The sequence below is a fragment of the Dermochelys coriacea genome, chromosome 12 (assembly GCF_009764565.3).
Source record: "Dermochelys coriacea isolate rDerCor1 chromosome 12, rDerCor1.pri.v4, whole genome shotgun sequence".
NCBI classification, from domain to species: domain Eukaryota; kingdom Metazoa; phylum Chordata; order Testudines; family Dermochelyidae; genus Dermochelys; species Dermochelys coriacea.
In genome coordinates this window covers 3,955,692-4,067,385 of record NC_050079.1, presented here as the reverse complement: position 1 = coordinate 4,067,385, position 111,694 = coordinate 3,955,692, and the positions used below count along the sequence as shown (strand labels likewise).

The following is a 111,694-nucleotide window of genomic DNA, read 5'->3' as shown; positions in this document are numbered from 1 at the left end:
GATGTTGTGAAGGCCAAAAGTATAACTGGGTTCAAAAAAGAGTTAGCTATGTTCATGGACGACAGGTCCAGCAATGGCTACTAGCCAAGATGGCTGACTGCTAGAAGCTGGAACTGACAACAGGGAATGGATCACTCAATGATTTCCCTCTTCTGTTCATTCCCTCTGAAGCACCTGGCCACTGTCAGAGACAGGATGCTGGGCTAGATGGACCATTGCTCTGACCCAGCATAGCCAGTCTTATGTTCATGGCAGCCTCTGTTGAGAAGAGAGTGTAATTGCAGCTTTGTTGGGTGCTTGAGGTTCCAGCAGTGTGGTGGGACATGTTTGTAGGTGTTGGAGCAGGGTGTGTCAAAGACAAATTGGCAGGTCCAGCCTCCTAAGGAAAAGTGACCTGAGGCTACACTTGCACGTTATACCACAATAAAGCCTCCCAGAGTGCTCTACCTTACTCCCTGTCCACACTGGCAAGGCACGTAGAGCACTCGGACTCCCTGGCTGGAGTGCTCCTGGTACTCCATCTCCCCGAGGGGATTAACAGCTGTGACGCATTGGCAGAGATGCTCCAGCGTAAACGGGGAGTAACGTTATTACGCATGGATTGGCCTCCAGAAACTCCCCATAAGCATTTTAGCTGAAGTGTCCTCTTTTGTTTGGTTGTGAACTCCAGACGAGGAAGTGCCATTTCAAAGCTCCGTTTCGGAGGGCTGCTTATCAAAAAAACAAACACAGCTTGTCAAGGTTCCTTCCCCACTCTGAACTTTAGGGTAGAGATGTGGGGACCTGCATGAAAAACCCCCTAAGCTTATTTTTACCAGCTTTGGTTAAAACTTCCCCAAAGTAGAAACTATTTTACCTTTTGCCCTTGGACTTTATTGCTGCCATCACCAAGCGTCTAACAAATAAATAACAGGGAAAGAGCCCGCTTGGAAATGTCTTTCCCCCCAAAATCCTCCCCAAACCCTACACCCCCTTTCCTGGGGAAGGCTTGATAAAAATCCTCACCAATTTGTATAGGTGAACACAGACCCAAACCCTTGGATCTTAAGAACAATAAAAAAGCAATCAGGTTCTTAAAAGAAGAATTTTAATTGAAGAAAAAGTAAAAGAATCACCTCTGTAAAATCAAGATGGTAAATACCTTACAGGGTCATCAGATTCAAAGCACAGAGAATCCCTCTAGGCAAAATCTTAAGTTACAAAAAGATACAAAAACAGGAATATCCATTCCATTCAGCACAGCTTATTTTATCAGCCATTTAAACAAACCAGAATCTAACGCATCTCTAGCTAGATGACTTACTAAGTTCTAAGACTCCGTTCCTTTCTGTTCCTGGCAAAAGCATCACCCAGACAGAGAGAACCTTTGTTTCTCCCGCTCTCCAGCTTTGAAAGTATCTTGTCTCCTCATTGGTCATTGTGGTCACGTGCCAGCGAGGTTATCCTAGCTTCTTAACCCTTTACAGGTGAAAGGGGTTTTCCTCTGGCCAGGAGGGATTTTAAAGGTGTTTACCCTTCCCTTTATATTTATGACACAGCTACTGTTGGCTTTGAATGAGTGAGAGGCAGGCAGGGGGGCTCCATTTGGAGTGCCGACAGCTAATGTTTGCTTGAAGAGAGAGGCGGCGCGCGGGGGAGCAGGGTTGGGGTCCATTTCGGCGAGCGGCTGCTTATCTCGTCTATGAGAAAAAAAGAAACACCTGCCGTTTGCTTTAAGTGAGTGAGAGAGAGGCGGGGGAGGGAGGGGGGTCTGTATTTACAAGACAGCGCGCTGACACACTCTCAGCACCCCAAAACCCACTCTCTCTCCCCCCACGCTCCCTGTCACACTCCACCCCACCCCCTATTTGAAAAGCACGTTGCAGCCACTTGAATGCTGGGATAGCTTCCCATAATGCACTGCTCCCAATGCTGCTGCAAATGTGGCCACCCTAGTGCGCTGGCAGCTGGCAGTGTGGACAGACTGCAGCGCTTTCCCTACTCAGCTGTACGAAGGCAGGTTTAACTCACAGCGCTGTACATCTGTAAGTGTAGTCAAGGCCTGACTCTCAGAGGTGCAGACTTAGGCCTGGCTGCCACTTAAAATGTAGGTTGACATAACTACGGTGGGAAGGGGTCTGAAGAATCCACACCCTGAATGCCATACCTATGTCGACCTAGCCCCTGGTGTGGGCGTAGCTGCATCAATGGAATAATGCTTCTGTCAACCTAGCTATGACCGCTCTGAAGGGTGGTGTTCCTACAGCAAAGGAAAAGCCCATCCCATCGCTGTGGGCTGTGCTTACGCTTTGGGGCTATGTCAGTGTAGTTATGATACCATAGCTTAGCTGCAATGGTCCCTGGAGTACAGACATGGCCTTAGGCTGACTCGCTCAGTTGAAGCTAGACAAATTCAGACGGGAAATAAGGTGTATGTTTTTACAGTGCGGGTAGTGAACTATCGGGGCAGCTTCCCAAAGGTTGTGGTGGATTCTCCATTACTGATATGTTTCAAATCAAGATAAGATGTTTTTCTAAAAAAAAATAGCTCCAGATCACAGAGGAATCATTTTGGGGAAGTTCTCTGGCCTGTGTTATATAGAAGGCCACGCTCAGGGGTTCTCAAACTAGGGGTTGTGACCTCCAGGTTATTACGGAGAAGGTCACAAGCTATCAGCCCCCCATGCATACCAGGGCTCCGGCTATCAGCCATGCCTGGGGCTGACAGCCCGAGCCAGAGCTGGGCGGCTGGAGAGCAGCGACTGATGGCCAGGTGCCCAGCTCTGGAGGCAGTGCGGCCCCCAGCAGCAGCACAGAAGTAAGGGTGGCATGATATGAGGGGATCATCACTTTTTTGGGGGGGAGCAGTGCATGCTGGGGATTATATTACGTACCACTCTATTCCACTTTCCTTTCCTGTACCTCAGCTCTGGAAGCACAGGCCAAGGTTCTGTCTTTTTGGAAAACATTTAACAGAGTTAAGCCTCAGAGCTCTTGTATGCAAGGCCCTTAATGTGGGAGTTAATTACAGCCCCCAGTTCAAACAGAGTACCCCACAATTCTTAGTACACAAATATTTAACACATGGAAAAATATTGCAAAGAGTATTTGGAATGCTTATGAAAAGCTCTTAAACAAAAGCTATTAGATAGTAAATCTGCTGGCGTTCCTTATGTGGAATCTTACCACTCTGCTGCCAGGTATATTTCAGTGTCAGATTTTAACATGCCCTTTACTTTCAGTACTTTAGCATCCATGTATGAACACATTCCCCTCTCATCTTTCAGTGATGACTTCTCAGTCTCTATACTGTGGCCACAATATGTAGTGTATGCCCTTGGGGTTCTTCTGAGTTTGAGAAGATGCAGTATCACTGTTCCTATCCAGACACTTCCAAATCTTCTCAGCAAACTAAAAGTCTGAGGCACTACTACAGGACAGGCCCAACAAAGAAAATAACAGAACGCCACTAGCCATCACCTTCAACCCCCAACTAAAACCTCTCCAACGCATCATCAAGGATCTACAACCTATCCTGAAGGATGACCCATCACTCTCACAGATCTTGGGAGACAGGCCAGTCCTTGCTTACAGACAGCCCCCCAACCTGAAGCAAATACTCACCAGCAACCACACACGACACAACAGAACCACTAACCCAGGAACCTATCCTTGCAACAAAGCCCATTGCCAACTCTGTCCACATATCTATTCAGGGGACACCATCATAGGGCCTAATCACATCAGCCACACTATCAGAGGCTCGTTCACCTGCGCATCTACCAATGTGATATATGCCATCATGTGCCAGCAATGCCCCTCTGCCATATACATTGGTCAAACTGGACAGTCTCTACGTAAAAGAATAAATGGACACAAATCAGACGTCAAGAATTATAACATTCAAAAACCAGTCGGAGAACACTTCAATCTCTCTTGTCACTCGATTACAGACCTGAGAGTGGCTATTCTTCAACAAAAAACCTTCAAAAACAGACTCCAACGAGAGACTGCTGAATTGGAATTAATTTGCGAACTGGATACAATTAATTTAGACTTGAATAGAGACTGGGAATGGATGTGTCATTACACAAAGTAAAACTATTTCCCCATGTTATCTCCTCCCACCCCCCACTGTTCCTCAGACGTTCTTGTCAACTGTTGGAAATGGCCCACCTTGATTATCACTACAAAAGGTTTTCCTCCTTCCCCCCCTCCTTCCTCCTGGTAATAGCTCATCTTAAGTGATCACTCTCCTTAAAGTGTGTATGACAAAACCTATTGTTTCATGTTCTCTGTGTGTGTATATAAATCTCCCCACTGTATTTTCCACTGAGTGCATCCGATGAAGTGAGGTGTAGCTCACGAAAGCTTATGCTCAAATAAATTTGTTAGTCTCTAAGGTGCCATAAGTCCTCCTTTTCTTTTTCCAGCTAGCAACATTCCAGGCACTGGGTTAATAGGTCATTGGTCTCCTCCGCTCCTGGTGAGCTAGAAAACCTGTAGCCTCTATCCAAAGTGGTACAGGATTGGGATTCAGCTCTCACAGCAGAAATATCTCTTGGTCCTGCATTAATCAGCCACTGAATCCATAGGACTGTCTTTATTGCCTGTACTTATAACTTTTCCCCCACTGAGCGGCTCAACTGTCAGGTTGTTAATATGTGTATGGCCTGCAAGCCTGCTTGCCCTTAATGGAAAGTTTCTATACAGCTTCAGAAACAGCTACCAAGGATACCTAGTAACTCCCAGACCCTTCTTGTGGGTGATTCTAGGCCTTTCTAGCTCAGTTGCTGAGCAGAGGATTCAAACAAAAGTCCATGTCTCCTCCCTACCTGTTTCTCTGCCGTTCTTTAGACTTTAATGTCAAATATTGCAGCACAAGGCACAGGGGTTACAGCTGCACTCTTGGAAAGTGGCCTGGATTCTATTGCATCATGGGAAAATTTAATCCAAGGTAGGCTGAGCATCCCACTTCCACTGCCTGTTGCATTTACAGCTCCCATTTACAGCTCCCACCTGCCTTTCACTTTGCCAGTCAGTGCCGATACAGGCTTACCCGGAATGCACCCACTCACCTTCCCGCTGACAGCAAGAGGAGTGCAGAAAGTGGCCTGTGCTTGGCATGGATTGTCTGCCTGGGCAATCCAGCCATGTACGGGAGGATTCTGCGCCCTCACTCAGCGCCCCCTGCTCTCCAGAAGAAGCACGTAAAAACAGCAAGGGAGGGATTAGGGACACCTGGAAATCCTGTTAGCCTCACAGGGTCAGCAGTAAATGGATCAGCCTGCAGTTGGCATCCTCAGCAAAGGCAGGATTAGCTCAATGACATCCTCTGCTGTCCATCAGACTTGCTCCCCCCCCCCACATGTGACAGTGGGGATGGAGCCTTGGGAGGAGGGGCAGCCCTTTGTATTCTTAAATCTTGAGCTAGGGCAGAGCCTGGCATCATCCTACCCTTTGGCTTTTAGACAGATCTTCTTTCCTGTGCCCCTATATTTACAGCCCCCCACTTCAGACTCCTGGTTGAAGAGACAGCCTTATAGTCCAGCACCTCCGTGCTGGGATGCAGTCTTGCATCAGTTTCAGGACATACCCCTGTACTACAGTATTATGATAAACCTGCAGTCGCTATCGTTTGGGACAGCTCCGTAGTTTTCTGTACCTGAGTTCTGGGGCAGCCCTAGATCCCTGAATTTTGGGGTCTATTTGGTGCTTTATCGTGTTAATGTCTCCAGCTGCGACAAGTACTAAGAGGAATCTGCAGATTCCCAAGTGCCCAGAGACTGCCATGCCAAGAAGCAGAGATCCATGTCTCACGGAAAGTGATGTGAATAGAGATCACAGTGTACTGATGGTCAGCTATGTGGGGCATCACTACACTCCCCCTGCGGTCCGCAATAGTCACGCACTTTGGTGTGTCTGAGTTATGGGACAGTCTTGTGCCTCTGGATTGTAATACAGCTCTACCCCATTAATCCTGTTTTCATACGGTGTGCTTTGCTAATCCCCTGCCAGGATTACAGTGACTCCGAGTAACAGTAACAGTCTCTTTCACTAGCTGCTACAATAGATTACAAGGTAAACAGAGAAGGAAACAAACTCCTTTCCTTAGATTCATTTCCTCTCAAGCATTTTTGGCAGGAGAATTCCTATGACACAGGGGAAATCAGGACCTCTGCATTCCTCCAGACTACACCTTGTGGTAAGTCCTGTTACCAGGAGGCTGGAGTGAGCATGGAAGAAGATGAAATGAACAGAGAGGCTGATGTGTAGTAGAAGTGACAGGACAACAGCTCTGGGGGTTCGTAGCCTGTGGAGCTTGCTGTAAAGCCAGAGCCACAGGCTGAATCCAACCCTCTGGCTTTGGTTTTGATGTTGAAATTCTGTTTTTGAGGTTGTGGATGAAGGGAAAGCAGGAGGGGGATTGCTGGGGATTTATTTGCGTGAAGAGGGACCAGGCAGTAGGGGTGACGGCCTGTCTGTTTAAATTTAGAAATGTGACCAGCTGAGTGTTTTGGACAGTAGCCCAGATGAGTGGCCCCATATTGGAAATGATTTAGAGATCCTTTGCCCCTAAATCCGCAGCTGCTGGGATCCTGGTTGGCACTTCGCTGTTAGGTATTAGGAAGAACCAGAAGGGTGACAGGCAGAAGCCACCTACTGGGCCACTAGGAGAACCCACAAAGGGTGTCAGGGGGACAGGGATATGGAAATGGGATCTGAGAAGGATGGAGTAGCTGAAACTTCTGTGGCCTCCCAAACTCTCAGAGATTGCATGCCCTGTTCAATTTAGCTAATGGAGGGGAGGAAGTAGAGGGACCCAAACCAACATCTTGAATCCAAACACCCCCAAACTTTGGGAAAGAGTGGATCCTAATTTGAATTTTGCAGCCCTGGCCCTGTCTCTGCTAAGAAAGGAATTGGGTTCTTTCACTAGACACAGTGAGGAGTATCATAAAAAAGTGAGTAAGGGTGGAGAGTTCAGATCACTAATGAAAGAGAGGAGCGAGTAGTGACTGAAGGCAGAATAATGGCAGGGATGTAGAGGAGGAAGGAGAGCTCTGATCTGCAGCTAAAGATGTGAGGAAGATGATAGACTGTGCATCATGGCAGGTTTGTACAGGTCCTGGAGGTGTTTGATCTGTAATGAGGCCAAGGTGCAAGGGACAATGGAAGGATACAGGGAGCGAGTGTGGGATAGTGGGGCAGATGTGTAATTAGGTGACTATGAGAACATCCGATGAAGTGAGCTGTAGCTCACGAAAGCTTATGCTCAAATACATTTGTTAGTCTCTAAGGTGCCACAAGTCCTCCTTTTCTTTTTGCGAATACAGACTAACACGGCTGCTACTCTGAAACCTAACAGCAGGTAGGTGATGCACGTAGCAGAGAGTGAAGCTTGGTCACTTGTGCTTAACCAGTAACTAACTGAGTGACACAAATTCAGTTCCACTCTAGGGAACTTTAAAATTGCTCTTGGATTATTTCAAGTTGCTAATAATTTCTGTTCTTCCTGCCTGTTCCAGGGCCATGTTGTAATCAAAGGAAGGAAGGCAATAGGTTAGAAACCAGATAGAGGGCTAGCAGGTGGCTGGAGTCTGAGCAGGTACAGTGAAAGAGAGGCGCTCACTTGTTGCTGTGATTCTTGTGGAACTCTCCCAATGTCCCTCCACTGGCATTCTCAGCTCAACCAGTAGGACCATGCGCAGTGTTGCAAGATGATCTCGCCTGGCGTGAATTGTGTACAAAACCTGGTCAGTGGTATGGAACAGAGATACTCTGCTACCGTGTCTGTGTGTGCGTGCAGAGACAGCCTAGCAGACACCATGTGTCTTATTTTTAACACTGCATGTGTGTGCAACTGAGTGTGCAAAAATGTGTGCATGATTGTGCACCTCATTTGCCCATGCAATTCGTACAATTGCCATGCCAATGGTTACTTACATGGGCAAATCGCCGGCCTCTTGTGATTCCTATTTCTCCTGAAAACTAACTTATGAGACCCACGAATGTTTACCCACCTCTGCATTGTACCATGGTCTTCTCCACACTGCATCCCCATGTTCTAGATAGCAGGGAGTGCTTCTGTATATCCAGACAGCACCTAGCACACTCTGTGGCTTGGCATCAGTGATAATGATTAATAATAATTAATAATAATATATATATGATAAATTGCAAAACAATGATAATTTATCTGCACTTTATCCTGCACATTTGACCATCTCACCAGCACTCTGCCCACCAATCTGTCTCTGCCGGGTCTAACTCTGACATTCCAAAGAGCAGCTTCAAGGAGCTGCCATATTTTGTTAAAGCGACTTGACAGGGAAATGTCTCCATCTTTCTTCCTATTTTGCAAATCCTGCCCTACACACAGATCTTCCACCCCCTGAAAAATCAACTGCCTGGCGCAATATTCATTCCTGCACCAGGGATGAGGTGGTTACGTTTTACCATCTCATGACCTTGATGGGAAGAGAGATTTCAAGCTTCCTGTGGGAACCAGCCTTCACTTCTAGCCCTGGAAGATTTATCCACACTCATTTTGGAGGGAGTTGCATAACTTTGTCTTGACTTTGCCACTTGTGAGGGATGTGATGACCCTAAACTCCTGGTGCTAAAACCACTAGGCCATACACAACCCTGTTGTGTGTTCTCTCTACTATCCTGCTCACCCAACAGTTTCTCCAGAAGAAACCATGCCATGAAGTGATTGCTGTTCTCTGGGTCTGTCTTTGTCTAAAATCTTTTAGATTCAAAGCTCTTTGGGCAGAGACGTGTTCTGTATTTTGTGCAGCACTGAACCCCTGGCTACCACGTAACCAATAATAGCAAAGTATCATTTATAATGAAAAAATGCCCAATCTGTGCATGCACTTTTGGTGGGAGGCAAGAGTTGCACACACAAATTAGGTGTGCAATTGAATGTGCTTTTTTGCACCCCACATGCATTTATACCTGTGGCAATCAGGTCAGTGCTCATCAGGTGCCTCAATATGGGTTTATGTTGACTATGGATTCAAAGATTTCTGAGCACACAAAAGCTGTTGTTCTAAGTGAAGGGATAGGGTGAGCTTCCAACTCCTGAGTTGTTTCTAGGGAGCAGGATGAGTTTACAACATGTTGCAAACAGAGGGCTGTGGCTGTGTATGGGATAAACTGTCTCTTGCTTCCTGCTGGGTATGTATGGCTTAAGGAGCTCCAAATAGCTCAAGAAGTACTTGCTATCTCTTACCTTCATGGATTCCACCTGCGACATAACAAGAACTAGATGCTTTGAAGAGTGAGTGCCATGGTTTCCTGAGATGCCCGTAAATCAGACCTGAACTAATTCTTCTGCAAACAGGTAAAATGCGACAGAGAGAGCTGCCATTTGGAGCAGGAATAGAATTTGCTCCCAGATTCAGCCTTTTTGTGATGCTCCAGAACTGCAGGACGCAGGAATTGACTTGCAGGCATTTGGGAATAAGGGATAGCTGCATGGGCACAGAGATTGGGGAGGAGGGGATGTATGAATGAGCAAAAGGTACAGCTGCACGGCAGTTGGGTATACATGAATCAGTGTAGGGTTCATGTGTGTGGAAGTAGGGCTCAGCTGTATGGGCACAGGTATCTGGGTGCTGAGCATGTGTGTATGGGCAAAGAACACAGCTGCATAGGGAGCCACTTATTTGAGACAATCACATCTGTCTGCAGTCAGGTCACAGCTGTAGCAAAGCAAGTTCCTCTGGTTCTGACTGTTTGCATCAATTCAAATTTACGGCTCCGGGAGCATATTCATGCCACAAAGATCTAGTCACCTTTCCATTAGCATTTCCATTAGAAGACATGCTATTGTATTTTTAAACTGACATTTCATATCTTACGTCCTGGTTTACTTTGTGCACTGCTGAAACTTGGCTTACACTTTATCAGCCCAAATCTAAAATATTTCTTTAAAAGCTATACAATAGCTACATTGTTTTTTAAGTCTTGGAGCAGCCAGAGAAACTCAAATCCATGCATTGCTTAAGTTTTAGAACCAGTTTGTCCTGTAGACGGATTTAGGTCCACAGTACTGTCTAGTGGTTTGAGCAGGGCACTGGGCATTAAGACTTCCAATTTCTGTTTCCAGTGGGTGACTGTGGGCAAGTTCTCCCCTCTGTAAAATAGAAACAATGCTAATAACCTACCTCGCCAGGTGAGGAGAGTTGTAACTGATTTTTGTAAAGTGCTTTGACAACCTTGCATAATAGTGGTGTTAGTGCAGAATATTCCTATTTCTCTTTCAACTCTGTAGTTGATCGGGCAGTGTCTTGGAGTTGCAGTTCATTTGCTTCCTCTTTTAGGCTCTGATTCAGCCTTAGTGGTTGATCTTACTGTGACGGGTTGGACCCCCTCTTCTGGGGTCCCACTGAGCCTGCCTGTCCCACCAGCCTGGGTTCCCCTTACTCCGTGCTGCTGAGGCAGGCTCTCAAGGCCCCTTCCAGCATACACACAGGTAGGGACACACCCAGCTGTAGAATCACACTGAGTGTGCAATCAACTCTGTTGGGGAGAACTCAGCTCGGGGAATTGCCCAGCACTTCGGTGTACACACCCTCCAGAGTGTAAACCCAAAATTATATTGTCTTGGGCTGTATCGAGATTTATATACTGTAAGCTCATGAAATTCCGCTCCCTCCTCAGTGTGGAGGAAGATATGCCCAACCCCCCCACCGCAAGTTATGAATTGCACAAACTGGGTTTTGGAATAAACAAAAAACAAGTTTGTTAACTACAAACAGTACATTTTAAGTGATTATAAAGAATAGCAAATAGAACAAAGCAGATTACTGAGCAAATAAAACAAAACACGCAAATTAAGCTTCATACACTAAGGAATATTGGCTACAAATAATGATTTCTCACCATAAATGTTGTTTCAAGCAGGTTGCAGTTTCTTGAAGGTAAACTAAACTGTTTGCAGCTTAAATCTCTACGGATTCCTTCTACTGGCTGACCTTTCTCTCCTGGGCTCAGCCGCTGGGCCCCCCCCCCCAGTTTAGTTCCTTTGTTTCTTCAGGTTTCAGAGTAGCAGCCATGTTAGTCTGTAGTTGCAAAAAGAAAAAGAGTACTTGTGGCACCTTAGAGACTAACAAATTTATTTCAGCATAAGCTTTCGTGAGCTACAGCTCACTTCATCAGAAACTCACGAAAGCTTATGCTCAAATAAATCTGTTAGTCTCTAAGGTGCCACAAGTACTCCTTTTCTTTTTGTTTCTTCAGGTGTTTTCAGCAGTTTTCCTTCTTGGGTGGGGAGTCAGTGGAGAAGAGCCCAGATTAACTCACTCCCCAGCCTTAAATAGGATTTACAGATGGCGGGAATCTTTTGTTTCCTAGCCCAACCCCTTCCAGTGGAAAAATACCAGATCAAGATGGAATCCCGTACCAGGTGACATGATCACATGGCCTTGCAGTGTCAAAGTAGCATCCCAGGAAGCTTCTCAGGAAGGAGGGAGATTAGTATCTTCAAAGTCCTATTGACCTTCCTAATGGCCCATCCCAGCTGTTTGCCTACTGTCTGGTGGGCGTTCCTCAGGTGAAAACACAGTTGTAATTATTACATAGTCAATATTTCTAACTTCAGATACAGAAATGATACATGCATACAAATAGGATAATCATATCCAGTAAATCATAACCTTTCCAATGATACCTCAAATGACCCATCTTGCATAAAGCATATTTTAGTTATGCCATATTCATGTCATACCAATATTCCTATGAAGAATGTAATGTCACACTTACATATATGAGATGCAAGCTCTAACACAGTGCAGATTTGGGTGGCAGTCTTAAGGTGCAGTTACATTTCATGTCTCTGCCTCACTTTCCCCATCCATAAAATGGAGATCGTAGCAGTTATCTTCATCACAGGAGTTCTGTGAGGACTCATTGGTCAGGCCTTGTCTACACTGGAAAGTTTTTTGGTATAACTTTAGTTTTTCCTCCATAAATTGCCTTGCATCCATACACATAATTTCTTTTTTCAATGTACTTGGCATATTATCCTGCTTTAATTAATCCTCATTCGGAGTAACCTAATTCTATTCTAGAATGAGTTATACCTGCATAACTCTTTTGCGTTAACTCCACTGCTTCAGACAGTCTACTAGCTGAATCACAGCTGTGGTTCATGCAATCGGACTTCTATCCCTTCCTGTTCACTTCCACAGGTCTTGCATGGGCATATGGTTATGCTCAGTACCAATGTAGACACAAGAACAAATGGATATAAACTGGCCATCAGGAAGTTTAGACTTGAAATTAGAAGAAGGTTTCTAACCATCAAAGGAGTGAAGTTCTGAAACAGCCTTCCAAGGGAAGCAGTGGGGGCAAAAGACCTATCTGGCTTCAAGATTAAGCTGGATAAGTTTATGAAGGAGATGGTATGATGGGATAACATGATTTTGGCAATTAATTGATCTTTAACTATTAATGGTAAATAGGCCCAATGGCCTGTGATGGGATGTTAGATGGGGTGGGATCTGAGTTACTACAGAGACTTCTTTCCTGTGTATCTGGCTAGTGAATCTTGCCCACATGCTCAGGGTTTAGCTGAGCATAAGCGTTCGTGAGCTACAGCTCACTTCATCGGATGCATCCGTTGAAGTGAGCTATAGCTCACAAAAGCTTATGCTCAAATAAATTTGTGAGTCTCTCAGGTGCCACAAGTACTCCTTTTCTTTTTGCGAACACAGACTAACACGGCTGCTACTCTGAAACCAGGGTTTAGCTGATCGCCATATTTGGGGTTGGAAAGGAATTTTCCTCCAGGGCAGATTGGAAGAGGCCCTGGGGGTTTTTCCCCTTCCTCTGCAGCATGGGGCACGGGTCATTTGCTGGAGGATTCTCTGCTCCTTGAAGTCTTTAAATCACGAGTTGAGGACTTCAATAGCTCAGACATAGGTGAGAGGTTTATCGCAGGAGTGGGTGGGTGAGATTCTGTGGCCTGCGTTGTGCAGGAGGTCAGACTAGGTGATCATAATGGTCCCTTCTGACCTTAATGTCTATGAGTCTATGAGCTTCATCTATGTTAAAATGCCTGAAAGTCACAGGAATGGTTTGACAAATACAATAGGTAAGGGAAGCAGAGTTACAGAGGAGGCTGTGGTCAGAAGACTGGCTGTGTAAAAATGGCCCTTTTTTCCTTATCAGATCAGTATGGGGAGGGGATGATGCATAGAGGACATGTTTATACTGTGTAGTTTGGGCACATATGGCTATAGGAGATACAAATCTTGAAAGTCTTCTGCTTAAGATAAAGGAAGCAAAGTACAGACAATGATTCATGGGGACTCTGCGCAGCTGTATAGACCCCCAAATCCTGAAGAGAAGGTGGGTGAGGGTGTTAGAACAAGGCAAGAATTGGGGGAAAACATGCCTAATAGCTATTGGGTTTCAGTCCATAAAAAGGCTAATAGTAACCAGGCATTTGGTGTAATAATAATTAATGTGGAAGTAAGACAAGGCTGGATCTGGGACAAGAATTGGTTAATCATCACTGGACTGTTTTCAGATAAGCAGGACGCAGCTGTAGAGTGCTAAAGGGAGTAGCTAAAGGGAAGCATTGGACATGGTCATTTATATTACGCTCATACCAGAGCACTCAAACACTTTTAAATTAAAAGATGACCTGCTCTTTCTCTTTCTTTCCTGCCAGCCAGAAGCAGGCTTAGAGCAGTTGGGTGTTTTTTATTAATGAATCTGTGAGACTGAGGGTATTACTGCTGGAAAGCCTGGGTGAAGTTTTTGCATTTAGCTCTGAATGTGGTGAGGATAGTTCTTGTCTTATATCCTCTGGCAGCATACGCCCCATTCTTGCTCTAGTTCCTGGGAAGGTTCTGTCTCCTTTGTTCATGAGATTACACTCCTTGCTTGACAGTTTCATTGTTCCAGTGAAATGCAGCTATCAGGGGAAGTCGCAGCTGCAGAAGGATGGTGGATCTCACAGGTGAATGGGACCAATACCATGCAGGGCTCTGGAAATCAGGACAGCTGCCTTGAATTGGTTTCTGTGTTCAATGGGGAGGCAGTACAGAGGGTGGCATAAGAGGGTGTTGTGTTTCCAGTGACCTGTGTTGCTGTGCAGGTGGGTTGCTGTGTTCTGAACCAAGCTGGGGCTTCCTCGGGGCATGGTCTTCCTTCCTGGATAGAAGGAATTGCAATAGACTAGCTTAAATGAGGAGCCGGGGCTGCATTTGATAGGATGAGGTGCATTCACATGGACACCACAGCTGGTAGTGAGCATTTCTTGCTGCTGTAGCTACTTGCGTGTCCAAGGACAGTGCAGGGCCTAGTGGGACCCCAAGGCTGTGAGCTGATTTCACAATTGGAGGGCAAATGCCTTTTCTGGAAGGGATTATTACGGAGGTCGAGAGCTCATCAAGTCACTTGTCCCTTCCCAGTAGCATCGCTTCAGTCTTCAGCTTCACCCAGCTGCTCTTCTCCAGGTGCATATTTTAGAGAGGCAATCAGACAGCTTGGGGATGGAGCTGACATCAAGGAGATGCAGAGCTGGCTGTTATCTGCCTCCTGCTGTCATTTCAACCCGTGCTGTGTCTCCCACTAGCTCTCCTGGTGGTTTCATGTCTTCATAAACGGGCCTTTCTAGAAAGAAGTAAAGATACAAATCTCTTCTCTGCAGGCGACAGGATGCTTGGCTGGATTGAGAGAGTGGTGCCTCACCCTCCTGGGACCCCTCACCAGCCACCCCTAGTGGAGAACGGAGACAAAAATGCAGAACCCAGGGTGATAACTGTTGCACCCAGGCCTGGAGAGGCAGAGCAGGTGAGCGGGGAGCAGCCAGCGGAGATGGGGGAGCTCAGGGCCACTGCTGGGCTGGGTGTACAAGGGGCACGAAGAGTGCGATGTGTGCACATCCCACTACACATCCACTCACTTGTTAGATAGAGGGCGGGTTACTTATCAAACTACAACAACCCCAATCCGCAACCAAACTGACTTTGTCGATGAGACTCTTCCTGGAGACTGGCCGAGGCAGGGGAATGCGGGTGAGAAGAGAAGTCTCGTGGCCAACAGTGTGAGTGAGGCTTGCACAGCACATGCCAGCAGCACAATACACAACTCTAGCTAGAGCTTTCATTCTCTTGTTTTCATGAGCAGTTTTACAGGCACTGTTTGAAATTGCTGCACCTTTGTGTTAGTTCATGAGAACCAGGAAGTGAAACTGACTAGAAACAAAGGTCCTGATTCTCCAGTTGGAACTGCATGGGCTGACACTCCCGCCCATTAACTTACATGCCTAAGTGGTTCCAAATGCAGTATATGGATCCATCTGTAAACAAAGCTGAAATGGGACCAGTCTATATTCATTGTCCAGACTGTGGGAACTGTAGCAAAGGAGCACAGAGGGTGAAGTCATTTAGATGTTAATTCAAGTTTGATAAGCTCAGGTCCATTTAGGAGTACAGGGATGGATGTTGTCATGTAACTTTTCACCTGAAATCTTTCTTTAATGTTTTAATCCCTAAAAGCTGCCAAAAGGAAACTCCACATGTCCAGGAAAATCTTCCAACTGTGGCCAGATAGAGGGTGAGTTCCTGAAAACAACGTTCCTGCAAAATCTAAACTTCATAAATGAAAATAGCAAGAGCTTATGGTAGGTATCCAGAGCATGGCCACTCAGCCAGCTTGTGAAGGACTCTGGGTCAGCTACTGGCTACTCATCTCTCTCCCCTGCTGGAAGCCAGACATTTGGAGTGGGTTTTACCACGTAGCAGATTCTACTAAGCAGCCATCATGGTCCCATGGCAGGACTCAGTGTTTGCTCCCTTACCACAGCTCACCTGAGACTTGCATAGGAGGCACCAGCTCTAAAACAGAGCTTCCTCCATGTCATGCCAATATAGTTGTGCTAGGATTTCTCAGCCAGAAGTCATTCTTATACATACATTGTTCACCACTGCCTAGATACACTCAGCCTTTCAGCCCATGCCTCTAGTCCACACCACACCAGTGGCCTGGTCCTGTAGGAGCTTGGGCCGACATCATCATAGATCTGCACGTGCAAAGCTTTGCCAGGGTCCATGAGAACGGGTTTCACATCGCCACTGGTGTTACCTGATAGAATCTGGCATCTCTTCACACCGAAAAAAAACAAAGAGATGGTGATTTGAGAGGGTATTTAAAAATGCATTTCTTGAAAGCAAACAGTCTGGCTTGTGCTAACAAGATATAGCTAGTTAGGCCACCAGTGGTCCTTCTACCAAGTGTTTATTTATTTATTTTTTGCTTTCATTTAGGGGCAGGGAAGAAAGTGACATTCATGACAGCCCAGGAGCCAGGCCCATCATCAGTGTCTTCAGCTGAAAGGTGTCTTCCTCTTTTTCTCTCACTTTCTCTTTCTCTCTCATACTGGTGGCAGTGAGGAGTTAGGGTTGGAAATACCAACTGAGAGAGGACTTTTAACAAATATGAATTCTGACTTCAGATAAGAAGCAGGGCTTTAGATATCTGCTTGACATCCAGCTCTGGGGGGCAGGGATCTGTGTGGAGAAGGAACCCTCTGCACCCTGATCTCCCCAATTACATACCAAAAGGAGCTTGGTTGCCTCCATGGCATCTCCCTGGTCTCAGACAGTCCCCTCCATGGAGGTCCTCTTGTGGGCAAGGAGTGGAAAATGGGCATGCTCAGGAGGAATGGGCAGGCCAGGGGCAGGGCTAGTGGAGCATTATCATCTATCCAGCTCTGAGGAACTTACTAAGGAAAGGTGACACAGCCTGATGTGGCATTATCTTTTCCCCAGAGTCCCCTCTGCACTGGGGATCTCACTGTTAAGGCTAGGGTCTCTGGGCCTTGGAGGAGTCTCTGGTGGCATGGCTCCTTTGGGCTGGCTGGGAGTTGGAGAGGGACTGATGAGGACACATTGCTGGAGAAGAACTCTCAGTGACTGGCCCTGATTGCCTACAGATTCCACAGGGTCCACAAGGTTTCTAGAGGATCCTGTGATCTGCTCCATGGAGGAGGGAGCAACTTCTTTGTTGGGTCACTGTGGGAGAATCTCCACAAGGGAAAGCGTATGAGATAAACTGTCTCCTGCAGTTGGATCAGCTTGGCAGACCCTAGCCTGTCCATTCTCTTGCAGTGCTGGAAGGAGTGTATTTTCATGGCTGTCTCAGGAGCTGGGAAAGGTAGTCCCTCAGCCAGCCCACAATCCAGGGATGCTGCAGACCATTGGAAAGAGCTTCGAGAACAGTTTGGACTATCCTGATCAGGTACGTACTAGAACCAGATCAATGGGAACACTGAGTAACGGCATTTGAGTTTCATGCCATAGTTCCCCTATTGTGAGCAGCATGTTAGCCAGTGGCTTTAATCATGGTTTTGTGTGTTCCCTTCAGACTGAAGTCCAGAGCATAAAGGAAGATGACGACCTACCAGGTAAAATTTTTAATAATGATAGAATATCTTAGCTTTTATATAGCACTTTTCATCAGTAGAGCTCAAAAAACTGTACAAAGGAGTTCAAGAGCATTATCCGTGTTTTACAGATGGGGAAACTGAGACACAGAGCAGGGAAGTGACTGGTCCAAGGTCACCCATTGAGCTAGTGGCTGAGCCAGGATAGAACTAACATCTCCCGAGTCTTAGTCCACTGCTTTATACACTCGGCCACTCTGCTTAAAGGTGGATGCAGCTGCAAAAACAGTGAAATATCCTCTTCTGTCATCATAGGCTCACAATGAACTGCAGCAACTCACCCATCCTGCAGGTTGGCCACACTCAGGAGGGAGCATGTCATCTGCTGCTCTTTAGGGGCTTGGACGGATTATACTGTATCCTCAGTGTGCTCCAGTATATCTATGATCATTGTCTTGCCCACCCCATGTGTGACTCCTCTGGAACTGAGAACTCCAAGCAGCACCGAAAGACGATCCCAAGCTGTCAGGGTGCCTGTGTGTGTGAGAGAGAGACTGTAACGGACTGAAATGAGCTGTGCGTGTGCTCAGCTCCCTGGAAATATGCCTGATACTGAGCTCTACAGTAATGAGAGCTGCAGGGATGGTCATAAGCACCAGTAACTCACAGCCTGATCTCCTTCAGCAGCAAACCTGGCTGGGAAAGTAAAACCGCTGCCCAGTCTCTCCCGATAAGCTATGGGATTGGGAGAGGATTCCCCATTCTTCTGGGGTCTCTCGGCAGTTTCCCTGCTTGATGCCCCATCTTGGTTCCTGTTCGCACAGATTGTAAAACCAGTCTTGTGGCAACTGGGAGCAGACCTGAAGTTACAGTTTGGGGGCAGGGACTGTCTTTCTGTTCTGTTTGTACAGTGCCTCGCAGCATGCGGTTCTGATCTCTGACGAGGACTCCTAGATGCTACAGTAATACAAATAATAAATACTAGCCACTGGGAAGATCCAGGCTGTACAGTCCTTTAAAGTCTCCATTCTCCCAGTCAGCTTGTATTGTTCATTAAACTAACCCATTGGGAGTGATGCCAGGTCTGAGCTCTGAACAATGCTGGGTTCATAGAGTTTTGGGTCAGAAGCGTCTGATCTCCTGTATATCACAGGTCCCCAACACCACCTGCACAGAAAACCCAATGACTGATGGGGTGGTTGTGGATTAATCAGCTGTAGCTAAAACCTACAAGGGTCCTTTGCAATCTTGTCTTTTGCATCATCCCCATTGTTTGTTTCAGCAGAGCTGGTTAACTGTCCTGATGCTGTCTTTTTATTACTTTCCACCTCAAGAGATAACAACCCTCGCTCCAGATGAAGATGAGCTTCAGGATCATAGCGAGTTGCATTCCAGCTCAGATAATAATGCCTCAGAAAAAGGGTAAGTTCCCTTAAGCCTCCTGAAAGCTGTGTAGCATGGTAGCACCTGTCCATGTAGTCACTTTCCTCTTTTATTTCAAGCACACAAGGTTATCCATTGGAACTCTAGTCTGATAGCCACCCCAAGCAGGTTTGCCACCTTCCCTCTTGACTCGCAGCCAGTTTGGGTTTAAAATGCTCATGACAGATTGGGATAGTGCATTGCTCTGAAGGTTAATGGAGATGGTGTGTGGAAAAAATCAACCCTTTTTATTCATTGAACTGAAAACTGCCAGTGTCTTTACCTCTTGCTCTAAGGGAAGGTGGGCCTTCCATATTGGCTTGAGGGCTCAGGATTGAACGAATACGGAGACTGGATTTCTCTTCACATCCCATAAAAGGGGAATCTCTGTAGGGCAATGCTGGGATCATGGTTGCCACCGGGAGTCTATCTCCAGAGTGGTAATGCAGATTTGTTTAAAAATCCATTTGTCCTTAAAATCTTGTCGTGGTGTCTTGCCTCTGGCACCTGTGACTCGCCGTGGCCTTCTGATCTGATACACTTCATCGCGGACAGTGTAATTCTTTTCTTACACTGCTGGTCCTGGGCTGCAGGATTGATGTAGCTCTGCATTTTGCTCGGTGAATGCAATGAGGTACAAGTAAAGTACAGAGCCCCGGGACAGGCAGGGTGCCACTGGAGAACCAATAACAGTCTCATCCTGTAGGAGGCAAAAGCAATGCCCAGTATTTCTCTTTAGTTGGATTAGCAGAGAGGGAGAGATGGGTGCCCTTCATGGCCCATATATTTTCATTAAAAAGTATGGCTCAGATGTCCCCAGAGATACCTAAGGCAGCAAGGCACTTAAGCCCCATTCAGCAGGAGGGCACCCAAGTCCCTCAGGCTACTTAGCAGATGGCAGCCCATCGCACCGATCCTTCCAGCTCCTGGTGAGTTTAATTTGGCAGCACAGAGAAGTTTAGTGATTTTCTCAAGATCACACAACCTTTGTTCAAGATCTGTCAGTAGCAGGGCTGGGGGTAGAACGGTCTGATTCCCTGGTGTGGACCTGATCTAATTTTGGAGGGTTTATAGGGTTGGGTAAAATATAATCTGTCTACTATGTCTGCTCATAGAAATAATAATGGAAGCAGTATTGAAGCGGTAACAGCAAGCAGGAGAGCACACGTAGATTCATAGATTCATAGATACTAAGGTCAGAAGGGACCATTCTGATCATCTAGTCCGACCTCCTGGACAGCGCAGGCCACAGAATCTCACCCACTCACTCCTATGAAAAACCTCACCCATGTCTGAGCTATTGAAGTCCTTAAATCATGGTTTAAAGACTTCAAGGAGCAGAGAAGCCTCCCTCAAGTCAACCATGCCCCATGCTACAGAGGAAGGCGAAAAACCTCCAGGGCCTCTCCAATCTGCCCTGGAGGAAAATTCCTTCCCGACCCCAAATATGGCAATCAGCTAAACCCTGAGCATATGGGCAAGATTCACCAGCCAGATACTACAGAAAATTCTTTCCTGGGTAACTCAGATCCCATCCATCTAATATCCCATCTCAGGGGATTTGGCCTATTTACCCTGAATATTTAAAGATCAATTACTTACCAAAATCCCATTATCCCATCAGACCATGTCCTCCATAAACTTATCAAGTAGAATCTTAAAACCAGATAGATCTTTTGCCCCCACTGCTTCCCTTGGAAGGCTATTCCAAAACTTCACTCCTCTGATGGTTAAAAACCTTCGTCTGATTTCAAGTCTAAACTTCCTGGTGGCCAGTTTATACCCATTTGTTCTTGTGTCCACATTGGTGCTGAGCTGAAATAATTCCTCTCCCTCTCCTGTATTTATCCCTCTGATATATTTATAGAGAGCAATCATATCTCCCCTTAACCTTCTTTTAGTTAGGCTAAACAAGCCAAGCTCCTTAAGTCTCCTTTCATAAGACAAGTTTTCCATTCCTTGGATCATCCTAGTAGCCCTTCTCTGTACCTGCTCCGGTTTGAATTCATCCTTTTTAAACATGGGAGACCAGAACTGCACACAGTATTCTAGGTGAGGTCTCACCAATGCCTTGTATAATGGTACTAAAACCTCCTTATCCCTACTGGAAATGCCTCTCCTGATGCATCCCAAAACCACATTAGCTTTTTTCATAGCCATATCACATTGGCAGCTCATAGTCATCCTATGATCAACCAATACTCCAAGGTCCTCCAACGTAAATGGGTTCCTAGGCTTTGCTAGAATAAAAAGGTCTGGTGTAAAAAGCTTGATTTTAGACAGCCACAGGCTGAATTTTAAGTGAAGTTAATGCAGGTCTGAGAACTGAACCCTAGGTCATGAATGGCACCTTAGAGACTAACATATTTATTTGAGCATAAGCTTTCGTGAGCTACAGCTCACTTCATCGGATGCATGATGATCGAAAGCTTATGCTCAAATAAATTTGTTAGTCTCTAAGGTGACACAAGTACTCCTTTTCTTTTTGCAAATAGGTCATGAATGATACCTTCTTATTAGATGTAGCAAACAAGTGACCACAGAAGCACAGGTACACCGCAAGTTGCCCAAGTAAGAGGAAGTTTGGGGGATTTTCTGCAATGTCTTGTACCATAGTAACTAGGCAGTTAAACCACAGTGATGCAGATGGTCTATTAAGAAATGGATTGACTCATATTGCTTAGGTCAGTGATCGGAAGTATAATTATGGACACCCAGATTATCACATATGGATAATAGGCAGGTGTTAACTTTATTATAGTCACAGAAGAGCATCAAAAAGGTTTTGTATCTCAATGGTTACATAAAGAATGGGTATAAAAGATGTGACTTAGTTCCCTAAATTCTGGGTGCATTGGATTCATTAGATTAGAGATGGTGTAAACTAAATCAGTACCAACACTCTGATGTGCTCCACTGACTGGTCCTCCTAGCTTTGTTTCTAATGTCTCCAAAGGTTGTAAGTATGCACAATGCAAACCTGTATGTATGAACTGTGTAGGAAACACTTTACTGTAGTTATCTGATTCATATACTTATGTATATAAATTTTTCTGTGATTTCAATAATTGTCTATATTAACTAAATCTCAGAGTTGCTATGTGCTTCACCAGTTTCATCTTTTTAATTAACGCTAAGTAGCCACCTGAATAAAGAACCTGTTGTTTGTGACAAGTGCATGCTGTACCCCAATAAGCAATTTTATAATTGCAATAATCAGTCAGGCTAACTGGACAACACTCTCTCCACTCTTAAAGATGCTTTTCTAAATCGCAACCAAACTCCCGCACACTTGGCTCTGCAGAACTGGATTGGAAATTTTATGAGAACAGGTTTTTGCATAGTATTTTGGTACTTCCCCTTCTAGTCTAACTCAAATTTGGGAAGCACAGAGATGCAGATGATGATGAAGCTAAGTGCATGTGTGCAAATTGCAGGAAAAGGCTCGGACATTTTGATTTTGCATGAGATTTTTTGATGGGGCTTATTTTACAAAGTCGGCTTGCCTGTTACTAATATTTCTGATGGCTCTGGTTGGGATTTTTTGGTAGATTAGTGTGAGAATTCTGCCTTCTTCCCCCTCTGAGCTCTACCCTGTCTCAGGTAATTCATCTGAGCCTCATTCACCCTTCTGTCTGTGATGCCAATTTCACTCTTGCTCTATGTATAAAACTGCACTTAAGGCTCTGTTATAAAATTGATCCCCAGATAGTCTCTATACGTGTATAACACTGATAGGGATTTAGGGCACCTTACTTGGGGGTACGTGGCCTGGAAAGCAATGGAACAACTGAGTTCTGGTGTGGGGAGGTCTGACCAGATGATCTAATCTAGCCAAAGGTGGATCTGGGGTTCTCTCTGCCTGCTGCAAAGTATTGCTGCACAGTGACTGCCTCTGTTAATGGGGTGAAATTCTCTCGCCTCTGATGTGCAGGAGGTCCAACTAGAATGATCTAATGGCCCCTTCTCACCTTAAACTCTATGAATCCATGTTGCCGTGCAGGAAAAGGGGGTGATTTGGGGGTGAACCATGGCTGACCATTGGTATGACCATTGGTCCTGTGAACTATGGAGATCTGCTGGCCAAAACACCCACAGAGAAGGGATATAGAGGTTGGCAGATGCCAGCACCACCGGGAGGAGAGTGTCTTGTGGAGATGCTTCGGGTCTCTCTTCTGTGCCCCAACTCTGGGTTTGAGAGGGGTGGGGGGAGATATTCTGTCCTTTCCACAGCCTCTGCAAAAAACCTGATTGTTTGGGCTTTCCACAGCAGCCGAGGCTGCTTGGCCCTTAGCAGTTGAGAACAATCTTCCAGGGCCTGGAGGAGAGAGCAGAAGACGAGAGGGGAATGGATCTGCTCCAGCTCTAGTGAGGGTAGAAAGAGAACTGTCCTAACAGTGGGTGATCTCTTTCTGCAGGACTGGCAGCAGGGTGATTAGCTGGCTGGTGCAGCGATTTGGGAAAATGATCCCGCAGCCGGAAAACATGAACAAGCTTGAGGTGAGTGCAGCAAAGACAAAGAAGAGATGTAGTCACTGCAGCACAAGAGAAGCACCAATACATGTCATGAGCACACACATCCCAATGTGTAATGATGAGTCCTACTTTTCCATGGGCTTACAGATGTACACACACAGATACACACACGCAAAGGCTCCCCTCACCCCTTCTTCCCTACAGGTCCCTGCAGGATGGTCACTAGCCCCCTTCTTGTCTGATATTACTGAAACACAGAGGAGGAAGATGGAAGGATTAGGGACTATCATTGTCTGAGGCCCCTTGTAATTACAGGAGTTTGCCCACCTGATCTTAATGAACATTCTATGCTCAGTGAGAAGCAAGGAAGGCCCTGGCCATATGGCCATGGGGAAAATTGCTTCCCGGTGCCAGATTTGATGCAGGCAAAACTCCCCAGGGAAGCAGAAATCCGTGTTAAGCATCTGTTCCATGCACTCATCTGGCTGCTGTTGTTATTTTTTCTGGAATCCCCACAAGAATCTACCAGCACCTATGGAGAATTCCAAACACTGATCAACCTCAGAAGAAAAGAATGCCAGAATTGTCAATTTCTCCTGTAACTACTTAGTTCAAATAGATCTTTATTCCAGTCTGTGTGATCCTTTTTGGGTACTTATGCACTACAATAAGACAATATGATCCATATAGCCTCCTGTTCTCCAGACCGTATAGCAGTGGTCCCCAAACTTTTAAGGGTCGTGCCCCCTCTTACCCCTGTTCGTGCCCCCCTGCCTCCCTCGGAGCTGGGCCAGAAGCAGGGCTGCGGCTTGGGTGGGGGAACATACCCCACAGTTTGGGGTCCTCTGCTGTATAGGCTCAAGCATCAGCCTATGTTGTCATAGAAAGACCCCTGATAATGATGAAAATAATACCTAGCACGTCACATCAGAAGATCTCAATGCACTTTTTACAAAGAAGGTCAGCATCATTACCCCCGTTTTGCATATGGGGAAACTGAGACACCGATAGATGAAGTGAGTTGACCAAGATCACCCAGCAGGCCAGTGGCAGAGCCAGAAATAGAGTGCAGGCTCCTAATTCCCAGTTGTGTGCTCTATCCGCTAGGCCATTAATGTTGATATTTTGATCAGTTTCGCAACTTCTTTGTATTGTCTCCAGAATTTGTAAAGTTACTTAAAATAGTTTTCTTGAGATTCCACCCCTTCTTTGTTGTTTTAAGACATTGGGATAACAGGAACTGCTCAAACTGTAGCATCGGACAGTTCCCTGTATCGCTCTGCCAGACAACTGTGTCATCAAGAGATGGTGTATTCTGTGCATGGTGCCCCATGCACACACAGACACATACACAAGTCCTCTGACCCTCAAGAGTGATGGTATCCTCTCGACCTCAAGTACACTCTACCCTCAGCTTTCCCATGGTGACTCATTCTTAATACCATGATTTTGCAATTTGGGGAAAGCTGCTTTCTAGAGGGGTTGTTACTTATTGAACCATCTTTTTCTAAATTGTTACCTTAGTTTCATGCTACTGAAAAGTGAGGTCTGGGAAACATGCCTTGCATGCGGACACTTATGGAGTTCAATCTAGTTAGTTTTCAAAGAGAAGGTTAAGAAGCGTCTCAATTTCAGTTTGTAAGTAGCTACATGGGGAAAAGGCATCTGATATTAGGGGGACCTTTAAATTAGTAAGTAAAAGAATAGCCAGATCCACTGGCTGGAAATGAAGTTAGAAAAATTCAAACTGGAAATCATAACATCATTTATGATGTTATGATTTATGTTCATTAGAATATCAGGGTTGGAAGGGACCTCAGGTGGTCATCTAATCCAACCCCCTGCTCAAAGCAGGGCCAATCCCCAACTAAATCATCCCAGCCAGGGCTTTTTCAAGCCTGATCTTAAACACCTCAAAGGAAGGAGATTCCACCACCTTTTTAGGTAACGCATTCCAGTACTTTACCACCCTCCTAGTGAAAAAGTTTTTCCTAATATCCAACCTAAACCTCCCCCACTGCAACTTGAGACCATTACTCCTTGTTCTATCATCTGCTACCACTGAGAACAGTCTAGATCCATCCTTTCTGGAACCCTCTTTCAGATAGCTGAAAGCAACCATCAAATCCCCCCTCATTCTTCTCTTCTGCAGACTAAACAATCCCAGTTCCCTCAGCCTCTCCTCATAAGTCATGTGTTCCAGTCCCCTAATCATTTTTGTTGCCCTCCACTGGACGCTTTCCAATTTTTCCACATCCTTCCTGTAGTGTGGGGCCCAAAACTGGACACAGTACTCCAGATGAGGCCTCACCAATGTTGAATAGAGGGGAACGATCACGTTCCTCGATCTGCTGACAATGCCCCTACTTATACATCCCAAAATGCCATTGGCCTTCTTGGCAACAAGGGCACACTGTTGACTCATATCTAGCTTCTCGTCCACTGTAACCCCTAGGTCCTTTTCAGCAGAACTGCTGCCGAGCCATTCGGTCCCTAGTCTGTAGCAGTGAATGGGAATCTTCCATCCTAAGTGCAGGACTCTGCATTTGTCCTTGTTGAACCTCATCAGATTTCTTTTGGCCCAATCCTCTAATTTGTCTAGGTCCCTCTGTCTCCTATCCCTACCCTCCAGTGTATCTACCTCTCCTCCCAGTTTAGTGTCATCTGCAAACTTGCTGAGGGTACAATCCACACCATCCTCATTAATGAAGATATTGAAGAAAACCGACTCCAGAACTGACCCTTGGGGCACTCCACTTGATACCGGCTGCCAACTAGACATGGAGCCATTGATCACTACCCATTGAGCCCGACAATCTAGCTAGCTTTCTATCCACCTTATAGTCCATTCATCCAGCCCATATTTCTTTAACTTGCTGGCAAGAATACTTTGGGAGACCATGTCAAAAGCTTTGCTAATTTATCTATTCTATGATTCTTTGAGTGATACAACTTTTTAATAGAGGGGGTAATTAACCATTGGGACCGCTAGACATGGTATGTGGCACAATGCACCATCGCTTGGAGCCCTTAAATCCAGATTGGATCTCATTCTGAAAGATGCTGCAGCTTGGCTACAAGTTCTTGGGCTCAACAGTGTTCACTTAGCAACAGGGCAGTGCAATTCCCTGTACTGCAGGAATGGATGGATAGAATTTTATGGTCTATATTCTGCAGGAGCTCAGACAAGAGGATCTTAGTTGCCCCTTCTGGCCTTCAGTGCAAAATCTCCATTTAACAGCACTGGAGACTGGAGTCCTCTGTTTGTCTCCAGAACAGTGCAACATAAGTAGCAGATATGCACATCTCCAATCCTGAAGCCAAGGGACTGCTTCTAGGAGAGAGAGAGCAATTCAGTCTTTGGAGCTGATTCAGTCTGTGATCTTTCTGTTGAAACTGTCAAAAAAGGGGGCAATGGAGAGACAAGGTGGGTGAGGGAATATCTTTTATTGGACCAACTTCTGCTTTCGAGCTTACACAGAGCTCTTCTTCAGATCTGGGAAACGTATTCAGAGCTTCACAGCTAAATACAAGGTGGAACAGGTTGTTTAACACAAGGAGTTGACACTACAAGAAGGATGTGGAAAAATTGGAAAGAGTCCAGCGGAGGGCAACAAAAATGATTAGGGGGCTGGAGCACATGACTTGTGAGGAGAGGCTGAGGGAACTGGGATTGTTTAGTCTGCAGAAAAGAAGAATGAGGGGGGATTTGATAGCTGCTTTCAACTACCTGAAAGGGGGTTCCAGAAAGGATGGATCTAGACTGTTCTCAGTGGTGGTGGATGACAGAACAAGGAATAATGATCTCAAGTTGCAGTGGGGAAGGTTTAGGTTGGATATTAGGAAAAACTTTTTCACTAGGAGGGTGGTGAAGCTCTGGAATGGGTTACCTAGGGAGGTGGTGGAATCTCCTTCCTTAGAGGTTTTTAAGGTCAGGCTTGACAAAGCCCTGTTTGGGATCATTTAATTGGGGATTGGTCCTGCTCTGAGCAGGGGGTTGGATGAGATGACCTCCTGAGGTCCCTTCCAACCCTGATATTCTATGATTCTATGAACACATTTCAAGGGACCACTCATGGTGAAGTGGCCCATTAACACCTCTCCAGTCATAGTCACCATCAAGGCTATAACAATGCTGCGGACAAGAAAGGGACCAGTTAGTATCACCTGTGATATGGACATTTTTTCCCTAGCACTGGAGGGAGCCCCCCAGCCCATTTTGTATGAGCCTTCAGACAGCTGTCAGGTGATCCTGGTTTCCAGTTACTATTGATTTGGTCCATATGTGAACTCATGAACTAGGGGTGAAAATCTCCATTAGCAACTCCCCGTGTCATTCCAGCCTCCATTTTGCTAATTTTCAGTATTGCTGGAGCAAGCATATTATTCGCCTTGCCCGGAGTGCCCTGTAAGTCAGGTGAAGGATGAGCTCTTAAAACAAAGATTCCATTCCACCAGTCTCTAGAAATGAAAAATGAGAAGGTAAATACAGTAAACACAAGATGCAACAGCAGGATTGTCTCATACATACTGGTTTCCATGAGGAATCTATGGGGCTTAATACACATATGTTGACATTTAACGGCTCAGACACTGTAAACGTTGTTACGGCTGTTTATGGGCTGGTCCTCACTAGAAAATTAGGTCATATAAGAACATGAGCATGAGGAAGCATGTTAACTAACATGATATTAAAACAATTTTGAGTCAGTGCAGACAGAGACAAGTTGTGTTTAACATTGTGTCAGCTGGTTGTGGTTAGCCCTAGGTTCTAGCAGGTGTTACTCACAATGTTAAGTATTGTGATTCCTGTAACCTGGACTACTTAACGGTGTTTAACATTCTGTTTGTTAGCACAGCTCCTCTAGGGCATGGTTTGACATGACTTAATTTTCTAGTGAAGACCATTCCATATGGAAATTTTCCTCCACCCCTACTTGTTTTCCAGTTTTACAAATTAAACAGTAAAACTCTGCATTAAAAGAGCACCTAGCATCTGACCCATACTGATGAAGGTTGGGACATTGGGAGTTAAACAACCCCCAGCAAGCTAAAGACAGCAGAAGACTTAAGTGTGGTGATACAGTGTGGTTTATACAGGGACACACTGTCCTGCAAACCACTTTGTTCTTGGGTAATTTGCGGTCAGTTAAGGTCAGTGACAGTTGTAGTTCTGACTTTCCAGTAATAATGCCTGTAATGATATTCTTAAATACCCAAGCAGTGAAAATCATCTGGGCTAATTTTGAATGGAGTTGTACCTCAAGAAGAGATCTCTTGTGAAGAAAATGAACCCATTTTTCTTTGATACTTTATCTGATCCACCTGGGGGTATTTTTCTGCTTGTTTTTATGCCTGCCCAGCCTATTCAGGACCAAACATTGACCTGAAAGGAGAGGAGAAAAAATTATTTTCAACATACACACAAGCTTGAAGATCAAAAATAAACAGATTTCTATTGAAATTTGAAAATTGAAAGGCAGGATTCTCTTGCGGAAGCATCTTTAGCTCAAGCAGGGTATGTTAACTTAAAAGTGAGCAAGAAACACTGCCCTTTAGGTCAGGTCAGTGAAAGATCAAAGGGAAAAGCATGCTCCTGATTTTCCTGTGCTCGCTCTATTTAGACACAAACCCCTCGGGAGGGAAACCTGATGATTTTCTTTTGAGAACATCTAGAAAAGAAAACAAACAACGTTTTATTTTATACCCAGTAGGTGACAGCCTGATTCTGCTTTCAATTACATCAGTGTATGTAGGAATCACTCTACTGAAATCATTACATGGGTGTAAAACCTGAATCACTTCACTGAAATCATTACATGAAATGAATTACGTGGGTATAAAACCTTTGTGAGATCAGAATCGGACCTATGAATCTTGACTGAAATATTCCTACTGGTGCTACCACCAATTCCCCTAGTGTAGACAGGACCATGAAGTATAAGTTTAGCTCTCAAGAACTCAGAAAGTTTAGTTTTGATTGGTCCTTGGGATCTGCAGGGTGTTACAGTCTTCAGTGACTGCTTTTTAAAATTTAAAATCAATTAACAAAAAAAGATAGTGGAGATACGTTTTGCCAAAATTTATTCCCCCAGAGGGGTATTGATACTGGGAGGGGTAACATGGCAAAATAAATTTTGGCAAAATGTATCTCCACTATCTTTTTTTGTTAATTGATTTTAAATTTTAAAAAGCAGTCACTGAAGACTGTAACACCCTGCAGATCCCAAGCTGTCAGATAAGCCAGAGTTGTACATTTGCCTGGGAAGTAGCAGGAGCCAAAGAAATCACTCCTTCATTTCTGTTCATTTTATAAATGCTGGTTACTGTTTGTCTGCCGGGCATCTCTGCTGTCAGGCCAAGGCATATGAAAATGAACGCAGATGGGGTTGGAGGCAGAGGTGTTGCTATTAGCTGCATTGTCACTTTAATTCAGATGTCGTCATGTCAGTCTATTCCATATGTGTTTGTATGACAGGATTTAAAGGAGGGGAAATCTGAAGAGGCAGCGGTAAGAGAAGGTGAGTGATTTTTGCTGGGGTGAATGGGGTGCCTGACTGTAGAAGTTTCAGGACTGGAAACTTCATAGTCTGCTATAGCCAAGTCTCTTTCCAAGATCTTATTGCACTGATGGTACCTTAGAGACTAGCAAATTTATTTGAGCATAAGCTTTCGGGAGCTGAACTGTAGCTCACGAAAGCTTATGCTCAAATAAATTTGTTAGTCTCTAAGGTGCCACAAGTACTCCTTTTCTTTTTGTGAATACAGACTAACACGGCTGCTACTCTGAAACTTATTGCACTGGTTTCCCTCGGTATCCTGCTTTCATAGCCTTGGAGTTGCAGGCAGTGAAAGGAAGTAAATTACTTGTACTTGTGCTGGCTAGGGACTGATGCTGTCAAAACCGGGTGCATATGGCAATCCTAGGCCAGTACCCATCCGAGCACGCATGGGAAATTTGTACTGGCACACTGAGTTAGTAATCTTCCTAGTTCTCGAAGAAATCCTGTACTGATACGTTGGCAGCAGAGCAAAGGTATCTGGGGCATTCTTTGCTGTAAATGTTTATAAAACTAGTTTAAAGGGGCGAGTCTTATCCCTTAGTGCTCCACAGAACCTCAGTTTTCATTTCACCTTCTGAAACATCACCTTGTGCCCTTTAAAATGTTGATGCCATTTAGACTCTGTGCTGTATCCATTTTTGAGCACAAACCAAACCATGTGGTGCTGGTTAGTTTCAGAAACCAATGACTGAAAATACAGAATGAAGCTTCCCCTCCATCCATTCTTCTCCTGCTGCTGATGGTTTTAGCAGGGTTTAGAGTTCAAAATGCTGGTGATCATTTGGGATGAGGCAGCTACGAGACTGAGAGCGATGCTGATACTGGTGTTTTGGTTGTCAGATTGTAAGCGCCTGTCTTTTAGTTCTGGGTTTGTCCAGTGGCTAGCACAACAGGACCCTGATCCATGATTTGGGCCCCAGGTGCCACTACAATACAAATCAACGAGCAGGTAGCAGCTCTTACAAGTCCTACAGCATGAAGCTCTCCCCTGTGCAGCGGGCTGGCACAGGCTGTAGGTGCAATATCTAAATCCTACTTATGCCCGCAAAATGGACCTAGTTCTGATCTTGGGCTGGGTGCTGAGCTGTGGTAGACGGATGTGGCTCCAGCGATGTTCATTGGATCTGGCCTTCTGCACAAGGGTGGATTTCACCTACATGGCTTAAGCCTTAAAGGCCTTCACTGTTTACAATGAAACTCACGATGTCGCTTCTCTCTCGCTGTGAACAATCCCAAGCAGAATGGAAAGTGAGTAAGACCAGGACAGCACTAAAGGGAAGCTCTCAAGCAAGTCACAGTGTATCGGGACCCTCACAGCGGGCATCTACAGACAGCCTTTTGGGACTCGGCATATCTCTCTATCCTCAGACGCGAGGGGGCGACGGTGGCAGGTAGTGCAGTGTGAATCCTTCTGAAATGTTTCACTGTCGCCTTGGGACGGTCCTTGGTGTCTTAGGTATTTGGGTTCCCGAACGCTTTGATCCGCTGGCCCTTTCCATTGCTGCCCCATGTGCATCCCCCCGTGTTTGCCTGGTGGAACACTCATTTCAAGAACATGCCGAGTATATCTAGCCACCTCTGGCACCTTATCACTGATTGATTGATTGATTGATTGAATTAATTGGGGCAGAGCAATACGCAGAGGGTGGACACAGATATTGGGTAAATTTGCTTCTTGCATTGCGGGCCCTTTGTGGTGCTAAGTCTGCCCTGGCTCAAGCTGCATGCAAACCCCCCCGATGAAGAAAGCAAGGGCTGTAACAGGAGTTTAACAGGAGTTTCTGACTGGCAGGGTGTTCAAGTGGTTTGTTCAGGGAATGGAGAAGGTGATTCCACAGCCTCTGGCCAGAGTGAAGCAAGATGCTCAGGTATGTGGTTACAGTGGGTATGATAAAGAGACTAAACTAATGATTGGGGATCAATGGGGCTCTCCCATGATGATTCGTTAACTTTGGGCTGGCCAGGTGGGGTCCCTTCTGCACAAAGTTGCATCGATACCTATGGAGGTAAAATACTGTGGCAGGATGTCGTAGAAGTTAGGTCATGCATCCGATGAAGTGAGCTGTAGCTCACGAAAGCTTATGCTCTAATAAATTTGTTAGTCTCTAAGGTGCCACAAGTTCTCCTTTTCTTTTTGCGAATACAGACTAACACGGCTGCTACTCTGAAACCTGTAGAAGTTAGGATAATTCTATCACCACTAGCAACATTCTGATGTGCAGTGTGACATTTCACAACATGGTCACCTGCAGGGATCAGGAGGAAATATTCCCACACCCCCATGCGCAATGTTTCCAAATTGTGTATGATAGCTCGGTTTTCACCCCCTTCCTCTAAAACCTCAGGTGTTGGTCACTGTGGAAGGAAAGTTGCTGAACTAGCTAGACCAATGGTCTGAGCTGGTCTGGCAGCTCCTCTCATGTTCCCATATCACCAGCACTTGAAAGGTCTGATCCTGCTCCCACTGAAATCAAAGAAGCTCAAATATAAAGTAAGGAAGAATTTACAGGGACTGAAAATGAAGCTCCTCCTTTCATTACTTCAGATCTAAAGAACCCACCAGGCCAGCCCTGGAAGTTCTTCCTCCAAGCAAGCCAAGTAGCCCATGCATGTTCCAGTGGCAGTGACCGGGTTAAAAAAACCAAAACCAACCCATTTTTACTACTGAATTGGATTCCGTTAGATATAAGCCATGGACTGGTCAGCACAGCAACGCTCATCCGTACTTTGCAACATCTAGTAATCCCTACCCCACGTCCTCTTTCCGAGCTCTGACATGTTCAGCAGGGCTCCCCTCTGTTCTACTGACTTGCTGTGAAAAGGCCACATGTTCAGTCTGTTCTGGAAGGTTCCCCACAGGTATTTCCCAGGTTTTCTGAAGCACCCCCTGCTCTCCAGCTCAGATGTGCCGTGCAGGGCTTCACTGCTATTTTTGTTAATATTTAAATACATTGTACAACAAAGTTGCACAAAACCCAAATCCTCTGAGATACCCTTTGGGCTGCATTATGCTCACCATTGTGTGAGTTTAGAGGGACAATATCTCCCAGAGCTCCAGGGAACACAGCTCCTGCTGTTCAGCCTGTACTCTCCTGGACATCCCAGCAGCTCTGATGCCAGTGCAGAGGGCACGTGGAACCATAGTACATGCTGGTGTAACCGTGAGCAACATTTGGCCCAATATTTGTTTTCCATTTTCATCCAAGAAAGCTAGAGGCTGTCACCTGACATTCTGTGCCTGAATCCGAGCAGAGCGGACGAAAGATTCCATGCTTCTGTCATTGCTCTGACCCCCTTACCCTCCCCAGCCAGACCTCTCAGTCAGCTGAGGAAGAGCCATCCCACTTTTTTTGCTTAGCCCTTAGTGCCTTAAAAGAGATCCCCATGCAGCATTGTTTGCCTTGATAAATTGGGCTGATTTTTAAGAACGGTGCTATAGTAGTTGATCTAAATCTGTCAATGCTGGCTGTCCTCTGCCTTAGAGAAGGAAGACTTGTTAAGGGACTAGCCCTGGAGACTGCAGCAAAACCTCCATGGTTAAGCTATCTGTGCCAATACTTAGCAATCTTGTCCAGACCAAGCAGTGAGCAAGCTGTAATAATAAAATGTACAAACTGTGGGCCAAGGACTTTCAGTTGCTCCACAGCAACCTCACTGAGAGAAGAATTTGGGCCTCTCTTGTCAAGTATCGGAATAACTCACTTTGCCCGACATTGAAATGCAGTCACCTTTGGGGTGAGACAACAGCTGTTTAACAGCACACAACTGTAGTATAGAGAAGTTTAACTAGGAGAGAGAAAAATACTGTATCTAATGGAAATTGCCTGGGGAATTTAGATAGGTAGAATGGACACATTTGGCCAGGATGCTGGGGTTGACCCTGACAGTCTTACAAAAAGTGCAATGGTATTTTTAACAGCCACAGATAGGACCTTGGTTTTATATTTCATTCAAAAGGCTTTTAACAGCACAGCATTACTTGCTGGGGTACTGGTTCGGGTTTGACTCAAAAGAGAAGGGTGCCATCTACTGAATTGCCAGAGGGGAAGAGTGTTAACACCGAGAGAGAAAGCAAGAGAGAGGCTATAGTCAAAAATAGTTGACAATAATTAATATTTTACTATTTCCTTTTTTCTTCATAGGCTGCAGAAGTTGGAACCTTGTGCCCAGTGGAAGAGAGTAAGTAACCAATTTCTCTTGTTACAGTTTCAGTTGACAAGTATTATTGGCCTTTATTGATAAAACCTGATTCAGAAAGGGGCTGCAGCTTCAGTATAGAGACATCCCTGTGTAGGTCTGGGGTGGGTTCCACACTGCAGAGGTTCTGAAAGTATTTAGAGAAGCTGTGGGAACAATATTGTTAAAATGTCAATGTTGCATTTTTGAGATGGTTTTGACCTGCAGTACATTCGTGGTAAATTTCAATCTATGCAGAGTAGATTTGGGATGCTTGTTTGATTCTCATAGCCTATTCTTTGGTCTGGATCTCGGTGTGAAAGACAGTCCAATTCTGGGGATAAATTCTTCAAATATGAAGAACATCCCAAACTGGGGAGTGAGTCTGTCTGTCATTGTCAGATGATCTTTAAGCAGAATTTATATGAGACACTTTGAGGTGCACCCTTGGACAATGCCAGAGGACATTTTGCAGACCTTTAGAGGTGGTTGGAATTTGGAACAAATATACATTCTAAACCCCTCCAAAGCTTCCTCTTTACGTTAACACGTGAGCCTAGACTTGATGCTCTACGGCATGTCCTTGGGGCTTGATGGGTCTAGAAGGAAAATCCCTTTGCACGGGTATGGCGAAAGTAACTCTTGCAACAGGTGACACATTTGGGCCCCTGGTGAGACAGACAGACAAGGCACTTTGCCCCAGCTACTTCCCTCTCCCACCATTGAATTGCACAATGACAGACAGACTCACTCCCCAACTTTTTAGTTAAAAAATGAAATGATATCTGCCTTGGCTAAGTATAGCTTATCCTGAATTATGAAACCATGCTATGATGTTGTGTGATAATGTCAACTACATGTTACATGGCAAAACTGAAGGCCAGCATACAGGAAAATGCAACACTGTTGTCATAGTTGATTAGTTGTCATCATTGACAGTTTGGTTGATTTTTTTTTAAACATGCTTACACGCAGTGTGTTGGGGTGTTTTCCCAATTGGGAATTTGGAGTAATAAGGCAGGAGTTGGGTCCCCTCCTCTCCCCTCCATGAAATCTGGATTTTTCTGCCCAATTTAGTGTTGGAATATATGATTGTTATACTTTTGTGGCTCTTATATTCAGCAAGTGAAACAGGGTATACAAGTAGTAGCAGGATGTATTTGTTAGGGTAGAATATATAGCTATCATCATCTCGACTTCACTTAAACGTCAGAGGATTTTGTGGGACTCCTGAGAGTGTTTTTCTTTGTGGGCTTTTATAGAAATCTCTATTCTAGGCTTTCCTGAAAGAGGACATAAAATCATTAAAATAAAAGCATTCAAGGTTGAATGATGCCATCTGCTTGAATTACTTGAGAATTCTTCTCCGGCTCTTTGGGGAGTTGGATGGGCAGGTTTCAAAGATGCACTACACAATTGACCAGGAGGTGAAAGGGTTTGAGGATACCCCACAGGGAGGAATTCCCAAGTGCTCCTTCCTGGGTTCCAAGGGGTTTTTTGCATTTGGGTGGTGGCAGTATTTACCAAGCCAAGGTCAGAAAGAAGCTGTAACCTTGGGAGTTTAATACAAGCCTAGAGTGGCCAGTATTAATTTTTAAAATTCTTGCGGGCCCCCACTTCCTGCACTTGAGGTGCCAGAGTGGGGATTCAGCCCTGACAATCACAAAGCTTCTAATCTACGGAGTGTGTTCATCCTATTTGTATGAACGTGTCATTCTTGTATCTGAAACTAGGAATATGAAGCATAACTCTGAGGTCCTAATGTAATTATGGAAAGTGTGGGCCATTAATGGTGGTTTAGAATCTTGATGGCTCCCATTGACTTGAACAATTGACTGTAGATGGCTCTGTTTACTTGTAAGCCTTTCGGTATTCATGTGTGTCAGCGAGTGGGTAATGAAGTCTCACAGGACATGTGAACATGTCACATGATACTGGAATCCATCTTAAACCTGGTGCTTTTCCATTTAGAAGGAGGGGTGGGAACCCAGAGAGAGACAAAGGATTCCCACCTTGTGCCAAAGCTATAAAAGGGGGTGGAACAGAACAAAGGGGGCTGCCAGTCATGAGAAATCCCCTAGTTACCACCTGATCTGGAACTAACAAGGATTGTACCAGGGGAAAGATTTGGGCCCAGACGAGGAAGGAGTCCAGTCTGTGAAAGAAGCTTATTGGAACATCTCTCAGGGTGAGATTTTATTCAGTTTCTTAATGTATTAGGCTTAGACTTGCGTGTTTTGTTTTATTTTGCTTGGTAATTTACTTTGTTCCATCTGTTATTACTTGGAACCACTTAAATCCTACTTTTTATGCTTAATAAAATCACTTTTGTTTATTATTTGACCCAGAGCAAGTGATTAATACCTGGGGGAGCAAACAGCTGTGCATATCTCTCTATCAGTGTTATAGAGGGCAGATAATTTATGAGTTTACCCTGTATAAGCTTTATACAGAGTAAAACGGATTTATTTGGGGTTTGGATCCCATTGGGAGCTGGGTGTCTGGGTGCTGGAGACAGGAGTACTTGCTGAGCTGTTTTCAGTTAAGTCTGCAGCTTTGGGGGCTTGGTTCAGACCCTGGGTCTGTGTTGCAGCTGGCTAGTGTGTCAGACTCAACAAGTCAGGGTTCTGAAGTCCCAAACTGGCAGAGAAAACAGGCTCAGAGGTAATTTCAGCACATCAGGTGGCAGTCCCAAGGGGGTCTCTGTGACCGAACCTGTCATGCTTACTTTCAGGGTGAATTTCACAAGGCTGATACACCACTTAAGTCCTTCTGAAGCCCTATTTTAAGTGGGATTTAAGTGGAGTAGCAGCCCTGTGCTAGCTGTGTGCATAGGGTAGAATTTCACCCTCCATGCATGACTGGTGTTGTCAGATGTTTGGCTGCGTGCGTGTTCTCCTGGGTGTTCTCCTGTGTGCTGTCCCAGCTCTGTGCAGACAGCTGGCACAGCAGACCTTAAGCGAACCACCCAATACATTCACAGACTTGGTTCGTAGCGAAGACACTTGGTCAGGTTCATTGCTGATAAAGCACGGTGCTAATGCCCTGGCTCAGTGGTTACAGGTACACTAACACATGTATGCCCGTGACAATGAACCGGGTCAGTTAGTGGCGGGACTTTCCACTATTCCCTAGGCCAGACAAAGACACTTCCTCTGAGCTACATCTTTTTACAGCAATACAAACAAGTTACATATCATCCTTGACATATTAGGGTGCCAACCTCTAACGTATTAGGGTGCCACCCATTGCCTTGTACCTGTAGGTGCAATCAAAACATCTCTATTCATCATGCTGTCATCCTGACCTTATCCTTAAGATGGGTCAGCATGTTCCTGTTATCTTTGGGGAATATGTTTATCGGGGTGTTCTGGTACCACCTTTCTGGAATGTGCTTGCGTTAGTGTTTTGTGCCTCGCACTTCTTAGGAATATATGTTTTAGCAATATCAACCCTGTGCTTGCCGAATTCTGTGAGCAGGGCCTGCCTCTTGCTCACAACTTAACTTTGCTTCATATCAGCAAGGTTTTAACTACCTTAGCCCAGGCCTCCGGTCTCATACCAGGCATCTAATATAAGGCCTTATGTTTCAGGCCCTCTTCTTACTACAACTGGTTTAAGTGAAATCTCTGATTTGGTGTGTTGTGGCATTTTAAATCGTTTTATGTGACAAATGCAGGCAATGACTGGATAGAATGACTGATCTGCTCCAATCCAAACAGCCAGTACCTTTATTAATGTAATCCTTCTTCTCCTTTTGTTTCAGGGGGGGAAGGGGCTTAGGGCCTCTGAAACAAATGGAAAATGAAGACCTTGGAGAACCGCCCCCATCACAGGATTTAGACATGTGACTGACTACCTCTTTGATGAAGGGGAGAGGAGGTTCTTCCTTTCCTTTTCTGCTCCTAGAGACAATCTGACTCTGATCACCTCCAATAATCATTCTCTTACTGCTTTCACTTGGTATCTGTAAAACTCAGAGGTGGAGCTGTGGGCGCTTCAGAACGTGGCTGGGAGTAATGGCTGTGAGGCTGTACAAATACTGCATGTGAGCATTGAAATATATCTCTCATGCACCCTTCCAAAAAGAGAGCTTCTTATTTTTCCCTCTTCCCATCACTTCTGAAACCATAAAATGTTTTTAAAAGCCACAACATACCAAATATTTCACCTTGTGAATGCCAGCTGCAACCTGCTCACTTCTTTGAATTGAGTTCTCTTTCACAAAGACTTAGCTTGATTCAATAATTGCTTTTAACTTCTCACTGGAGACTTGCATTCTTTCTCTTTCACTACAGGGCTGTTCTGCTTTTAGCATGTGGGGGTGGTGGGGTCTGACCCAGAATAGCAAATGTTATGTGAAATTCGTGGCACATAGAATCATAGAAGATTGGGGTTGGAAGAAACCTCAGGAGGTCATCTAGTCCAACCCCCTGTTCAAAGCAGGACCAACCCCAACTAAATCATCCCAGCCAGGACTTTGTCAAGCCTGACCTTAAAAACCTCTAAGGATGGAGATTCCACCACCTCCCTAGGTAATGCATTTCAGGGCTTCACCACCCTTTTAGTGAAATAGTGTTTCCTAATATCCAACCTAGACCTCACCCACTGTAACTGGAGACCCTTGCTCCTTGTTCTGTCATTTGCCATCACTAAGAATAGCTGAGCTCCAACCTCTTTGGAACCCCCCTTCCAGTAGTTGAAGGCTGCTATCAAATCCCCCCTCACTCTTCTCTTCTGCAGACTAAACTAGCCCAGTTCCCTCAGCCTCTCCTCGTAAATCATGTGCCCCAGCCCTTAATCATTTTTGTTGCCCTCCGCTGGTCTCTCTCCAATTTGTCCACAGCCTTTCTGTAGCAGGGGGGCTCAAAACTAGATGCAATACTACAGATGTGGCCTCCCCAGTGCCAAATAGAGGGGAGCAATCACTTCCCTCGATCTACTGGCAATGCTCCTATTAATGCAGCCCAATATGCCGTTAGCCTTCTTGGCAACAAGGGCACACTGCTGACTCATATCCAGCTTCTCATCCACTGTAATCCCCAGATCCATTTCTACAGAACTGCTGCTTAGCCAGTTGGTCCCCAGCCTGTAGTCATGCATGGGATTCTTTTGTCCTAGGCCTGGTGCTGGCCCGCTTCACAAGGGTGAACTTAATTCAGCCTGAGTAATTGCTGACTTTTCCCTAGACAATGTCACTTTTCAGATCTAGCGTGTTGAAAAATTTCAGAGTGACTCCCTAGCAATGAAATTATTCCAAGAGGGGCCATTGTATGAAAATCTCCAGTATGCCCCTACAGCACATTCTGGGCTGGCCTGTCAAAAACCATCAGATGCCTCCTTTTCATGCCAACCTGTTGTTCCCCGCTAGTTTCCTTTACAAGATAGGCAGCCTTAACGAGGAGTTACTATCCACACAACCAAAATAACATATCCTAGCTCTGTTTTTATAATGTGCCCATCTGGTAGCTGAGTGCTCTGTGTTGCCCTGTTTTCATATATTCTAAAAACAAGAGCCGAGATTAATAGAAAAGTATCTTTCTTCTTCTTTGTGTTTTCATAATTGTATTTCTGTAAAAAATTAGATAAAGACAAAGTGAAATGTGTGGTATTAGTATGATGTCCTGTAGTGTATTACTGAGTGCACGTGATAGAATAAAAATGGATCATAACTGTCCTTTTTCTATCTTTCTGTATTTTTTAATTTGATGCATACTTTCTTATTAAACTCATCATAGGCTCCATGTGTTTTGTGGCCAAGATTTGTTGAATCGAGTTGTTAGTCAGACCCCATAATTACCTGCCTGTGTACTAAATGCTCTGGGTCGCATTATCTCCTCTTCTTCATTTTCTCGCATGCATCTAAAATATGAATGGACAGCGGGGCCTGACCCAATGCTTGCTGAAGATAATGGAAAGAATCTCATTAACTGCACTGGGCTTTGGATCAGATCTGTACTCTGAGCTTTTCTCAGGAAGTAGGCCTGCTGGCCCTTCTTGACGCATGGCATGACATGACATATAGATTGATAGAACGTATGGCCAGAAGGGACCATTAGATTGTCTAGTATTATTTCCCTGCAGTGTTGGCAAATGACTTGGATGTGAAGGAGAGTTCCTGTGTGCAGTGTATAATGCCATAGGGCAGGGTTAATTCAAACTTGGGGATAACTCTGATTTCAGCAGGCACTGCAGCAGAAGGGTTACATGTGGAGGTGCACTGGCGCAGAAACGCTTCTTGGAGGCATTCTGCTTGCTGAGAACACAGGCAGGCAGAATGAGTCTGGAGGTACTGGACTAAGACTTGAACCAGGCAAGTGTTCTAGGAGCGCAGGGTGTGATTCCACAAGCCCCAGCCCCAGCCTGTAAACCAGAGTGGAAGGGAAGGGGGCCATGTCCCTGCACTGGGGTGAATTTCACCCAGCATGTATAAGAAGGGGATTCTGGCTGCTGTTTGCAGTAAAGTGCAAGCGACCAAGAGCTCTCTGGGTCTTTCCCCACCATTGCCTATTTTTGCAAGAACAATCAGATTATGGCCCAGAGATAAATGGGCCAGATCCTCAACTGGTGCAAATCAAAGTCAACAGATCTGTACCAATTTACACCAGTTGAAGATCTGACCCAATAGCTGGTGTATGAGTACAGAGAAAGCCATTTTTCATAGGCAGGACTGATTCTTATTTTGGCCTATCCACACCCATTATGGACTTCTTCCTTAGGGAAAACTGTGCAAAACTAATGTCTATCACAGCTCCAGTATGACTGAAAATGATTCAAATCCTGAGCTACATTTTCTGAGTTCTGGCATATTTGAATACCTCTCTGTTTACTAATATTTATACAGTACTACATTCCACATGTCACAATATGGTGTGGATAGATTCTTATAAAACCGGCTACCTTCACTTCACCACTTCCTCCACCCTTCCCATTTCAGTCCGTATCCTCCCCGAGGGGCAGGTGGATCTTATGATGGAAGGGGTAGATACTAACTGGGATAATGAAGCCAGAGAAGAAGTGATGCACTGGGAAAACGAGGCTGAATTTACAGTGTATGCTCCTCCCAGCCACACACGGAGAGAGGAAATTCAGGAAGAAGAAAAGAGGTAGGAAGAGAAGGTTGATATTGGAAGGGGCTGTTGTATTATAAAGAATGAAGTACTCCACTGTGGAGTGTTATGAAGGTTGAATATCATTCATATGTGTCTGTTCTTTCATTGTAGCCATACAATATGTTGGGTGAGTTAGTTGGCAGATGGTAATTTACACAAGTCTACAAAAGTGATAAGCACTGCAAACCTCCAAAAGTTACTAAAACAAGCAATTGACTTTCCTTTGGATTTCACTGGGATTTGTATCATAGGAAATGCCAGATGGGATCATACCAGTGGTTCAGCTAGTGGTTCAGCTAGTCTGGCATCCTGCCTCTGACAGGATCCAATAGTAGCGGCTTCAGAAGAAGGTGCAACAAACCCTGTAATAGGCAGTTATGAGATAACCTACCCTAGGGAAAGTTTCTTCCTAACCTCTAATAGTTAGAGATTGGCTTATGCCCTGAAGCTTGAGGGTTTAGATCCCTTCCAAAAGGCTTGTTTAAAAAAAATAGTTACTGTTAAAACTGGGAATTCTTGGCCCCTTCTCCATATAATTCATCTAATCTCTTACAAAAAAACCTGGCGCATGGGGTCTGATCTCGTATCATTGAAGTCATTGGCAGTTTTGTCATTGATTTCAGTGGGAGCAGCATCAGACTCTTATGCTATAGTGTAACTAAAGATTTACGTACCTGATCTTTTCCTCAGTCTTGTGGGAGACGCTAGTTTACAGATTTGAAACCTCTGCTGGAAAGACTGGATTGTTAGAATTCAATCACCTACGGTCTTCAGTGTGGTGGGCATCCGAAAGATAGTCAATAGTATAGGCCAGCCTAAAACACTTCCATAGAGGCTGCAGTGTACTGCGAAAGCATCTCTGAGTTCAGTAACAGCATTTGCAGGTGGTGAGAAAATTGTAAGTATTTGCAAGTGCTGAATTTCAGGTTTTCAGTAAAACATCATTGCAAGAATAGAAAATCCCAGTGGGAAGTAGCCCCATGTGGCTAGAGATTCAGTACATGGAAAAAGAATTTCCAATAATAAATACATCTGTAATTATTTCAAATTATAGCCCCTATTGCACAAGAATCAAAGGAAATCCATCCTTCTATGTAGTGTGATTTAATGCTGCAGCTTCATGGAATCAGGCAGGCTCTGCATTCTCTAATGGTGGAAGAGGGAGAATGGGTAGTTTTTTTCTTATCCTATGGGACAATGGAGGTTTCACGAAGGAAAAGCAAAATCAGAGGCTATTAGTGGAATCCTGCTGGTTTAATCTCATTCTGCACATCAAGCTAACATAGTAATGTCAGGGGCCTGGAGAAGGATATCGGGATGAAGCTAGGAAAAGCACATGTGATACACGGCCCTGCATAGCCATAGAAAATTGGTCACTTTGAATAAGAAACTGGGCCTGGAATATATTTCTTGGGATATCAACAAGTTACCACACTAAGCTATCCACAGGGAAGGGAAGAGAAGTTGGGATTCATAGAATATCAGAGTTGGAAGGGACCTCAGGAGATCATCTAGTCCAACCCCCTGCTCAAAGCAGGGCCAATCCCCAATTTTGCCCCAGAACCCTAAATGGCCCCCTCAAGGATTGAACTCACAAACCTGGGTTTAGCAGGCTAATGCTCAAACCACTGAGCCATGAACCTGGCTGGCCAATAGATGTCAGCATAGCCGCGCACACATACAGAAGGAGGGTTAACTTTTCTACATTGCCTTCAAACAAGTGGCTAAAACATGATTCAGCGAGGTCGTTCAGCAGCTTGCTTTGTGGGGGATGAGAGTCTCTGCATCTCTTCAGAGGCCTGCTGGCTAACTCAGTCCGCATGCCTCTGGGAGAGTGTATGGCAGAATGGGAGCTGGGATCCCCTTTAACAGTGTGCTGAATGCATCCCCACCCTGAACGAACTCTGACCAACGAGCCATCGAGTCCATTGTCTTGCTGACAGTAGCCAGTAACAGGTGCTTGAGAGGAAGGTGTAAAACCCCCATAATGAGTCCTGGTTAACACAGTCTGCACTGTAGTGTAAATAAGACCATAGAGGAGAGAGAGACAGTGGTGGAGAAACTGATCTGGTATAACAATTCCTATGGTCCTAGAACCATGTTTAAACATTGTCTTTACTGCTAGCTCAGAGATGAGACACTGAATTCTATGTGTGAATTTAACTGGCGGGTCACAGTCCTTGATAGATTTTGCTGCTCTGCAGTTCTGGAGCTGGGGATCCCATCGCTTTTCACTGATTAGCTTGCCTTGCAATAAATGACGGTTCTAACGTAAAGTGAGCCCCAGAGTTCCATTCATTCACTTGCTGCTTAGTGGTGCATCCTTCCACCAGGCTGAAAATGTATTTATGGATTTGTTATGAAAATATGTTACATGGTTTTTCTCTAATGTACAGTCCTGGAAACCTAACATTCCACAGCAGCGGATTTCCTGCCCTGGAGGGTGAATTCCACTAACAATGAGGTCTTATAAAAAGACACTCTTCCTGCAGAGCAAGTAGAATTTTTAGTGTCCAAGACTGAATTTCTCTGTTTTATAACATTTTTACTCCATTACTCTGTAGATATTCTGTATTCACTCCCCCACCCCTCTAAGAACCCACAAATGATGAAGGCCTGTGAAACAAGGCATGGCCAATCTCCCCAAATCCCTCTCCTCCAGATATTTCTTTTGTGGTATTGAGCAGGTACATTCCCTCGCCCCTGTCCAAAGGGGACCTGAAGATTATAGAAGAGTTTTGTAGGTAGAAGTGGCTATATATTTATAGTCTAAAGATTTCAAATTCCCACCTAAGGCTCAAAATATGTACAAGACAATGAATATTTAATACAAAAAACCTTTCCTTTCCCAAGGTTGCACTTACCACGTTCCCAGAAAGGTAATGAGGAGGAAAAAACAAAGATTGCAGGGTAAGTGCTATTCAGAGTTGTGTGAATTCTTTCCAGTTTGGCTCAACATGGATTTATGATTTTATATCAGAATCCATTCATGTGCATTTGCAGGCCATGGAGTTTAAAAGGTTTGGGTTCAAACTTGGTTTTGTCCTAAGATGAATCTCACTGCAAACCCACAGGCAAGATTCAGTTTGGATGGGTTCATGCTCTTTGCATGGGTTAACTGTTTTGCTACAGTCAGAGGAGACGAGAGGCCATGTAGGAAAATATCGACATGATGTGCTGCAGGTGACTTCTCCCGCGGAGCCCACTTTGAACTTGAAAAGCACCGACAAGCAGTTGCCTACAAATATTTGCAGAGAGAGAGAAACATTTTGTATATCTGGATGAGTCACAAAGTTTAGAGCCACAAACAGAATTCACACGAACCACTGCAGGTTTGCAAAAGTAGACCACACCTTAGGCTGAATTTGAATGTGATAAGAGTTCTGGTCAAATGTTCCACATCTTCTAGTGTCCTTTCTGATGGCAATTGATATGCTGTTTGCAAGATATGCACATATCTTCCTAACTGTCAGGATGGTTAAGCACTGGAACAAATTGTCTAACCTGTTCTTAAAAACCTACAGTGATGGAGATTCCACAGCCTTCCTGGACAAACAGCTGTTAGGGATGGACTAGATAATACTTAGTCCTGCGATAAGTGCCGGGGACTGAACTGGCTGACCTCTCGAGGTCTCTTCCAGTCTTATATTTCTATGTCTCTGTGCAGGAGACAGAACTGTTTTCAGAGATCATTGCTAAAGTGCAGCCTGGAAAGGATGCTTTAGCTAACTTGGCTTATTCAAGGGCTTGCTGATGACGTGTGGTACCTAGTAACCAGCAAGTGTCTCCTAGCGACATGTTCTCCTCCTTAGCAACTGCTCAGCTTCTCCTAGCAATTGCAGCCCTTTGGTCCCTAAACTGTTGCCCCCTCCCACAGGGGTTCTGAAGCACTGTCTGCACAGCAACTCTAGCCGATTTACAGGAAATAGGATTTGCCGCTAATCTGCAGACATCAAAAGCAAGAGACAGAACCAAAAATCTTGGTCTTGAAGTAGTTCCAGATCATTTAAAAACATATACATTAATAAAATGTGTTCAGGATTATTATGAATATTATGGAGCTGGATTTAAAGATGGGATTATGTGTTAGATCCACAAATGCAATTTAATACAAGTAGGTGAATTTTTAAATCATTTTTTTTTGGTAGGAAATGGTTGAAGTGTCCATAACCTTTATAGATGGTTACATTGGGCTAAGGATACATTAGAAAGCTTCTTTGCTTGGCTGAGTGATTTGTTTTGATTTCACATGGTGCAAACATTTGGAGTTTTATTATCTAGTATACTACTACTACTGCAATACTATACTCTGCCTTTTAGTTAAGAAACTGAAACGCCTCCATTTTCACCTGGAAACTGAAAATGCACCATTGTTCAATGTTTAAACTTTACAGTTTTTGCTTATTATTTTATCAAAAACTGTTTTTCAGAAACTGCTGCTCTGTAATGTATTGACCAAAGCTTTGATGCAAGTGAAATCCTTTATTACTGGTTATTAGCAAAATGTATATTTCAGTTCTGATTGCAATTGTTCTACTTTCAGTGTATTTGGATTTTTACTGGAAAAGAGAAAGGCTGAGTGTGTTTCTGGGATAAGATCCAAAGACTTGAGATGGGATTTTGAACAGTTTTTATTAATCAAAATGAAACCAAAAATTCTGTGAAGCAACAACTAGATGCAGATGAAGGAGTCACTCTTTTTATTATATAGCCTCATAGTGAAGGGCCTACCTAATATGTGATAACGTGCGCATTGCAATTGTCACGTATTTAGCTATTCTTATTTATTTTCTTAATTATTCCCATTTTCCATCACAACCCACCCCCCAAAACAAAAACCAAACAAACGAAACAAAAAACCATGACCACCACAACCAACAAATTGATTTTGGGCTGATTTTTGAATAGAGCTATTGGAGCATTAACAGAAGTTGATCACCAACCACAGCAACCTTATGATTTTTTTTTCAATTAAACTTATTAGTCACATTAAACTGATAGCATTGATCTTGTGGGCCCAATTTGTTAAATATGGATGGCGGAGTAAGATGTACAGAATCAGTATTTGGACACCATAGTTGGCAATTGGGAACCGAAAATGAACATTATGTGTTACATTAATAATGTAGATGTGGAAATGAGGGGTTTACATGGTGTATACAGGTGCTCTGTTGGAAAATCGGGCTCTCTGCTGTTATTTGATGGCTCTCATTTAAATTAGAAATGTACTGAGCACAGCAAGATGAGTTTATATTCCTACAAATGAGTTGTATGTTTTATGTTATTTTCACTTGGCCTCCCACTTAATATTGTTTCCAACATTATAAGAAAGTCTCTTCTTACACACTAGTTAAAACTTTCATCACCTACATTATGTTTCATTGATATTTGTCTATTTCTAGTTAGTGCCATGAAAAAGGTGCTTTTGTCAAAAATTTGGAGTAATCAATATCTATTTTCTTTAGAGCGGGCTTTGCAAATGGCTAAATGGACCATGGTCTCTTCTAATAACAATAATTATTAAGACTCTCTCCCTTCATCCCCCTGCCTACGTCTCTGGTATAGTTGTGTGTTCTCATTAATCTGCAAATGGGCTTTAGTAGATAGCCTATGAAGCAATGGTCTTGCAACCTGACACTCAAGAGACCTTTTCATTAGAGATACTTCCACTCCCCTGATGTCTCTTGTCTGTAATGTGCCCAGGCTCGGAAATGGCTGGAAAAAATCCTGTTCTTATTTTGCTGCTTTTCATCTGCATTCTGTAGACCCCTGCCTTGCTCTCCTTGTGTTGCTTGCAGTGGTGAGCTGGATGAGTGTGCCTTCGCAGCCACTGGCCCGGGTTTTGAGCAGCTAGAAGAAGACCAGGGGGCTGCTCCCAAAGGCCCTTTGCTACAGGTACAAGAATGCTTCTAATTCTTGCAGTTCAGGTGTTCAGGTTGCTAACCACCCTCTCCAGAAACACGGCAAGTACTTGCACGTTTAAGGATGATCCCGGTGGAGACATAATGCTTTGGTTTCTGCTCAGGGGCAGACTCTGGCAGTTCTTTTCTGCAGGCTGCTGGATAAGTAGCTGAAGCAGCTGAGCCACTATTGCAGAAATTGTCTGTTAGAGCCACTGGCTCTCCTCCTCCTCCATCCTTGCTCCAATCCCTGCCACAACCACTCCCTCTTTGTCCAGGGAGAGGTAGCTTTTCCTATGTAGTTGTGCCCTGAGATGCGCAAAGGGTGTAAACCTCTTGCAAGGTCTTCCTGCCCCTTTTCTGTGGAGCGGAGCCCATACCAATTTCGCTGTGTTCAGGACCTTCGTTGGCAGGATTTGCCTCCAGGTACATATTTAGGGTTTGCTTTTGGAACAATAGAAGAAATATAAATACACGTTCACAGAGCAAGGAAAAGCGATAGCGTTGACCCACTCCTCTGCAGTCTTGATCTTGCTTTTGGAAAGAAAATCTAGAAAGCCCTAGAAATTGAGTGAGTTTCAATTGCTTTAGATAGAGCAGTTCAGCAGTAAAGTTAGAAAGTTGGACTCAGAAGACCCAGGGAAAAGTGAGTACACGAAATACCAACGTAAAGCTGGGGATTCAGGATTGTGACATATTTAGTTACTTTATTAATGGATGCTAACAGTATGGCAGCTAGACACAAATAAAAAGTGAATATAAAAAATGAAAATAAAAGTCTGAAAACTACAAATATGGTAGAGAGACACTGTCTGGGTGCTGAATTTAGATAAATAGTCTGAACGTTTCTCCGTATAAAACACTAGAAGCTCTACACATTGCCCCACTCAAAAAAAAAAAGTGCATCATTCAGGGGTGCTGGAACAATTTGTATAGTGGGGGTGTTGAGAGCCACTGAACCAAACTGTAAACCCAGTATGCGATTGAAACTACTTCAAGCCAGGGGTGCGGCAGCACCCCCAGCACCTCTAGGTCCAGCACCTGTGGCATCATTAAAGGATAGTGTTTTATGCACAGTGCTGTATTCTGGATGCTGTAGAACTGCTAATGTATACTTTATGCTCATCACATTGTATTAGTATTTCCCTATAGTGTTATACAGTATTTAAAAAAAAAATTGAAAAGGAAAATATAATTGCCACAACCTCCAAGAAGAGTCTTTGCTCTAAAATGAGTGAACCGTATAAAAGGAGCTTACAGCTGATATGTTGATATGTAGACCACCTCTGTCTTCCCCCCGCCCCCCACAGATACAGGGGAACCTGTTAACATAGTCTAGAAATATTAACTTTCAGTTTGCTACTAAAACTGCATTGAAATCCAACCCTTGCATATAAAGGACTGTTTTTCTGTTTCGCTTTTTGTAATGGAATGGGATGTTTGTCTTTACTGTCTGTTTGTTTTGTGAAGGTGGAAGAGGAGAAAGCTGGAGCTGCCAGAACTGAAGCAGAAGGTACAGTATATAATGCAGAATGGCATGGAATTATTATAACCAGAAAGTGGCAATGACATGACTGGTGAGAAAAAACCCCACATATATACTCACCCTTTTGAATTCTTATTGGATAGAAACAAACAAGTGATTCTTCTGTGCGAGGGGCCTGCTTTCTGCGGTCTTTTACTAGCTGAAAGTATCCTATAAGAGCAATACAGCAGCGATGTTGTTGTCAGTTATGCCCAGATATGAGAGGCCAGTAGTTACACAACACTTAATCTTGCTGATTAAGTAAGCCTTGCTGTGAAATAAGAATTTCTCCTTCAGCTGAAGGAGACACGGAGAAGAAAAAAGGCTTTTTCTCAGCTACCTTGTTTTTTCTCTGGAAAATTACTGGCTTCATAAAATGCATTTTAATTTAACATCTTAGGAGGCAATGTTTTGGTAACAAAAATTAGAGTGGGACTTGATTTGTAAGACTCAATGGGCCAAGGTAATTCCTGACATCACTCCGCTGAGTTCAGTGGCGTTACCTGAGGGAGGATTTGATCCATTGCCCTTTTATTTTTTTGAGAGTTTTTTTTAAACTGCCGAGTGTGTGTTCTTGCAACTACATTGGATGGAACATTACAATTCAGAAGCAACACTGCAGTTCAGCAGGGGCATGTCTTTTCTGTGACTGAAGTTCATAAGCCCCAATGTACTGCGTAAGTTCACAGAAACCTTGCATTAAGAGCTTTAAAAGGTTCATAGGCTGCATTTAAGTGCAATTTTCCACAAGGATAGTCTCAAAATAATTCTTCTAAACCCTTCTTCAACACAAAAGCAAAAGCAATCTGAATTCAAACCAGTAGCAATTAGCCAGGACATGAATTATGGACTAGATTCTCTGCTCCACTTAGTCCCTTTTGCATTGCTCTGGCAGCACATATGGGAGGGAATTTGGCCTTGTCTTCCCTGCTAGGGATTCCAACAGCACAGGGGCATCTCCACTGGGAGCGGAGCTGGAATAGCAGACATCCTGGCACAGGGGTTGTATCAGGGACAGGCTGAGACAGGAAACAGGCATGACTAACGTGTACTGTGCTCTTACTCTCCTGGCAGACAGTCCTTTGAGCACTGTTGCCAGAGGATGCAGATTGGAGCAGCCCCCATGCTGCTCTATCCTGCCCTGAGGCTGGTCAGAGAATCAGTGATCTGTAACCAGTTCTGTGACGCCTCCAGTCCGGGGGAAACTCAGTGGAGAATATGGCTTTATATTTGTAGTGATTTACAGTTTCTTGTAAAATAAAATACCATGTGGATAATTCTTAGAGCCGGGTGCCTGGTTTCATCATTGCCCATTATTTCCTGACACTCTTTTGCCTGGTGGGAGAGCAGAAGAGCATTGTGTTGGCGGATGATTGTAGATGGCCACTGCACATTGTATGAAAAGACCACAGAACAGAAAAGTGAGATCAGCATTCTGGTTTGGGCTGTGATGGTACTCAGGTTCACAACACTGTATTCCAGCAGAAGACAAACAGAATGATGCGAGTCACAGCCCAACCTCACAGAAAACGCTTTGTGTCCAAGACCAGGGTTGGAGCCCTCTCTCTCCAGCATTTTACTGCCAGCGCAACAAGAACATGGAGAGAGAAAAGAGTGTATGTTCCAAACAAAGTTTTCAAAAGTGTCCATTAATTCCAGGTGCCTCAGTTTTTGGGTGTCCGCTTTGAAGCAACCTAGGGCGTGATTTTGAAAGTGCTGAGTACCTCCTTCTGCTGCTGTAGCCAATGGTAGCAGCAGGCCCCTGGGAGTCTTGAGGTGGGCTTCCAAAAATAGAGACACTTAGAAAGTATAGACATTTTGTAACATTTGACCCTTAATGCTTCTTTTAATCTTTTAATCTTCTTTTAATCTTTGGGTCCCTACTTATCTGCAATACAGATTCATTTCAGCTGCATGGGAATAGGGAGACTGCTTGTTTTGGAATTTGGGCAAGCTGGGCAATTGATGAATGAGAGACATTAGATCTGGAAAGGCCTTAAAGTGAAAACAGTGGGCTTTGAGCAGGGAGAGGAAGTGAAGCAGTGGAAAGGGTTAATTACCCTTTCCCATCTCGAGAACATTGCTTGGCTAAGACAGGAGATGTATTTGATGGTGACAGTCTAGTTCCTCAGCAGACATTTGCCGTTGCAATTTTGTCATGACTGTCAGTCTCTGTTTAGATGAGACTCAGTAGTAAAATAACACCGGGTGCTGAAAATCAGGATGGAGGCCCGTTAGTAAAGTTGTGTGTAAACCACACACCTCCTGGGTGTGGTGTTCTGTCGCCTCTAGCAGCGCTGAGACCACTTAGAGAGAGAGAGATTAACAAGTCTGCTGTATAGACTTAGCTAAGAGGCAAATGGCTTTTAGCTCATGCAGTAGAGGCTCATGCGTTTAGCTCCAGAGGTCCCAGGTTCGATCCCACCCGCCGGTGTTACATGTGTAAGGGAAGCCTGTATGGCTTGCCAGCTCCATTCCTGACTCTAACCAGTGCTGTTAATTTTCGCCCTTGTGAGCACTAAAACAAAAATCATCACCAACGCTGTATTTCTCTTTTAAAGAAACCACTCATCTGGAAATAACACAATACTGTCTCACCTGATTCTGTGTTTCTTGTTGCAGCTTCAGACGCCCTGTCCTTTGCTTGAAGCGCCTAGGCTCCTAGCATCATGTCCAAGCAAACCAGAGACGTTGAGTTAGATCACCTGGTGCATGACCAGCCGCTTGACTGCAGGAGCTCCTCCCCTTCCTTCCAAGGCACAGTAGAGCAGCTACCCAATGTTCCCAGCTACCGATTCTCCACCGCCTCCCACATCCCAGTCCTCATCTCCAAAAAGCAAAAGTCTGGTGTGGTGAACCCCAGTTTTTTGAATGAGGAATGGTCCCCTTCTCATCCTTTAGGTAGTATAGAGGATGGCTTTTCTGATGTGCTTGCATGGCTTTGGGCATGGGCTTTTATCTGTGTGTGTCCTTTCAGGTGCTCTTGTTTTTAAAAAAAACATGTTCCATATTGCAACATAGTGACACGTTATTTTTATAATGGAATAATTTTGTGTTAATATCACTGAATTATAATTACTGTATGGTCAAGTTCACCCAACAAGAAACGTTAAAAAATGTCTGGTTGCAAAAAAAACCCCACCAAAAGAACAACAACAACAACAAAACCCCTCACAACAAAAAACCACCACTCCCCTTCTCACTGCTCAAAAGCAAATCCACAATTAAAGGATTAAATCTCCAATACGCATACACTTTCTGTCGCTAACATACCCACATACACGCTCAGCGAGAACAAAGGAATGGGAAGGGGGAGTCTTGCTATAAGCAGTTTAGTCCATAAGCGTTAACCTTGCTTTTGTGGGTCTGTTTCACAACGAAAGCGCCAGGTTCTGCCATTCTTATGTCAAACATTAGCATCCTTCACAAATAGCCCCACAGAAACGAATGGAACTACTTTTGGCAGATGTGACATTAACATTCACCTCTCTACATGAGTACGGGTGGCAGAACCTGCCTTTTAATGGCCTTTTAAGGCTCAGTAGTGTGTGTTGTGTGACATTTCTTGTGTTTTGCTTGCCTTGTCACTTCTAGCTGAATATCTTCTCTGATAAACAATGTAAAGGTTTGAATGGGTTTGTTTGTGTATGTGACTCTCTCTCCGGTGCTTTTTGGGTGACAATCATCCTTGGGCAGAAAGCCACACACTGAGCGTAAGTGGTGCATGGCCCCTCTACACATGAGGCTGAATTTTCACCTTTTGTAAATAAAAGTTGCAAGGACTTGCTGGCTGTGAGTTTAGATATCCGGATGAGGATAGGGTTGCCCCCTCTGAGACACATACAAATGGCCACTGGTCACTCCCCAAACAACAAAAAGGGTCTTAGCATGACTGATGAGCCTAGGGTCTCTCCCACTTCCAGGAGCTCTCGAGGGAGCCCCAAGCTCCCCCATACTGCTGATGAGACTCAGGTCCCATCCTGCTTCCGAGTCCCCAGTGCTGAGAAAAGCCACCGCGGTTTTGGCAGATGAAGGCCTGGCATGCAGGGTGGGACCAGGTGCTGGCTGTGCTCCTAATTGTAATGTGTGTGGCTGGTTGTTTTGAGATTCCTGCTGGATTGATTTGAGAACCTTCAAGTTATTATTTAAATAATGTCGTATTCTGTGTAAAAGCAGGCAGTCATGCAATTTGAAATCAACAGTATGGATCGGAACTCTAACAATGTAATTCTGATGTAATACCCCTTAGGAAACTTTATGGATGTGTGTATGTAGGAGTTGAGGGATATTACTTATGGATAGCTAGCTGGCAGCTTTTGATGTTGATAATCTGAGTCACTTCACCATATTTTCCCCCATACAACTACAATCTGTTCAGGATATTTAAAAGACAGCATCACTCTCAAGCTATGAGAGCACAAGAGAAGCATCTCGATCAACTCATGTTGCGGTGCTTAATGAGCCAGATCTTCAGCTGATGTAGGTGACTGAAATCAATTAAGATATGTTGATTTATATCAACTGAGCATCTGGCCTGGTTTCCCCCCCTTTTCGGATGGACTTTAACTTTGAATTTTGTGACTTTGTCAGTTTCTTTCCAAGCTGAATGGTACTACATGTGCTTTCGATATACATAAATATATAAGGTCTGGAGACAGCTTAGATTGACGTCAGTGGCAACGGGTTGACTAATTTTGACTTTGAGCAAAAACACTGGTCCCAAGTGATTCCAGAGAGATTTTTGCCCCTTAATGTAGCCCTTTTCCTTTTCTGATTCCTTTTGTGTTTTTTCTCTCCAAGAGCCATCATCCAGTAGATATCCCATTGTAAACATCAAGGATGTCGACGCCAAAAGCAGCTCTGCAGGGGTGCAAAAACACGACCCCCATCTGCCCCCGCCCTCCTGGAATAATTCCCACACTCTCACGGTACCAGGTGTGCCTGTGGCTCCAAAGAGGTATGGTTCTGGAAAATGCCTTAAATGCTTTGGGTTCCGCCCAACTTTAGCTCTAGGGAACATCAGACCCTGACAAGCAGACCTTTAACAGTTACCTAGGGTTGTCTTGAAACCATTCTCTTCAAGTCTGCCCACAAATGTGGCACCTGCTGTTCCATGCTTGGGAGATTGCAGGCGGCTACAGATACCAAGACAAAAATCTTTGTTAAGGAGGTTTCAGTGTAGCAGTCCATTTTCCAGGTACCATTTGACACTGAGCTGGAGGGGGTCTCCATATACAAATGTCATATGATCTAGACTGTGAAATTAGAGCGCTTACCTGAGGAGAGCAAAGGTCAGTCAGTGACAAAGTAGGTCACTTAGCATCAGAGAGGAAGGTGGTAGAAAACAGATTAGAAAACCAATGTTCAGTGGTGCACCACTGTGAAACTACGTGCCAAAAAAGGGATGATGGGCGACTGGGAAAGTTAGGGTAGTTTTGATACCTAGTTTGAAAAGTGCAAACTTAATTCTGCATTTTGAGTATTCAAATCTTTGCTGTGTGCCTGAAGCTTTAACTTCACCAGAAAAAGGATTTTTAATTTCCTTAGATTTTTTTTTAAAATGGTTGCAATGTTTTTTGTTCCTGCAGACCGTAGCAGGTCCACAAGTTAGGACAACCAAACTAGTAGACCTTAGGAGGTCTGGTGGAAATGCCCCCTTAGTCTGCTGGTCACCGAGCCTCCTGCTAACCACTGTCATCACCCACCATCTTGTGTCCTGATGCTTCTGGTCTCATATGGTCTGCAAAATGGGAGCTCCAGTCCTGAGAATCTCTGTAGGTCCTCAGGATCAGGGCCTCCTGTAGTGACTCGGAGATGTGCAGGAGGGGGTCCCTCCTGTCAACTTGCTAGTGTGGGAAGGACTGGGGCTGTCCTCCAAAGGGCCACAGGAAAGGGGGGGAATGTGGACGGAAGAAGGATTCGAGGTCAGCAGTACTGTTGGTGCTTCTGGGGTATGAGGAACTCTTCCCTGTTCTCCTGGCTGCTCTTCAAGGCCCTGCATAAGCTTGTTTTTTATATTCGAGACTGGAGCTGGGCAAAGAGTGAAAAAAATGATTTGCGAACTTGTCAGTGTCTGATGTGATTCAGTCTGACCTGTTTCAAATATTTTTGTCTGCTTTTCCACAAACATCGTGTCTGGGTTCCCTCTGCACAAATGCGCGTGGGGCATACAAATAGGGATATTTGCCTGCGCACTGGGAAACAAATATATTGTTGAGTGATTCAGCATGTTTGGATGGCGAGGACTCACCCAGCCTCTCCCTGGATCCATGTGTTTGGAATGAGAGTGTTCAGAGGTAGGGAGAGACAACTGATGTGTTTTAGAATCACTGAAACTAAGTAAGGGCTTGTCTACATGGGGAAATTTATATCACTTTGGAAGTGGTTTAGGCCAAACCAGAAAAAGGCACTCTCATTCCAGAGCAAGAGTGTCCACCTGGGGAGTTATACCAGTATAATGATACCAGTATAGCTATGCTAGTAAAATTTCCCCTTGTGGACAAGCCCTAAATAACTACAACATCAATATGAGTAATAGCGAGAAGCAGAACAGAGAGAAATCCTTTGCCTGGACTTATTTTGAACATGTTCCAGCCTCAGAACCTACAGCAACATGCTGACGCCATGGATCTTGAGGCGGGTGGAATAGCACCAGGTGCAACTCCCTTGTGGAACCTCTTCTACACGTGACACAGAGGCATGTATATGGTCATGAAGGCTCCTGCTGGCATGATGTCAGAAGATTGCCGACAGAGAGGGGGACTGTGAGCCTCACCACCGCTGTCAGGAAGTAGTAGGATGCTATTGCTTGCTGGCCTCTCATCAGGGAACAGAAATTGAGTTGACCAGTCACACAGTTTGAACTCCAGATGTCCATAAAGAATATTTGTTCCAAAATTACTAATGATGCCTGCATTTATAAAATGCCAGATCTGTTGTTGGATGATTCGTGAACAAAAAAAAGTATGAAATCTGAGTCCAGGTCTACACTTCAGACCCATTTCGGTATAACTACATCACTTGGGGTGTGAAAGATCTACACCCCTGAGCGGTGTAGTTATACTGACCCATCCCCCATGTAGACAGCACTATGCCAACAGAAGAGCTTCTCCCCTTCGACAGAGCTGCCACCTCTCAGGGAGGTGGAGTAACTACACCAGCAGGAGAAGCTCTCCTATCAGTGGAGTAGTGTCTTCACTAAAGCGCTACAGCGGCTCAGCTGCCCCGCTGTAGCACTGTACGTGAAGACAAGCCCTAATAAATTGTTCACAATGAATAGATCAGAGGGCTCCAGATACATCAGGGCCAGATCCTCAGCAGGTGAAAACTGGCGTAATTCCACTGGGGCATACAAATAGGGATATTTGCCTGCGCATTGGGAAACAAATGTATTGTTGCAACAGTCTTCACTTCCCTGTTTGCTGGAGGATCGGAGTGGGACAGAACATCACAAGAGGCTGAGAGTTAAGATGCAACTTTCTCAGCCCTTAGTTGAGACAGTCTATGATTCAACACCCCCTGCCTCCTTTCCTGAGGGCTGGGAGAACTGCAGCCCAGATTTCAGTCTGCTGGAAGGTAACTACCCCAATCCCAGATTTCCAGTCTCCCAAAGGATGCTCCACCAAAACCAGCCCTCATATTTCTAACCTAAAAAGCAGCAGAAAAAAACTTCTTCTTTTTTCTTTAAAGAGATGAAATTCCTTGTCTTTCTGCATTATAGGACCAATATAAAGCAAAAACAAAACATGTTTTCCCTTTGCAGATCACTTTTAAACATATTCTTGTCCTATCTTAATGGATCTTTTGTTTTCCAGGCCCCTAAGACCACACACGATGAAAGAACAAAAATCACAGTAGTTGAATTTACGGAATAGGTTTATCAGAATTGGAAATAAAATAGATTGAGAAGTATCAAGTGAAATACCAAACTGCAAATAGCTGACAACATTAAGAAGATCTATTGTTAAAAAGTCATTGGATTTCACCACAGGGGGATTTTATTTAAAGGTTTTCTGGTAACAGTGTGATCACAGCTAGAGAGCCGGTGACATTAATCTGACACTGAACAGCCTTAAGCTCAGCATGTGGTTAAAAAACCCAATAAAACAAATTAATAGAACCCCCTGTGCTGAGTGAGTGATTGGTGCGTGAAAGGATTTCATCTTTACCAGCATCAAAATTATGCAGTGCTGCTTCTAGAGTTGGCAAACAATCGTTTCTATCTTTGGTCTTAATTCCAGGGAGCTCTAATAAAAAGGACTTTAAAGGTAGTTTAGCTGCAGTCCATGGCAAGTTAAATGAACTGGTCCAGATGAGTGTTTCACCTTTTGGAAAAATGAAAACGAGGGATAATTTTTTGAGACAGAAAAGCCATGTGTTTTACAGCCTCACTGGCGAGTATGTCAGCCTTTGGTTTGCTTAGTTGCTCGCTGTCCTGTACAGTATGTCTGTTTTGGCTCTCTGTGTGCAGCTCCTATGGCATTAACAAAAACCTGTAGAGAAGGCTCTTCCCTTCAGTAACACAGACAGTTCTCCTTCCTTTTCCCTCTTGCTGCAGTGCCACAGCAGAGGAAACACTGAGATTAACCACAGAGGCAGACACGCAATTCAAAAGTTTCTAAACTCTTGTCTAAGCTAAGAAAACGACCTGTTGCAAGGACATCAGCAATGAGTGGTGTTGAACTAATGCTGAAAATGATTTGACTGCAAGTGTAGCCACAGACAAAGCACTTCCCATACCATTTCAGAAGCCATCACAGTGTCTAAAACAGTGCTGAACCTGGTTTGTAGTTGGCTACAATTGCAGTTTAAACCAAATTCAGATCCCTTTTAGCTGCACCTGTTGCTGATATCCATTGTCAGCATGGAATATTAATATTCCTTGCTAACATTTGTTGTCAGCAACACGGACTAGTATAAACAAGGCCTAATGCTGCAGGTGAGAGGTCCAGCTACTTCCATATATTAAATCTGGTGCAAAACCTGGACTGTATTCCTGGTGCTTGTATTTCAGATTCAAGTAACCTTCCTCCTAAGAATTCTTGAGCTGGTTTAATATGGAATCTTGTTATTAAAAGTGGACTCAGATGCAAAATTTTGACCCAGCGTTCAATCACCCCAAAATCAGAGGCTTTAGGATCTGTGGTTTAGTTTTGGACTATTGTAGAGATAGGAACCAGACAGAAATTTCAGAATTGCATTCAGATTCTAAACCTCCACAAAGTTCAGGCACAATCAGATCCTGGGTTTTGGCTCAGACCCGTCTATTCTTGTAGAGGTGACTTTTAGGTATTTAGATTAGATATTTGTGTGTCCTGGAGTAGTCTTGTTTAGCATGTGCACACTAGAGCCTTCATTTAATTTTTCTCTGTATAGCCCTTTCATCCATAGCAAGATAGCTCATTGTGATGCTGACACCTAGTAGACAGAAGAGGAACAGACAGTACAGATCGCTATCCTGGATTGGTGGATCCCATATAACTACTGCCTCGCTCATGATCATTCCTTATCAATGGTGTCTGTCAGTGATGTGAGAAAAATAACTTTTAAATCCACAGTGTGCATATAGTCTGGAGCATTTCAAGCTGCCTGCTATTTGAGTATTTATTAAAGAAGCAGACAGTATACTCGCAGTGTGTGATAGATCTTGTTTGTGTGATGTTTTTAGTTCAGCTTTCTTAAAATGACCACTAGAGGTCCTGTGCCTATACTGACAGGTTTCAGAGTAGCAGCCGTGTTAGTCTGTATCTGCAAAAAGAACAGGAGGACTTGTGGCACCTTAGAGACTAACAAATTTATTGAGCATAAGCTTTCGTGAGCTACAGCTCACTTCATCCGATGAAGCTACAGCTCACAAAAGCTTATGCTCAAATAAATTTGTTAGTCTCTAAGGTGCCACAAGTCCTCCTGTTCTTTGTGCCTATACTGGATTCTAAGATGCAGTAAATCATCTTCTATTGAACCTTTCATAGGCACAATATCACCCATTTTTGGAGGGGAAAATATACATCTAATTCATTTTAATAGAGGGAAAAATCTATTAGAAGTTTTTTGCATTCAACTATTTGCATGTCATGCACTGGGAAGAAAGCATCGTAAAAGATGAAAACCATATTTCAGTTGTGCTACAACATTTTTGAATCTTCATTCAAGATTCCCAGGCCTCTTTATTTAGTCTCCTAGAAGTCTTGCGCTGGTTTCTCTGCCGGGTAATAGATGTTCTATTGTAAGGAGTCTTGTATGAGTCAACAGTTATTTGCCTACAGGCCTGAGGAAGTTTATCTTAGCAGTGGGTTGCTTGCTGTCTCTTGGAAAATTATGTGTTCTTCTTCGAGTGATTGCTCAGATGTATTTCACAGTAGGTGGGCGTGATCGCCACGTGCACTGGTGCCGGAAGTTTTTCCCCTTAGCAGTACCCATATGGGGGAGCACTGCTGCGACCCCTGGAGTGGCACCTCTATATCACGCTATAAGGGGAGCTGCGCACTCCCCCACCCTCAGTTCCTTCTTGCTGCCAGTGAAGGTAGTCGGAACTTCTGCTCCAGCTCTGCTGCAGCCTTTCCCAGTGTTCTTAGTAGTACCTCTCGTTAGTGTTAGAGTGGGCTTGGGGTATGCCCCGTGCCCCTGGCTTCAAGTCGTGTGGCTCCTGTCGCCGTTCCATGCCAAGGAGTGATCCGCATGCCGACAGGTTTCAGAGTAGCAGCCGTGTTAGTCTGTGTTCGCTAAAAGGAAAGGAGGACTTGTGGCACCTTAGAGACTAACAAATTTATTGGAGCATAAGCTTTCGTGAGCTACAGCTCACTTCATCGGATGCATTCAGTGGAAAACACAGTGGGGAGATTTATATACACAGAGAACATGAGGCTTGAATAGAGACTGGGAGTGGATGGGTCATTACACAAAATAAAACTATTTCCCCATGTTATCCCCCCCCCCACTGTTCCTCAGACATTATTGTCAACTGCTGGAAATGGCCCATCTTGATTATCACTACTAAAGGTTTTCTCCCCCCCCGCACCACCCGCTGGTAATAGCTCATCTTAAGTGATCACTCTCCTTACAGTATGTATGGTAACACCCATTGTTTCATGTTCTCTGTGTATATAAATCTCCCCACTGTATTTTCCACTGAATGCATCCGATGAAGTGAGCTGTAGCCCACGAAAGCTTATGCTCAAATAATTTGTTAGTCTCTACGGTGCCACAAGTCCTCCTTTTCTTTATCCGCATGCTGAGTGTCTTCGCTGCTTGGGTGAAACTCACATGAGTGAGCACTGCAAGATCTGCAGGTCATTCAAGCCGCGGACTAAGAAGGAGAGGGACATCAGGCTTCGTGCTCGCCTTATGGAATCGGTGCTGGCCCCAACTCCGGCACGCCGAGCGGATTTGGTGCCCGGCATGGCATCTTCGGTGAGCAGTGAAGTCCCCTCCCCCAGCTGGCGCCACTCCCCCTTCAAGAAGCAGGGGAAGATCTGTGCCTCGCAGCGGTGCCAAGGGAAGGGAAGGGGAGAGGCTGGTCCCGCGTCGGGCAGCCCTTGATCCCCCCTGGGCCCAAAGCCTCTGACTCGTGATGAGCGGATCAACCCGGCACTGACTGCGCGTGCGTCTCCAGCAGTCAGGATGCCATTGACGCCAGAGGCTCTCCAGGCCGTGTGAGACATTTTGAGTTTGCCGGTACCTGGGGTGCCGCCGATGATGGGCTCTCGGTCCTGCGGCAAGCTGCTGCTGGGTGCTCACCAGACCTCCCCAGTGCGGAGCAGCTCCCACTCCAAGGATCACTCCTTGCCTCATTCGACGTGTAGTGGCCAGTCATCTCACAGCCCGCACCCGCTCTCGATGCTAGTCAGGCTGACCAGTTCGCTGCCTGGGAGGGAGTCTCAAGGTCCCTCCATGCTGCGTAGTAGCAGACGCAGGCATCGTGAGAGGTGCCATAGACACTCCTCCTCGCATCACAGCTACCGCAGCCGGTCCTGACACCATCGACGTCGACGCTCCCGTTCGAGTTCCTGCTCTGCCAGACGTTGCACACGAGATTCTCCTCATGATTCACCGGCACCGGAGCATTGCAGCCCCAGGCGCCAGGGCGAGAACCGGAGCAGCACTTCCGACGGGTACCGGTCCTCGACGTCGAAGTCCCGGTCCTGCGGAAGATGGCATTGCAAGCAACATCGCTCCCGCCGCTCCTATGGGACTGTGCGTTTGATGGTGACCTCAGCCTTGGCACCCAGCCGCCCATCACTGGGTCGCGGAGCTCAGCCAAACCAGCTGGCACTGCCAGGGCCCCAACTTGGACAGTGGCAAGGGGCCTCATGGCAGGGGCAGTGGTGCCAATGGGCACCGTGATCACAGATGCCCGCCCAGATGGGAACCCGTTCAGTGGCCGAGGTGTCCCAGGCCCCATTGGCCTCTCTATCTCAGCTGAGGGACAAGTCAACAAATCACGAGTCGGCAGCCCCTTGCCCAGACTCCGACCTGGGGGTCAACTCCTCGGTACCGCCAGAGGCCCACTGCTCCAGGCCGGCCCCCTCTCCAGCACTGGATGATGCCATAGCGGCACTGCCACCCGTTATCCCACAGGAGGATTTCCAGGCGCATCAAGACCTGTTAAAGTGGGTGGCGTCCAACCTCCAGCTGCAAGCCGAGGAGCTGGAGGGCCCATCTGACACACTCTTTAATGTGCTGTCGTCTTCGGCACCGGGCCGTGTGGCCCTACTCTCCACCAGGGAGTAGCCAACATTTCCAACACCTTGTGGCAAACTCCCTCTTCCTTAGCCCCTATTTCCAAGAAGGCTGAGAGGAAGTACTTTGTGCCGGCTAAGGACCACGATTACCTCTATTCCCACCCAGCACCTAACTCTCTGGTGATAGAATCAGTAAACCACCAGGAACGACAGGGCTAGCCCGCACCCACCCCCAAAAACAAAGACTCCAGGAGACTGGACTCCTTTGGTAGAAAGGTTTATTCCTCGTCAAGTTTCCAGCTCAGGGTGGCCAATCATCAGGCCCTATTGAGCCGATATGACTTTAACTTATGGGGGTCTCTGCCAAAGTTTGAACCACTCCTCCCGGAGCAGGAGAGGAAGGACTTCAAGGCTCTGGTGGAGGAAGGGGCGGTGGCGGCCAAAGCAACTCTCCAAATAGTGGTTGACGCGGCCGATACAGCAGCCCGTTTGATGGCTTCCGCCATATCCATGCACGGAGCGTCATGGCTCCTCCTGTCCGGGCTGTCGGTGGAGGCCCCGTCTGTCATGCAGGACCTGCCATTTGACGGAGAAGCATTGTTCGCAGATCAGACGGATGTCCGCCTGCCCGGGATGAAGTATTCCCGTACCACCCTGCAAACCTTGGGACTCTATGTGCCTCCGGCTAAGGACAAGGCCAAGCCGCAAACGTCGGCTCAATCTGCACAAAGCAGATACGAGCCGCCATATAAGAGGCCGAGAGACCAGAAGCATCGGTCTCAGAGTCAGTCCCGCTCTGCTCCACAGCCTGGGCCCTTCAAGTGCAAGAAGCAGGGAAAGAGACGGTTTTGACTATCTGCAGGGGGGTACCAGGGCAGTTGCCGGGGAGAACCCCCCTTAATAAAGCTGGGGTGTTCTGCAACCATTGGTCTGCTTTCCGCATGGCGTGGCCCCGTATAACATCGGAGCAATGGGTCCTCAACACCATCTCCAGGGGCTACACGTTGCAGTTCACCTCAGCCCCACCTTGCCGATGGGCTTGGGGGACCCGGAACATGCCCACCTCCTAGGGCAGGAGGTGGAACGGCTAATGCCCCTCGGGGCAGTGGAAAGAGTACTGGTAGAATTCCAGGGAAAGGATTTTTACTCCTGGTATTTCCTGATCCCCAAGGCAAAAGGGGGTCTCAACCGCTTCCTGGTCCATTCCAAGTTCCTCATGGTGTCCCGGCCTCTGTTATCCCCACCCAGGACCCGGGGGAATAGTACGCGGCCCTGGACCTTCAGGACGAGTACTTTCACATTCACATTTTCAAGGGGCACAGGCGCTTCCTCAGCTTCTTAATGGGGTTAGACCACTACCAGTTTACGGTCCTTCCGTTTGGCCTCTCTACAGGGCCCAAGGTTTTCACAAAGTGCATGGCGGTGGTAGAGGCCTACCTCAGATGGTAGAGGTACAAATCTTCCCACACCTGGACAATTGGCTTCTCAAGGGCAACCCTTGGGCCCAGGTAAGGGCCCATGTGGAGCGGCTCAGGTCCACATGCGCAGATCTCGGCCTAGTGGTAAACGAGACCAAATCAACGTTATTTCCAGTACAGCACATAGAGTTCATTGGGGCACTGCTGGACTCCTCCAGGGCCTCAGCATCTCTCCCACTGGGCAGGTTTGAGGCCATACGAGACCTCATCGCCTCGGTCACGGGGTTCCCGGTGACAACGGCGAGAGCATGCCTTCAGATCCTGGGACACCTGGCGGCATGCACGTATGTGGTCCGCCACACCAGGCTATGTATGAGGCCCCTCCAGCTCTGGCTAGCCTCCCAGTTCTATCAGGACCGGGATGGGCTAGACAAGGTTCTCACGGTCCCATCCCCAATACTTACCTCCCTGCAATGGTGGTCTTACCCGAACAATATGCTGCAAGGGGTTCATTTTCAGGAGGTGACCCCATCATTAAACGGGCTTGGGCTGGGGAGCTCACACAGGGAGCATGCAAACCGAAGGGAGGTAGTCAGCCTTAGAATTGTCCCTCCACATAAATGTCAAGGAACTCAGGGTGATTCGTTTGGTGTGCGTAGCTTTCAGCATGCACCTTCGCGGCAAGGTGGTCAGGGTCCTTACGGACAACACCACAGCGATGTACTACATCAACAGACAAGGTGGGACTCGCTCCTCGGTCCTCTGTCTGGAAGTCCTGTGCTTATGGGAGTTCTGTATAGCCCACGATATCTCCCTGTGAGCTTTTCACTTGCTCGGCATCCGCAATGCGCGAGTCGATCACCTCAGCAGGATTTTCTCCCCCCAGTACGAGTGGTTGCTCCACTCGGAGATCGCTCACCTGCTCTTCCCATCGGTGCAACGCCATTCGATCTTTTCCCACTCTATGACCTCTCGCTTTCTGAGAGGCCTAGACTGTTCATTCCCGTATGCTAGATCCCCCGTATGGCAATGGGACCTAAACCTGGTGTTTCACGGGGCCCCCCTTTGAACCCTTGGACATGTGTTCCTGGCCTTACCTCTCATGGAAAGTAGCATTCCTTGTAGCAATCACATCAACCTGACGTGTCTTGGAGCTCAGGTCCTTGACGTCGGAACCCCCATATACGGTCTTCCACAGGGATATAGTCCAGCTTCTCCCACATCTCGCATTCCTCCCGAAGGTGGTCTCTGCCTTCCATTTGGAGCAGGACATTTTTCTTCCAGTGCTCTGTCCTAAGCCCCATTCTTCCAATGAGGAATGCCACCTTCATGCGTTCGATGTGCATAGGGCGCTGACCTTTTATCTAGATTGGACTAAGCCCTTCTGGAAATCCTCGCAGCTGGTCATTGCCTCGGCCGAGCGTATGAAGGGGCAACCCATTTCCACCCAGCGCCTTTCTCGCTGGATCACCTTATGCATACACACATGCTATGATCTGGCAGGGGTTCCCCTGCCACCAATCGTCAGGGCAACTCTACGAGGGCTCAGGCCTCGTTGGTGGCCTTTGTAGCCCATGTCCCTATCCAAGACATATGTAGGGTTGCCACTTGGTCCTCAGTCCACATGTTTATGTCGCATTATGCGATCGTCTCCCAAACTAGAGATGATGCTGGGTTGGGCAGGGTCGTGCTGAGTCCTGGGAACTCATAAACTCCTACCCACCTCCAACAGATATAGCTTGGAGTCACCTACTGTGGAATACACATGAGCAATCACTCGAAGAAGAAAGGACAGTTAACTGTTCCATAACTGGCGTTCTTTGAGATGAGTTGCTCAGGTGTATTCCACATCCTGCCCTCCTTCCCCTCTGTTGGAGTTGTCCGGTAAGAAGGAACCGAGGGTGGGGGAGTGTGCAGCTCCCCTTATAGCGCGATATAGAGGCGCCACTCCAGGGGTCGCAGCAATGCTCCCCTGTATGGGTACTGCTCAGGGAAAAAACTTCTGGCACCGGTGCATGTGGTGATTATGCCCACCTACTGTGGAATACACCTGAGCAACACATCTCGAAGAACGCCAGTTACGGAACAGGTAACAGTCCTTTTCATCATAATTATTTATGGAAGTGACAAGAATGTCTTTCTTCTTGATAAGTGGTCTTGGATCAAACAGTATAGATTACTTACTAGTCCCTGGCTACTTTATAACTATTTGGTTGCTTTCCTTTGAATCAAGTGGTGTAACTTCCACACTGATCAATAACCTGTTTTTCCATGAACTTCGTCCGTTTGTCTCATTTCTTTGTCATCTGATGACTAAGAGGGACATCATTTTGATAAAGTGATACTTGTCATACATGGTTTAGATCTATAATATCATGCTGAATGATTCACAATTTGTTAAATAGGTGTCTTGGATACAGATTTTCCTTGAGTCACACCATTCCTTTTATTTGTGACCACAGTGAGTTGTGTACTGTCATATAAAACTAAAATTCTCTGTAAACCAGTGGATGTTTAGAACTTGAAATGAGTGTCAGTTGTTTGGAGTGATTTTGTCATGAATGTCAAAGTTCACAAATACTTTTCTAGCATAGACCCTGCAGTTGACTGCTGCTGCTATTAAATATTCATATCCTTTGCATATTGAGCACTTTTTGATGAAGATGAATGCATACTAGCCAGTGGCTAATGGGTTATAAAAGTAGAACTGGTTGAAAAACAAACAAACAATCATGAAAATGTTCCCAAATCTCCCCACTTGTTTTCACCAACAGGGAGATCCTTCAAGGTGTTTAGTACCTTCCAACAGAGGATTTCAAAGCACTTTGCAGATATTAATGAATCAAACTCCATAACAAACCTATGAGATATAGTAATATTGTTCTCCATATTACATGTGAGGGGAAACTGAGGCACATCAAAGTTAAATGACTTGTTCAAGGTCCCAAAGAAAGGATGTGGCATAACTGGGAACAGAACTTGGATTCTAAAGAGTTCCTATACTTTGGTGAAGAGACCAGTATAAATATCTAGATGTACAGATAGATAGGCAGAACCTAGATCCCTGGAGTCTGATCTTGATACATTTTTCTTTTCCTTGCTTCCTTGCCATTGTCAATGTTCCCAATTGGCTGATGCACTAAAACACAGTTCATTAATGCACTGAGAAAGCACAATGCAAATTTTATTGTATCTGAGAGTGATTAAAAAAATCAGTGAAATTCGTCCTTCACGGAGTATTTGAGCTGTTTGAGTAATCATAAGTCTTATTCTTTGATGCTCCCTCTCTCCGCTTGAGCCTGTCTCATAACCAGCTCACACAGCTTCTTAAAGGCAATCATCTCACTGATCTTTGACACAGTTTAATAAAAATACTTTTGAGGCTAAGTGTGAAAAATCTTCTAGCTCTCTCTAAAAACCCAAAATGTTTCTCATGAAAGTATAAAATAGGACACAGATAAAACTGTATTCATTCTTTCTCTGTCACAGGATCCTGCATATGTCCCAGTAGCAGGTTTTATATTTATTTATGTTAGGGCTGTCAAGCGATTAAAAAAATCAATTGCGATTAATCGCGCTGTCAAATAACAATAGAATACCATTTATTTTAAATATTGTTGGATGTTTACTACATTTTCAAATATATTGATTTCAGTTACAACACAGAATACAGAGTGTACCGTGCTCACTTTATATTTATTTGTGATTACAAATATTTGCACTGTAAAAAACAAAAAAATAATTTTTCAATTCACCTCATTCAAGTACTGTAGTGCAATTTCTTGATCATGAACGTTGAACTTACAAATGTAGAATTATGTACGAAAAAATCTGCATTCAAAAATAAAACAATGTAAAACTTTAGAGCCTACAAGTCCACTCAGTCCTACTTCTTGGTCAGCCAATCACTCAGACAAACCAGATTGGTTACCATTTGCAGGAGTTAATGCTGCCTGCTTCTGTTTACAGTGTCATCTGAAAGTGAGAATAGGCATCCATGTGGCACTGTTGTAGCTGGTGATGCAAGATATTTACGTGCCAGATGCGCTAAAGATTCATATGTCCCTTTATACTTCAAACACCATTCCAGAGGACATAGCAGATGACAGAACAAGGAGTAATGGTCTCAAGTTGCAGTGGGGGAGGTTTAGGTTGGATATTAGGAAAAACTTTTTCAGTAGGAGGGTGGTGAAACACTGGGATGCGTTACCTAAGGAGGTGGTGGAATCTCCTTCCTTAGAAGTTTTTAAGGTCAGCCCTTGACAAAGCCCTGGCTGGGATGATTTAGTTGGGGATTGGTCCTGCTTTGAGCAGGGGGTTGGACTAGATGACCTCCCGAGGTCCCTTCCAACCCTGATATTCTATGTTTCTATCATTCTATGATTCTATGCTGATGATGGGTTCTGCTTGATAATGATCCAAAGCAGTGCAGATTGACACATGTTCATTTTCATCATCTGAGTCAGATGCCACCAGTAGAAGGTCAATTTTCTTTTTTGGTGGTTCAGGTTCTGTAGTTTCCGCATTGAAGTGTTGCTTTTTAAAAACTTCTAAAAGCATGCTCTACACCTCGTCCATCTCAGATTTTGGACAGCACTTCAGATTCTTAAACCTTGGGTCGAGTGCTATAGCTATTTTTAGAAATCTCACAACGGTACCTTCTTTGCATTTTGTCAAATCTGCTGTGAAAGTGTTCTTAAAATGAACATGTGCCGGGTCATCATCTGAGACTGTTATAACATGAAATATATGGCAGAATGTAGATAAAACAGAGTGGGAGTCATACAATTCTCTCCCCAAGGAGTTCAGTCACAAATTTAATTGATGCATTATTTTTTAAATGAGCATCGTCAGCATGGAAGCATGTCCTCTGGAATGGTGGCCAAAGCATGAAGGGGCATATGAATGTTTAGCATATCTGGCATGTAAATTCCTTGCAACGCTGGCTACAAAAGTGCCATGCAAATGCCTGCTCTCACTTTCAGGTGACATTGTAAATAAGAAGTAGTCTCCTGTCAATGTAAACAAACTTGTTTGTTTTAGCAATTGGCAGAATAAGAAGTAGGACTGAGTGGACTTGTAGACTCTAAATTTTACAGTTTTGTTTTTGAATGCAATTATGTAACCAAAAAAAATCTGCATTTATAAGTTACACTTTCACGATTAAGAGATTGCGCTACAGTACTTGTATGAGGTGAATTGAAAAATACTGTTTCTTTTGTTTATCATTTTTACAGTGCAAATATTTGTAATAAAAATAATAATATAAAGTAAGCTCTGTGCACTTTGTATTCTATGTTGTAATTGAAATCAATATAGAAAAACATCCAAAATATTTAATAAATTTCAATTGGAATTCTATTGTTATGAGTGCGATTAATTGCAATTAATTTTTTAAATCATGATTAATTTTTTTGAGTTAATCACGTGAGTTAACTGTGATTAATTGACAGCCCTAATTTATATACTTAATAGAGGAAGATGATCTTGTGGTTAAGGCACTGGATAGGGACTCAGTAGAAATGGGTTCAGTTTCCAGCTGCCATAGATATGAGCAAATCATTTAATCATTCCGTGCCTCAGTTTCCCATCCACGAAATAGGGCTAATAGTACTTCCTTTGTCTTCTTGTCTATTTCGCTTCCTCTTTAGGGCCGGGACTCTCCCCCATTCCATTTGTATCATTCGGTACCTAGTACAACAGAGCTGTTTGATCTTGGTTAGAGCTTTCGTTGCTACAGTAATACAAATGATATATTTGTAAGGTACCTATCATAAGCATCCAAGCATAGTGCAATAAAACACACAATAGTGAAGCTAAACTTAAAAAAAATCATTTTCAAGTATACAGTCAATATGAGCCAAAGGCTCTGCCACAAGGACAAACCTGATAGCTTTTAGGCATACCACACTAGAACTAGAACTAGGCCATCTTTGGCCACTCACCCTGACACTTGCATTAGATCATGTTCTGCTAATTATTTTGTCTTTTCAAAATTCAGAGAATTATCTCTGACCCTGCTGAAATTCTGGTTCATGCTTTTGCTCTATTGCCGCTGAAGCATTGCATTGATTTCTTTATTGGTTTCCCTGGCTTGTCAGGTTTTCCAAGACTTTTCAGAATACTGCAAAATACACGACTCCTCCCTTTCCCCTGCCCAAGACTTCATATTTCGCATGTGGTGTCTTTATTTAGGCAATTGCTTTTGCTACCTGTGAACCTGAAGATGCAATTTAAATTTTTATTGCTTGTATTCAAAATCCTTCATACTTCAGTTCCTTTAAATTTGTTCAATGTGGTTTGTGCGTATCTTCTTGCCTGTGCATCACACTCTGTGTTTTAAAATCTTCTTTTCCTTTAGTTATTTTAAGATTCATGGTTGCAAAGCTCTGCTGGGTTTGATTTTCATCTTGAACAGCACTGTGGGAAAGCTACTTTATAAGTCAATAAGTAACAATATTCTACAATTATTTAGATTGCTCAAATAGGTACTGGTAAGTATATTTATTGGTAAAGTAGAAAAGTGTGCAGAATTTCGTATATATAGAACAGACTTTGGAATTTGTGTCTGAGCTTGTATTGTTGATTATTTATTAAATCTCTTTCGTGCTTAACTTTTACTTCATATAAACACACTCCTATTAAATAGCTATGCCATCTTAGCCACAGAGGACCTGTTCCAAGGCCCATTTAAATCAGTGGATTTTAATGGGCTTTGAATCTAGTCTTTCCAGCCCAGGTTTGACCTTTGCTATAGAGCCATAATGCATATTGACTTCTATTGAAGGTGCAGCCATTGTGTATTTAAGGGCAAAATCAGCTCATAGAGTCTTGCAGAGAAGGGCAACAAAAATGATTAGTGATATGGACCACTGCAGCTGGGGGGCGGGGGGATAGGAAGTGGTCTATAAAATCATGAATAGTGTGGAGGTAAAAAGAAAAGGAGTACTTGTGGCACCTTAGAGACTAACAAATTTATTAGAGCATAAGCTTTCGTGCATCCGATGAAGTGAGCTGTAGCTCACGAAAGCTTATGCTCTAATAAATTTGTTAGTCTCTAAGGTGCCACAAGTACTCCTTTTCTTTTTGTGAATACAGACTAACACGGCTGCTACTCTGAAACCTGTGAGTGTGGAGGTAGTGAATAAGGAATTTATCCTTTCATGTAACACAAGAACTAGGGGTCACCTTATGAAATTAACAGGCAGCAGATTTAAAACAAACAAAAGAAAGAACTTCTTTACACAATGCACAGCCAACGCATTGGACTCTTTACTATGGGATACTATGGTTAAGCACTGGAATAAATTGCCTAGAGAGGTTGTGGAATCGCCATCACTGGAGATTTTTAAGAGCAGGTTAGACAAACACCAGTCAGGGATGGTAGACAAACACCAGTCAGACAAACACTTAGTCCTGCCATGAGTGTAGGAGACTGGACTAGATGACCTCTCGAGGTCCCTTCCAGTCCTATGATTCTATGTTGTGAAGGCCAAAAGTATAACTGGGTTCAAAAAAGAATTAATAAGTTCATGGAGGATAGGTTCATCGATGGTTATTAGCCAGGATGGAACCCCATGCTCCGGGTCTCCTTGAACCTGCAACTGTCAGACGCTGGGACTGGATGACACAGACCATTGGTGGTCTGACCCAGTATGCCGTCTGTATGTTCTAATAGGAGTATCACACAGAGATTCAGTACTTCCTCAGGCAATTAAGAAACTGAGGCCAGTTAAAAATATTAACTTCCTTAACCCACTTACACACACATGCATATCTTCAAGGTATTTAGTCGTGATACCCCAGGTTCCCACAGAACCCCTCCCCCACCAGTGTTTAAAATCAGCTGAACTTTAAACTCCTTTATTTCTTTTTTTTTTAGCGTCAAGTATTTTATTTTAAAATAAGGAAACTATATATTTTGAGTGTCCCCTGTATAAGTTAGTTACATTCAGTCGGCATTTTCATGCAGTTTTTAAGACATTAAAACAAGTGTTTCAAAGTTTAAAACAAACAGTAACTACCAATTTGTGCATAACCTGCTAGTTTACTTAACAGTTAATGTTCCAGCTCTCTCCTTGACTTGACATTGGTAGGTTGTAACATCTGCCAGGAAAGTAGGTGAGTTGCAGCCACAGCAGACCATCAAAGCCTTTTCTCTGAGTCCCCAGACATTCAGCATTTCTAGAGGACAGATATCTCTTTCTTATCTCCCCAAGGGCATTTGTGTTAATTTGAAAATAAATTTAGAGGCATTCTCCCCAAACTTCACGTGACACAAAAAGACAGATTGCATATTCTGGTGGATGTGAAGGATGATTTTAAAGTATGTCAGGTAAGAGTCTTTAAGGAAATGAAAAGAGGGGGTTGTACTTTTTCGACAAAGCAGGATGCTTGCTTTTCCTTAAAGAACGACTGTTACTTTCAAAAATACATTTAACCAACTCTGCAGACCAGTGTACTGTTTTATAATATTTGCGTTTTTGTAAACATGTGGGCCTGAATAATAAAGGACATATGCAGTTAGTGAAAATATGATGGAGTTTCTATGGGTGCAAATTTGTCTTTTGCTAAGCCCGATGTTAATTCATTTTTTGACTGCAAGGCACCCTTATACAATGAGGAGGCCAGTGATGACTCACATGAGTTGTTTCGGTACCAAGTCACTGGAATGTCTTGTATCTAAAATTTAAATCCAATACAGTGCAGTGAGGTTTCAGATCTCTATTCGGTGAATTAGCTTTGTTTAGAACTATCAGCTGCATAAAACCCGTGCAAAACATAGAGTATCATTTGTTTTACCTCTAAGTCTGTTGAAATCAGCTGAGGGCAGAATTTGGTTCTTGATTATTTATTATTTATATTAAATAGTGCCCCATGAGCAATCTGGGCCCCAAAGTGCTAAGAGCGTTCTGTCACTGAGATACAAGAGACAAGAACAGATTTAAAAATTATTATTGAAGCTAATGTTAAAATGATCTAATACACAGGTTAAGGAAAGAGTGTCTATACATCTAGGTATAATACTTAAATTATCCAAAAGTACAAAGTTTGGTTTAAAAGTCATACAATAAATATAGTACATAATCTGCAAGATTCCCAATTTAGGTTAATAAATGTAATGATACAGTTTAGATATTAGCATCCAAATATTCAGATACAGCACTCATAAAAGGTTATACTAAGAGTAGCTTGTGGAAAGCAAATATAGCAATGAGTGTAGATTGACCCTCAGTAATTGAGAATTTAGGATAGGTTGTCCCTCAATAAATACCATCTCTCAGAGAAGTATTTCAGTTACTTTCCGGACTTTGCTTCTCAATGGCACTCCAGCTCATCCCTCCTGGTGTTGCTGATGTCCGGTGATGTGTTCTAAATAGATGTCCCTTGACCATCTGATGGCGTCCTATACCACGAGTTGCCAAGATACAGCCAACAATACTAAAGCTCTCTCTGCAGTTCTGTTATTTTACATTGTAAGTTACTCTGATTCAGTTTAACTTTTTTTAAGCCTCGCGTGGAGGCTTGTGAGTGTGTGTGTGTTTTGTGTGTGTGTGAGACAGAGAGAGAGAGAGAGAGAGAGAGAGAGAGGAGGAGCAAAGATCATTTTCTTTCTGATTGTTTTTGTTCATGATGCCATTTACTCATTTTTCTTTAGGAGGAAGCTACGCTCCCAGGAGGACAGCACAGAGGATTTAATTGTGCCATCCCCAGCTAAGTCTCCAGTCAGAGCCTCGCCTGGCCAGTCCAATCTACAGAGAAAAGAGTGAGTTGGGTATACTGCTAGAATGAGAGGCCCAGATTCGTGAATCAGTGTAGTTATTAGGATTTCATATTTTGGTGCATAGATACAAAGGTGACTGGCACCTTAGAAATACCTAAGATACAACAGAGAAATGGATAGATGGATGGATATCTAGCACTGATGAGTAAGATGTTTCAGCTCAGTGGGTAAGGAAATATGCTGTTACCAAAGTTGAAACTGTTCCTGTTATTCTTCATGCACTGCAATGAAAAATGTTCTCCATGATTTTGCTGGCCTAGAACTTTTGCATCAAAAACCATAGACTGTATAAGTAGTGAAAGGATAATCTAATTTTGAATCACAGATTTGAGAACTCATTTAAAAGCTGCATTTAATATCTATTCTATTTTATAATACAGGTTCATATTTAAGGAATATTTTTTACAAAAAAATATACCATTGCCAAGTGCTGCCAGATTTGTAGACATCACTGAAAGATTTGGCTTAGCTTGCAGAGAAGATGGCTGCGTTTTTAATGTGAACGGTATTACAGAAATGCGGTGCTGCCAACTTGTATTAGTTGTTCAGAAACATCCTGTTTCTCCTTTCTGGAATGAGAGGGCATTTTATATCATGTGTACTCAGTCTTGGACTTCTTTACATTGTTCCACTAATGCAACAGTCTTGAGAGGAACATCACCCATTCAGTGCTTGTCTTTATTAATAAAATTGGATCATGCGAGACCATGGCCTTGAGGAGTTGCTTGAACTAACACAATGTTAAACATGATTTACCAATCCATGTAGACAGAAATTCATGCATCCGATGAAGTGAGCTTATGCTCAAATACATTTGTTAGTCTCTAAGGTGCCACAAGTACTCCTTTTCTTTTTGCTGATACAGACTAACACGGCTGCTACTCTGAAACCAGAAATTGTTGTGTCAGCTGATCATGAATTAAGCCTATTAGAACCCTAGCATTAACAACAGCCAGTTGACATGCAGCTAAACATGACTTGTCTCTGTCTACACTGAGGTTAAACGTAACTTTGCAATCATATTAGTTAACACAACCTAACTTTAACCTGACCTAATTTTTTAGTCAAGACAAGCTGTGAAAGACTGAAAGGGGAATTCACAGCCTACATGTCCACAGTCTTCCCCCTACATGCCCACAGGCTTCCCCTACAACTCCATCCAGTGGTTCTCAACCAAAGCCCTCTCCTGGTATGACAGAGCATGGTGAGTGATGGCAGAAAGTAGCGTGGGTTCTTAGTAATTACCAAATCTTTTCTAGCACTGTCTCCCCTTTGAAGCAAATGTACTGTATGGGCTTGTGACACTGTAAGCACCTAGGTTTGCGTGGTAGCCGTGTTAATCTGCATCAGCAAAAACAATGAGGAGTCCTCATGGCACCTTAGAGATGAACAAATTTATTTGGGCACAAGCTTTTGTGGGCTAAAACCCACTTCATCAGATGCATGGAGTGGAAAATATACAATATATATTTATAAAATATATACAGGATAATATAGTGATAAATAATAAATAAATAATAAATAACTTGATTTAAATATCAGATTTTAATATGTTTTGCATTTGTACTTTTTAGTTATGTTCCTCAAGAAAGGTGGATTCTCGTTGGTTGGTAACAACAAAAGAAAGTTGATTGGCAACTAAATATAGCTTTTTCACTAAATTTGGTGCTTCTTTTTGCAAACCAGGAGAATACACTATTTCCAGATACATTTATTTAAACAGTGAGATAGCTGAACTTACATTTATTCACAAAAAGAAAAGGAGTACTTGTGGCACCTTAGAGACTAACAAATTTATTTGAGCATAAGTTTTTGTGAGCTACATCGTGATGCATCCGATGAAGTGAGCTGTAGCTCACGTAAGCTTATGCTCAAAAAATTTGTTAGTCTCTAAGGTGCCACAAGTATTCCTTTTCTTTTTGCGAATACAGACTAACACGGCTGCTAGTCTGAAACCTACATTTATTCAGAGTCTGATTTTTTATTCTGTTAGAAAATGGTGAATAATGCATTTCTTATTTACTAGATGATTAATTTTTTACTTGTGATTTGTGTGAAGCTCTATTTGGATGGGAATTTGAATGCAATTAAAAATGCAAAAAACCTAGCATGTTAAAGGTGTTTTTAATTAGTTAAATAAAACTACCTTAACAGTGCTGCATGCATAAGAAAAAAGTTGATCAAAACACTTTGCATTTAAAACTAATTTATTAAACAAAGGAAGTATTATCAGTAGTTAGTGAATTGAACTGATTGTGTCCTTTAAGATTTTAGAAATAGTGGATCTCATCCTCTCACACCTAGTTTTTATTCATAGATTAGAAGAGGAAAACAAGCTTTCCTGTTTTTTTCTACTTCCTATTGGTTTTTAAATTTGAATGAACTATTATTGAATTGGACTAGTTAAATAAATGGAAATGAAGAAAATATTATCTCTCCCCTGCAGAAGAGGCTACTGCTGTCAAAAGCTGGTTTAGCACTTCAACAAACCCGGGCTTGAGGTGCTTAGCCAGTGACTTCCATCAGTTCAGTGGTTTGACGTTCTTTAAAACTTTGACAGTAAACATATACTGCGTAATTAAAAAATGTTTTTAATGATGTCAATAGATTAGATTAAGTTTAGGGCTAACATAGGTTGTCATAATTTCAAAATTAAGTTTAAGTAGGCTTTTTTTTTTAAAAAACCCTCTATTTTATTAAAATAAAATCTAATTTAAATTAAAAAATCAGATTTTTTAAAAAGAATCATCAACTTTTATCTGTTTTGGGAATAACTGGCTCAGCAGTGGTACTGCAGAAAAAGATCCAGGGGTTATAATAAGAAAAGGAGTACTTGTGGCACCTTAGAGACTAACAAATTTATTAGAGCATAAGCTTTCGTGAGCTACAGCTCACTTCATCGGATGGGGTTATAATGGATCACAAATTGAATATGAGCCAACAATGTGATTCAGTTGCAATAAAGGCTAGCAGCAGGCATGTTGTATTTCAGACACAAGAGGAAATTGTTCAGGTGTGCTTTACACTGGTAAGGCCTCAGCTGGAGTACCGTGGTCATTTTTGTGTCTGTGCCACATTTTAAGAAAGATGTAGACAAACTGGAGAGAGTTCAGAGAAGAGCAACAAAAATGTTATAAGATTTAGAAAATGTGATCTATTCTAGAGTCATAGAATCATAGAATATCAGGGTTGGAAGGGACCTCAGGAGGTCATCTAGTCCAACCCCCTGCTCAAAGCAGGACCAATCCCCAACTAAATCATCCCAGCCAGGGCTTTGTCAAGGCTGACCTTAAAAACTTCTAAGGAAGGAGATTCCACCACCTCCCTAGGTAACGCATTCCAGTGTTTCACCACCTTCCTAGTGAAAAAGTTTTTCCTAATATCCAACCTAAACCTCCCCCATGGCAACTTGAGACCATTACTCCTTGTTCTGTCATCTGGTACCACTGAGAACAATCTAGATCCATCCTCTTTGGAACCCCCTTTCAAGTAGTTGAAAGCAGCTATCAAATCCCCCCTACTCTTCTGCAGACTAAACAATCCCAGTTCCCTCAGCCTCTCCTCATAAGTCATGTGTTCCAGTCCCTAATCATTTTTGTTGCCCTCCGCTGGACGTTTTCCAATTTTTTCACATCCTTCTTGTAGTGTGAGGCCCAAAACTGAACAGTACTCCAGATGAGGCCTCACCAATGTCGAATAGAGGGGAACGATCATGTTCCTCGATCTGCTGGTAATGCCCCTACTTATACATCCCAAAATGCCATTGGCCTTCTTGGCAACAAGGGCACACTGTTGACTCATATCCAGCTTCTCGTCCACTGTAACCCCTAGGTCCTTTTCTGCAGAACTGCTACCTAGCCATTCGGTCCCTAGTCTGTAGCGGTGCATGGGATTCTTCCGTCCTAAGTGCAGAACTCTGCACTTGTCCTTGTTGAACTCATCAAATTTATTTTAGCCCAGTCCTCTAATTTGTCTAGGGCCCTCTGTATCCTATTCCTACCCTCCAGGGTATCTACCTCTCCTCCCAGTTTAGTGTCATCTGCAAACTTGCTGAGGGTGCAAACCACACCATCCTCCAGATCATTAATGAAGATATTGAACAAAACCGGCCCCAGGACTGACTCTTGGGACACTCTGCTTGATACCGGCTGCCAACTAGACATGGAGTCATTGATCACTACCCGTTGAGCCCAACAATCTATCCAGCTTTCTATCTACCTTATAGTCCATTCATCCAGCCCATACTTCTTTAACTTGCTGGCAAGAATACTGTGGGAGACCGTGTCAAAAGCTTTGCTAAAGTCAAGGAACAACACGTCCACTGCTTTCCCCTCATCCACAGAGCCAGTTATCTCGTCATAGAAGGCGATTAGATTAGTCAGGCATGACTTGTCCTTGATGAATCCATGCTGACTGTTTCTGATCACATTCCTCTCCTCAAAGTACTTCAGAATTGATTCCTTGAGGACCTGCTCCATGATTTTTCCAGAGACAGAGGTGAGACTGACTGGCCTGTAGTTCCCTGGATCCTCCTTCTTCCCTTTTTAAAAGATGGGCACTACATTAATCTTTTTCCAGTCATCTGGGACCTCCCCCGATTGCCATGAGTTTTCAAAGATAATGGCCAATGGCTCTGCAATCACATCCGCCAACTCCTTTAGCACTCTCGGATGCAGTGCATCTGGCCCCATGGACTTGTGCTCGTCCAGCTTTTCTAAATAGTCCCGAACCACTTCTTTCTCCACAGAGGGCTGATCACCTCCTCCCCATGCTGTGCTGTCCAGAGCAGTAGTCTTGGAGCTGACCTTGTTCGTGAAGGCAGAGGCAAAAAAAGCATTGAGTACATTAGCTTTTTCCACATCCTCTGTCACTAGGTTGCCTCCCTCATTCAGTAAGGGGCCCACACTTTCCTTGACTTTCTTCTTGTTGCTAACACACCTGAAGAAACCCTTCTTGTTACTCTTAACATCTCTTGCTAGTTGCAACTCCAGGTGTGATTTGGCCATCCTGATTTCACTCCTGCATGCCCGAGCAATATTTTTATACTCTTCCCTGGTCATTTGTCCAGTCTTCCACTTCTTGCAAGCTTCTTTTTTGTATTTAAGATCAGCAAGGATTTCACTGTGAATCCAAGCTGGTCGCCTGCCATACTTACTATTCTTTCTACACATCAGGATGGTTTGTCCCTGTAACCTCAATAAGGATTCTTTAAAATACAGCCAGTTCTCCTGGATTCCTTTCCCCCTCATGTTATTCTCCCAGGGGATCCTGCCCTGCGGGGGGACCTGATAAGTCTTCAAATACCTTAAGGGCTGTTACAAAGAGGATGGTGATCAATTGTTCTCCATGTCCATGGAAGGTAGTTACAAGAAGTAATCAGCTTAATCTGCAGCAAGGGTGATTTAGTTTAGATACTAGGAAAAACTTTCCAACTGTTACTCTAGTTAAGTAATGGAATGAGTTACCATACTTAGGTTGTGGAATCCCCATCAGTGGAGGATTTTAAGAAGAGGTTAGACAAATACCTGTCACAGATGGTCTAAAGGTACACTTGATCCTGCCTCAGCATGGGGAGACAATGACCTGTCGAGGTCCTTTCTACGTTTCTATGATTCTCTGACTGTAATCTATGAGATTGAATTTACTTTAGTGGTCACACGTGACCATGTACAGTTATGCAATAGCAACACTGACAGGGTTTAGAGTAGCAGCCGTGTTAGTCTGTATTCACAAAAAAAGAAAAGGAGTACTTGTGGCACCTTAGAGACTAACAAATTTATTTGAGCATAAGCTTTCGTGAGCTACAGCTCACTTCATCAGATGCACAATTGAGCTTATGCTCAAATAAATTTGTTAGTCTCTAAGGTGCCACAAGTACTCCTTTTCTTTTTTACTGACAGGGTTGAATCCTAACTAAGGATCCTAAAGGCGAAGAAAAGGGCTTTGAACTGACACTCTTCTTTTATTTCACATTAGTAAATTCTCTAATGGTTTTTCTGCAGCTTGCCAAAGCGAGTAGGTTCAGCAACAAGCCAGAACAGTTCAAGAATCAATGACCGGCTGCAAGAGCTGGTGAGGCTCTTTAAAGACAGGACTGAGAAAGTGAAAGAGAAACTGATTGAGCCAGATACTACCTCTGATGATGAGACCCCTGTGGCATGTGAGTTACAGCTGGGTTTGGGACCTCTCAGTAGACAGTGAATGCTGAGCAAGAGGCAAAAGTTACTGAGCTGGAGAAACTGGCTTTGTAAAGCCCAAGTAATAAAAATGATGATTTATTTTTGTAGCCTGGAAACTTAATAATTTACCTGTCTTCCAAGAATAGCTAAAGAGTACATACAAGGAGACAGAATTGTTGAGTAGAAGTGAGTGGAAATGATGGTTCAATGAATACGAGTAGCCCTCTTGGAGCGGTGTTCAAGTCTGTTGTAAGATCCTCAGTGAAGTGATTGGTAATTTCAATCTAGTTCTGTATGCAAAAAAATGCACATTGCAAACAAACAAAAAACACTGTTCCAGATGATGTGGCATAATTAGCAATCATTACCCAACAAAAAGGGAGGGAGAATGGTCTTCTGTTTAAGGCAAAGGGCTGGAATTAAGGAGAGCTGGGTTCTGTTCCTTACTCTGCTACAGACTTGTGTGACTTTGGGCAATTCAGGTTAATCTCTTTGTTCCTCAGGTGTTTCATCTGCAAAATGGAGTAATAATACTTCCATACTGCAACAGAGTGTTGTGAGGATGAATATACCAATAGTTTGACAGTGCTTTGAAATTTACAGCTGTATAAGTGCAGAAAATTATATTATAATTATGAAAGACACAGGGGTGAGCTGGCATGAAGGCTGAGCTGCTTCTTAGTCTTTGAGAGAGGTTGGTCTGTGAAGAAAACGTAAAAGTCACGAACATTAACAAAGCTCTTAGCTAGGAATGCAGACTGGCCTTTCATGAAGAGGCTATGTTAATAAGAGAAAAGTTTAATGACCAGGGACAAACATGAGAACTTCAGCCCATCAGAGAAGTTTGTGCTGCTTTCAATAATTCTATGAATGTTCATAGCCCCTTCCAGGAAAACCTCTCCAGAACCACTACCACCACCAGAACAAAAAGAGACAGAAGCCGAAGTGGAGGAACATTACTGTGAGATGATGTGCTGCAAATTCAGATGCCGCCCCTGGTTAAGCCATATGAAAAAGTACCGGTTCCCAAGAAGCATAGACCCTCTCACTGGTAAGTAATTGAAAAATACGATTGGTTGAGATAATGCTGCTACTCCATTTATGAGAAAGGGAAGATAAAAGTAGAGATGGAATGGAAAGAAAGGAGGAGAGGAGGAGAAAGAAATGGGAGAGTTGGGAGAGTGGTAAGGACACCCAAGAAGGAAGAAAGGAATGATTTAGACCCTGCCTATGATTGATTTTTTTTCATTTGGAAGAGCAGAAGGAAGTGATAAATGCTATTAGGTATCATAGCTAGCCTCAGTTTTTGCCCCACAGCTGGCGAGGGTGGCAATGCACCAGTGGTTTTTGGCCATTTTGTCTGACAGACTTTGTCAGACTGCTCTGAAAATCTCCTGAAAACCCAGTTCCTTCCCCACCAGCTACTCACTCTTCTTAACCACCTGGCTCATTTCTAAGAGTCAGCTCTCTCCAAAAGCCAGCAGCTATTTCAGTGTAGTTGCAAAAGAAAAAAAAAAGTGGATTATCTGAAAGCAGAGCAAAAGCAGCCTGAAATAAAGTGCTTTGAATTTAAGAAGTTTTGTTCCCTTTAATTTTTAGTGCCTAATTCATTCACCTTACAGTCACCCCTGTGGACAATATGCGGCTATTCCCTGTCAACTGCTCACTAATTTTGACCTGTGCTTCCCTCTGCTTAGATTTGATGTATGTGCTGTGGCTGTTCTTTGTTGTTCTGGCCTGGAATTGGAACTGCTGGCTGATTCCAGTACGCTGGGCCTTTCCATACCAGATGCCTGAAAACCTCCATTGGTGGCTACTTGTAGACTATCTCTGCGACCTCATCTACTTTCTGGACATCACTGTCTTTCAGGTCCGCCTGCAGTTTGTCCAAGGAGGAGACATAATCGTAAGTAGCAGCTAGTACCGGTTCCCTCACAAGGCAAAATTTCAAACGGGACTTTGGCTTGCTTTGGGTACCTCCTCTTGTAATACTTGAAGTCCATAGAAAGGTTTTTTGGCAAACGTTGGGAGATAAGAACATATAGCAAAAAGGCAGCTCTCCCACCTCTTCCCTTATTTACTTCGTTGGCCCTGAGTGAATTTTTTTACCCACAGAGTATATCGTGAAATGTTCACTGTGCAGAGGAGAAGCTATGGAAAGAGGCTTTGGGATCTACAATTTACTCAGTGTCCTAAGGAGAATGTGCAGCTAAGTGAGGCTGTTCCTCAACACCCCACGTCCCCCTTTTATCAAGCCACATCTCTCTGTTTTCCCTATACAGAAGAACCACCATGTTAACTGTGGTGAGGTCACAGCAATATCTATACTATGGTGGGAGGAAGATGTCATTTCCCATCCCAATCCCTTTCCCACATAATTAGGACTCTTCCGCGCCCCTCTTCTATATAATAGGAAGGAAGTATCTGGTGATATCATGTAGATGCCTCCTTTCTGCCTTTTCAATCAAGTGCAGGTCAGTAAACCTCACCGCCAACCAGTGATGATGTTTCCTCTGTTTCCTGTTCTCATCTAGACTGATAAAAAGGCCATGCGACAGAACTACCTGAAATCCCGACGCTTCAAGGTCTGACACACTGTGTTTGATTTTTACACATATTTATTATTATTTAAAGGACACATTACAATCGTATTTTGAATCCATATCCTCATGTTATTAGTCACACCTCTGAATATTAGGACCAGAATAATTTCTAAAATACATGTGATAGTTATCTGACAGATGTAGGCCAGGTTTAGGATGGCCCTGTCTGGATATGAAAGGAATGGAAAGGAGTCTAGGAGCCTTTCCTCGTACCCTGGGTGTGTGTCTGGACAAGGGCTAGCCATATATAACTGGGGATCGCACTTTGATGTGCCAGTGCCAAAGGCAGCAGTAGCCTCCTCAGAGAGGGCTAGGAAGAGGAGAGCTAGTTAGAGGTGGGCAAGACAGCAGGCTGCACACATTTAAGGGTGGTGGAGATCCTGTTGCAGTGTTGGCTTAGCCAGCGCCCCAGTTGTTATGTGTACAAATTTATGGAAGTTTGTGCCTAATTTGTGCAGAACATGAGTTTTATTTCCATTGACTTAACCTGCTGCACCCCTGGATCCCCGAATTGATTTCGGTGGAAGTTGCTTCCTAGTAAATGAAGCCAGAGTTGGGTCCCGAACACCCTTTCCTGAGTAATGATAGAAGTGAAAGAGCGCCATGATGATTTCAATTCACCACCGTGTTTTCTGTTGTGATCTCACATGTGAGTTTTAGATGGACGTGTTCTGCCTTCTTCCCCTGGATTTCTTTTACTTCAAAGTTGGCGTAAATTCTCTCTTGCGGTTGCCTCGCTGTTTTAAGGTAAGTCAAGGAGGTTACAAAAAAAAGGGGGGAGAGGACTGCATTTTTAGTTAATGTGGGAGAATCTTATACTGGTTTTGATACACTCTTGCTGTCTGCAGATGTAGATTAATTGTAGATTACAGTATAATTGCATGGGGCAGGGAGGGGAAGAGGTTTGTCCTTTTGAAGGAATTACTAAAAGTTGCGATACATTTTAGTTGTCATTAGGAGCATCATAATTTCTTTTATTTGGGGGAGGGGACTGTAAGAGCACATACTAAGGGTCTGATCCTGTGTTTATTGAAGATAATGGAAGTTTTGCCATTGATTCCAATGACAACAGGAGTGAGTTCCATATCATATGATTATAAATTTTCCACATTGCTGTAATGAGATCTGATGTAAGCAGGGAACAACTCTCCTGTGAGAGATTTTGAAGCAATTAAGGTTTTAAAGGAAAGTACAATAATGTTTTAAAAATTTGAGGACATATGAAAGCTACTTTCAGTAGAAGATTAGATAGCTCAGTGAGCTATAGAGTCACTAGTTCAAATCTAAGCCACGTTAGTAGCAAGTGAAAGTCATTACCACCTATTTTGTGGCACATGTGAAATGAGTCACTAGTCTCAGGATGGTCCCTAATGGACTGGCAGTGATCTGCAGGATTAGGAGAAAGGCCAAGATTTGAAAAGTTCATGGAAGATTTGAGTCTCCAGGGCTGTCAATCCAGCGCCTTACCCCAGCTCTAAAACACACTTACAATTGTAAAATACTGAATAAAATAAAAAAGATCAGTGATAATTAAAAGAAGCATCAGAATCTCTCATCTCCCACCTTCTGTAGTTTTTGATACAGAACTACTATAGGAGTACAATTGAAAGGGAAATGAGATTTTTTGGAGGGTACCTGGAGGTAAAACGTAGTTCTGCTAGTTAAAGAAGTGGTTCTCAACCAGGGGTAAGCGTACCCCTGGGGATACACAGTGGTCTTCCAGGAGGTAGATCAACTCATCTAGACACTTGCCTAGTTTTACAACAGGCTACATAAAAAGCACTAGCGAAGTCAGTACAAACTAAAATTTCAGACAGTGAATTGTTTATACTGCTCTATATATTACACACTGAAATGTAAGTACAATAGTTATATTCCAATTGATTTATTTTATAATTATATGATAAAAATGAGAAACTTTGCAATTTTTCAGTTTTAGTGTGGCTGTGACACTTTTGTATTATTATATCTGATATTTTTAAGCAATAGTTTTTAAGTGAGGTGAAACTTGCGGGTAGGCAAGACAGATCAGACTGCTGAAATGGATTGTAGCGGGGTGATCACCTGCTCCAGCCTTAAAGGGCTTAAAACAGCCCAGGGGAGGACAGTGGCTGGGAGCAAGCAGTTCCCGGGCTGACTGGGGGAAGCAGGCTCAGCTATGAGCCTTAAAAGAGGGCCATGGGCCAGGAGCAGACAGACTCTCTGCCTTTAGAGGGAGAAGGGCCTGGTTGCTGGGGAGCGTGCCTGGGTACCTAAGGTGAAGCAGGGCTGGGGAAGGCCAGAGGAGCTGGGAGGCTCCAGACTGCAGGCCTAGTGGAAGGCCAAAAAGGGTACTGGGGCTACAGGGGGCAGCCCACGGGTAGGTGGAGGCAGCAGGTCTAAACCCCCTTGCCTGTGATGATTGGCTTATACACCGCAGTCCGCCTCAGTGTGTGGGGGCTCAATGGTGACTGGCAGTAGCCAAAGACTGAGGTGAGGTGGGGATAGTGGGTGGGGGTTCTCTGGGGAGGGGAGACCCAGAGACTGTGGGGGTACTGCTAGGGGGCAGCACCCTGGGTAAAAGGGGCACGGAGTTCTGGGAGGGACATGGGGGCAAGCAGGACACTGGCCTGCAGAGGGCACTCTGGAGGCTGGAAGAGCTAATTCCCTGAGAGACCAGTAGGAGGTGCCGCAGGGGTGAGTCCTGCACCGTGACGGGGGTACAGTAATCTGGAAAGGTTGAGAGCCACTGAATTAAAGGATTCTCATTCAAGCCCTATTAAAAACTAGTTACCAGCTGTGATTGATGGGAAGCTAATGCACATTGTATCATTCTCTTTAACAGTACATGGCCTTCTTTGAGTTTAATAACCGGCTTGAAGCTATCCTGAGCAAGGCATATGTCTACAGGTGAGGAAAAACTGCTGATACATTTTTATTTTTGGAGGCAGATATTTTTGGGACTGCTCTTTTATTGGAGGGGGAAGAGGTGCAATTTGGTGGAGATGCAGCAATCTCCATCCAAACATAGCTCCTCTTTGTTACCCATATGTGATTAAATCATAGTTATTCTACATAGAGAAAATTCTTCCTCCTCATTATTGACTGCCACAATTGCAGTGACATCTCCTGAGGCTGGAAATGTCTTCTGGGAGGCTGACAACACTAATAGTGCATCATGAGATGATTGGCAGACACACACCGGAATCAAACATCACCTTAGGGCCTCCGCAGCCCAAAGCATGTTACTTTTTCAGATCTCCCTAGCCAAGAAGCAAGAGACTCATTTTCAGTCATTCTTAACTCTTGTCTTCTGCATTGTGGCACATGGCACTGTTTCCAGGATATGTCGCAGATCCACAATATGAAAGATGACTGTAGAAAAATGATCTATATTAATAATAGCCTTTAGTCATTAACCTCTTCCAAGTTGTAGCTCCATGTGATAAATGCTATCAACATTATTTGAAATGATCTCTTTGTTCCCAAAGTAACTGGGGGCAGAAGTAGTGGGGATAAACAGTGTAAAGCAGCCGATAAAAATATACTTTCCCCTACATTTTTAAAGAGTTGTACAGAGCTTTACCATAAAAAGAAAAGGAGGACTTGTGGCACCTTAGAGACTAACAAATTTATTTGAGCATAAGCTTTTGTGAGCTACAGCTCACTTCATCGGATGCATTCGGTGGAAAATACAGTGGGGAGATTTATATACACACACAAAGAACATGAAACAATGGGTTTTATCATACACACTGTAAGGAGAGTGATCACTTAAGATGAGCTATTACCAGCGGGGGGGGGGGGGGGGAAGGAGGAAAACCTTTTATGGTGATAATCAAGGTGGGCCATTTCCAGCAGTTAACAAGAACGTCTGAGGAACAGTGGGGGGTGGGCTGGGAGGGAAAAATAATATGGGGAAATAGTTTTACTTAGTGTAATGACCCATCCACTCCCAGTCTCTATTCAAGCCTAAGTTAATGGTATCCAGTTTGCAAATTAATTCCAATTCATCAGTCTCTCGCTTGAGTCTGTTTTTGAAGGTTTTTCTTGTTGAAGGATAGCCACTCTCAGGTCTGTAATCAAGTGAGATTGAAGTGTTCTCCGACTGGTTTTTGAATGTTATAATTCTTGACGTCTGATTTGTGTCCATTTATTCTTTTACGTAGAGAGTGTCCAGTTTGACCAATGTACATGGCAGAGGGGCATTGCTGGCACATGATGGCATATATCACATTGGTAGATGCGCAGGTGAACGAGCCTCCGATAGTGTGGCTGATGTGATTAGGCCCTATGATGATGTCCCCTGAATAGATATGTGGACAGAGTTGGCAACGGGCTTTGTTGCAAGGATGGGTTCCTGGGTTAGTGGTTCTGTTGTGTGGTGTGTGGTTGCTGGTGAGTATTTGCTTCAGGTTGGAGGGCTGTCTGTAAGCAAGGACTGGCCTGTCTCCCAAGATCTGTGAGAGCGATGGGTCGTCCTTTAGGATAGGTTGTAGATCCTTGATGATGCGTTGGAGAGGTTTTAGTTGGGGGCTGAAGGTGATGGCTAGTGGCGTTCTGTTATTTTCTTTGTTGGGCCTGTCCTGTAGTAGGTGACTTCTGGGTACTCTTCTGGCTCTGTCAATCTGTTTCTTCACTTCAGCAGGTGGGTATTGTAGTTGTAGGAATGCATGATAGAGATCTTGTAGGTGTTTGTCTCTGTCTGAGGGGTTGGAGCAAATGCGGTTATATCGTAGAGCTTGGCTGTAGACAATGGATCGTGTGGTGTGATCTGGATGAAAACTAGCGGCATGTAGGTAGGAATAGCGGTCAGTAGGTTTCCCATATAGGGTGGTGTTTATGTGACCATCGCTTATTAGCACCGTAGTGTCCAGGAAGTGGATCTCTTGTGTGGACTGGTCCAGGTTGAGGTTGATGGTAGCTCATCTTAAGTGATCACTCTCCTTATAGTGTGTATGATAAAACCCATTGTTTCATGTTCTCTCTGTGTGTATATAAATCTCCCCACTGTATTTTCCACCGAATGCATCCGATGAAGTGAGCTGTAGCTCACGAAAACTTATGCTCAAATAAATTTGTTAGTCTCTAAGGTGCCACAAGTCCTCCTTTTCTTTTTGTGAATACAGGCTAACACGGCTGCTACTCTGAAACCAGAGCTTTACCATGTGACTGGTGGGGAATCGCTTGTAATAATTAGAGTCAAATGTTCCGAAGCACTCCTTTTTCCCTTTCTAATAGGACTATAAATATCAGTGCTTCCCCTGTGTTTCTATTAATTATTTTTCACTTTTAACGATGGTATTTGGGGGGATTTGATAGTGTTTTTCATTATCGGGTACCTTGTAACCTTTCCTCTTTCATTGTTGCCTTTCTTTGCAGAGTGATAAGGACCACAGCCTATTTACTCTTCAGCTTACACGTGAACTCATGCCTATATTACTGGGCATCATCGTACCAGGGACTGGGTTCTACCACATGGGTCTATAATGGGGAGGGAAACAGGTACTTAGTATGCATGCCCTCTGTTTTGGAATAGGCCAATGCAACAGAATAGGAGCGATAGAGAGACAGTCAGGATGCAGCCAAGGCTGAATTAACACCACACTTTTGACATACGAATCCACCTTTTCGTCAAAAGCCTGACATTTCCGTACAATATCATCACTATTTGATTTATATAGGCAGGGCTGGTAGTGCTGCCTATTATTAAAGTTGCCTGGCTCTTTCCATTATAACTCCATTGCTTATAACTTTGGTAAACTTTAACCATTGAGGTTGAAATTTTACATGCCATGTGTCTGCCATGTGTCTGAATGATTATAATTATTATTATTATCATTTTATGCTTCCACCAAAATGGTCCAGCCATTATGAAGAACTAGACTAGGGGAAAAATATATTTTGTCATTGAAAAAAATTCTGGAGACTTTTTCTCCAAGAAGCTCTAGTGCCCCCATGTTTTCCAGCTGTCCCCTAAACTTCTTTGTCTCTGTAGGTTTTCCGGGAACATTTGCATTTGAGGGAGAGGAGAGGCTTTCACTCCCGTAGTTTTCCCCTTTTCACCACATAATCATTCTCTCTATAGTTTCCAAGATGTCTCTTGCTGACTGTGTCAGAGCAGTTCTAATGGTATAAAGCAGATACTGACTTTTCAGGTGAAGGTAACTGGTTGAAAAGTTGTTCGTTTTTTCCCTTTATAGTTATATCCGCTGCTATTACTGGGCTGTCAAGACGCTAATTACTATTGGAGGACTGCCTGACCCTCAAACTCTGTTTGAGATACTCTTCCAGCTTCTGAACTACTTCACAGGGGTCTTTGCTTTCTCTGTCATGATCGGCCAAGTAAGTGAATAATCAATCTGTCTTCCCTTCAGTATGACGCAGGTTCACAGTGCTTGTTATTTTTAAGGTCACCTCTCTGAAATCATGTTTGTTTCCCAGAAAGCACCCCCTGAGCTTTCCATCTTCATACACTGAAAAATTCCAATAGCATCATTGTTCATTCTTACATTATTTTAAGGTTTGTTTCTCTAATATAGAGAGGCTCCTGACCTGCTGCATGCCAATAGTTTTATAAGTCAGAGGACGCAGATGCTAAAAATCCTCCGTCGTGATACACAGTGTATGTTCAGTCTAAGAAGCTCGTTGTTAATAGTCTTTTGGATACTTAATTTATTCATCATTACTTATAGTTATTTCCTTTAATTTTGTTCTCTTCCCTCCTCCAACTCAGATGAGAGATGTAGTTGGTGCTGCTACTGCAGGACAAACTTATTATCGGAGTTGCATGGACAGTACCATTAAATACATGAATTTCTACAAAATCCCCAAATCCGTTCAGAATCGGGTCAAAACCTGGTATGAATACACTTGGCATTCACAGGGCATGTTAGGTAAGAATTAGCTGTATTTAGGGTTACTGTCTTTATTAAGACTTTAAGTTCATGTCTTTCTGATATTTTTACCTTGGCCTATGAACATTATGAACAGCAATGTAAGCGGGCAGCTTACAACATTTTGTGAACCGGTTATCCGTGGTCTAGATGGTCTAGAGCAGCATTTCTCAAATGTGGCTGCATGTGGCCACCAAGGGCTTCTCTTGCGGCCACTGCCTCCTGGGCAGTGATTGGGAAGGGAGCTAAGCACCCCCTCCCTTGAGGCCTCCCAGAGGGGGTGGGCCATGCCCCCCTCTGGAATCACAAATGCCGCAGGAGCAGACAGCTGTTATGAGTTCCCCACCTTTCTGGGGGTGGTGGAGCTCAGACTTCCAGCTTTAGTTCTGGGGAGGCAGGCTCTGGCCATGCAGCGGCAGGCTCTGGACATGGGCTCTGGCTGTGTGGTGGCAGGTTCCAACCATGGGCTCCATCCCACAGCCACAGGACCTGGCAGGCTCCATCCCCCTGTCCCTCACCCATCCACCCTATCACCCTTGGCCCCCACTGCCTCCCTACCCACCTCCCCATCCAACCAAGGCTTAATTGGTCCCCTGGCTTGCCAGGCCTGAGTAGGTCTGCTGTGAAAAGAGATTTGTATGTTTGTTAATATCACTTTTCACTGCCTTCCAGCTAGGTAGCAAGTCTGCTGCTGTGAAACATGATATTAACAAACATACAAATATCACTCTTCACAGAAGCAGACTTACTTGCTAACAAGTCTTAAAAAAACAACAACAAATCACCCTAAAACAAAAGAAACAACAACAAAAGGCACGAACATGCAAAGTACCTTATTTGTGTTTCTCTTCTCTTTAGGTCTGATAAAGAATAGACACAACTGTCCATTCTGTTTATTACTGAATCTGGAAAAACCCTACATGAATAAATTACTATGCTTTGGACATGTACATGTGCATATTTATTTGTTTTTTTCCTAAAGTTAAATATTTTAGGAAGAAGTGTCATAGTTGAGGCCACCAAAAAATGTTTTGTCAGAACCTCTGGTCTAGAGCAAGAGATGTGTCATTCTGTCTAATCTCCCTCCTCCACAGTTAATTGCACTGAGATTTTTCCAGTTAAACCCAAAGGGGTACTGCTGAGTTTTGGAAAGTCACTGCAGTCATTTTGCAACACCAGTGGCAGCACAGCATTGGGGCACTAACCCTAAGGATTTTGTGGGATTTTTTTTTCTTTCTCATTTCACTGATTTCTCTCTATTTCCTCCTTGTTTTACCCATACTTCTACAGTCCACTACATTAGTACCAGGGTTCCAATTCCTAGCCTGTTAGTAAACTAGCATGATCACACAACAGCGCATTCCAAGATTGTAACTCCCCCTCTATAGATGAAGTTAGCTGAATTGAGATTGTTGGCCAAATCACAACCTCCTGTGTAGGAAAAACCTGCCATTCCTGCTAACTCATCCTGTTGTGGAAAATCATGATTTGCACTGACTTGTTACTGAGCTCCATATTGGAAAGCTAGGTACGTTTTCTGTAAGTAGCCAGTTCTTTGTTTTGTTTTCCCTTTTAACAGACGAATCGGAGCTGATGGTGCAGCTGCCAGACAAGATGAGGCTGGATATTGCTATTGATGTCAACTACGACATAGTTAGCAAGGTGGCGCTTTTTCAGGTACTGTCTACTTCTCAGATTGGACATTACCTGACTCCTGAGAGACTCCTACAGATTAAGTAATTCCACTTCTTCTTTTGGGTTCAGGGCTGTGACAGGCAGATGATTTTCGACATGTTGAAGAGGCTCCGATCTGTTGTTTACTTACCTAATGATTATGTGTGTAAGAAGGTAACAAGCATTTTCTTTACATAAATTCTCTTTAGAGACTTGGAATAAAGTGATGCTATATGCGGTGGGGAAGAGTCAGGGCCAGAAATGGAAGCTCATTGGTGGAATGATATGGATTTTGTTGGTCAGTGCATTTGGCAAGGAGATACACCAAGCTAACCAAGAGATGGTACCATATTGCGGTTGACACTACAGCCACACAGAGGCATAAAGAGATCATAAAGGCCTCCTGGGGAATTCACCCAGTGCAGAAGTAGCATAGGGCTGGCTTATGCAGCTTCACACTACCCTCCAGTGCAGCCTCTTGAATAGGTATATACCGAGAGTGTGGATCGGAGCAAGAGTTTTGTTGTGGACAAGAGTGAGAGTGGATAGAGTACAAAGTGTTCCAGCTATTCTGAGCTGTACAGCAGCCCATAGGCAGTTGTACAAGGCTGCTGTAAAGTAAGGCAGCCTCCAGGTCAGGGGTTCTAAAACTGGGGGTTGGGACCCCTCAGGGAGTTGCAAGGTTATTACATACAGGGTTGCGAGCTGTCAGCCTCCTCCCCCCCACCCTGCTTTGCCTCCAGCATTTATAACGGTGTTAAATATATTAAAAAGTGTTTTTAATTTATTAGGGGTGTCACACTCAGAGCCTTGCTATGTGAAAAGGGTCACCAGTACATAAGTCTGAGAACCACTATTCTAGGGTTATGTCGGGAGCCACAACAGTTCCCAGAACAGTATAGTCCCTTTTGGCCAATCCTGTGTTTTATGTGCAGTACTGCACTTCCTGAGAGCTATCTGAAACAATGAGAAGAGCCAGGCCTGGCTAATACACCAGGAACTGATTAAGTTGTGCAAGGGAGATTCAAAGCAAAGATGTGCTCTGTGTCACTTAGTGTTGGTGATACTGATCATATTGTGCAAAGAGTGACCTCTGCTGATTTCAATGTGCACAGCATTAACACTAATTGGAAAAAATACATGGGTGGGAAAGCAGCTGTGCATGCTCATTTAATAATTGAGAATAAGCAGGATAAAACAACAAAAGGAAAATATTTCAAAAAAAAAGAGTTGAGAAGAATTTGTTTTTTAAAAAGAAAAAATAAAAGATAAAACCTATTCCCGTTTTGGAACCTCCAGCATTTATGACCAGCAAATGGAAAGCTATGAAAAGATATGAGACAGAATAAAACAACATTAATGAAGTAATTGAATAGTTTAACTTGGAGGATCAGGGTCTCTGTACATTTTCCATATGCTTTCTTCTCCTCTTTCTGGGTTCCAGCAGGATAATCAGTGTACACCCCACAAGTTGTTCTAATCTTTGTTTCAGGGGGAAATTGGCCGAGAGATGTACATTATACAAGCTGGACAGGTGCAGGTGCTTGGAGGACCTGATGGCAAAACTGTGCTTGTGACTCTGAAAGCTGGATCTGTGTTTGGAGAAATAAGGTCAGAGAGAGGATTAATTGGGAGAATAAAGACCAAGACTAAGATTAGAAGGAAGTTGGGGAAATAAGTCAGAGGTGGAGAAAAATAAAATTTGGAAATAAGATCTGGAAAGGAGGATCCATTGCAAGGACCTATTTGCTGCTATAATTAAAAGGGGTCACAATTTAAGAGCGAGATCTGTTAACACAAATAAATTCCACTTTTTAATTTTAAACTTTCAAACTGTCATTGTCTCCCTGACTCCATTCTATGTGAGTCTACACAGTATGAACTGACCTGGTTGTCTAGTGATAGTTGCAAAGGCAACTTTCTTGGGGAAGAGAAATAGGGGAAAAGAGACTCATATTTTGGTCATCAACAACCATCCTGGCTGATTAAACAGCATTGACAAGAGTCCTCTGCAGTGCTTATCAGCTGAAAAGATGGCTGACCATAATATGATTGGAAATAGATTAAAAATGGGGATACCACAAGCCTGCAACAAGGATATTGAGGGTCCCCCTGGATAAAAACAAATCACTCAATAAACTGTATTGTTGATTTTCAAAAAAGTAGAAGATAAATGGAGAAAACTGATTATTCCACCTTGGACCACCCCTTTCCAATACCAGCAGAGTGAAAATAAATCATTGCAAGCTTCCTGTTCTAGGCCATTTGCCCTGTGCTGATATGGCTTTAGGTAGGGAATCCATGTGAGTGAGAATGGGTGAAATCAAAGCACAGTGAAACTAGCTCATTGTAAATATGTTCTCTTCCTGATAACCATGAGTTAGGCTGGCTGTTCAGGTCCTCCGACCCCAAAGCAGAAACAAGAGCTTGAGATACAAACATAAAAACAAAATATTATAATTTAAAAAAATCTATACATCCCTACTGGCCATGAACTACATACTCCGCAGTGGTAATAAAGAAGGGTGGAACTAAAATGCTGACTTGGTTATCCTACATAAAGGTGGTTTCTAGAGTAATATGTAAACTACAGTCACTACTATTGTTAATATCCAACGCTTGTACAGAGCAGTCCAGAGTGCCATAGTGATTTGTAACACACTAGTAGTGGGTACTTTTCTGTCTATAAAACTAGTTTTAAAGAACAATATTATAAAATAACTATAATAAAATCATTTTTATGTAGTGACTTTCATACCCATAAAAAGAACAGGAGTACTTGTGGCACCTTGGAGACTAACAAATTTATTAGAGCATAAGTTTTCATGGGCTACAGCATATAGGAACATATAGTAAGAAGAAATATATATACATACAGAAAAGGTGGAAGTTGCCGTACAAACTGTGAGAGGCTAATTAGTTAAGATGAGCGATTATCAGCAGGAGAAAAAAACTTTTGTAGTGATAATCAAGATGGACCATTTAGACCACACAAGTGGTCCATTTCGTGGACACTACTGTACTAATAAGTGATGGTCACATAAACACCACCCTATACCGGAAACCTACTAACCGCTATACTTGCCTATATGCCTCCAGCTTCCATCCAGGATACGCCACACGATCCATTGTCTACAGCCAACCTTGAAGATACAACTGCATTTGCTCCAATCCCTCAGACAGAGACAAACACCTGCAAGATCTCTATCAAGCATTCTTAAAACTACAATACCCACCTGCTGAAGTGAAAAAAACAGATTGACAGAGCTAGAAGAGTACCCAGAAGTTACCTACTACAGGACAGGCCCAACAAAGAAAATAACGGAACACCACTAGCCATCACCTTCAGCCCCCAACTAAAACCTCTCCAGTGCATCATCAAAGATTTACAACCTATCCTGAAAAATGATCCCTCACGCTCACAGATCTTGGGAGACAGGCCAGTCCTCGCTTACAGACAGCCCCCCAACCTGAAGCAAATACTCCAGCAACCACACAACAAAAACTAACCCAGGAACCTATCCTTGCAACAAAGCCCAATGCCAATTCTGTCCACATATTTATTTAAGTGACACCATCATAGGACCTAATCACATTAGCAACACAATCAGGCGCTCATTCACCTGCACATCTACCAATGTGATATATGCCAGCATGTGCCAGCAATGCCCTTCTGCCATGTACAGTGGCCAAACCGGACAGTCTCTACGCAAAAGAATAAATGGACACAAACCTGACATCAGGAATCATAACATTCAAAAACCAGTAGGAGAACACTTCAACCTCTCTGGCCACTCAGTAAAAGACTTAAGGGTGGCAATTTTGCAACAAAAAAGCTTCAAAAACAGACTCCAACGAGAAACTGCTGAGCTTGAATTAATATGCAAACTAGATACCATTAACTTGGATTTGAATAGAGACTGGGAGTGGCTGGGTCATTACACATATTGAATCTATTTCCCCATGTTAAGTATCTTCACACCTTCTTGTCAACTGTCTAAATGGCCCATCTTGATTATCACTACAAAATTTTTTTTCTCCTGCTGATAATAGCTCATCTTAACTAATTAGCCTCTCACAGTTTGTATGGCAACTTCCACCTTCTCCGTATGTGTGTATATATATATATATTTCTTCTTACTATATGTTCCATTCTATGCATCCGACGAAGTGGGCTGTAGCTCACGAAAGCTTATGCTCTAATAAATTTGTTAGTCTGTAAGGTGCCACAAGTACTCCTGTTCTTTTTGTGGATACAGACTAACATGGCTGCTACTCTGAAACCTGTCATACCAATGTATCACCAAAACACTTAAAATATTAGATGCGTAAAATGTCATGGTTGGCAAAAGTTGAGCTCCAAGTACAGTGACGACACGTCTCCTGCAACAAACTCTGCTATCAAATCGTGTGAAAACTCAGATTTTATATGTTAAAAACTGTATTGGCCCAACATACAATAGTTTTAACATCTCTTGGTATTTTAATTAGCTTGTTGGCAGTGGGAGGTGGAAATCGTCGCACAGCAAATGTTGTGGCTCATGGATTTACTAACCTTTTCATCTTGGATAAGAAGGACTTGAATGAAATTTTGGTGCATTATCCAGAATCTCAGAAGCTGCTGCGTAAGAAGGCTAGGTGAGTGACAGGATGTTGCTCAAATGTCATTTATCATAAACATGCAGATATAGTACAATTTTCAAACTCTGAAAGAACAGGTGATCTTTGGGGCTGCACACCAGAGAAATTACACCCAAAGTGTTACGGGAAAATTTTCAATGCTAAGCACACCAGACTGTGTATACATCTTCTTTTTGGGCCTCGGTTACATCAGTTCTCATAAACGAAGCAGACTTGAACCTGATCAGCACTTGGAGAGAAATGAAAAACTTAGGTGCTACGAGAATTGTTGATGTTTCAGCAGATGGTGCTCTTCCCTTTGAGTTAGCATTGAGGTAATGGCGGTGCTGTTGGAATTGGTGTTTTGAAGATGGGACGTTAAACTGAGGTACTAATAATTTGTGGTCATTTTAAAATTTCCATGGCACTTTTTACAAGAAAATTTAATGTAAGGGTCAAACTGAGACACTGGCTGAATTCGCAGGCAGGAACTTTAGGAATCACTTTGCTCCCCTACATATAAAACCCAAATCACAAGTAGCAACACAGAGGGTGAACAGCGACTACTTCTCGTTTCACATTTATGATATTGGGGAGTGAACAGAACCTTGGCTCGCCCCACTCATGCACCTGCCAGTGCAGCTGAGCCAATGTGTCAAGGCCAGTAAACTGAACTAGGTATAGAGGTGAAACAGATTATTCCCACCTCTTGGAGCAAGAGCGGGGTGCTAGCCTGTGACTCTCAGAATCACAGACTGGTTCCTGTTCCACTTGTGCAGCAGTGTAACTATTCTTCCTTGGGGATGGTGTCACAATTGAGTCTTAAGTAATTACATTCTGACTACTAAAACTCCCATCTGTAGTTTAAGATGTATTTCTCTATCAGTTTTGCTGAGGAGAGTGCTATTAATTTCCTTTCCTAATTTATTGCTGTTTTTCATCCTAGGCGTGTCAGGATATCATTTACACTTCAGAAATGGAAAAGACTAATTAGGGCATCTAGTTTATTCCTCTGACATTGCAGAATTGTTCCCTATTTACTGGTGTTTTGTATGGTCTAAGTTTAAACGTGTCAAGCAATGGGGCTGCCACCACATCCTGAGGAAAAATTATTCCTTGATATTCAGCCTAAATTTTCCCCTCTAGTAATTTAATCTAATTAATTAATTTTCATTCTATTCAACTCAGCAGCACAGAGATTTGGAATTCTACTACTACCTAGCTGGCATGCTAGAATATTAGAAATAGACCGAGGGACATGGGAAGGTGGGCAAAGTGCAAGTGATGTGGACATATATACATGCTAATGTAGCTATAATATGGCTCTGAAATTTGTGTATGCACGTTTAAAATTGGCTTCTGCAGAGAATGATGCATGCTACTAAATTTGTTTTCTGTACACATTTTGCACCACTAAAACTTTATCACTTGAATGTACACAGGAACTGTGAATGCAACATGGGAACAAACACAACCAAAGCAGACTCATAGAAACATAGAACCACAGGGTTAGAAGGGACTGCCAGGATCATCTAGTCTCACCCCCTGCCAGGATGCAGGATTTGTTGTGTCTAAACCATCCAAGATAGATGGCAACCCATCCTCCTTTTGAAAGCCTCCAGTGAAGGATATTCCAGGACTTCCCTAGGCAGTTTGTTCCAATGTCCTACTGTTTTTACAGTTAGGAAGTTTTTCCTGAGATGTAAACTAAATCTGCCATGCTACAGTTTGAAGTTTTTTGTCCTGCCCTCTGTGACAAGAGAGAACAATTTTTTCCATCTTTTTTTATGGCAGCCTTTCAAGTTTTTGAAAACCGCTATCATATCCCCCCCTTAATCTCCTCTTTTCCAAACTAAACACATCCAGTTCCTTCAGCCTTAGCTCATATGGCTTGCATTCCATCCCTTTCATTATCTTTGTTGCTCACCTGTGGATCCTTTCTAGTTTCTCTACATCCTTTCTATACATTGGTGACCAAAATTGGACACAATACTCCAGTTGAGGGCTAACCAGCGCTGAGTAGAGCAGTATTATCACCTCCCATGACTTGCATGCTATGTCTCTGTTAATGCAACCAAAAATTGCATTTTTTAAAAATTTTATTATTATTATTATTATTTATTATTTATTATAATTTATTTGCAACAGCATCACCTTGCTGACTCATGTTGAGGTTGTGATCCACCACAGCTCCCAGATCCTTCTCAGTAGTACTGCTGCCAAGCCACTTATCCCCCCATTCTGTATTTGTGCATTTGTTTTTTCTTCCCTAAATGTAGCACCTCACATTTGTCTTTGTTGAATTTCATATTCACAGGGATTTTTTTTCTCATAATTTTCCCAGCTCTACTCTGCAACAAAGTCTAATGTTTTGAGAGTGCCTTTAACTGCTGCAAAACTTGAAGTGTCTGTGTTGGAAAATTAATCCAATATTGCATATCTCTGGAGAAAATTAGTCTCTTTCTTATTCTAGGAAAATGCTGAAAAATAACAATAAACCCAAAGAAGAAAAAGGCATGCCAAAAGATGCACTTATCATTCCTCCAAGACCTGGGACACCTAAACTCTTTCAAGCTGCCCTGGTAGCTGCAGGAAAGATGGGAGGCAAAGGAAAGCTTGCCCATATCAGATGGAAATTGAGAGAGCTGAAAGCAATGCAAGCTATGCAGGTAAGGACAAAGGATTTGGAGTTTTTGTTCTTTCATTCACAATGAAACTATCATCTTGCAACACTGTTGATGGATACTTAACAAGAAACAGCATAGAGTCTATATTTCAGCTGAACAACAATGAACCACTGGCTGATCACAATCTACATGTTCATTCTTTCTTTCATTTTTCTGCTGGGACTATCTACAAGGGTACCAACTAGTGGCAATCATGGACAGAAATGTGTCCATAAGGAAATCAGCTGAGATAATCAACTCATTTCACATGAAGTCAGACTAAGTTTGAGATCAATATGGAATAAATGGAACAGTGGTACTAGATGGATTGAGGAAACCCTTGCAGGAAGGCATTGTAATCCAGTGGGCTAATGTAGTAGGAGAACACGTTAGCTTTTCACTTGAGGAGATCCTAATAATGTGAAAAATTTAGGTCTCATTCTAGTCTGCAGTGGACATATATCCACATCACACAATCGCTCTACTGTGTAACATTCATAGAACCAATCCATATTATGTTAAAGTGACAGACAAGTACACAGCCAGACATCCAGCGTCCATCTTATCGGTCCAACTTTGTAGAAGTATAACTGTAGCCGAAGTCATGCTCCAGGATTCAATAGTGGTTCTATCTGCATATGATTTTCTGAATTTAAGAAAGTAAAAGCCTTAATATATAATGAATGAATGAATATACTAAAGGACAGTGATTTTATTAATTAGATATACCTGTGTATTGTAACCACTATATTATACAGACAGTATCATAACTGAAAGTCTTTGCTTAGTAGTAGTGTTAAGGTACTATGGTAAAGAGGGCCGAAAATGTATCTAGAAAGACACATAGAACAATGCAATGTCTTTCTAGTGTCCTTCGTAAAAGAATAAGAAGGCTTCATACAATTAAATGCTGTAACAATAATTAAAGAATAGTTAAAAGCGGCAGAGAATATAGATGCTGACATACATGACCCACTCTGGATAGTAATGGAGAATGAATTCCATAATTAAGGCATTCCATTCATAACCCACATTAACACAGGTAGGTCTTTGTCCTTCTCAAGTAGCTGGTCCGCATAAAGAGGTTTCAGAGTAGCAGCCGTGTTAGTCTATATTCGCAAAAAAGAAAAGGAGTACTTGTGGCACCTTAGAGACTAAATTTGTTAGTCTCTAAGGTGCCACAAGTACTCCTTATAAAGAGGTTTCTGAGACTGCTGCTGCTTCCAGCTAATTGATGTAAGCTGAGAGGCCTATGCTTTTAGAGAGAGAGATCCAGGTTAGGCCCAGCTGGCAACTTATCCAGTGGGCTGTTACAAAACTAGTACCATGATAAACTAGGATAAATCCTGGGGATATTTCAGATTAGAATTGAAATACAATGACTAAACTGTATTAAGAAAGCTTTCACAATTAACTTGCACTATAATGATGTGGAACCTGCGGGATATACATTCGCCTGGATACGGTACCTGACAGGTGTTTTGTTTAAAGTGCGGCCAGCAGATCTTATGAAAGAGAAGATCCAAGGTTTGGAGATGCAGGTGGAAACTATGGCTAAGTTTTGAAAGGGGTTTAAATGGATGATTGGGGAGTGGGGGGGAAGGCAAGGGGAGACTGAAGGGAAATCTCGAGACTTGCAGATGCAAGCTGGACTGGAGAACTGGGAGGGTAGATGGTGGGTGAGGAAGTAGCCGGTGTAAGCATATGACTATAAGAACAAGGCAGAGGAAAAGACGGGCTAGCAAAGGAGAAATAGAGCTGAGAAACAGGTTTGCTGAGTTGGACAATAGGGGGTGCAGTGGGCCGTAACAGAAGGTGGGAGGCAGGGCCATCCTTACCCACATGCAAAGTACGCAGCTGTGTAGGGCACCAGGAAATTTGGGGCAATTTCCTGGTGCCCTGCACAGCTGCGTGCTGCTCCAGCCCTGCTTCGACTCTTCCCCAGGGCCCCTGCCCCTGCCACGCCCCCACTCCCCCGAGCTCTGCAGCAGGGCCGGGCCTGCACTCAATGGGGGTGGGAAGTGCAGCGACCCGGCCGCAGTCATGCTGCTGGTGAGTGCTGAGGGGTGGTTCTCCCCTGCCCCCCAAGCCTGCTTCCTCCCGCCCCAGAGGCCTGGGGCCTGCTTCCCCACCCTGCAGAGGCCTCTCCCCCTCATGGGGAGGGCTGTGTAGGGCCCCAGAATAGCTAGGGATGACCCTGATGGGAGAGTAAGGAAGAAGAGAAGAGCAGCTAGTCCTACAGGAAGAGGGGAAAAGTCCATGGGACATAGCCAGAGTTCAAAGCCTCGAGAGAACAGAGGATGTCTGATAGAAGACCACAAATGAGAACAAAAGACAACAGGATTTGCAGCCAGAAAGAAGTGAAAGGAAGGCTGGAGAATTGCACCAACACCAGGAAGATGCAGGTCTACATGACTGCGAACTCCCTACTAAGAAGAACAGACAGGCCTGTCATCAAAGGTGATCCAAAGAACAGGAAGGTGTGCTGTCTGCCGGGAGCTAAGATACAGGATGTGGACCTGAAGCTGAAGACTATTTTAATGGGAGAAGGAAAGAATCCACTGATTGTCCTTCATGTGGGAACAAATGATACCTCTAGAGTCTCATTAGAATGCATGAACGCTGAGGGTATGCCAGGCTGGGGAAGATGCTTAAAGAAATGGAGGCTTAGGTTATCTTCAGTGGGATTCTGCCTGTCCCTAGAGGAGGAGAACAAAGGCGAGACAAGGTGATGATCATCAACAGATGGGTCAAGCAGTGGTGCGATAAGGAGGGCTTTGGGATGTTTGACCACTGGGAGGCATTCATAGACAGAGGACTGTTCTCATGGGATGAACTCCACCTGAGTAGGGAGGGAAATAGACATCTGGGATGGAGGTTGGCAACAGATTAAAAGAGCTTTAAAGTAGGAATTTGGGGGCAATGTTTGAGAGATGCTCATGTAATCTCCAAGCCTCATTCTAATATTGAGCGGGAAGAAAATCAGGTAAGAGAGGATACAGCAGTGGAGAAAGGAACAACAGAGGGTAGGAGAAAGTGTCATTGATTTTTGGCATCAACAGTCAGGTTGGTGATACTGCCAGTAGAATGACTGTACCTAATCAGGTGAGGAATCTGGGCAAAGCCAAACAGAAACAACTAAGATGCCTGTAGATCAAGGCAAGGAGCCTGGATAGCAAAATGGAGGAACTAGAACTACTGGTGCAGGAAGTGATGAGAGATATCCTAAGGATAACGGAAACCTGGTGGAATAGTAGTCATGGCTGGAGTACAGGTATTGAGGGTATGTGATGTTCAGGAAGGACAGAAATAAAAGTAAAGGTGTTGAAGTAGCATTATATATCAATGGCAAGGCAGAATGTAAAGAAATTACAAATCATGGTATAGATCAAATGGAATCTGTTCAGGTCAAAATCACTTTGGGGAAGAAAGCTATCAGAGACACGACTGAGATAGTGCTTGGAGTCTGCTAGAGACTCCCAGGTTCTGATCTGGATATAGATAGAGACTTATAAAATATTTGTAATGAAATAAATACTACTGGGAGTTGAGTGATTATAGGAGACTTTAATTTTCCAGATATAGATTGGAGGACAAGGGCTACTAGTAATAGTAGGGCCCAGATATTCCTGGATGTGATAGCTGACAGATTTCTTCACCAAATAGTCACCAAACCAATAAGAGGTGAGGCCATTTTAGGTTTAGTATTGGTAAGTAGCGAAGACCTCAGAAGAACTGGTTGTACAGGACGGTCTTGGTTCGAGTGATCATGAGCTAATTCCATTTAAAAATAGAAGAATAAACAAAAATAGATCTGCAACTAGGGTCCTTGATTTCAAAAGGGCAAACTTTAAAAAATTAAGGGGAGTAGTTAGGGAAGTGGACTGGACTGAAGAACTCAAGGATCTGAATGTGGTGGAGGCTTGGAATTACTTTGTCAGAGTTACAGAAGCTCTCTGAAGCCTGCATCCCAAGCAAGGGGAAAAAATTCCTAGGGAAGGCAGACCAAACTGGATGAAGATGCACTTCAAACCGGTTATTAAGAGAAAGTAGAAAGCCTACAAGGAATGGAAGATGGGATGGATCAGCAAGGAAAGCTACATCTTGGAGATCAGAAAGTGTAGGGAAAAAGTGAGAACTGCCAAAAGCCAAGCAAATTTAGACCTTGCAAAGGAACTTAAAAAACCAATAGTAAAATGTTTTTTAGTTATATAAATAAAAAAAACAAAACAAGGAAAGAAGTGGGACAGCTAAGCACTGAGGACGGGTTGGAGGTGAAAGATAATCTAGGCATGGCCCAACACCTAAACGAATACTTTGCCTCAATTTTTAATAAGGATAATGAGGAGCTTAGGGGTAGTGGCAGGGTGGCTAATGGGAACAAGGATATGGAAGTAGAAATGACCACATCTGAGGTGAAGGTCAAAGTCAAACAGCTTAATGTGACCAGATCGGGGGATCCAGATAATCTCCATCCAAGAACATTACAGGAACTGGCACACAAAATTGCAAGCCCAATATGAAGGATTTTTAATTAATCTGTAAACTCGGAATTCATAACCTATGGCTGGAAAATTGCTAATATAGTACTTATTGTTAAGAAAGGAAAAAAAGTGATCCAGGAAACTATAGGCCTGTTAGTTTGACCTCAGTTCTATGCAAGGTCTTGGAACAGATTTTGGGGAAAAAAAAAAAGCAGTTATGGACATACAGGTAAATGGTAATTGGGATAAAATACAAACAAGGTTTATCATAAGGTGCCAGATCAACCTGATCTTTTGCTGTGAGAACTGATTTTTTTAGACAAATGAAATGAAGTAGAGCTAATCTATCTGGATTTCCATAAGGCATTTGATACAGTTCCACATGGGGAAATTATTAGTTAAATTGGAGAAGATGAGGGTTAATATGAGAATTGAAAGGAGGGTAAGGAACTGGTTAAAGGAGAAACTACAAAGGGTCAAACTGAAATGTGAACTGTCAAGCTGGAGGGAGGTTACTAGTGGAGTTCCTCAGGGATCAGTCTTGGGACCAATCTTATTTCACATTTTCATTATGACCTTGTACAAAAAGTGGGAATGTGCTAACAAAATTTGAAAATGACATGAAGTTGGGAGGTATTGCCAATATGGAGGAGGACCAGAATATCATACTCCAATTTTCAACGTCATCCAGATTATTTTGTAACAGAAATGGGATTAAATTTAATAGTGCAAAGTGCAAGGTCATGCATTTAGGGATTAACAACAAAAATTTTTTTTGCTATAAATTGGGGACGTATCAGTTGTAAGTAACAGAGGAGAAGAAAGACCTGGGTGTATTGGTCAATCATAGGATGACTATTAGCAACCAACGTGATTTGACCATGAAAAAGGCTAATGCAATCCAAGGATTCATCAGGCAAGGCATTTCCGGTGAAGATAGGGAAGTGTTATTACCATTATACAAGGCACAGATGAGACCTCCCTGGAGTATTGTGCGCAATTCTGGTCTCCCATGTTTAAGAAGGATGAATTCAAACTGGAACAGGTGTAGAGAAGGGCTACTAGGATGATCAGAGGAATGGAAAAGCTACCTTACAAGAGGACATTTAAGGAGGTTGGCTCGTTTAGCCTAACCAAACAAAGGCTTAGGGGAGATATGATCATTCTCTGTCAGAGAGAGAAACACCCGGTAGGGAGAGGAGTTTTTTAAGTTAAGCGCCAATGTTGGCACATGAACAAATGGATATAAATTGGCCATCAACAAGTTTAGGCTTGAAATTAGACAGAGGTTTCCAACCGGCTGAGGAGTGACATTCTAGAAGAAGGCCCCCAAAGTGAGAAGAGGGGACAGAAAACCTAAATGGTTTCACGACTGAGCTTGATAAGTTTATGGTGGGGATGGTGGGATGCGATTGCCTACAATGCCATGTGGACCATCTGTGACTGCTGGTAGCAAATATCTGCAATGGACGGAGGTAGGACACTAGATGGGGAGGGCTCTGAGTCACTACAGTGAATTCTTTCCTAGGTGTCATATTGATGGGTCTCGCCAACAAAGTCAGAGTTTAACTGGTCACTATATTTGGGGTTGGGAAAGAATTTTCCCCCAGGTCAGATTGGCAGAGACCCTTGAGGTTTTTCGCCTTCCTCTGTCTGCAGCATGGGGCTTGGGTCACTTGCTGGTCTGAACTAGAGCAGATGGTGGAGTCTCTGTAACTTGAAGTCTTTAAATCTTGATTTGAGGATTTCAGTGATTCAGCCAGAGGTTATAGGTCATTACAGGAGTGAGGTTCTGTGGCTTGCAATGTGCAGGAGGTCAGACTAGATGATCACGATGGTCCCTTCTGGCCTTAAAATCTGTGAGTCTTTGATCTAGCTGTTTCTTGATCATATAATTCACCTTCCCATACAAAAGGAAAAACATCATAGTGAGGTGAAATCTTGATAATGAGTTCAGACTCAGTAAAATGGCTTGAAATTCTCCTTTCTCTCTCTGCCAGACATATTAATTCATGTTACTAATACTGTGGTAGTGCTTAAGAATCCCAATCATGGGCTAGGGCTTCATCACTTTTACTTTGTTTTATTTGTGTTCCAGGAGTCCAAATCCACTCCAGTTCTGCTGAAATTACCAGTCCGCCATCATTCATTTAAAGCACCCTGCAGATCAAGTGGCCACACTGATGAGGAGGATATCATCTCAAAGTCTTCAGATAATTCAGTCTTTATTCACTTGAGTCCTGCCCCACAAAGCAATGAACAGATTCTTTCTGTGGAGGTTTCAGAAAAGGAAGAAAAGAAATGAAAAGCAAACAACCCCCTGTCCCTCTTAGAAAGCCACTGCCATGAGTTTCAGCCAGACAACTGCAACCTATAGAAGCTTTTACTGGCTACCAATTTCTGTGCAATGGCTAATAGCATTGCTCACTAAGCCAACTTGATATGCTCTGCCTTTCTTGGGTACTTAGTCCACAAGACTGCTGTTGATAAGGCTCTTTGCCATAGGGCCTAGAACTGTACAAAGCTTCTGTACTTTGGAAGTCAACATTTATTGAACTCCTTTATAAACATTCCCACTAAATACCTGGCCAACCCTCTTGCCTCCAAATCCAGCCTTACAGTGACGAAGCCTTGCAGTAATGAATACTGGCTTTTTACAGTTCTGAAGGGTTAGAGTCTGTTTTTATCATATATCAGTGCAGCCCCTTCTGAAGGTTGCAGTTGTTTTCCCCCCCAAATGTGACTCATAATTTACTAAAAACAAACAGAAGAAAAGCCAAGATTCCTGTCCATCTGTTGCAAAGTTGTCACAGGCGATGCTGTGTAAGACGCGGAAATGATGGAAAAACCGATGTGGTTCTAAAGAATAGCAAAGAAAATTAGCATAACTGATAGCTTGAAAGACAGGACTTCTCCCGAGTTCCAAATTCTGAGATATGCAAACAAGCATGTAATTTCTTTCAATGGGGTGTGTGTGTGTGTCACCATATGAACATAGGTTGGTTTCTTAGGCTTATCATAGGCTTTCATAGGCTTAACATCATCTTTGCAATTCCTTTGTTGGATCTCAGACCCTCTGCCTCTAAGGAAGCAGGCTACTGCTTTGCACAATGCTTGTTATTGTATACTGTGCTTGTCATCTCTTTGGTTCAGTGCTCAGTCAATAGAAAGTACTGTGATTGATCTTTTGGTTCAGTGTCTGAACCAAGACATTTCATTTGGGTTGAACGAAACATTTCCCTTCTTCTTTGCGTAAAGAAGAAATAAGGTGTTTGCTACATGGGGCAGTCCCAAAATGTATTAAAATATAATTTCACTCATTCAACAAATACTCATGTGCTAATCAGTAGTGCAGACCTCACAAGCTTATGTATGGAAAGGCCATGCTGCTAAATGAGTAGGATACCACTGTAAGAATTACATGCATGTGTACACTGTACATTTGTCACTTGTAAGATCTTCTTTTACAGGGAAAGTTTGGATATGAAATTACTGACCTTTACCTTACACCTTCTTCACAATTTACTATCGTGTACAAGTTTTCTCCCTTCCAAGAGTGGTCCTCGGAGAAGCTACGTGGACTTCTCTGGGGGCAGAAACACATGTCAATGCTGATTAGCAGCATCTTGATTTCTCTTAAGAATTCTTACAGACTGCAGCACGTTTAAGGAACTCAGATATGTTACAAGTAAAGCTGAAGTCACCACTGCTCTTAACACTGCAAGATAAAAGCTTGAGTTTTGATAAGAGTATTGAAACTTCCCTGAATATTTCTTATCCCATGAAGATTTGTACATTATTTAGTTTCCTACATTTTGGTGGACAGTGTATAGTATTTTTTCACTATATAAACATTTAAAAAGTCAAAACAGGAAATCTGTGCAAAAATTGTAGGTGAAAATGGGGTTTTGATTCCTGGGTATACTTTGATATGGTTTATAAGGGTAGTTTAAATGAATAATATGCCTTCTGCTGCAGTGGCTTTCATATTCCAAAGCATTTTCATTAAACTTTTAGATTATTGTTCATCACGTGTGGCTTCATTTAAGGAACAGAGAATGTTAAAAATTCCTGCTTAGTTTAGCTTTGTCTATTAATTTGCTATATGTCAACAAAACAAATGTATGTGCAAGCATTTAGGACAACTTTCTGAGTCTAAATATACAATGGGAACAACCCCAAGCTAATGTTACAAATTTGTCATAGAACTATGAGTCTTTATGCCATATTCCATGTGAGTGCCTGGACAGACTCACCTTCTCTGTGCAAATCAAGAAGTTCAGTGGTAAAATTTACCACAAAGCCAACTAGCTAGACAATAAACCCAGAATTCTTATATTTACTTGGTTGATTTTTGTAAAAGTTTCAGAGTGCCTTTCAAATGTCACCAAATTTTTAATAGCAGCCACCGTTAATTTTTGAACTCACTGTTATCAGAGGCTAACAGTCTGAAAAACTCTCTGAGTGAAATCCTGGCTCAGTTTCCCCATAGCATCTCCCTGCTTCTAGTTTTTAGCTGCATCGGGTTGTGCATGCTTTTATTCCTCTTAGCTCTTCAAATTTCCTGTATAACAATAGGTTTTAAAAAGAAACTTAACATGCTCAATGGTCCCGCTGAGTTCAAGGTAAACGTGTTGGCTCAGGCCAATGTCTAATTCTATCCCCATTCCTGTTTTTTATATTTCCTTATTGTTTAATGTCATTTTAAAAGCATTGAAATCTAGCATTTGTGGATGGGGAGGACCCCTAACTGATCCTCCAGTTTCCAGCAGATGCATTCTACCATTTCAGCACCTGTGCCAGTTATTATGGATTCATTCTCCCTTTTGTCGTTACTGTCCTTGTCTATTAATCAGGATCCTATGTTTTTTTCAATCTTCCATCTGGAAAACACAGCACTGCTGTTTTATGTGTTGCTTTCTTAGTAAAAACAACGAGGAGTCCGGTGGCACCTTAAAGACTAACGAATTTATTTGGGCATATGCTTTTGTGGGTAAAAAAACCCCACTTCTTCAGAGGCATGGAGTGAAAAGTACAGATACAGGCATAAATATACTGACACATGAAGAGAAGGGAGTTATCTTACAAGTGGAGAACAAGTGGTGACAGGGCCAATTCAATCAGGGTGGATGTGGTCCACTCCCAATAATTGGTGAGGAGGTGTCAATACCAAGACAGGGAAAGTTGCTTTTACAGTGAGCCAGCCACTCCCAGTCCCTATTCAAGCCCAAATTAATGGTGTTAAATTTGCAAATTAATTTTAGTTCTGCAGTTTCTCTTTGAAGTCTGGTTTTGAAGTTTTTTTGGTTCAAATATGGCTACTTTTAAATCTGTTATAGAATGTCCAGGGAGAAGGAAGCAATTTTCAGCACCTTTCAGGTTTGGGCTGGCCATTCCTGCTGCCCTAGCCTGAATCTGACACTCTAGGCAGCTGCCTAGTTTGCCCACAACTGGCAAGACCCTTGAGACAGACCCGCTAACATGTAATGCTTTGTTACAATAACATTAGGAGGTACTTTTGCTATCCACATAAAAAGAAACTATTCACTAAAGGACCAATGGAGCTGATATGCCTTAAAAACCTAAATTATTTTAATCTTTAAGGAAGTGGACATGAAAGCAGTATTGCCTCAGCTGAACTGGTGAAAGGCAGGGAATACAAAGCAAAGCCACCAGTGCAAGTCCAGAATGCAATTAACCTACCATAACACTGTTTAGGGATGTGAGGGAAATCAACATTATAGGTAATCTAGAATGGTGCCAAAATGTCTAATCTGGGGGTAAAGGGTCCTAAATCACTTGAAGAAGTCAAACATCCAGCATTGACACTGCAGGAGTTAGCGAGCCGCCTGCTGCCAAATTGAGGATGAAATTTGAGGCAATATTTTACAAGCACCTTCCTTGGGAGGACTGATTTTATTAATAAAATAATATGGAATACATAAGGTGTGTTTCAATGGGAATTTTAGGAACTTGCGGTCGCTCCCTTTTTTTAAGTGCCTTCAGCCTGGCCAGCTCTGCATTATACAGAAGCTAGACTACACTCGGGCAGGGCAGCTGTTCGGTATTCCACAGGTGAGGGGAGCTCGTGCTCAGACTGTTTTTGGCGGGCTTGTCCCCCAGTAGCTTGCTCCTCGACCGTTATTAGGTGGGCAGCCAATAAGGCACCAAAACAAAGTCCTTGCCCCTTCCCACCTTCACAGGGCAAGCGGGCTTCTCCTACCCTTCCCGTTTTGTTCTGTAATCCCCGGCATGGGGCACTGGTGAATGTGGCTAGCAGAACTAACAGCCTCTGGGGAGTTTTTAGGTCAACCTTCCTTCAGGCTATTAGATGTCCAACCCCTTCCCCCACAGAAGGAAAGGTGCCGAGGGGGGGAGAGGGAAAATCCTGTCAGACACAGTTCAGTCCCCTTTCCTGACCCTGGCTTGACCCTGTGTTTCCTCACAGCCCCAAAGCTTCCAAGGGAAAGGAGGAGAGGCTGCTCCCCATTGACTCATGGCTCATGGGAGCTGATTTCTATGCATTTTAAATGGGAAGTTTCAAAAGATGTTATCACACCAACAGGAGCTGAGAAGAAAAATTAGCTCTCTGCCACAGAGGGTCAGGGTGCAAATACAGAACAAGAAGTCTGTGCTCAATCTACCATTAAGGGGAGGATTTTAATAATATTATTAATGCATACCAGGAGGGTATAAACAAAAATGACCAGGGTGGAATGGTTTGGGACAGCCATACCAATTGCAAGAAAATTAAAAGCTATGAGAACTTTTTTATTTGCCTGACAGCTGCCAACATTTCTCTCATCTCTTTCCTGCCATTGTGCTTCCACTCCTGGCAGAGCTCCAGTGTACAGTCTGAATGTCTCTATGAGACTAAGCAACTAGTTTCATGTTTCTGCTTCCATTTTTGCTAAAGCTGCTGGTTAAAATGAACATGTAAAGATGATTGTCTCTGCTTATGATGTTGTGTGTGTTTATGATGCCCAGTGCCTTTGTATCTCCCTGGTCACTCAATAACAGACTTAAAAGTGGCCATTCTTCAACAAAAAAACTTCAAAAACAGACTCCAATGAGAAACCGCAGAACTGGAACTAATTTGCAAACTGGACACCATCAAATTAGGCCTGAATAAAGATTGGGAGTGGATGGATCACTACAAAAACTCAATCAATTTGTTAGTCTCTAAGGTGCCACAAGTACTCCTCTTTGTTTTTACAAAAACTAATTTCCCCTTGCTAAATACTCACACCTTCTTGTCAACTGTTTGAAATTGGCTACCTTGTTAACATTGATCTCGTTAACACTGCAAAAGTGATTTCCACTCCTTCTTGTCAACTGTTGAGAATAGCCTACTTCCAACTTAATTGAATTGACTTGTTAGCACTGACCCCCAACTTGGTAAGGCAACTCCCATCTTTTCATATGCTGTGTACCTCCCTACTGTATGTTCCACTCCGTGCATCTGATGAAGTGGGCTTTAGCTCATGAAAGCTTATGCCCAAATAAATTTGTTAGTCTCTAAAGTGCCACAAGGACTCCTCATTGTTTTTGCTGATACAGACTAACACGGCTACCACTCTGAAACCTATCATATTAAGATTACCTCCTACTGTGGACAGTCCCTCTTGTTACAATTTAAAATCCCCTGTACTAAAAGTTTTAAGTCTTCTAAGAAGTTAGCAGAATTTGAAATGTTTCCAGGCAGCAATGTTAGTATACCAAGAGGAAAAGAAGCCTTTCAACTGTGGAACAATACAGTTAGCAATGAAAGAAGAGAAGCTAGAACTATCCACAATGACTCCAACATCTCTTTCTTGAGTGGTAACAGCTAATTTAACTCCCATCATTTTGTATGTATAGTTCGGATTATGTTTTCCAACGTGCATTGCTTTGCATTTATCAACATTGAGCTTCATTTGCCATTTTGTGGCTCTGTCACGCAGTTTTGTGAGATCGCTTTGTAATTCTTCATGGTCTTCTTTGGACTTAATTATCTTGCGCAGTTTTGTATCATCTGCAAATTTTGCCACCTCACTGTTTACCCCTTTTTCCAGATCATTTATTAATATGTTGAAAAGCACTGGTCGCAGGACCGATCCCTGGGAAACACCACTACAGTATTTACCTCCCTCCAGTCTGAAAACATTTATTCCTGTCTTTTAACCAGTTACTGATCATTGAGAGGGCCTTCTCTCTTGTCCCATGGCTGCTTACTTTGCTTAAGAGCCTTTAGCAAGGGACCTTGTCAAAGGCTTTCTGAAAGTCCATGTATACTATATCCACTGGATCACTGTTGTCCACATGTTTGGTGACCTCCTCAAAGAATTCTAATAGATTGGTGAGGCATGATTTCCCTTTACAAAAACTGTGTTGATTCTTCCCCAACAAGTTGTATTCCTCTATGTGCCTGATCATTCTGTTCTTTACTACAGTTTCACCCAATTTGCCTGGTAGTGAAGTTATATTTACCAGCCTGGAATGGCCAGGATCGCCCCTGGAGCCTTTTTTCAAAAATTGGAGTCACATTAGCTCTCCTCTAGTTATCTGAAATACTTCAAGAGCAATATATTAACAGATTTTTCAGAAATCAGCATAGTGGACTAGGAACTTTCTATTATTCTTAGTTAGATCATCCCTATAAGCCTTCTGAAAGCTGAACAATAAAATTATCTTCCGACTCCTTTCTCTGAATGGTGGAGATGAAAGGGCACATGACACTAGTGATCAAGACCTTACAGAACTTTTGCATAATATTGCCAACAGAAGAATAAGCATGGCATTTCTGTTGATTAATATGTACCTGATGATCTCCGTTTTCAGGATGTAACATTAAATGGTAATGCTCATATAACTGGTAATTCTATATATTCTTGGGCATTTGGAATTGTTCTACTTAGTGATGTGTTGATTTCTGTTCACTATAGCTGAAGATGTGCTGTGGAATTATTTAGAAATGATAGACCTTCTAGGTCAATATGACAAACTAAGAAGGTGGACAGCTGTAGCAGCATTTATTATCTCTATTATTGTTTTATCATAAAATGTGGTTTCTGCTGGAAACCTTTTATAAATCCATTTATTTTCCATGCCTTATTGCGCTGCATTTTTGCTGTGTTTGCAATGGCTTCCTTATATCGTATCCTATTGAATATTTTACAACCTATACTTACCACAAAACGGCTCTGTCTATGACCATCAGAATGTTCCTGAATGATATTTGTAATGCTCCATATATCTTTATTAGCATCCGATGAAGTGAGCTGTAGCTCACGAAAGCTTATGCTCAAATAAATTTGTTAGTCTCTAAGGTGCCACAAGTACTCCTTTTCTTTTTGCGAATACAGACTAACACGGCTGCTACTCTGAAACATATCTTTATTAGGTTTTTCATTGGCTTTTATCATTTAGTTTGATGCAATTCAGATTTGGTATTTACATGACGCAGATGCCTCTACACTACAAATATCATTTTTATTATTCATGCAGTGCTTGAGTGATCTTATAATGCAGACTATTTGCCAGCAATGGAAATGTCCAGTACCACCTTATCACTGGATGCTCTGCATGGCAGTCTTAGCTATGGGCATACATTCTCTGCCATATTATTTTATAACAGCCTTTTGGGTATTCATATTCATGGAAATTGTGTTCTTGTACCCATCCTTTAGTCTTGGTTTCTTTTGAGGCTTATGCTGAAATATATATCTCCCCTAGGGATTGCAAGAAGTATTAGGTTTTTGCTCTTCTTCTTTTATTTTGGCCCAGGTATGACATTTGGTGCCTGTATTGGTAGTTTTGTGTATTCAGATTGTGGATGCAAGATTTTCTTTCGAGTCCATGCTGGCTTATCTTTTGTAATACTTGTTCATATATCCCTTTGAAGTTTGTCCTCCCCAAAAGGGTTGTATAGCTTTTCAAGAACTTTATCCGTACAAAAACTTTCAGTAAAATGCGCTTTAGCTCATTTACAATCTGATCGTTCTGACACTTTGGTGGAGATGGAATCTATTAGTTTTATTATGAGTACAGGCAAAGTTCACGGTGCACAACCCCTAGTAATATTAGATTTCCTAATAGATTTCCTTACATATGAATATATCTCCTAAATAGCTCTCTGCTTCCTGGTGTTGATCTTGGGAAAGACATGG

The 111,694-nt window shown here is 43.4% G+C and overlaps 1 protein-coding gene across 1 annotated transcript; it reads left to right on the top strand.

Annotated features, from left to right (window-relative positions):
* The first annotated feature begins 9,190 nt into the window (after positions 1 to 9,190).
* Positions 9,191 to 105,572, top strand: CNGB1 (cyclic nucleotide gated channel subunit beta 1). The gene is made up of 33 exons (XM_043495241.1): positions 9,191 to 9,331; positions 14,654 to 14,796; positions 15,504 to 15,561; positions 16,272 to 16,341; positions 17,115 to 17,244; positions 17,371 to 17,410; positions 18,724 to 18,811; positions 23,230 to 23,311; positions 29,766 to 29,808; positions 31,088 to 31,241; positions 31,643 to 31,718; positions 33,993 to 34,029; positions 40,964 to 41,132; positions 43,992 to 44,048; positions 46,937 to 47,033; positions 51,221 to 51,464; positions 53,364 to 53,520; positions 72,320 to 72,427; positions 78,448 to 78,605; positions 79,505 to 79,675; positions 80,322 to 80,530; positions 81,159 to 81,209; positions 81,888 to 81,974; positions 84,052 to 84,116; positions 86,589 to 86,711; positions 87,410 to 87,551; positions 87,943 to 88,102; positions 89,682 to 89,779; positions 89,867 to 89,950; positions 91,269 to 91,387; positions 94,268 to 94,414; positions 96,870 to 97,065; positions 103,645 to 105,572. Exons 2-33 carry the CDS (start codon positions 14,662 to 14,664, stop codon positions 103,849 to 103,851), a joined length of 3,762 nt encoding a protein of 1,253 aa, XP_043351176.1. The 5' UTR covers positions 9,191 to 9,331; positions 14,654 to 14,661; the 3' UTR covers positions 103,852 to 105,572.
* Positions 105,573 to 111,694: the final 6,122 nt, after the last annotated feature.

Excerpts from the sequence above, each read along its gene's own strand:
- CNGB1 (XM_043495241.1), top strand. The coding sequence starts at position 14,662 with ATGCTTGGCTGGATTGAGAGAGTGGTGCCTCACCCTCCTGGGACCCCT. Across the intron at positions 86,712-87,409 it reads TATAATGGGGAGGGAAACAG|TTATATCCGCTGCTATTACT; the intron begins GTACTTAGTATG and ends TTCCCTTTATAG. Across the intron at positions 97,066-103,644 it reads AAGCAATGCAAGCTATGCAG|GAGTCCAAATCCACTCCAGT; the intron begins GTAAGGACAAAG and ends TTTGTGTTCCAG.